Raw genomic sequence first — 144,179 nt, forward strand, 5'->3', positions numbered from 1 at the left:
CAAATGTTGAAAGAGTATTGCACTGTGGTGTAGACTTGACTCTTCCTATTCTCCAGGGAGGATTTATGCCCTATCCTAAGATGACTGCTGAGATCTCTGCTGAACATCTCTACTGAACATGGCCATCTTGTTTAAGACTGTGTAGTGTGACATGGCAGGAGATAGAAGAATCCTGTTTAGCTACTGTGAGGGTATGCAGTTAAAATACCGCTCATCGGGATCCCGGCTGTCTCAATACCAATGCCAGGATCCCATCAGGGGTACTATACCGACCCCAGGAATACCAGCAAAGTAGGTGATTCCCCCTCTTTGGGTGTCCACGAGACACATAGAGGAAGAATAGAACCTGTGGTTAGCTAAGCTTGCCACTGAGCCTGCAAGGATGCGGTTCGTCCTGCTGTATGGCCAGCATGACTCTTTGTAAATAAAACATTTGAACCTGAGGAAGAACAAAGTGAATCTCATTCCTAAATTATATCAAAGAAATTTAATATATGGCATATCATGTATAATAATTATTAACATACATTAAAACAGTTAGTATGTATGTTGTAAATACCCTATTGCGGAGTTGCATTTATTATTCCATATAGTTTCCTACACAAACGATGACTCAGTTCTTAGAATGTGAATTCCTAATGATGATCTATGAAGAACATGATATAAATGACAATATAAAAATGAATATTCATACAATCCACAATGAAGACTATATAAACTCGATACTAATTGACAGTAGAACTTGTTCTAATCCATTGCAGAAGGGTTTGGCTATTCTCCACTAATGTTATAGCAAATATAGAAGGTATGTAAAAAAAAAATAGCTAAATGTTTTATTTAAAGGCGATTTCAATGATTCATTAACAAATATGTTTTAACATAACAGCATGGTCATCAGTTTTAAAATAAATATTTTCCAGGGAGACATATTATACAGTAATTTCCTGATCCACTGTATTACATTATATCATTGTATACTGAGCACATTCCTGTCATGAAGTCTGAAGTGGGAGCCTCTCAGTGCAGACATCAGAGTCTTATTGAGGATGCTCGAAAAGATAATGAGGTGTCTGGACTGATTGCACCGGAGTGCCTGGCTATAACTAGTGGTGATCCTAATGAAGGCAGCAACATCCTCAATATTATTTTTACTATCAAGAACCCCAGCAGCTCTCCACTTCCCACCATCCTCAAGGTGTTAGAGGTAAGTCATTCTAAACTAGTTGCACACATTTTATATTTATGTAGACCTTTAATGTAATACAATCATGTTACTGCAACTTATCTCCAATATCTACGCTGATAGTGCAATTTATAATGTTTGTTATGTAGTGTGTTGTTTGATATTACTTTGTCAATGACCAACATCTTAAGGCAAGGTGTTAAAGATTAAATCTTTCATATTAGTGCTAAATACTTCTGGATTTATTACCTGATATATTTCTGTGGCATACATACTGTATGACACGTTCTGTATAATATAGATGTAAAAACTAGGATTCAAATACTGTAAGTATAACATACTGTATAGAAAGACTCTAATCATAAAAATGGTTGTTCTTATATAATTTAATGGCTAGAAACATTATTCTTTAAATATGGATCAAAAGTGTTACGAAGATAGATAGATAGATAGATAGATAGATAGATAGATAGATAGATAGATAGATAATTATAGTATATACTACTGCTGTTTAAGATGGTTGATATTCCAAATGTAACAATTAAAAATACAGAAACGCAGCACTGCCATATACTTCTAATAATATTTGTGGGGTGACTGAGAAACAGTGAACCAAATTACTGAAGTCACTTAAGACCTATTCATTTTGGGAACCCCAGTATCAATACAACACCAGCTCTTCTACTGGTTCAGCTCAATCCACTATTCTTCCAGGTTTAGGCAGATGTGCTTTTTTGTCACTGAAAGCTATTTTGGTGATTTGTTTTTATATCCTTACTTTTGCCTTGTTGTTTTTTTTTTTTACACCATGCAACTGGAGTCTCTCCCTATCCTCCCTCAACTCCCTGACTCTTTTCCCCTGATGTTTTTTCCTCCATGGGAAGATGTATCAAGTCTTGGAGAGAGAAAAAGTAGAGAGATTTAAAGTACCAACCAATTAGCTTCAAACTGTCATTCTATAGGCTGTGCTAGATAAGAAGTTTTAGCAATTAACAAATTACAGTATAATATGTGTCATAAAAAGTGCAGTGTATGTAAAACATCATACATATACAGGGACAACGATCACAGTAAGCCGTTATATGCTGCAGTAGCACAAGCTTATTAGGGGAGAGAGTCTATAAAAATAAACTTTTGGTTTGAAAAATAATTTTCTCATATAAATAACATAAGTGGTCAGGAAAAGGTTAAACAACAATAGTTAGTACATAGTATAACCAGTAGGAGACAAAACTGACTATCCCTTATACTCTATGTTGTAGCGGCAGCGTTAGGAAGATAGCATTATATAATAGTGCTATAGTGATCAGAATTTAAGCCTTTGCTTGCGAGGTTCCCGGACAACTGGAGCACCCCGCATCTTCCACATTTGCCTATGCATTGTGTATAGTCCAGGTTAAATAGTTAACTAATTTAATAATAATAATAATAATAATAATAATAATAATAATAATAATAATAATAATAATATGTAGTACATTACACAATGATCAAATCAAATAAATTAGTGTATTAACTGTTTTAATTTACATAGAACTACACCACTGTATATATTATAATGTTTGAAGAGCAACAGACTAGAAAATAATATCTGTAGCTTATTGCAATGATTAATAGTCTATGGGATTTTTAGTCAAATACAGGAAACTGTAATGTTGTTATTTTGTTTAATAAAATGTACTTGCCTGCAATAGATTGATGCATTTCACTAAAGAGATATTATGTCCATGGCTGCATATAGATGTAGCTTGGGGAGAGATAAAGTAGAGGGAGAAAAAGTACAAGCCAATCAGCTCCTGTCATTTTTCAAACACAGCCTGTTAAATGACAGAAGCTCATTGGTTGGTACTTTATCTCTCTCCACTCTATTTCTCTCGAAGCCTTAAGAAATCTCCCCCAAAAACATATAGAACCAGTAATAGCCACAAATTTTATTTTACCGTGCATATATTGCTTGAGCAATATTCATTTCTCATAGGGAGTCTATCTCCACCAGACTACCAACCCTCTTCTCACTTCCTTGCAATAGGTGATGGATATAATTCGTTTTTTTAATCTAATTTTCCAGGTACAGTACCTACAGTATGAATTTACTTTTTTTCAGAAACACGAGGCTCTCATCTATCACATAGAGACCAGACCTGTTGGGAGGTTTAAGAAGAAAGTAGAAGATCTGGAGTGTTTTGTGAAATGCGCCATTCACAACTCTTCTATCAACATTCTAATAACGTCCTTAAAGCGAGTGACATGTGAAGTGAAAGTAGCCAGAAATAAAACGTGTAAGTAATTCCTTTCTGAAGTTTAGAATAGCACCTTAATAAGAGCTGCATTTGGGATGGGGGTGATATACAGTAGTAATACAATATGTGACTTTCACTTTTATGAATTAGCACTTTGTGGGAGCAGGTAAATCAGCAATGATTATTGCTTGATAGTTGCTGTTCCTTTAAAATCTAGAAACTGCATTAAACTCTAGCTAGAATTATTATGATTTTTTAACTAAAATAATTTGAAAGGGTAATACAATATGTGACTTTCAGTATTATGCATTAGTACTTTGTGGGAGCCCACAAACATACTGCCATTGTCGACACTACCCCCCCCCCCCCTTCCTGCTGCTGCTCTCTCTGCACCCTGCTGCTGCCCAAGAATAAGATTACATGCCCCAGGACCGGTGCTAAGTACCTCCTCTTACCAGAGTATCAGCTGAACACTGCTGTCAGCTGAGATGCAGTGAAGTGCTGGCCGGTCAAAAGAGGTACCAATCTCCGGTATTGGGGCAAGCAATCTTATTTTTGGGTTGCAGCAGTGGACAGCAGACACATGCCCAAGGCTATAGATTATTGCAGACTAGGAACAACAATGCACAGAGGAGAGTTCAGAAATCAGTGAGCTTTAGTAGAAGTCTGTGCAGAGCTGAGAGTCTGGAACAAGTATGCAGTAACTTGATAACAGAAGCAAGCTGAATGGCACTCTGAAATATGTGGTTGGAAGGCTTCATATGCAGGGAACCCAGTAATACAGGAAACTGTGCAAAACTATGAACTGTAGTTTTCTATACTATGGAGGTAGGACAAGCATGATGCTTGCTGCAAACAGCGGCTTAGTAGTCAGGATGTGACTTATTGCTCTGACCCTGAACGAATGGCAAGAGAGGCCTTGCGTCAGAGTTGCAGGTCTCTGATTGGTTGCAGGTGTCAGCTGAAGCAATGAGCACTCTGGCTGAAGGAAATGCAATCAGCTGACATAGTCTAATATGTAACATCCATGCATCAGTTCACAAAAAAAGACAAGCAGGAAACCCGACCTTCAACAGGTGGCAAGGTAAATTGCATGACAAATTATTTAGAATGAGTATTGCAAGTCAGATTCTTGACAAATGGATAGAATAGAATAGAGAGCTGATAGTTGGCAATGGCAGTAAGAAGGTCATTGATGACTGTCGTAAGGGTGGTTTCCATGAAGTTGCAGCAACGGGGACCAGCTTGGTGAGTGTCAAGAAGAGAGCGGGAAATAAGGAATGAGGTGAATCAGAAATAGACTATCTTCTAAAGGACCTTGGAGGCAAAAGGGAGGTGAGAGATGGGGTGGTAGATTGAGAGAGAGTCAAGTGAGAGATGTGTAACTAAATATCTTATTTTTGTGGGGCAACCATGGTAATATCCATGGTTTAGATGACTCAAAATTCTTGGCACAACAAGGTATGGGTATTGCATCTATCAAAAGCATATTTGATGCAGTGGTCACTATGCTCTCTTTTCGACAACTTAAAGCAGATTCTGCTTACCATGTTCCCAGATTTTTATGTACCTCCAAGCACTTCTTAAGTGATGACACTAACAAACAAAAACCCAACATGACCAGTCTTCTGACAATTTGGACAGTTGAATACATTTCTTGAAGACTGATAATTGAAAACTATATATTTTTATTAAGATTTGATGATATACAGACTCCATGGCAACAAACATTAGGAACAAAGATTATATTTATTCTTTCATTATATGCCCCACTACAAATATTACAATAAATATTACAACAAATACTTAACCAAAACAATTCCTGGCGCTGTGATTCCACAGATGTGTAAGCTGCTCTTTCAGGGGCAATTGGTTATTTGTCCCTAAAATAGAAACTCAGAAAATACAAATGAAAGAGCGCTATTCACATCCAAAGTGGATTTTATTTTACAATTCAGAAATCTCTAATATTCGTGCCGGCCGGCAATACATATACATACAATAAAAATAACAATGTAACTTCATAAAATTCTAAAAACAGATAAATCACTGATTATATTCAAATAAATTTTACACACGCATGTGTAGGGATGACCGTCCCACTTTTTTTATTATATTTCCTTGTTTCTCAGATATCCAGAGTTAGCATTGTATTTGTATTTCCAATCAGCCGGATACTATGTAGATAGCTTGTGTCTAACTGTTTCATTGTTGGACACAAGCTATCTACATAGTATCCGGCTGATTGGAAATACAATGCTAACTCTGGATATCTGAGAAACAAGGAAATATAATCAAAAAAGTGGGACGGTCATCCCTACACATGCGTGTGTAAAATTTATTTGAATATAATCAGTGATTTATCTGTTTTTAGAATTTTATGAAGTTACATTGTTATTTTTATTGTATGTATATGTATTGCCGGCCGGCACGAATATTAGAGATTTCTGAATTGTAAAATAAAATCCACTTTGGATGTGAATAGCGCTCTTTCGTTTGTATTTTCTGAAATACTTAACCACTTAACTGATGATTTTTTTCCTCAAAAACCGCTCCGAAATTGTAGTTTTTTTTTTAATGAGTGAATTAGGTGAAGAACATTAATTTAACCCTATCTAAAATGATTTGCAAAAAAAAAAAATTCTTATTTACATTTAAAAAAATAATAATTCCCAAACATCGAAACATCGATCGGGAACACCATGACCATCGGAACATCAAAAACATTGCCACCATCATGGCTTTCATTTTAAAAGCCAGGACAGCCTCCAGGTATACAGTGGGGTTCTGGGGGTGGCTTGGGAGGGTTAATTTACACTCCTCAGTGGCTGCTATTGTCTGCTGACACTGGAGGGGGGGTCCTGCCATGCTGACCGATCAGCAGTGATCGGCAGCAGGGCAATCAGTGGGGAGAGTGCAGGGAGACCGGTCCCTCTGACAGCAGCAGCGGAGGGAAGTTTCCCTTCCCTGACGCTGCTAACACTGTTTAAATGACTGGTCGCATCCTGTGCGACCATGACAGATAAGACACTTGCAGGCATGGTCGCATCTGAAGCGACCATGCCAGGCAAGTGGTTAAACTATCTTACATCCAATAACTTTGCAAGACATTAATATCATCATAATAAACAGAGCATATTAGAGATGTGCTGTATGGTCTTCCAGAGATCTGAATCCACCTAAATTTGGTGGATATGAACCAAACCAAAACCCAGTGGCAAACGCAGGATTTCTAGAGGGGGGTTTCCAAATGCAGTACACAATCTCCCACTCTGTGGAATGTTGGAGCAATTGGAGTCTGGGGGAGCAGTAGAAGAACCTAGTAAAGACCATGGTCATTAATGTATACTGTATGGAATACAGTATTAATATTTAACACTATAGATGGTCTATAGTATAGGCTGTATAACACATTTAAATAATATAAATAAGTGGTCAGGAAAAAGATTAAACATACTATAATAAATAAATACACAAACATAATATAACCAGTCCTGCACTTTTTTAGCACACATTCTCCCACCTCATAGTAAGGCTCCTGTCTTTTGTTCATGGTAGCTACTCTCTTGTCCAGTGTACTGATTGAGGATTCACACAGCAAACTTGGTAGAAGAATATGCTACCACTGGGCATGTGCAGCAACTCTGCTCTGTCCCTTAAACTGCATTATGTGGTGGTAGCTCTAGTTATCGTATTATATACCATTGCTATTGTTTTCATAATTTGAGCCACTTGCCAAGAGGAGGGGGGATTCCGGGCAACCGGAACCCCCCCCCTGCGTTTGCCTATGAAACCCAGTCCGTATATTCCGACGAGATATGATCTAATAGAGGGTTGTTTTACAGAGAAGCAAAAAAAGGGACTGGTTATTATGTCTCTCTGGGTCACACTTTGTTAAATTGAATGCTTGGTGAAGGTGTAAAGCTATTGCAATGTAAATGAGAAAAATATAATAAAACTTAACTTTTAATTTATTTGCAGACGAAAAGATAATAATAAAAATATTGCTGTAAATCAGCAAGATTGGTTAAAACAAGTATTAAACAACAAGTATTCAATGACGATAAGGTGATATGTCGCTCACTTGATGTGGAGTGGGTGGCAGAAAGTTTGGCTGTACACAGGACCGTCTTAACAGCAGTGTGGGCCCCTGGGCACAGCAATGCACTGGGGCCCCTACCCATCCTCCAGGGGGGTGCTATCAGCGGCAGCTTAGATGTCCCGCGGGCGGTAGAGGGTATACTAACTTCCGCTCAGCATATAGGACCTGGAGCAGTAATTTCTGCTAATTACTCCTTTACTGCACAGATGGGGTGGGAGGGAGAACACTAAACTGTAGAAGGTAGCATTGGGCTGACTGAAGGGGCCCCGGTACATGACTTTCAGGGTGGTATGGGGTGTTTAATATGTAAGGGAGGGGTCGATAGTGGAGTGGGCTTAATATTCATCATTTTCTGGTGAGAGAGCAGCTTGCTTGACTGCAGATATCTCCAGTTCCTGGAAAAAGATTTTTTAGCTTTGAATGGGATAAAAAATTAGAGTGTCTCACCTGTCAGGAGGTACAGGGGACTTGGGATTCAGAGTTCAGGAGCCAGAGCAATCCACCAACGAATATATAAAACTGCATATTAGGTGTGTGGAGCTTGAGCAGGGACCAGCTGCTTGAAGGCTGATATCTCTGGTTCTGGGCATAGTATAGACAAGCTGCCAGTGGGGGGTCATTCCGAGTTGTTCGCTCGGTATTTTTTTCTCGCAACGGATCGATTAGTCGCTAATGCGCATGCGCAATGTCCGCAGTGCGACTGCGCCAAGTAAATTTGCTATGCAGTTAGGTTTTTTACTCACGGCATTACGAGGTTTTTTCTTCGTTCTGGTGATCGTAATGTGATTGACAGGAAGTGGGTGTTTCTGGGCGGAAACTGGCCGTTTTATGGGTGTGTGTGTGAAAAAACGCTACCGTTTCTGGGAAAAACGCGGGAGCAGGGCCGTCTTTTCGTATGGGCTCAATGGGCTCTTGCCCAAGGGCCCCATGCGTATAAGGGCCCTAGACTAATAGCTGAGGGTCCCCTCTTTCCAGGGGTACCAGATTTTTGAAAATCGGCCCTAGGAAACCAGAGATATCGACTTCAAAGCAGTGGTCCCCATCCAAGCCTGTTAGTTGCTCTTCCAAGCCAGATATCTTAGGTTCTGTCTGACATAGAGTTTTTCCGAGGGTATACTCCAAATTCTGGGACTCTCCCCTTTCAGTGGACAATGGCAACTTGGCCCTACTATGCCCAGAACCAGAGATATCCGCCTTCAAGCAGCTGGTCCCTGCTCCAGCTCCACACGCCTGGTATGCAGTTTTATATTTTCATTGGAGGACTGCTCTAGTTCCTGAACTCTGATCTACAAGTCCCCAGCACCTGCTGAAAGGTGGGTCTCTATAGATTTTTATCCTATTAAAAGCTAAGAAATCTATTACCAGGAACTTGAGATATCTGCAGTCAAGCAAGCTGCCCTCCCACCAGAAAATGATAAATATTAAGCCGCACACCATCCACTCCTCCCCTACGTATTAAACACCCCTACCACCCTGAAAGTCATGTACCAGGGCCACTTCATCCAGCACAATGCCCCATTCTACAGTTTAGTGTTCTCCCTCCCGCCCCATCTGTGCAGTAAAGGAGTAATTAGCAGAAATTACTGCTCCAGGTTTTACATGCTTAGCGGAAGATAGATCACCCCCTACCGCCCGCTGCCACTGATAGCACCCCCCACCCCTACTTTTGGAGGATGGGTAGGGGCCCCAGTGCGTTGCTGTGCCCAGGGGCCCACACTACTGTTAAGACGGCTCTGCGCGGGAGTGGCTGGAGAAACGGAGGAGTGTCTGGGCGAACGCTGGGTGTGTTTGTGATGTCAAACCAGGAACGAAACTGACTAAACTGATCGCAGATGCCGAGTAAGTCTGGAGCTACTCAGAAACTGCTAAGAAGTGTCTATTCGCAATTCTGCTAATCTTTCGTTCGCAATTTTGATAAGCTAAGATTCACTCCCAGTAGGCGGCGGCTTAGCGTGTGCAAAGCTGCTAAAAGCAGCTTGCGAGCGGACAACTCGGAATGACCCCCAGTGTCCACAGAAAGTGGAGAGTCCCAGATTTTGATATATACCCTCAGAAAAACTATAAGTCATACAGAGCCCGAGATATCTGGCTGGGAAGAGCAATTAACAGGCTTGGATGGGGACTACTGCTTTGAAGTCGGATATCTCTGGTTCCCTAGGGCCGATTCTCAAAAATCTGGTACCTCTGGAAAGAGGGGACCCTCAGCTATCAGACTAGGGCCCTTATACTCCTGGGGCCCTTGGGCAAGAGCCCATTGAGCCCATAGGAAAAGACGGCCCTGGCTGTACACTCACTGGATTATGAGCGGGTGTACAGACAAACTTTCTGCCACCCACTCCACATCAAGTGAGCGACATATCACCTTATCGTCATTGAATACTTGTTGTTTAATACTTGTTTTAACCAATCTTGCTGATTTACAGCAATATTTTTATTATTATCTTTTCGTCTGCAAATAAATTAAAAGTTAAGTTTTATTATATTTTTCTCATTTACATTGCAATAGCTTTACACCTTCACCAAGCATTCAATTTAACAAAGTGTGCCCCAGAGAGACATAATAACCAGTCCCTTTTTTTGCTTCTCTGTAAAACAACCCTCTAATAGTTTTGTCTGAACTAATGTCCGGGAGCACCGCCAACCCTGTTCTACTGTAAAAGCCTTACAGGCGGAGTCGGTAGCTTCATGTTGGTCGTTATCTTTGTCACATATGGTATAAAAAATTTATGACAACCATTACACAATCTGGTCCAGTGCAGATTCCAAAAAAAACCACTCTTTGGAGATATGATCTAAACTGAGTTCTCATTTGGATAGTCCTGCAGTTTGGAAATCCAATTTTAAATCAGAATTTTGGGTTTTGGATTGCAAAAATTACATTTTAGCCATTTTTATCGATTTTTATTGATTTCTATCAATAATTATAAATTTTTTAAATATTTTTTTTAATCAGACCATATTTTGAATCCAACCAAAAAAATCTGATGCTGGTTTTGCCCAAAAATATCAAAACACAATGATGAAATAGAACCAAAACACGAGGGTCCGCACACATCTCTAGAGCATATATATCACAAGCACAAGGAAACATTTAGCTCTAAATGAATCCAGTAAACTTTTAACATTTGGGAATGTAGTTAAAATGAAACAGTTTGGACTATACTTATATACACAGATCTATACCTCTCAAAGGACCAATTACAATGCTTTTTTGCAATGTTGATAATTGGGTTGCCTTTTCTCACCTCAAGCTGAGTTTGATATGAGACCAATACTGACTGTTATATAGTTACTGTCAATATCAAAGAGTGTTATATTCTAAGTAGGTTTTCTCCTATATTGTCCTTTCCTCACTAAGTCAAATTATTAGAAAACAATTAGTAGAATGGGTTGGAAAAACAATTAGTAGAATGGGTTGGGTATGAAATCCCGGCATTTGGGATCCTGACAGTCGAAATACAGACAATGGGATCCTGATGGTCATGACAGGTCGCAGGTAGTATTCTTATCCTACCCTTAATCCTGGTATCTGGACTATGGGGGTCATTCAGACTTTTTTTGCAGCGGTTGTTTGTGCAGCTCTCTGCACATGCAATCGCATCCCCTGCACAGCAATTACTCCCTCCCCCTGTAGGCAGCAACTACCTGATCACAGCACTGCAAAAAACTGCCTCCGTGCGATCAGGTCTGAATCACCCCCTATGTATCTACACTAAAAAGGTCTACAGTCAATAAGTCTACCACTAATGGTAGACATGCATTAGGTCGACAGGGTCAAAAGGTCGACAGTTCAACAGGTCGACGGGGTCAAAAGGTTGACAGGGTCAAAAGGTCAACATTATAATGGTCGACACACATATGGCAGACCCAAGTTTTTGTATTTTTTTATTCATTTTTTTAAACTTTTTCATATTTACCATCCAAGTGGACTACAATTGGGAATAGTTACCTGTGCCGAGTGCAGCAGTAGCAGAGTGAGGCACCTTGCCCAAAGCGCGGCGAGCAGAGCGAGCCATGCGAGGGAGAACGCAGTACACTAATGGGGCTTGCTTGTGGCAGAAAAGTGAAAAACACGCAAGACAACACAAAAAATTGTGTCTAGCTTTTTTGTGTCAATCATTTCCATGTCGACCTTTTGACCATGTTGACCTTTTGACCCTGTTGACATTTCCTACTGTCTACCTATTCTACATCGACCTTTTGACTCTGTCGACTTAATGCATGTCTACCCCTTGTGGTAGACCTATTGACTGTAGACCTTTTAAGTGTAGATCTAATAATCCACACCCCTTAATCCTAACTCGCCCCTCCCACACCCTAACCCCCTCCCACAGACTAACCCTAACCTCCCCCAACCCGCACAGCTCGTTGACAGTGGTTTCCTGCCCTGGGTTCCATGCTTATTGCCAGCGGTTTCATGCTCATTGCCAGGGGTACCATGCTCGTTGCCAATGGTTTCATGCCCTGGGTTTCATGCCTGTTGCCAGGAGTTTCATGTTTGTTGCTATCAGTTTCATGCTCATTGTCAGGGTTTTCATGCTCTGTGTTCCATACTCTCCCCCAGCCGGACCGCTGTTTGGGGTTCCACTTGCCTCTGGGGGATCACCGCTCCTGGGCGCAGTGTGCTGCTTCTCCAGCCCCGCTCCCAGCACTATACCTGGTACCGATACTGCCACCTGCTCGCTGGAGCTGGACTTGTCACTGCTGTGCCCGGCCAGGGGATGGTGGGCATCGGACAGTGGCTCAGATGGTCAGTCAAAAAGGTCAGAGCTGCTGTCTGTGTGGCTAACCCAGAGCAAGGTGCTGTACCAGTCTCTGCCCCCTCTTACGGCTGGCAGCACCTGCAACCAGGGGAGAGGAGGGGGCAAACAGTGGGTCCCTCCTGGTACCCCCTCAGCAGCTAAACTCCCCATGCTCCTTTGCATCGGCCCTGGCACAGTGCTCAAAGTGGCGTATGCTCTGTGCCATTTTTAAGGGGACAAAAGGCGCTAGGCGCCAACTTCAAAATGTAATACTGGCACTAGGCGCCAAGTGTAAAAACAAAAATGTGTTTTTCAAATGTTTGCTCTGCCATGGACGGACCATCTCCGGTGGCCGCAAGGCAGCACAACCCAGTGTTAAACCCTCGTGTGCTGCGCTGGAGGAACTGGATGGTGAGAAGCCGCTGCAGCCAGGAGAGCTGTCCCCCATCTTTAATGCTAACAAGGCGACAGGACAGCCCCCAGTGCTCCGAGGGGTAGAAGGAGCTGCACCCTGATGCAGCTGGGAGTCTGGTACCATGGCTCCCAGTGCAGCGGCGGGGGAGATGGACTCGCTACGGCCCAAGTGTGTCGCACACAGGGAGATCGAGCTGGGCGCTGAGGTCCGGGAACTTTGCTCCCAGTGCCCCAGCACCACAAGTAGGCTGTGCAGCCGCTGCAGCCAGTGCTTGTCTGCACAGCTGAAGGCTCCACGGTGGGGACCGGAAGCTCAGCTCCTTTGCGTCGTTCCTGTACAGTGCTCGAAGTGGCAGTATGCCATACCGTTGTATACCGCACCGCTTTGAGCACTGCATATAATAATGTAAAAAAATCAGCAGCCGATAAGATTTATATCACATACAGTATCTTCTTGCTATCAACAATTTTCCATGGCAACAGAAAAAAATATCTGTATACATATATATATGTCAATAAAAAAGCTGCGCATCAGACACACTTTCCTTTTTCACGTATCCAATAGATTTTTAAAGAGTCCTGTGTCCCGTTTTTTATATACGATGTATGCTGCCGCTTCCTCCGTTTAGGAATTAGAGCCACTAATTCCAATGCACATGTAACGAAAGGAGAATGGAGGGCGCAGGTGTAAGTAAATTGTAAACCTTTTACTTACACCTGCGCCCTCCATTCTCCTTTCGATACATATATATATATATATATATATATATATAGGGAAGGCTACCAGCGCCACTATGCAACACTCCGTATTAACACTAATGTCAGAAACTTGCTATGTGTCCATGCATGCAGTATCTCTATGTCACTCCCTTGTATATAGAGGGCGTCAGCTGTATCTTAAATAAAATTAGCACTGGTATGTGTGCTACAGTGGTTTGCTGCATGAGTATTATTAGTGGCTGTCTAGCGTCCTCTGCAGCCTGCTGTCTTCTTGGTGGTACTTGTAAGTGCTTAATAAAAGTTTACTTTATTTTAATTATAGTACATACAGTATATATCCATGTGCATGCATATATACACACACACACACACACACACACACACACACACACACACACACACCACATGTATATACGTACATATAAACACACACACACACACACACACACACACACACACACACACACACACACACACACACACGATATATATACATGTGTATATATACGTGTACTGTATGTGTGTATATATAAATATATATATATGTATGTATGCTTAATATGCTATATATATATATATATATATAAAGGTGTATATACGGGTGTAGTATGGTATGCCGGCGGCCGGGCTCCCAGCAACCAGCATACCGGCACTGGGAGCCCGGCCACCGGCATACCGACAGCGTGGCGAGCGCAAATGAGCCCCTTGCGGGCTTGGCGGCGCGCTACGCGCGCCACGCTATTTATTCTCCCTCCATGGGGGTCGTGGACCCCCACGAGGGAGAAAATCTGTCGGTATGACAGCTGTCGGGATTCCGGCGCCGGTATACTGTGTGCCGGGATCCCGATAGTCGGTATACTGAAGACCACCCGTATATATGGTATATATATATGTGTAGATATATGTGTGTGTGTGTGTATATATATACAGCATATACTGGGTCACCTCAGTCCCCACCCCCGTGATTGGCTCCACCCAGTTCTGGAAACCCCCCCATGCAAATCCTGCGTTTGCCACTGTGCTAGGTAAAGAATTAAATAGAAAAAACGGATAAGATATTTCTAAGCGACCACTGGTGACATATATATATAAGTAGACTGCATGCTCATTTAAAAAAGATATAAGGTTATATTACAATAATAGCACTAAAATTCAATAGAGAGATATAAAAGGAATAAAATTAAAAAAAGCTATGTGAGGAGGTAAATACCTAAAATTGCTTAGAAAACAATATAGCTGTCACATAAAAAGTGTATATGTGCTGGATAAGGAGCAATATAAAAAAAAAAGCTTAACTGAAGAAGATGAGTAGAAATAGAATAGAAATATATGTATACACACACACACACACACACACACACACACACACACACACACACACACACACACACATATACTCTGTGGCAAGTTGATATTAACAGCAATTTCTGTGAGATCTATCAATCCCACCTTTTCCTACAACAAATTAGGCTGTCATAAAGCAGTATACGGAGGCAGCTGTTAAAGCTCTCTATTAATTTAGTCCAGTTGAAATTAGAGATGAGCGGGTTCGGTTCCTCGGAATCCGAACCCCCCCGAACTTCAGCCTTTTTACACGGGTCCGAGGCAGACTCGGATCTTCCCGCCTTGCTCGGCTAACCCGAACGCGCCCGAACGTCATCATCCCGCTGTCGGATTCTCGCGAGGCTCGTATTCTATCGCGAGACTCGGATTCTATATAAGGAGCCGCGCGTCGCCGCCATTTTCACACGTGCATTGAGATTGATAGGGAGAGGACGTGGCTGGCGTCCTCTCCGTTAGAATAGATAGAGACACTTGAGTTGATTACTTAGTAATTTTGGGGAGCATTAGGAGTACTCAGAGTTAGAGATGAGCGGGTTCGGTTCCTCGGAATCCGAACCCCCCCGAACTTCAGCCTTTTTACACGGGTCCGAGGCAGACTCGGATCTTCCCGCCTTGCTCGGCTAACCCGAGCGCGCCCGAACGTCATCATCCCGCTGTCGGATTCTCGCGAGGCTCGTATTCTATCGCGAGACTCGGATTCTATATAAGGAGCCGCGCGTCGCCGCCATTTTCACACGTGCATTGAGATTGATAGGGAGAGGACGTGGCTGGCGTCCTCTCCGTTAGAATAGATAGAGACACTTGAGTTGATTACTTAGTAATTTTGGGGAGCATTAGGAGTACTCAGAGTGCAGAGTTTTGCTGATAGTTAGTTACTAGTGACTGACCACTTTATTATTTAATATAATCCGTTCTCTGCTGAAAAAAAACGATACACAGTCACATACCATATCTGTGCTCAGCCTCAGTGTGCTGCATGATAATATCATCTATGTATATCTGACTGTGCTGAGTGCTCACTGCTCACACAGCTGAATTGTGGGGGAGACTGGGGTGCAGTTATAGCAGGAGTACAGTGTACACTTTTGCTGCCAGTGTGACTGACCAGTGACCACCAGTATATTGTCTGCCTGAAAAAGTTAAACACTCCTGTGGTGTTTTTTTTTTTTATTCTATAAACGCATTCTGCTGACAGTGTCCAGCAGGTCCGTCATTCATTATATTATATAAATATTTACCTGCAGTAGTGTTATATTTTTTTTGTTCATCTCTATCATCTTTATCATCTCTATATTAGCAGACGCAGTACGGTAGTCCACAGCTGTGGCTACCTCTGTGTCGTCAGTGCTCGTCCATAATTGTATACCTACCTGTGGTGGGTTTTTTTTTCTATCTTCTTCATACTAGTAGTTTAGGAGTCTGCTGACAGTGTCCAGCAGGTCCGTCATTATATTATATATACCTGCAGTAGTGATATATATATTTTTTTTATATCATTATCATCTCTATACTAGCAGACGCAGAACGGTAGTCCACGGCTGTAGCTGCCTCTGTGTCGTCAGTGCTCGTCCATAATTGTATACCTACCTGTGGTGGGGTTTTTTTTTCTATCTTCTTCATACTAGTAGTTTAGGAGTCTGCTGACAGTGTCCAGCAGGTCCGTCATTATATTATATATACCTGCAGTAGTGATATATATATATTTTTTATATCATTATCATCTCTATATTAGCAGACGCAGTACGGTAGTCCACGGCTGTGGCTACCTCTGTGTCGTCAGTGCTCGTCCATAATTGTATACCTACCTGTGGTGGGGTTTTTTTTTCTATCTTCTTCATACTAGTAGTTTAGGAGTCTGCTGACAGTGTCCAGCAGGTCCGTCATTATATTATATATACCTGCAGTAGTGATATATATATATATTTTTTTTATATCATTATCATCTCTATACTAGCAGACGCAGTACGGTAGTCCACGGCTGTGGCTACCTCTGTGTCGTCAGTGCTCGTCCATAATTGTATACCTACCTGTGGTGGGTTTTTTTTTTCTATCTTCTTCATACTAGTAGTTTAGGAGTCTGCTGACAGTGTCCAGCAGGTCCGTCATTATATTATATATACCTGCAGTAGTGATATATATATCTTTTTTATATCATTATCATCTCTATACTAGCAGACGCAGTATGGTAGTCCACGGCTGTGGCTACCTCTGTGTCGTCAGTGCTCGTCCATAATTGTATACCTACCTGTGGTGGGGTTTTTTTTTCTATCTTCTTCATACTAGTAGTTTAGGAGTCTGCTGACAGTGTCCAGCAGGTCCGTCATTATATTATATATACCTGCAGTAGTGATATATATATCTTTTTTATATCATTATCATCTCTATACTAGCAGACGCAGTACGGTAGTCCACGGCTGTAGCTACCTCTGTGTCGTCAGTCACTCGTCATCCATAAGTATACTAGTATCCATCCATCTCCATTGTTTACCTGAGGTGCCTTTTAGTTGTGCCTATTAAAATATGGAGAACAAAAATGTTGAGGTTCCAAAAATAGGGAAAGATCAAGATCCACTTCCACCTCGTGCTGAAGCTGCTGCCACTAGTCATGGCCGAGACGATGAAATTCCATCAACGTCGTCTGCCAAGGCCGATGCCCAATGTCATAGTACAGAGCATGTAAAATCCAAAACACAAAATATCAGTAAAAAAAGGACTCCAAAACCTAAAATAAAATCGTCGTCGGAGAAGCATAAACTTGCCAATATGCCATTTACCACACGGAGTGGCAAGGAACGGCTGAGGCCCTGGCCTATGTTCATGGCTAGTGGTTCAGCTTCACATGAGGATGGAAGCACTCAGCCTCTCGCTAGAAAAATGAAAAGACTTAAGCTGGCAAAAGCACAGCAAAGAACTGTGCGTTCTTCGAAATCACAAATCCACAAGGAGAGTCCAATTGTGTCGGTTGCGATGCCTGACCTTCCCAACACTGGACGTGAAGAGCATGCGCCTTCCACCATTTGCACGCCCCCTGCAAGTGCTGGAAGGAGCACCCGCAGTCCAGTTCCTGATAGTCAGATTGAAGATGTCAGTGTTGAAGTACACCAGGATGAGGAGGATATGGGTGTTGCTGGCGCTGGGGAGGAAATTGACAAGGAGGATTCTGATGGTGAGGTGGTTTGTTTAAGTCAGGCACCCGGGGAGACACCTGTTGTCCGTGGGAGGAATATGGCCATTGACATGCCTGGTGAAAATACCAAAAAAATCAGCTCTTCGGTGTGGTAGTATTTCAACAGAAATGCGGACAACAGGTGTCAAGCTGTGTGTTGCCTTTGTCAAGCTGTAATAAGTAGGGGTAAGGACGTTAACCACCTCGGAACATCCTCCCTTATACGTCACCTGCAGCGCATTCATCATAAGTCAGTGACAAGTTCAAAAACTTTGGGCGACAGCGGAAGCAGTCCACTGACCAGTAAATCCCTTCCTCTTGTAACCAAGCTCACGCAAACCACCCCACCAACTCCCTCAGTGTCAATTTCCTCCTTCCCCAGGAATGCCAATAGTCCTGCAGGCCATGTCACTGGCAATTCTGACGAGTCCTCTCCTGCCTGGGATTCCTCCGATGCATCCTTGAGTGTAACGCCTACTGCTGCTGGCGCTGCTGTTGTTGCTGCTTGGAGTCGATGGTCATCCCAGAGGGGAAGTCGTAAGACCACTTTTACTACTTCCACCAAGCAATTGACTGTCCAACAGTCCTTTGCGAGGAAGATGAAATATCACAGCAGTCATCCTGCTGCAAAGCGGATAACTGAGGCCTTGGCATCCTGGGCGGTGAGAAACGTGGTTCCGGTATCCATCATTACTGCAGAGCCAACTATAGACTTGATTGAGGTACTGTGTCCCCGGTACCAAATACCATCTAGGTTCCATTTCTCTAGGCAGGCGATACCGAAAATGTACACAGACCTCAGAAAAAGACTCACCAGTGTCCTAAAAAATGCAGTTGTACCAAATGTCCACTTAACCACGGACATGTGGACAAGTGGAGCAGGGCAGACTCAGGACTATATGACTGTGACAGCCCACTGGGTAGATGTATTGACTCCCGCCGCAAGAACAGCAGTGGCGGCACCAGTAGCAGCATCTCGCAAACGCCAACTCTTTCCTAGGCAGGCTACGCTTTGTATCACCGCTTTCCAGAATACGCACACAGCTAAAAACCTCTTACGGCAACTGAGGAAGATCATCGCAGAATGGCTTACCCCAATTGGACTCTCCTGTGGATTTGTGGCATCGGACAACGCCAGCAATATTGTGTGTGCATTAAATATGGGCAAATTCCAGCACGTCCCATGTTTTGCACATACCTTGAATTTGGTGGTGCAGAATTATTTAAAAAACGAGAGGGGCGTGCAAGAGATGCTGTCGGTGGCCAGAAGAATTGCGGGACACTTTCGGCGTACAGGCACCACGTACAGAAGACTGGAGCAACACCAAAAACGCCTGAACCTGCCCTGCCATCATCTGAAGCAAGAAGTGGTAACGAGGTGGAATTCAACCCTCTATATGCTTCAGAGGTTGGAGGAGCAGCAAAAGGCCATTCAAGCCTATACAACTGACCACGATAAAGGAGGTGGAATGCACCTGTCTCAAGCGCAGTGGAGAATGATTTCAACGTTGTGCAAGGTTCTGCAACCTTTTGAACTTGCCACACGTGAAGTCAGTTCAGACACTGCCAGCCTGAGTCAGGTCATTCCCCTCATCAGGCTTTTGCAGAAGAAGCTGGAGACATTGAAGGAGGAGCTAACACTGAGCGATTCCGCTAGGCATGTGGGACTTGTGGATGGAGCCCTTAATTCACTTAACAAGGATTCACGGGTGGTCAATCTGTTGAAATCAGAGCACTACATTTTGGCCACCGTGCTCGATCCTAGATTTAAAACCTACGTTGTATCTCTCTTTCCGGCAGACACAAGTCTGCAGGGGTTCAAAGAACTGCTGGTGAGAAAATTGTCAAGTCAAGCGGAACGCGACCTGTCAACATCTCCTCCTTCACATTCTCCCGCAACTGGGGGTGCAAGGAAAAGGCTCAGAATTCCGAGCTGGCGGTGATGCAGGGCAGTCTGGAGCGACTGCTGATGCTGACATCTGGTCCGGACTGAAGGACCTGACAACGATTACGGACATGTCGTCTACTGTCACTGCATATGATTCTCTCACCATTGAAAGAATGGTGGAGGATTATATGAGTGACAGCATCCAAGTAGGCACGTCAGACAGTCCGTACTTATACTGGCAGGAAAAAGAGGCAATTTGGAGGCCCTTGCACAAACTGGCTTTATTCTACCTAAGTTGCCCTCCCACAAGTGTGTACTCCGAAAGAGTGTTTAGTGATTCCACTCACCTTGTCAGCAATCGGCGTACGAGGTTACTTCCAGAAAATGTGGAGAAGATGATGTTCATTAAAATTAATTATAATCAATTCCTCCATGGAGACATTCACCAGCAGCAATTGCCTCCACAAAGTACACAGGGAGCTGTGATGGTGGATTCCAGTGGGGACGAATTGATAATCTGTGAGGAGGGGGATGTACACGGTGATGAATCGGAGGATGATGATGAGGTGGACATCTTGCCTCTGTAGAGCCAGTTTGTGCAAGGAGAGATTAATTGCTTCTTTTTTGGTGGGGGTCCAAACCAACCCGTCATTTCAGTCACAGTCGTGTGGCAGACCCTGTCACTGAAATGATGGGTTGGTTAAAGTGTGCATGTCCTGTTTATACAACATAAGGGTGGGTGGGAGGGCCCAAGGACAATTCCATCTTGCACCTCTTTTTTCTTTCATTTTTCTTTGCGTCATGTGCTGTTTGGGGAGTGTTTTTTGGAAGGGCCATCCTGCGTGACACTGCAGTGCCACTCCTAGATGGGCCAGGTGTTTGTGTCGGCCACTAGGGTCGCTTATCTTAGTCACACAGCTACCTCATTGCGCCTCTTTTTTTTCTTCTTTGCGTCATGTGCTATTTGGGGAGTATTCTTTGGAAGGGCCATCCTGCGTGACACTGCAGTGCCACTCCTAGATGGGCCAGGTGTTTGTGTCGGCCACTAGGGTCACTTATCTTAGTCACACAGCTACCTCATTGCGCCTCTTTTTTTTCTTCTTTGCGTCATGTGCTGTTTGGGGAGTATTTTTTGGAAGGGCCATCCGGCCTGACACTGCAGTGCCACTCCTAGATGGGCCAGGTGTTTGTGTCGGCCACTAGGGTCGCTTAGCTTACTCACACAGCTACCTCATTGCTCCTCTTTTTTTCTTTGCGTCATGTGCTGTTTGGGGAGTGTTTTTTGGAAGGGCCATCCTGCGTGACACTGCATTGCCACTCCTAGATGGGCCAGGTGTTTGTGTCGGCCACTAGGGTCGCTGAGCTTAGTCACACAGCTACCTCATTGCGCCTCTTTTTTTCTTTGCGTCATGTGCTGTTTGGGGAGTGTTTTTTGGAAGGGCCATCCTGCGTGACACTGCAGTGCCACTCCTAGATGGGCCAGGTGTTTGTGTCGGCCACTTGGGTCGCTGAGCTTAGTCATCCAGCGACCTCGGTGCAAATTTTAGGACTAAAAATAATATTGTGAGGTGTGAGGTGTTCAAAATAGACTGAAAATGAGTGGAAATTCTGGTTATTGAGGTTAATAATACTTTGGGATCAAAATGACCCCCAAATTCTATGATTTAAGCTGTTTTTTAGGGTTTTTTGAAAAAAACACCCGAATCCAAAACACACCCGAATCCGACAAAAAAAATTCGGTGAGGTTTTGCCAAAACGCGTTCGAACCCAAAACACGGCCACGGAACCGAACCCAAAACCAAAACACAAAACCCGAAAAATTTCCGGTGCACATCTCTAGTTGAAATAGCAGTTAGTTGTAAATACTGTAGTTAGAAAATCATATAAGCAGTCCAGCGATAGTATAGCTGCAGATTGTTAGATTTACAGTAATTAGAAGCAGTTTGTAAAAGCAGTCAGAGAGGGCTTAGGTTGTATTATAACTTTGCAGAGTCCATCTCAAAATTCAGCCTCCCAGCCACTGGTGCTGTAAACATATACTGTATGGTAGCCTTATCCAGCGTCTAGCTAATTAGGGGATATGGTCCTTTGGTCGACCTCACTTAGGTCGACAGTCATTAGGTTGACAACTGTTTGTTGACTTGCATTAGGTCGACATGGGCATTAGGTCGACATGGGCATCAGGTCGACATGGCAAAGGTCGACACAAGAAAAAGTCATGAGTTCTTCACAATTGTTTCCATTTTTGGAACTTTTTCATTCTTTACGATCCACGTGGACTACAATTGGGAATAGTAAACTGCCCAAAGCATGGCATATGAAGCGAGCCATGCAAGTGGACACGGTGCACTAATTGGGGTTCCTGGTCACTTTACAAAAAAAAAACACAAAAAAACATCAAAACTCATGTCGACCCTTTTCCTTGTCGGCTTTTTCCTTGTTGATCTGATGACCATGTCGACATTTTCCAGGTGTTGACCTACTGGCTGTCGACCAATATTGGTTGACCTAATGAATGTTGACCTAAATAGGGTCGACCCAACAAACCCATTCCGCTAATTAGGACTCCTCACAACCTCTCCTTTGGTGTTTCATACCATGATATGCCGTATGACTGTCTCCTCGATAGTCTCCGAATGTCAATTCACCTGTGCCGTTTACAATCTGAGATCTGTGGCAGTCTGTCCGCCCGTATACTTTTAGATGGATGCATGCTGCGTTTCCACACCAATTGAATGAGGGAGAGCTTTTCCTCCCACGAAATTAGCTGTTGTTATTATCAAGTTTCCACCCCATATACAGTATACATATATTTTTTTTCTGTTGCCATTAAATTGTTGATAGCAACAAGATATGTGATAGAAATCTTACCGGCCGGTGATTTTTTCACATTATTATATGTGTATATTGTTTTTAAACTAAGAAAAAGGATAATTGCGCTATATTCACAGCAGTCCAGTAACTTTTTCTAAAGAGTCCAATGATTCCAGCTCCTGATCAATCTCTTTATAAATCCTCCGCCGCTTCCTCCAATAAAAGCCGTACCACGGGCTTAACGAGAGTACATGTAAAAGAACAAATGAGGAGCGCGGAGAATAAGTAAGCAGTTAAAAGTATTTAATTAACAGCAGCATCTGCATACATACATCTTAGTATCGGACAAGCGGCACGATGTTTCACACACAAGTGCTTCTGGACAGCACCAGGGGAGCGACCATCGACCACAGCTGATTCACCGATCCCTTGCTCGGGACTCCACCAGATCAGGACAGCAGACAGTGTGACACCCCCTGACGAAGTCTCTAAGACGAAACATGTTGGAGTGGTATTCGGATGCTGGAATTATCCTTTGTCTGCTGTCCTGATCTGGTCCCCTGGTGCTGTCTGGAAGCACTTGTGTGTGAAACATCGTGCCGCTTGTCCGATACTAAGATGTATGTATGCAGATGCTGCTGTTAATTAAATACTTTTAACTGCTTACTTATACTCTGCGCTCCTCATTTGTTCTTTTACATTGTTTTTAAACTGTTTTAAAGAATTAATATTTTTGCAATAAAAATGTTTTGCTTCATACAAGCGCTTTTCACATTCTTTTGTGATTTTTCCTTTTTTGTTTCATACGGGTTGAGCATAGCAGCAGGTATCTAGCTACTAATAGGCGCCAGGTCACTCTTTTGTTTATTAGCCTATGTAGATTGTACTGTGTGATTAGCTTAGGATGTACCGTGTATACGGTAGCTCAGACACTAACTCCTCAAGTCATATAACATAAGATTGGGTAATATGGAGAACAATACCAAAACACACCAATTAAATTTGTACCATTATACATTAAAATTAGAAGTTCATATAAACCACATAAATATTAGAAGTTCATATATAGCATATACAGTCCATTTAGCCAGGGCCGGAACAAGGGCCACATGGGCCTGGGGCTGAAAATATTCAATGGCCTATTGTAAGAAACAGGGGAGGGGTGATAGAGTGCTGTGTGGATGTGGCCAGAGGCATGTGGGTGTGTATACCCCCTTTTCTATTAGCTCCAATGTCTCTCTAAATATGTAAAAATATAAAAAACTGCATCATTTTGTGAGAAAAATAGAAATGCAAACTTAACAGTTATGATTTATCAACTGGATATTTGCTTTAAGCAATACCTGTATCTTGCTTCTGACCATCTTAGATGGCAGCTTGGGTGGTGGTATAATCAATGAAGTAATAGCTTGGGCACATCAGAAAGCATTAAGTTTCCGCAGCTTGCCTTTAAAGAGGCAAAACATTTCAAATACAGGTAGATTCACTTATCTCACCCATCCTCCTTAAAATAATTGTTCAAAGCAATATACTTAGTATATGAAATCATGGCCAAAGCTGCGTTCTCTGTTTCATCCACCACCTTCCATTCCCCCTACCACGCTTGACTGTTTCACTGTATTCAAATATCAATGTATGTTATAATCACTAAAAGAAAAACATAGCCAGAGATTTGTTTCAAAATAAAACTATGGGGCCCATTTATCAAGCCTTGGAGAATGGTAAATAGCACGGTGATAAAGTACCAGCTAATCAGCTCCTAACTGCCATGTTACAAAAAAATGACAGTTAGGAGTTGATTGGTTGGTACTTTATCACCGTGCTATTTATCACTCTCCAAAGCTTGATAAGTCTGGGCACAGGTCTGAAGTGAATATAACAATGAAGTTGTACCAGCATAGGGATGTTTTTATTATTTCTGATGGTGTACTGATCAAGCAGAATAAAAATGGTTATAAGTTCATTGTATTGCTTTATTCAATATAAAATTATGATTATTGTATGTCACTCAAGATTTAGAAAACCTGGTATATAATTGTACATTTTTTCATTTGGGGGGAAAGGGGGTTAATGATGATCATTGGATAACTGATTGCAAAATATAGGACAAATGTAATGTATCCCATAAAATGGTTTTATTATGTGCCCCCAAACAGTGCCTTCATTTCCAAGAAGAGTCCAGGACCTAAACAAGAGCCAGAACCTAATGGTTACATTTGAACCAAATTTTGATCGAGATCATCCTGTAAGTATTGAGATAATATATCATGACAATACTTGTTTTTAAAAATGTATTTAATGCAGAGGTCATATTTATTTTTTAAACATGGGCTGTCCCAAATATTGATGAAGTATATGTCCATTAGGAGCATTGGACTTTCAATGTTCTGTTAATATATAGCTATTTATATATGGATTCATATAGTGCAGAGCTTTGAAATTATACAGAGCGTTACAGCTGGGAACAAACACAATTAATAAAACACAATTAAAACACAAACACAATTAATAAAACAGAGTCTGGAGGAAAATATCAGATCCAGGAGGTTAAGTGCAATCTATAGCATATGGTCAACCTAGATCGCAAAGATGTCAAGTGCTTTGACAGGTTATGTGTTCCAGTCAAATAGCTATGTTTGTTATCTGGATCATAAAATTGTTTGATTATAGAATTACTGTATGTGTATGTGCGGTGGTCATGGGAGGGTATAATCAGGTAGTATAGCATAGGGTCTTTAAGAGTATGGTTAAAGAATATGATGAGCTTGATTGAAAAAAATATATTTGGTTGAACTCTTCAATGCTTTGAGGCAAGGTTAAAGGTTTGCTGTAAGAGGGATGGCATAACACAAAGAGTAGGCACAGCCAGACAAAAAAAAATATTTATTTGGTAGTGTGGATGAAAGTGGCATATCTTATGCAGAATGTGGAGGGGTAGTTGATGTCAGCGATATTTTGAAACAAGGGAAGATATTTATGTTGGTACAGTTTTGTGTATGGCCTTGTATATTAATAGAAGTATTTGAGATTTGATTCAATTAAGTACATGCAACTATGTAGGGAATGACAGACTGAAGCAGTAAAAGAAGAATCTTTACAAGCACAATTAGTTTAGCTGCTACTAGTGTATTGTAGCAATGAAAGTGAGGTTAGGGTAAGACCAGAATTTAAATGAATGAAAGTTTTTGCAGTGTCTTGTTGGAGAAACTGTACTTTGTATTCTACAAATGTTTCTTAGCTGTATGTTACAGTATTTGAATGAAGACTGGATGTGGGAACAAAAGACAGCTCTAAGTCAAGGTTGGCACCTAGGGGTCTATTCATGAAGCAGTGAAAAGAGTGGAGAAGTGAGCCTGTGGAGAAATTGTCCATGGAAACCAATCAGCATTGATGTAACATTTATAATTTGCACACTATAAAATTATACAGAGCAGCTGATTGATTGTCATGGTGCAGCTTCTCCACTGGTTCACTTCTCCACTCTTTTCACTGCTTCATGAATAGGCCACCTAGGCAGCAGGCTTGAGGGGTAGGGTTCACTGTCATATTGTCAACTAACATGGAGGTATCTGTCATGGAGCTTCTTTGTGGATAGGAATATCAGTAGCTTTGTTTCTGAAAGATTGATTTTGAGGTGGCATGCTAGATGAAATGTCAGAAAGGCATTCTGTAACATGGGCACAGATGATGAAAGATCCTGAGAGGTTACATAGATTGGGGTATCATTTGTATACCCCTGCCCTCCAGAATCCAATTCAAATGAATCACCCATGACTATAAAATGACCTTACATCACTACAAAATGACTGTCCTTGGCAACACTGCTGCATTTGCTCCCTTGTATCACAAGGATCTGTTTTAGGCTCTCAGCTCTTCTGTCTATACCACTTCTTTTGGAAAATGAAGATCTTAAGAAATTGAGTATCATGTGTAATGTTATTAGTAATGCTGATTTGTAAGGTCCTTAGTGTTCAGCGGAGCCAGACAGTCCAGTAAACAAAACATACATAAAAGAGGGGCATAAAAGATAGACAAAACAAATGTATAACATGAGAGTAAAGTCTATGGAGGATATTGCTCATAAAACAGTCTACAGTGTAATGGTAAGGAGGCACAGCTGAAACAAGAGGAGAGTGGAGACTGGGATAGTTTTTTTTGTCTGTGCCCAGTGTAAAATACTTCCTTAAGATCCTAGACATCCTAAACTTTCCATTTGTGATATTGTTCCACAGACTCATTCCTTACAGTTTCTATATGAGCATCCTAGCCACTTCCAGAAAACTGTTTTTCAGTTTTTTCCAGTCAATATTTTGCTCGCTAGACTAGGTACTTCAACAGTTTCCATATGTAATAAAACATTATTACATATGTAAATCATCCCTTGTGCCAAAAATTTTTTCAGCCAATCTGCAGGACATTTGACGGCCCCCCAGTTATACATACACTTAAAACTAATAAGACACTCTGCTCCTCACAACCAGATATGTAGGGAAGCCACAATGCGAAGACCTTTGGCTCACATATAATTACTGTGCAAATCAAGTATTATATAATTTTCCCAGACAGATCATTTACATAGAAATTAGGATGTTTTACATCCACTGCTGTCAGATCTGGAACCAAGAAAATGTCATCTAGTGGAGCACTGAGAGATTATTTCCCTGGGTGGGGATGTGCTAAGTAACTAACACCATATGGCAGGAAGCAGAGGCTGTTCCCATGTATGCACGGACTGCTCTATTCAGGCAGGAGGGAGGCGGGGGGAGTTATCCTTTCACCACTATAACATCACCAATGATGATTAGATTTCATGCCTTGAGTGGACTTTTGCCTCAGTTAATTAAAACAAATGATAGTTCCCCTTTGTGAGCAAAATTTACAATTATGTTATTTTTTATGGCACATTCAACAGAACTAAAGGGACAATTTACTCTGCAATAATACAATTACCTAACCTCTTTGAAATCCGATAATATTATCTTGTCTGATCCATGATCAACATGACTTAAGTAATCTTATAAGAAGTAAATTGCAATTAATTTTCTGTATTTCTAAGGTAGAAATCTCACATAATGTATTTGTTGTTTTCAGTTGAATCAAGATTACTGTCATCTTATACTTAAGGGTAAAGTGCTAAGCAAAGTAATCTCTCTCGTGCATCTGGAATGTCTTACCCCTTGATACTTCCTTTCTTTTCAAAATTCCAGAAGTCCATAGTGTCAGATGGAATATATATGTAATCCTGGCGGGTGGGATGCCGGCTGCCAGTATCCTGACAGCGGCATCCCGTCCGCCAGAATGCTGGCAGCCTGGTGAGCGTTACAAGTCCCCTTGCGGGCTCGCTGTGCTCACCACACTGCGGGCTTGGTGGCTCGCTACAGGATCTATTCCAACTCTATGGGCATCATGGACACCAACGAGTGGGAAAAGCCATTGGGAGCCGGTATTCCGGCTGTTGCGATTCCGGCGCCAGTATCCTGACCGCTGGGATCCTGACAGCTGGCAAATTGATTGCCTCGCTGTCAGATAGGCTAAGTTTGACATTCATGCAGAAAAAAATAGGCAACTTTTAACAACACAGTCTGCCAATATAAAAAATTGAGTAGATACATATAAAGGCTGCTCCTATTTAGCCCAAATACCGGGGGCCTAATGTACTAAGCCTTAAAAAGTGATAAAGTGTAGAGAGATAAAGTACCAGCCAATCAGCTCTTAACTGCCATGTCACAGGCCCTGTTTGAAAAATGACAGGAGTTGGTTGGCTGGTAGTTTATCACTCTCCTCTTTATCACTTTTCAAGGCTTAGTACATCTGGCCCTAAGGCTTTAGTATCCAACTAAGTGCTCTATATATTGTTTATATTGCACACTGTAACCTAGTTAGTGCACCTAAGATGGCTGCCTCACCTGGCACCCTCTTGAATAGGCTATACAATGCATGGATCTCTTGGTTCTGTAAGAAATCAAGTATCTCGCCCTAGTATTCTGTAGCTGACTCCACCCCACCCCCCTCCATTACATGTGATCTTGTCTAGGTATTTCCTGTTGCGCTTAGTGTGACCTATGTAGGGCCCCCCAGAATGGCTGCCTTGCCTGGTAATTTCATAGGTAGGAAAATTCATTCTTAGAATTTATGACCCAAAATGGCTGCCAGATTCTCTACTATATTAATGGTCTTCTGCAAATGCAATCCTATGTGTTATTTTCATGGAATCTGTATTTTCTGTAGAGCTTATGTATCATGTGCATGATTTCTGTACAGCGCCTTAAGTCCTTTTTGGAGAGAAGCAGAACCTTTTATTATTAAAATACTAGTTATCTATGCAGGTAATTTATCTTTTCTGTCATTTTTATGCAATAGGGATACGGGGACCAGGAGTACAAGAAACGAAGAGTATATTTTGCAGAGCTGGCTTATATGTATAGAGAGTAAGTTGTTAAAATCAGTTACATGTTAGAAAATGAGACTGCTACATAACTCCCCATGTTAAGTCATGACATGTACCACTTGGAAATCTGATGACATTACAGTGTTTGTGCAGCCAATTGCTCCACAGAGAGATTACATTAAACTCTCTATCTAGCATGTCAATTGCCATAATACAGATTACGAGTGTAACATTTCTGTTTAGTTTGTTAATAATAATTTTTTAACTGATTTTGAAAGTAAACATTGTAGAAGAACATATTTGACACTACACAGCACATTCTTAATTAATCTTTGCTTTCCTTATTCAGATAGTATTACTATAAATGATATGAAAGTATTATTGAACCCTTGTGGCATCTTATATTATACACATAATAATAATAATAATAATAATAATAATAATTATCATATCAAATGTAATACAAATTTTACTAACGGCGGTATCCAATTAGCCACGATAGTTCCGTGGCAGCGAATAACAAGTGTTTTTCATGATTTTGCTTTTCACCCCTATCCAATTGCCTGTCGCGAAAACCACTCGTTTTTAGGGGGTCATTCCGAGTTGATTGTAGCTGTGCTAAATTTAGCACAGCTACGATCTTCTTCCCTGACATGCGGGGGGACGCCCAGCAAAGGGCTAGCCCGCCCCGCATGTCAGTCCGGCCCCCCTCGCAGAAGTGCAAAGGCATCGTACAGCGGCGATGCCTATGCACTTCAAGAGTAGCTCCCGGCCAGCGCGGCTTTAGCGTGCTACTCAGAATGACCCCCTTAGTGCAAGAATACATAGGTCCCATGAAAAGCTGTGGACCTATGTATTTTTGTGGCACTTATTGTGGAAAAAGGGGCACTTATTGTGGATTATACTTCGCAAAGCATAAGCCCCGATAAATTCCGGCATCGGGGATAAGTGCCAGATTGTAGTGGCTAATTGGATAGCCCCCAGCAAGAAAATTACCTGCGGTAATTTACCACGGGTAATTGGATACCCTCCTAAATATGTTGTTTTAACTTTATTGCATACCGTTGGGGCTGATACTGAGCCACACACAATGCAATGTTTATGGAGTTGATCGATTTTTTTGTTACTGAGTGTATGCAAAAATCCCTAAAAACTTGCACAAAGCATGCATTACACTGTGTGTGTGTGTGTGTGTGTGTGTGTGTGTGTGTGTGTGTACCCTGAGATTGAGATGCACAATATATGAAATGTATTGAGCGTTCACAGGCGGTGACGGGAAGCTGCTAATCATGCATGTAGATGTACCACCTTATAGGTGTGTTAAAAGAGTGGCGCTGGTGTGTCACTGGACTTGTTGCAAACCCAGATGCTTAATCGCTCACATTGGTAGCATGGTGCCCTAGGCAAGAAACTGGTTTGGGGCCTCCCTAACTCAAACAATCCATAGCATAATATGTTCCCTAATACCCTATCCATAATACTCTATCCAAAATTGTTACCCCAGCCTTAATACCCTATCCCTAATACCCAAATACCTAAACTAAACCTAAGTCAAACCGCTACATGAATCCTAATACCCTATCTCCATGTATGCCAGACAATCAAATCCTCATTCTTTCACCTGAGGAACATAGCCAGAATCAAGCATTTAATTCCCTCAGATGATCTGCCAAAAGTCATACATGCATTTGTATCATCTCGATTAGACTACTGTAATGCCCTCTACCTTGGACTCCAAGCAAAAGAATTGCACCGCTTACAGCTGGTGCAAAACACAGCTGCCAGGCTGTTAACCAACCAGCCCGGTTCTAGCCACATAAAACCCATCCTCTACTCCCTTCACTGGCTGACTGTAAGATGGCGAATCATCTTCAAGATTGGCCTACTGAGTTTCAAAGCATTACATGACCAGGGCCCAAGGTACCTGAAGCAGCTTCTGACCCCATACGGCCCCACTAGATTACTGCGATCTGTAGATGAAGGACTTTTAGCAGTACCTGTAATTCATCCGGGGGTCGAGCTTTTAGTCATGCGGCTCCGACTCTATGGAACTCACTTCCCCGCACAGTGCGAGAGGCCCCAACTATAGAATCCTTCAAAAGTAGACTCAAGACTTTCCTGTTTACTCAAGCATTTCCATAATGTCCCTTTTAGTATCTTCATGCTTCTGTATTTTATGAAAATGTACTTTATTATTTTCTGTACTATATTATGCTATGTATCTGTTAAGCGCCTTGAGTCCTATTGGAGAAAGAGCGCTATATAAATAAAATTATTATTATTATTATAATTATTATTATTATTAGTCTCCTCTATTCACATTATGCCACACAGTAGTACCCTTTATTCCACACAGTACTACCTCTTATACACATTATGCCACACAGTAGTACCCTTATTTCACACAGTACTACCTCATACACCTTATGCCACACATTAGAACTCCTTATACACCTTATTCCACACAGTTGAGATCCGTATACACCTTACGCCACACAGTAGTACTCCTTATACATGTTATGCCACACAGTCGAGCTCCTTATACACATTACGCCAAACAGTAGAGCTCTTTACACACAATACGCCAAACAGTTGAGCTCCTTATACACCTTTACGCCACACAGTAGAGCGCTTTACACACAATACGCCAACCAGTTGAGCTCCTTATACACGTTACGCCAAACAGTAGAGTTCTTTACACACAATACACCAAACAGTTGAGCTCCTTATACACCTTACGCCACAAAGTAGAGCGCTTTACACACAATACGCCAAAGTCTAGCTCCTTATATATCTTACGCCACACAGTCGAGCTCTTTACACACAATGTGCCACACAGTCGAGCACCTTATACACCTTATGCCACACAGTAGATTTCTTTACACACAATACGCCACATAGTAGTGCTCCTTATAGACCTTGCACCCCACATTCAAGCTCCTTATACATGCTATGAAACACAGTAATGCTCCTTATACACTTTACACCACACAGTACAGCTCCTTATACAACTTACACCACACAGCAGTACTCCTTTTACACCTTACACAACACAGTAGTATAGTGGGACAGTGCTTGAAAAATTGAACTCTCCCACCAATATCAGGACAGTTGGAGGTATGTTTAAGGGGCTGTGGATCATAGGGTCAACAGTAACTAGGTCTACAGTCATTATGTCAACCACTATTGGTCGACAGTGAGTAGGTCAACATCTGAAATGGGTCAACACGGTCATTAGGTCGACATGAAACAGGTTGACATGGAAAAAGGTTAACATGAGTTTTTAATTATTTTTTTATCTTTTCTTTGTAAAGTGACCGGGAACCCCAATTAGCGCACCGTATCCTCTCGCATGGCTCGCTTCGCTCACCATGTTTCGGGCAAGATTACTATTCCCACTCGTAGTCCACGTGGATCATAAAGTATAAAAAAGATCAAAAAATAAAAAAAATGAAAAACTCATGTTGACATTTTCATGTGTCGACCTTATGCAATTTAGTGTCGATGTTATACACCTAGTGACCATGTTTATCTATTGACCATTTCGACCTAATGCATGTCGACCAATAGTGGTCAACCTAATGAGTGTCGATCTAAGTGCTATTGACGTAAAGACCAGATACCGTTTAAGGGCAGAGCTCTACAAGGGACTTTTCCAGAGACAAAGATTACCTAAACCCATAAACAGGGACTGTCCCTGGCAAACTAGTCTAGTAATAATATAGTAGCTGGTAGCATTAAGGAATGTCTCAGAATAAACTTATATTTCAGCAACCAGATGGAGTGTGGCTTACTAGAAATGGAATTACCCCTTATACACGTTACACCACACAGTAGTACCCCTTATATACACAGACTGTGTAATGTCAGAAATGAGCATGGTTGAAATGAGCATAATTTATCCTGGTTTTCCATGTGGGAATCATAGCAGGGTATGCAAAGAGTACAGGATGTCTGCAAAAGAAAACTTAACATAGGGCACAAGCTAGAGAAATAAACATTGCTGCATATGCATTTGCAGAAAACTAGGCTTTCTGTAACCCGGGACAAAGACTTGGCTTGGAAACAAATGGACTGCTCTTCTAGAGCTTATTATCTATAAGTCTAATCAGAGCCATAACTAGACATTTTAGTGCCCCCACAATATTCTCAATAGGTACAGTGTGCACCAAAGGCACTCGCCCAAAAAAGGGTGTTGTCGTGCAGGAAAGGAGCATTGTCATACAATAGTATCCCCAGTTCAACTTACTGTACGCCACACAGTAGTGCAACCTTATTCACATTACACCACACAGTAGGTCTAGTGTTACGCCACAATGTAGAGCCCCTTATACATATTACACCAAACAGTAGTACCACTTATACACAGTATGTTACACAGTAGTATCCCTTATACACAGTACACCAGACAGTATTACCCCTTATACACCGTAAACCGCACAGTATTACCCCTTATACTTGTTACACCACACAGTAGTACCCCTTATACCAGTGACGTGCGGTGGGGTGAGGCAGGTGAGGCAGAGCCTTTCCTGTCATACTTACGTTTAAACCAGAGTTTTCACTGAATAAAATATATGAAAAATACTGATAATTTGTTTGAAATATCTTCTTTGCATTATTCTAATAATTTTTATAGCCCAAACTCTGGAGTAAAAAGTCTATGGCAGGTGAGGCAGTGCCTCACCAGCTTATCTTTTCCGCACATCTATGATCAAAACCCACCAAATTTCCAAGAGTTTATACTGCTGCACCTGTGTATAAAGCCCAGATGTACGCTTTGGCTCATATATTGCATGTAAATCTGGCTCTGGGGTTAGCCAGTGCCTCCTGAGCCATTTAGCTCACTGCACGTCCCTGCCTTATACATGTTACACCACACAGTAGTACCACTTACACATTACGCCACACAGTAGTAACAATTTTATAAACAGAATGCCACACAGTAGTACCCCAATAATCACACATCATTTTTAGCAGATAAGCAAAGGTTAAATTTGACAATCAAGTGGAGACATTTGCAACTTTTCCCCATGAGCACCACTATTATATAGTGGGTTTTTTGCCCGCAGTTCTGCTCTTTACATCTACAGTATCTTCAGCAAACTGTGAAATGATTAGTGGAAGCAGTTAACATAATAAATACCCTCTGTTCACACCAGACCTGTCAGTTATTTACTGCTCTGTCCAGACTGAGGTATGAACATCTGTTTAAATATTAGTAATGTATTATCTGCCATATATTAGTCTACAGGTGAACAGGTAAACATTGATGTAGGACACTGTAATAATGTAATGTTATTACACTGTACTGTGTATGAGGCATATAACTATTGAATGTGTAAACATAATTATAACAGAGTTAAAGGACTTTCATGTTCACCTTAATGCATCTGCTACTATATCTGTCCCTTAATAATGCAGAGACACGATATAAAAGTTCTAGTGACAGTCCAGAGTACAATGAGGTGATTTTAATGACAAATGTTCTTAGCTGTAACTGATTGTTTAAAAAGAGGGTGTTGTAATTCAGTTCAAAATACTGAAGTTGCAAGTCAAAACGGATGTGTCACATGACCGACACCAGCCCGCCCCCCCCCCCGACTTTCAGAATGGCGACAGGGGATAGGGTAATTAATTTACCCTTCCCCTACCCCCTACCCTAACCCGCCTGTAGTGGTGGCTAGGGCTAAGATAGTGGGGACGGCGGCTAGGGCTAAGTCACTGGGGGTGGAGGCTAGGGCCAATACTCAGGGAGTGGTGATTACAGCTAACCCCCCTCTAGTGCCTAACCCTAACCCCGCCCCCCTCCCCCCCGGCTCTAACCATTCCCCTAATACTTACCTTCGGGATGTCAGCGGTCGTTGTGTTCTGGTACCGGGATTCTGAGTGGTGTAGGGATTACAGCATTGGTCACATGACTGCCGGCATCGCAAGTTCCAGGATGCTGACCGCATCGTGTCAAAGCAGACCCCCACTCACCCCTGCACAGTGACTCACCCGGCCCCTGCCTCACTATCACTGTCTTCCACTGCTCCAGGCTCCTGCTGCTGCACACCTTGTGCGCCATGTGGGAGCTTGAAGCTCAAGTTTCAGACTCTGCTAGCTGCCACACGAGCAGCCAGGCACTAATAATAACATTACAGAGGTTGTCTGGCTAATGGATATTGCGCCAGTAGCTGGCTCCGCCTGCAGAGTGACTTCCGCTCTGTGCGATGACACCGACCACACCACCCTTGTTATGGCCCTGTGTGTAATTTTAAAGTGTTACTGATTAAAGGTGGGTACACACTGGCCGATATATCGGCCGTTCTATTGAACGGCCGATATATCGCGGGTCCTTCGGCCAGTGTGTACGGGCGATATGTCTGTGAAATCCGTAGTTCACAGACTTATCGCGTCGGTCCCGCAGCACAGCCGATGGCCAATATGTCTACCAATATATTGGGGCATCACTGTGTGTGTACGGGTGACCAGTCGGCCGCCCGTACACATGCTGTGGCAGTCGGCAGTGATTGACAGCTGAAATGGGCGGCCGTGTGTACACGCCCGCCCAGTTCATGACGTCAGTCCCCGACGGATCGGGCAGTGTGTATGCACATCACACTGCCCGATCCGTCCATAGATATATCTGCAGATCAATTGATCTGCAGATATATGTATCAGTGTGTACCCACCTTAACTCTACTTTTAGCTGTGTATAACCAATATTCCATTTATAGCTCCATATACTTTATAATACAATTGCAATTCCTTATGTGAGTTCAAGTCAGATGTTTATTCCATTCAGAGAGTGAAGCGCTGAAGTTAGTGCAGTTTATCTGACACAGGTGGTTTCTAAATCTGTATAGTATGTCTAGTCAATGTGAGTATGAGTATTGCCTGTCTGGTCAGAATTGTGTCACATCATATGCATTCAGAGCGTACTGTCTGTGTGATATGTACCACTGGGACATCTGTTACGTGGATGATGTTTAGGCATAAACAATGCTACTGCACATTCCACATAGTTACAGTAATATTTATATCTTTACATAAGAGCAAAAATGAACTCATACCAGAAGAACAAATAATATATTAGAAAACAAGAATAACTATTTTAATAGCTATGAAGTAGTTCTCGCAGAATGAACCTTGATTTATTACTGTGCTAGTGTGAGGTTATAGTTGGCCATGTTTTTCAGGGCAAGTTAACTTTCCTGGATTTCCAAAGCAGTGCAGAGCAGTCAAACAGTAACCACTACCAGCTGTCCATCCTTACTAGCCTGCCTGTGTAATATCAGAATGCACCTATACTTTGCTCTGAGAGCACTCAAGCATTATGCAGATATTTTCAGTATTGTATATTTATACAGCACTGGACAGAGATATCATTATACATTTATTTTGGTCTCTTCCACATTGGAGTTTATAATCTAGATTCCCAAACAGACGCAGATATTAATACCCTTATATATCAATAAGTGATAAATTTCACCAGCCAATCTGCTCCTGTCATTTTTCAAACACAGCCTGTAATATGGCAGTTAGGAGCTGATTGGCTTGTGCAATGTATCACTCACAGTGATATTCATCACTCATTGATAAATAAGGGCATTAGCATTAGAAAAGTAATACATTTCACAGTGATAAAGTACCAGCCTCAGCTCCTAACTGCCATGTTACAGGCTAGGTTTGAACAATGACCGTTAGGAGCTGGTTGGCTACCACAGGAAGCTCACGCTAATACAAGAAGAACATACAGAATGGGAACTGTTACCATGACCTTGGTGCAGTGAGGCAGTGATGCTAACAAACATGCCACCATGCTGCCTGGGTATATTAAATGTATAATGTCTTAGAAAAGTGTATGGGCAGTACTGGTCATGATGTAGAAACTTGGTGTAGGGTGTGAGCTATGAAATAACTGGAGAATTCATATCATGTCAATCTGTTTGTTTTAGTGGAGATGCTTTGCCAAGAGTTGAATACACAGCTGAAGAAACCGCCACTTGGTAAGCCAAGGATGAAACATTGAGGAATATGTTAAAAAATAATTGTACCGGCGTCTAACCACTTTCCACAGCAGAAGTTCACTTTATCTATGAGGGTCAAGCTCCGCTTGGTAAATTTCAAAATTTAGCCTTTGCAATCAAAAATGAAGGAATTCAGAGGTAATTGCTGTGGTACCACCCACATGCATGCTGGGTAAACTGTGTATTGTACATGGGGGGTCATTCCGAGATGATCGCACGTAGCAACTTTTTGCTGCCCATGCGATCAACTAGACGCCGCCTATGGGGGAGTGTATTTCTGCATAACAGGTATGAGAACGCTTGTACAGCCCTGCTATGCAAAAAAAACGTTTCCTGTAAAAGAAGATCAGGGTAAGACTTACTTACCCTGTGCGATCGATCCAGCGATGCAGGTCCTGGAATAGACATTAGACATCCGCCCTCCAAACACCTGGACACGTCTGCGTTGGACGCACCACTCCCCAAAAACGGTGAGTTGCCGCCAAGATCCGCCTTCATCCTGTCAATCTTCTTGCGGTCGCCGCTGTGACCGCTTCCTTTGCTAGCGGTGTCGCTGCCTGTCGATGGCTGTTGCCGGGCAATGACGTGCCTGCGCAATGCAGCGCCGTGCATGTGCAGTTCCGACCCGATCGCATGACTGCGAAGAAGCGCAGCGTGCTATCGGGTCGGAATGACCCCCATTGACAGTTAGTGTTAATTGCATAACATGTTGAAGACACATAATGCAATGCATTGTGAAAGGCTATGAAAACAGAGACCAGGGGGGAGATGCATCAAACATTGGAGAGAGATAAATAGGAGAGAGAAGTACCAACCAATCAGCTTCAACTGGCATTTTACAAACACAGCTTGTATAATGACACTTAAAAGCTGATTTGTTGGTACATTATCTCTCTCCTCTATATCTCTCTTCAAGGTTTGAGACATCTCCCCCATTACCTGTAGTAAACATATTATTAATAGAGATGAGCGGGTTTGGTTCTCAGAGAACCGAACCCTACCGAACTTCACGTCTCGAGCCCGGATCCGAGTCAGGCTCGTATTTTTCCTCCTGACTCGGAAACTCGAACGCGGCAAAACGTCATCATCCCGCTGTCGGATTCTCACGAGATTTGTATTCCATATAAGGAGCTGCACGTCCCTGCCATTTTTACTCCAGTCTCAGAGAGTGTATAGAGAGGACGGGTCCCCAGTGTTCAGTGTCTGTGTGTTGGGGCTGGAAAGTGGGGTGGCAAGTGTTGTGCTGCTCAGTCCAGTCCAGTGTAGTCACTCAGTGTATTGTGCTGCATCAGTCCAGGCAGTCACAGTGTTGGTGTCCTCTGCTGCCATATATCCAGTGTAGCTGTAAAGTGGTGCTGTGTTGTGCAGACCAGTCCAGTGTAGTCAGTGTATTGTGCTGTATCAGTCCAGCCAGTCATAGTGTTGGTGTTCTCTGCTGCCATATATCCAGTGAAGCTGTAAAGTGCTACTGTGTTGTGCAGCCAAGTCCAGTGTAGTCAGTGTATTGTGCTGCATCAGTCCTGCCATTCACAGTGTTGGTGTTCTCTGTTGCCATATATCCAGTGTAGCTGTATAAAGTAGTGCTGTGTTGTGCACATGGCTGTCTTTTCGTATGGGCTCAATGGGCTCTTGCCCAAGGGCCCCAGGACTATAAGGGCCCTAGTCTGATAGCTGAGGGTCCCCTCTTTCCAGCGGTACCAGATTTTTGAAAATCGACCATGGGGCATCAGAGATATCCGATTTGAAAGCGGTGGTTGCCGTCCAAGCCTGTTAATTGCTATTCCCAGCCAGATATCTCAGGTTCTGTTTGACTTAGAGTTTTTATAAGGGTATAATCCAAAAGCTGTGACTCTCCCCTTTTGGTGGACACTGGAAGCTTGTCTCTATTATGCCCAAAACCAGAGATATCAGCCTTCAAGCAGCTGGTCTCTGCTCCAGCTCCACACGCCTAATATGCAGTTTTAGATTTTCATTGGGAAATTGCTCTGGCTCCTGGACTCTGATCCACAGGTCCCCAGTCCCTCCTGAAAGGTGGGACTCTCTAGTTTATTATACCATTCAAAGCTAAGAAATACATTTTCAGGAACTTGAGATATCTGCAGTCAAGCAAGCTGCCCTCCCACCGGAAAATTATAAATATTAAAGCCACTCTACTATCCACCCCTCCCCTACATATTAAACACCCCCTACCACCCTGAAAGTCATTTACCAGGGCTTCTTCATTCAGCCCAATGTCCCCTTCTACAGTTTAGCCCCATCTGTGCAGTAAAGGAAGAATTAGCAGAAATTACTGATCCAGGTCCTACATGCTGAGCAGAAGATAGAACAACACCTACTGCCCGCGGGACATCAAAGCTGCCATTGGAAGCACCCCCCACCCCTACTGCTGGAGGATGGGTAGGGGGGCCTGTGCATTGCTGTGCCCAGGGGCCTACACTGCTGTTAAGACGGCCCTGGTTGTGCAGACCAGTGGTAGTGTCCTGTGTCATCAGTAATTCCAGTGACGATATACACTGCTGTTATATGTCCACTACTGCAGTATAACAATTATAACAACCTGTTGGGCTGCATCAGACCAGTGGTAGTGTCCTGTGTCATCAGTAATTCCAGTGACGATATACGCTGCTGCTATATATCCACTGCTGCAGTATAACAATTATAACAACCTGTTGGGCTGCATCAGACCAGTGGTAGTGTCCTGTGTCATCAGAAATTCCAGTGATGATATACGTTGCTGCTATATGTCCACTGCTGCAGTATAACAATTATAACAACCTGTTGGGCTGCATCAGACCAGTGGTAGTGTCCTGTGTCATCAGTAATTCCAGTGACGATATACGTTGCTGCTATATGTCCACTGCTGCAGTATTACAATTATAACAACCTGTTGGGCTGCATCAGACCAGTGGTAGTGTCCTGTGTCATCAGTAATTCCAGTGATGATATACGCTGCTGCTATATATCCACTGCTGCAGTATAACAATTATAACAACCTGTTGGGCTGCATCAGACCAGTGGTAGTGTCCTGTGTCATCAGTAATTCCAGTGACGATATACGCTGCTGCTATATATCCACTGCTGCAGTATAAAAATTATAACAACCTGTTGGGCTGCATCAGACCAGTGGTAGTGTCCTGTGTCATCAGTAATTCCAGTGACGATATACGCTGCTGCTATATATCCACTGCTGCAGTATAACAATTATAACAACCTGTTGGGCTGCATCAGACCAGTGGTAGTGTCCTGTGTCATCAGTAATTCCAGTGATGATATACGCTGCTGCTATATATCTACTGCTGCAGTATAACAATTATAACAACCTGTTGGGCTGCATCAGACCAGTGGTAGTGTCCTGTGTCATCAGTTATTCCAGTGACGATATACGTTGCTGCTATATGTCCACTGCTGCAGTATAACAATTATAACAACCTTTTGGGCTGCATCAGACCAGTGGTAGTGTCCTGTGTCATCAGTAATTCCAGTGACGATATACGCTGCTGCCATATATCCACTGCTGCAGTATAACAATTATAACAACCTGTTGGGCTGCATCAGACCAGTGGTAGTGTCCTGTCCATCAGTCATACCAGTCATTCCTGTGCCGCATAATGGGGGTAATTCCGAGTTGATCGCAGCAGCAAGTTTGTTAGCAACTGGGCAAAACCATGTGCACTGCAGGGGGAGGGGGGGGGGGGGTGTAGATATAACATTTGCAGAGAGAGTTAGATTTGGGTGGGTTATATTGTTTCTGTGCAGGGTAAATACTGGCTGCTTTATTTTTACACTGCAATTTAGATTGCAGTTTGAACACACCACACCCAAATCTAACTCTCTCTGCACATGTTATATCTGCCTCCCCTGCAGTGCACATGGTTTTGCCCAACTGCTAACAAAGATCCTGCTGCGATCAACTCAGAATTACCCCCATTGTCTCATATAACTCCCAAAAAATAATGGAGAACAAAAATTTTGAGGATAAATTAGGGAAAAATCAAGAAGAACCACTTCCTCCTAGTGCTGAAGCTGCTGCCACTAGCCATTACATAGACAATGAAATGCCATCAACGTTGTCTGCCAAAATCCAAAAAGCCAATGTTTAGTAAAAAGACCCAAAAAAAGAAATTGAAATGGTCTGAGGAGAAACGTAAACTTGCCAATATGCCATTTACGACACGGAGTGGCAAGGAACAGCTGAGGCCCTGGCCTATGTTCATATGTTCATGACTAGTGGTTCAGCTTCACATGACGATGGAAGCCCTCATAACTGAGGCCTTGACACTTATGTTGGTGTTAGACGTGTGCCCGGTATCCGCCATTAGTGCAGTGGTATTTAGACAAATGATTTAGGTATTGTGTCCCTGGTACCAAATCCCATCTAGATTCCACTTCACTAGGCAGGCGATAGCGAGATTTTGCCATTTAATTCCAGTGATTTGGACGTATAATTACAGTGATTTTGCCAATTAATGTCAGTGATTTGTAATTATTAATTACAGTGATCTTGCCAATTAATTCCAGTGATTTGGACGTATAATTCCAGTTGGAATTGTTTGTGTCGCTTGGCTTAGTCATACAGCTACCTTATTACACCTCTTCGGCATCTTTGCATGAGGTGCTGTATGGGGCCTAGTTTTTGAAAAGTGCCATCCTGTGTGACACTGCCGTATGAGTCCAGGGGTACTGCTGTATTAGTCCTGGGGTACTGCCGTATAAGTCCACCAATTGCAGATTTTTTTAAAAGTGACTGGAGCGTGCTGGAGATGCTGTCAGTGGACCGAACAATTGCGGCCCACTCTCGACATTCAGCCACTGCGTGACACTACTAGATGAGCCAGGTGGTTGTGTCGCTTAGCTTAGTCATACAGCAACCTCGGTGAACCTTTTTTTTCTGTGCATCGTGTGCTGTTAGGGGCCTTTTTTTGAAATCTGCCCTCCTGTCTGCCAGTGCAGTGCCACGCCTAGAAGGGCCAATTGTGTGTGTCGCTTGGCTTAGTCATACAATTACCTTATTGCAAATCTTTTTCTTCTTTGCATGATGTGCTGTTTGGGGCCTTTTTTTTAATTTATATCTGCCCTCCTGTCTGCCACTGCAGTGCACTCTTAGATGGGCCAATTGTTTGTGTCGCTTGACTTAGTTATACAACTACCTCATTGCAAATATTTTTCTTCTTTGCATGATGTGCTGTTTGGGGCCTTTTTTATGTCTGCCCTCCTGTCTGACACTGCAGTGCCACTCCAAGATGGGCCAGGTGTTTGTGTTGTCCACTTGTGTCGCTTAGCTTAGTGACCCAGCTACCTCGGTGCAACCTTTTGGCCTAAAAATAATATTGTGAGGTGTTCAGAATAGACTGTAAATGAGTCGAAATTAATGTTATTGAGGTTAATAATATCGTAGGAGCAAAATTACCCCCAAATTCTGTGATTTTAGCTGTTTTTATGTGGTTTTTTTTTTAAATCATCCAGATCCAAAACCAAAACCAAAACACGAAAGTGGAATTAGAACCAAAACACAAAACACGAAAAGTGCCCGCCGCACATCTCTAATTAATGCACACTTCTCTGTGAGCAAGAAAGAGAGCTTGTTCTTTTTTTCAAATTTTATAAAAATGTGTCATATACACAGTGTGATTACATTTACTATAGACATGATTTATTTACAGCTGTCAGATCTGCATTCTCCATGTGTAGTGACACAGCACAAATCACCAATATGGCTGACAGTCACTGTGTACATAGTGTAACCTACAGTGCATCCCCCCTGAGGTCAATAACATTTTTGTTTTAAATGTAGCTTGTGCTAGTGGTAAAATCTTAAACAAGATTATTACACTTTTAGGAGTCAAGTCTACAAATCTCTCAGCAGCCTCTACCCAAGTTATGCTTGCAAGCAATACTTAGAAGCTTTTCAACAGCTGGAAAAATACTGTGGATTTACAGAAAATTCTATACCTCAGCTTCAGGACGTGTCCGATTTTTTAAAAGGTAGGTAGATTTTCTCCTTAACCATGCTCAACAGATATGAATCAGGTGGCCAAAGTTGCATTTTATGTTGGTGCAGGATGTGAAGGCTCTCCTATGGATAAGTCATCAGTGATATACTGTAGGAGAAAGTTGCTTCTTCCCATCCATACTCAAGCAGGGAAGAAATTTAAATTTGTCATTTCTAATACCTCTTATTAGGGGGCCACCATTAAATTGCACTTGTCTTATGTGTCAGTCAATGAGAGGAAAATACTATTTCCCTAAAAAAACTTTTTCAACAGTCACATAACTAGAACTTTGTGGCCCCCACACAGGGCCGCAACAACGTGTGTGCCAGGTGTGCCTGGCACACAGCGCTGTCACCCTGAGGGCGCAACTGCCCGCAACCCCAAAGTCTGCGGCATTGTAATGAGTCAGACTAACTCATTACAATGCCGCCTGTACTGTGTGCAGCAGCCGCAGCCAACATCTAAAGGGGAGGTGATGTTTGCAGTCAGTGTGAGTGTGCCCGTCTGTGACCCCCGCCTCCTGATCCCTCTGTGCCAAGCTCCTGCCTCCAGATCTTTAAGTTCCACTGCCCGGCTCCCGCCTCCTGTCCCCTGTTGCCCGGCTACTGCCTCCTGATTCCCCGCTGCCCGGCTCCCGCTACCTGTCCCCAGCTGCCTGGCTCCCGCCTCTTGATCATCAAGTTCCACTGCCCGGCTCCCGCCTCCTGTCCCCTGTTGCCCGGCTCCCGCCACCTGATTCCCCACTGCCCGGCTCCCGCTTTGTTGCTCCCCGGGTGCACGGATTCCGCATCCACTCTCCGGCTCCTGCCGCCTGACACGCCGGCAGAGGCAGGTCCAGCAGCGGCTCCTGAACGCAGAGGCGGTCCGGCAGCGGCAGCAGCCATGAGGAGGATCAGGCGAGAGAAGAGAGGGGACTGACAGGGGTGAGTGCCAGGGGCTGTAATGTGTAAAATGGGGATTCTGCTGTAATGCGTCAAATGGGGACTCTGTCTGTCGTACTGTATAAAAAGAGGGACACTGTCTGCCATACTGTATAAAAAGAGGGACACTGCCGTACTATGTAAAAAAGAGGGACACTGTCTGCCATACTGTGTAAAAAAGAGGGACACTGTCTGCCGTACTGTGTAAAATGGGGAAATGGGGACTCTACTGTAATGTGTAAAATGGGGACTCTGTCTGCCGTAATGTGTAAAAAGAGGGACACTGTCTGCCGTACTGTGTAAAATAGAGGAACACTGTCTGCTGTACTGTGTAAAATGGGGACTCTGCCGTACTGTGTAAAATGGGGACTCTGCTGTAATGTGTAAAATGGGGACTCTGCTGTAATGTGTAAAATGGGGACTCTGTCTGTTGTAATGTGTAAAAAGAGGGACACGGTCTGCCGTACTGTATAAAAAGAGGGACATTGTCTGCCGTTCTGTGTAAAAAAGAGGGACAGTGTCTGCCGTACTGTGTAAAATGGGGACTCTGTCTGTCGTAATGTGTAAAAAGGGGGACGCTGTCTGCCGTAATGTGTAAAAAGTGGGACTGTCTGCCGTAATGTGTAAAAACAGGACGCTGTCTGACGTAATGTGTAAAAAGGGGGGCGCTGTCTGCTGTAATGTGTAAAAAGGGGACGCTGTCTGCCATAATGTGTAAAAAAGAGGACGTTGTCTGCCGTAATATGTGCTAAAAAGGGGATGCTGTCTGCCGTAATGTGTAAAACGGTCTCTACCTGGTGTAGTGGCGCTACTGTTCGGCGTAATATGAATAATGGAGACTACTGTGCAGCGTAATATGAACTGTTATTATTTTGTGGCCACACCCCTTCACCATGAAGCCACACCCCTATAGTTTTGAAGCTCTGCCTCTGTTGTGGATGGGGGGGCGCCAATGCTGTTTCTTGCACACATCGCTAAAATGTCTAGTTACGGCACTGCCTCCACAGCAACATCTCTCTCTACAGAGCGCCTTCTGAGTGGGCATGCCTAATACCTATCACATAAATGCATTACTATCCTCAAGTCCCTTCTTAGTGTTTACATCCCTTCATATAATCATCATATTATATCACAGTCGTTACACCATATTATAATATCCAATATGTATGCTCCATAGTAATGCCTTATTACATTTTATGCCACATAGTATGTCCCATATATAGTATAGTAATGCCCCCATGGTATGCAGCCCCCATGCTATCTCTAAACCTATGCATTCCCTATGTTTTAAGTTACCTTATGGACTGGTTGCAATTTAGCTGGTGCCTCCTACTCACTGACACTGATATAATCATGTCAATCAGGGGAGAGACACACGAAGGAGCCACCAGTAGAAATGAGAAAAGCTAGGACTGTATCTCCCAGCAGTATTTGCTAGAGATGAGCGGGTTCGGTTTCTCTGAAACCGAACCCGCACGAACTTCATGTTTTTTTTCACGGGTCCGAGCAGACTCGGATCCTCCCGCCTTGCTCGGTTAACCCGAGCGCGCCCGAACGTCATCATGACGCTGTCGGATTCTCGCGAGACTCGGATTCTATATAAGGAGCCGCGCGTCGCCGCCATTTTCACACGTGCATTGAGATTGATAGGGAGAGGACGTGGCTGGCGTCCTCTCCATTAGAAATTAGATTAGAAGAGAGAGAGAGATTGTGCAGAGTCAGACAGAGTTTACCACAGTGACCAGTGCAGTTGTTGTTAGTTAACTTTTATTTATTTTAATATAATATATCCGTTCTCTGCTATATCCGTTCTCTGCCTGAAAAAAAACGATACACAGCAGCAGCCAGTCACACAGTGTGACTCAGTCTGTGTGCACTCAGCTCAGCCCAGTGTGCTGCACATCAATGTATAAAAGGCAAAGCTTATAATAATTGTGGGGGAGACTGGGGAGCACTGCAGGTTGTTATAGCAGGAGCCCCCAGGAGTACATAATATTATATTAATTTAAAATTAAACAGTGCACACTTTTGCTGCAGGAGTGCCACTGCCAGTGTGACTAGTGGTGACCAGTGCCTGACCACCAGTATACTAGTATATTGTTGTATGTATTGTATACTATCTCTTTATCAACCAGTCTATATTAGCAGCAGACACAGTACAGTGCGGTAGTTCACGGCTGTGGCTACCTCTGTGTCGGCAGTCGGAACTCGGCAGGCAGTCCGTCCATCCATAATTGTATTACAATATATACCACCTAACCGTGGTATTTTTTTTTCTTTCTTTATACCGTCGTCATAGTGTCATACTAGTTGTTACGAGTATACTACTATCTCTTTATCAACCAGTGTACAGTGCGGTAGTTCACGGCTGTGGCTACCTCTGTGTCGGCAGTCGGCAGGCAGTCCGTCCATCCATAATTGTATTATTATTATAATATATACCACCTAACCGTGGTTTTTTTTTCATTCTTTATACCGTCATAGTGTCATACTAGTTGTTACGAGTATACTACTATCTCTTTATCAACCAGTGTACAGTGCGGTAGTTCACGGCTGTGGCTACCTCTGTGTCGGCAGTCGGCAGGCAGTCCGTCCATCCATAATTGTATTATTATTATAATATATACCACCTAACCGTGGTTTTTTTTTCATTCTTTATACCGTCGTCATAGTGTCATACTAGTTGTTACGAGTATACTACTATCTCTTTATCAACCAGTGTACAGTGCGGTAGTTCACGGCTGTGGCTACCTCTGTGTCGGCAGTCGGCAGGCAGTCCGTCCATCCATAATTGTATTATTATTATAATATATACCACCTAACCGTGGTTTTTTTTTCATTCTTTATACCGTCGTCATAGTGTCATACTAGTTGTTACGAGTATACTACTATCTCTTTATCAACCAGTGTACAGTGCGGTAGTTCACGGCTGTGGCTACCTCTGTGTCGGCAGTCGGCAGGCAGTCCGTCCATCCATAATTGTATTATTATTATAATATATACCACCTAACTGTGGTATTTTTTTTTCTTTCTTTATACCGTCGTCATAGTGTCATACTAGTTGTTACGAGTATACTACTATCTCTTTATCAACCAGTGTACAGTGCGGTAGTTCACGGCTGTGGCTACCTCTGTGTCGGCAGTCGGCAGGCAGTCCGTCCATCCATAATTGTATTATTATTATAATATATACCACCTAACCGTGGTTTTTTTTTCATTCTTTATACCGTCATAGTGTCATACTAGTTGTTACGAGTATACTACTATCTCTTTATCAACCAGTGTACAGTGCGGTAGTTCACGGCTGTGGCTACCTCTGTGTCGGCAGTCGGCAGGCAGTCCGTCCATCCATAATTGTATTATTATTATAATATATACCACCTAACCGTGGTTTTTTTTTCATTCTTTATACCGTCGTCATAGTGTCATACTAGTTGTTACGAGTATACTACTATCTCTTTATCAACCAGTGTACAGTGCGGTAGTTCACGGCTGTGGCTACCTCTGTGTCGGCAGTCGGCAGGCAGTCCGTCCATCCATAATTGTATTATTATTATAATATATACCACCTAACCGTGTTTTTTTTTTCATTCTTTATACCGTCGTCATAGTGTCATACTAGTTGTTACGAGTATACTACTATCTCTTTATCAACCAGTGTACAGTGCGGTAGTTCACGGCTGTGGCTACCTCTGTGTCGGCAGTCGGCAGGCAGTCCGTCCATCCATAATTGTATTATTATTATAATATATACCACCTAACCGTGGTTTTTTTTTCATTCTTTATACCGTCGTCATAGTGTCATACTAGTTGTTACGAGTATACTACTATCTCTTTATCAACCAGTGTACAGTGCGGTAGTTCACGGCTGTGGCTACCTCTGTGTCGGCAGTCGGCAGGCAGTCCGTCCATCCATAATTGTATTATTATTATAATATATACCACCTAACCGTGGTTTTTTTTTCATTCTTTATACCGTCGTCATAGTGTCATACTAGTTGTTACGAGTATACTACTATCTCTTTATCAACCAGTGTACAGTGCGGTAGTTCACGGCTGTGGCTACCTCTGTGTCGGCAGTCGGCAGGCAGTCCGTCCATCCATAATTGTATTATTATTATAATATATACCACCTAACCGTGGTTTTTTTTTCATTCTTTATACCGTCGTCATAGTGTCATACTAGTTGTTACGAGTATACTACTATCTCTTTATCAACCAGTGTACAGTGCGGTAGTTCACGGCTGTGGCTACCTCTGTGTCGGCAGTCGGCAGGCAGTCCGTCCATCCATAATTGTATTATTATTATAATATATACCACCTAACTGTGGTATTTTTTTTTCTTTCTTTATACCGTCGTCATAGTGTCATACTAGTTGTTACGAGTATACTACTATCTCTTTATCAACCAGTGTACAGTGCGGTAGTTCACGGCTGTGGCTACCTCTGTGTCGGCAGTCGGCAGGCAGTCCGTCCATCCATAATTGTATTATTATTATAATATATACCACCTAACCGTGGTTTTTTTTTCATTCTTTATACCGTCGTCATAGTGTCATACTAGTTGTTACGAGTATACTACTATCTCTTTATCAACCAGTGTACAGTGCGGTAGTTCACGGCTGTGGCTACCTCTGTGTCGGCAGTCGGCAGGCAGTCCGTCCATCCATAATTGTATTATTATTATAATATATACCACCTAACCGTGGTTTTTTTTTCATTCTTTATACCGTCGTCATAGTGTCATACTAGTTGTTACGAGTATACTACTATCTCTTTATCAACCAGTGTACAGTGCGGTAGTTCACGGCTGTGGCTACCTCTGTGTCGGCAGTCGGCAGGCAGTCCGTCCATCCATAATTGTATTATTATTATAATATATACCACCTAACCGTGGTTTTTTTTTCATTCTTTATACCGTCGTCATAGTGTCATACTAGTTGTTACGAGTATACTACTATCTCTTTATCAACCAGTGTACAGTGCGGTAGTTCACGGCTGTGGCTACCTCTGTGTCGGCAGTCGGCAGGCAGTCCGTCCATCCATAATTGTATTATTATTATAATATATACCACCTAACCGTGGTTTTTTTTTCATTCTTTATACCGTCGTCATAGTGTCATACTAGTTGTTACGAGTATACTACTATCTCTTTATCAACCAGTGTACAGTGCGGTAGTTCACGGCTGTGGCTACCTCTGTGTCGGCAGTCGGCAGGCAGTCCGTCCATCCATAATTGTATTATTATTATAATATATACCACCTAACCGTGGTATTTTTTTTTCTTTCTTTATACCGTCGTCATAGTGTCATACTAGTTGTTACGAGTATACTACTATCTCTTTATCAACCAGTGTACAGTGCGGTAGTTCACAGCTGTGGCTACCTCTGTGTCAGCAGTCGGCAGGCAGTCCGTCCATCCATAATTGTATTATTATTATAATATATACCACCTAACCGTGGTTTTTTTTTCATTCTTTATACCGTCGTCATAGTGTCATACTAGTTGTTACGAGTATACTACTATCTCTTTATCAACCAGTGTACAGTGCGGTAGTTCACGGCTGTGGCTACCTCTGTGTCGGCAGTCGGCAGGCAGTCCGTCCATCCATAATTGTATTATTATTATAATATATACCACCTAACCGTGGTTTTTTTTTCATTCTTTATACCGTCGTCATAGTGTCATACTAGTTGTTACGAGTATACTACTATCTCTTTATCAACCAGTGTACAGTGCGGTAGTTCACGGCTGTGGCTACCTCTGTGTCGGCAGTCGGCAGGCAGTCCGTCCATCCATAATTGTATTATTATTATAATATATACCACCTAACTGTGGTATTTTTTTTTCTTTCTTTATACCGTCGTCATAGTGTCATACTAGTTGTTACGAGTATACTACTATCTCTTTATCAACCAGTGTACAGTGCGGTAGTTCACGGCTGTGGCTACCTCTGTGTCGGCAGTCGGCAGGCAGTCCGTCCATCCATAATTGTATTATTATTATAATATATACCACCTAACCGTGGTTTTTTTTTCATTCTTTATACCGTCGTCATAGTGTCATACTAGTTGTTACGAGTATACTACTATCTCTTTATCAACCAGTGTACAGTGCGGTAGTTCACGGCTGTGGCTACCTCTGTGTCGGCAGTCGGCAGGCAGTCCGTCCATCCATAATTGTATTATTATTATAATATATACCACCTAACCGTGGTTTTTTTTTCATTCTTTATACCGTCGTCATAGTGTCATACTAGTTGTTACGAGTATACTACTATCTCTTTATCAACCAGTGTACAGTGCGGTAGTTCACGGCTGTGGCTACCTCTGTGTCGGCAGTCGGCAGGCAGTCCGTCCATCCATAATTGTATTATTATTATAATATATACCACCTAACCGTGGTTTTTTTTTCATTCTTTATACCGTCGTCATAGTGTCATACTAGTTGTTACGAGTATACTACTATCTCTTTATCAACCAGTGTACAGTGCGGTAGTTCACGGCTGTGGCTACCTCTGTGTCGGCAGTCGGCAGGCAGTCCGTCCATCCATAATTGTATTATTATTATAATATATACCACCTAACCGTGGTTTTTTTTTCATTCTTTATACCGTCGTCATAGTGTCATACTAGTTGTTACGAGTATACTACTATCTCTTTATCAACCAGTGTACAGTGCGGTAGTTCACGGCTGTGGCTACCTCTGTGTCGGCAGTCGGCAGGCAGTCCGTCCATCCATAATTGTATTATTATTATAATATATACCACCTAACCGTGGTTTTTTTTTCATTCTTTATACCGTCGTCATAGTGTCATACTAGTTGTTACGAGTATACTACTATCTCTTTATCAACCAGTGTACAGTGCGGTAGTTCACGGCTGTGGCTACCTCTGTGTCGGCAGTCGGCAGGCAGTCCGTCCATCCATAATTGTATTATTATTATAATATATACCACCTAACCGTGGTTTTTTTTCATTCTTTATACCGTCGTCATAGTGTCATACTAGTTGTTACGAGTATACTACTATCTCTTTATCAACCAGTGTACAGTGCGGTAGTTCACGGCTGTGGCTACCTCTGTGTCGGCAGTCGGCAGGCAGTCCGTCCATCCATAATTGTATTATTATTATAATATATACCACCTAACCGTGGTTTTTTTTTCATTCTTTATACCGTCGTCATAGTGTCATACTAGTTGTTACGAGTATACTACTATCTCTTTATCAACCAGTGTACAGTGCGGTAGTTCACGGCTGTGGCTACCTCTGTGTCGGCAGTCGGCAGGCAGTCCGTCCATCCATAATTGTATTATTATTATAATATATACCACCTAACTGTGGTATTTTTTTTTCTTTCTTTATACCGTCGTCATAGTGTCATACTAGTTGTTACGAGTATACTACTATCTCTTTATCAACCAGTGTACAGTGCGGTAGTTCACGGCTGTGGCTACCTCTGTGTCGGCAGTCGGCAGGCAGTCCGTCCATCCATAATTGTATTATTATTATAATATATACCACCTAACCGTGGTTTTTTTTTCATTCTTTATACCGTCGTCATAGTGTCATACTAGTTGTTACGAGTATACTACTATCTCTTTATCAACCAGTGTACAGTGCGGTAGTTCACGGCTGTGGCTACCTCTGTGTCGGCAGTCGGCAGGCAGTCCGTCCATCCATAATTGTATTATTATTATAATATATACCACCTAACCGTGGTTTTTTTTTCATTCTTTATACCGTCGTCATAGTGTCATACTAGTTGTTACGAGTATACTACTATCTCTTTATCAACCAGTGTACAGTGCGGTAGTTCACGGCTGTGTCGGCAGTCGGCAGGCAGTCCGTCCATCCATAATTGTATTATTATTATAATATATACCACCTAACCGTGGTTTTTTTTTCATTCTTTATACCGTCGTCATAGTGTCATACTAGTTGTTACGAGTATACTACTATCTCTTTATCAACCAGTGTACAGTGCGGTAGTTCACGGCTGTGGCTACCTCTGTGTCGGCAGTCGGCAGGCAGTCCGTCCATCCATAATTGTATTATTATTATAATATATACCACCTAACCGTGGTATTTTTTTTTCTTTCTTTATACCGTCGTCATAGTGTCATACTAGTTGTTACGAGTATACTACTATCTCTTTATCAACCAGTGTACAGTGCGGTAGTTCACGGCTGTGGCTACCTCTGTGTCGGCAGTCGGCAGGCAGTCCGTCCATCCATAATTGTATTATTATTATAATATATACCACCTAACCGTGGTTTTTTTATACCACCTAACCGTGGCAGTCCGTCCATAATTGTATACTAGTATCCAATCCATCCATCTCCATTGTTTACCTGAGGTGCCTTTTAGTTCTGCCTATAAAATATGGAGAACAAAAAAGTTGAGGTTCCAAAATTAGGGAAAGATCAAGATCCACTTCCACCTCGTGCTGAAGCTGCTGCCACTAGTCATGGCCGAGACGATGAAATGCCAGCAACGTCGTCTGCCAAGGCCGATGCCCAATGTCATAGTACAGAGCATGTCAAATCCAAAACACCAAATATCAGAAAAAAAAGGACTCCAAAACCTAAACTAAAATTGTCGGAGGAGAAGCGTAAACTTGCCAATATGCCATTTACCACACGGAGTGGCAAGGAACGGCTGAGGCCCTGGCCTATGTTCATGGCTAGTGGTTCAGCTTCACATGAGGATGGAAGCACTCAGCCTCTCGCTAGAAAAATGAAACGACTCAAGCTGGCAAAAGCACAGCAAAGAACTGTGCGTTCTTCGAAATCCCAAATCCACAAGGAGAGTCCAATTGTGTCGGTTGCGATGCCTGACCTTCCCAACACTGGATGTGAAGAGCATGCGCCTTCCACCATTTGCACGCCCCCTGCAAGTGCTGGAAGGAGCACCCGCAGTCCAGTTCCTGATAGTGAGATTGAAGATGTCAGTGTTGAAGTCCACCAGGATGAGGAGGATATGGGTGTTGCTGGCGCTGGGGAGGAAATTGACAAGGAGGATTCTGATGGTGAGGTGGTTTGTTTAAGTCAGGCACCCGGGGAGACACCTGTTGTCCGTGGGACGAATATGGCCGTTGACATGCCAGGTGAAAATACCAAAAAAATCAGCTCTTCGGTGTGGAGGTATTTCACCAGAAATGCGGACAACAGGTGTCAAGCCGTGTGTTCCCTTTGTCAAGCTGTAATAAGTAGGGGTAAGGACGTTAACCACCTCGGAACATCCTCCCTTATACGTCACCTGCAGCGCATTCATAATAAGTCAGTGACAAGTTCAAAAACTTTGGGTGACAGCGGAAGCACTCCACTGACCAGTAAATCCCTTCCTCTTGTAACCAAGCTCACGCAAACCACCCCACCAACTCCCTCAGTGTCAATTTCCTCCTTCCCCAGGAATGCCAATAGTCCTGCAGGCCATGTCACTGGCAATTCTGACGATTCCTCTCCTGCCTGGGATTCCTCCGATGCATCCTTGCGTGTAACGCCTACTGCTGCTGGCGCTGCTGTTGTTGCTGCTGGGAGTCGATGGTCATCCCAGAGAGGAAGTCGTAAGACCACTTTTACTACTTCCACCAAGCAATTGACTGTCCAACAGTCATTTGCGAGGAAGATTAAATATCACAGCAGTCATCCTACTGCAAAGCGGATAACTGAGGCCTTGACATCCTGGGTGGTGAGAAACGTGGTTCCGGTATCCATCATTACTGCAGAGCCAACTAAAGACTTGTTGGAGGTACTGTGTCCCCGGTACCAAATACCATCTAGGTTCCATTTCTCTAGGGTTGCGATACCGAAAATGTACACAGACCTCAGAAAAAGAGTCACCAGTGTCCTAAAAAATGCAGCTGTACCCAATGTCCACTTAACCACGGACATGTGGACAAGTGGAGCAGGGCAGGGTCAGGACTATATGACTGTGACAGCCCACTGGGTAGATGTATGGACTCCCGCCGCAAGAACAGCAGCGGCGGCACCAGTAGCAGCATCTCGCAAACGCCAACTCGTTCCTAGGCAGGCTACGCTTTGTATCACCGGTTTCCAGAATACGCACACAGCTGAAAACCTCTTACGGCAACTGAGGAAGATCATCGCGGAATGGCTTACCCCAATTGGACTCTCCTGTGGATTTGTGGCATCGGACAACGCCAGCAATATTGTGCGTGCATTACATCTGGGCAAATTCCAGCACGTCCCATGTTTTGCACATACCTTGAATTTGGTGGTGCAGAATTTTTTAAAAAACGACAGGGGCGTGCAAGAGATGCTGTCGGTGGCCAGAAAAATTGCGGGACACTTTCGGCGTACAGGCAGCACGTACAGAAGACTGGAGCACCACCAAAAACGCCTGAACCTGCCCTGCCATCATCTGAAGCAGGAGGTGGTAACGAGGTGGAATTCAACCCTCTATATGCTTCAGAGGTTGGAGGAGCAGCAAAAGGCCATTCAAGCCTATACAACTGACCACGATATAGGAGGTGGAATGCACCTGTCTCAAGCGCAGTGGAGAATGATTTCAACGTTGTGCAAGGTTCTGCAACCTTTTGAACTTGCCACACGTGAAGTCAGTTCAGACACTGCCAGCCTGAGTCAGGTCATTCCCCTCATCAGGCTTTTGCAGAAGAAGCTGGAGACATTGAAGGAGGAGCTAAGACAGAGCGATTCCGCTAGGCATGTGGGACTTGTGGATGGAGCCCTTAATTCGCTTAACAAGGATTCACGGGTGGTCAATCTGTTGAAATCAGAGCACTACATTTTGGCCACCGTGCTCGATCCTAGATTTAAAACCTACCTTGGATCTCTCTTTCCGGCGCACACAAGTCTGCTGGGTTTCAAAGACCTGCTGGTGAGAAAATTGTCAAGTCAAGCGGAACGCGACCTGTCAACATCTCCTCCTTCACATTCTCCCGCAACTGGGGCTGCGAGGAAAAGGCTCAGAATTCCGAGCCCACCCGCTGGCGGTGATGCAGGGCAGTCTGGAGCGACTGCTGATGCTGACATCTGGTCCGGACTGAAGGACCTGACAACCATTACGGACATGTCGTCTACTGTCACTGCATATGATTCTATCACCATTGATAGAATGGTGGAGGATTATATGAGTGACCGCATCCAAGTAGGCACGTCACACAGTCCGTACTTATACTGGCAGGAAAAAGAGGCAATTTGGAGGCCCTTGCACAAACTGGCTTTATTCTACCTAAGTTGCCCTCCCACAAGTGTGTACTCCGAAAGAGTGTTTAGTGCCGCCGCTCACCTTGTCAGCAATCGGCGTACGAGGTTACATCCAGAAAATGTGGAGAAGATGATGTTCATTAAAATGAATTATAATCAATTCCTCCGCGGAGACATTGACCAGCAGCAATTGCCTCCACAAAGTACACAGGGAGCTGACATGGTGGATTCCAGTGGGGACGAATTGATAATCTGTGAGGAGGGGGATGTACACGGTGATATATCGGAGGATGATGATGAGGTGGACATCTTGCCTCTGTAGAGCCAGTTTGTGCAAGGAGAGATTAATTGCTTCTTTTTTGGTGGGGGTCCAAACCAACCCGTCATTTCAGTCACAGTCGTGTGGCAGACCCTGTCACTGAAATGATGGGTTGGTTAAAGTGTGCATGTCCTGTTTTGTTTATACAACATAAGGGTGGGTGGGAAGGGCCCAAGGACAATTCCATCTTGCACCTCTTTTTTCTTTTATTTTTCTTTGCGTCATGTGCTGTTTGGGGAGGGTTTTTTGGAAGGGACATCCTGCGTGACACTGCAGTGCCACTCCTAGATGGGCCCGGTGTTTGTGTCGGCCACTAGGGTCGCTTATCTTTCTCACACAGCTACCTCATTGCGCCTCTTTTTTTCTTTGCGTCATGTGCTGTTTGGGGAGGGTTTTTTGGAAGGGACATCCTGCGTGACACTGCAGTGCCACTCCTAGATGGGCCCGGTGTTTGTGTCGGCCACTAGGGTCGCTTATCTTTCTCACACAGTCAGCTACCTCATTGCGCCTCTTTTTTTCTTTGCGTCATGTGCTGTTTGGGGAGGGTTTTTTGGAAGGGACATCCTGCGTGACACTGCAGTGCCACTCCTAGATGGGCCCGGTGTTTGTGTCGGCCACTAGGGTCGCTAATCTTACTCACACAGCTACCTCATTGCGCCTCTTTTTTTCTTTGCGTCATGTGCTGTTTGGGGAGGGTTTTTTGGAAGGGACATCCTGCGTGACACTGCAGTGCCACTCCTAGATGGGCCCGGTGTTTGTGTCGGCCACTAGGGTCGCTTATCTTTCTCACACAGTCAGCTACCTCATTGCGCCTCTTTTTTTCTTTGCGTCATGTGCTGTTTGGGGAGGGTTTTTTGGAAGGGACATCCTGCGTGACACTGCAGTGCCACTCCTAGATGGGCCCGGTGTTTGTGTCGGCCACTAGGGTCGCTTATCTTTCTCACACAGTCAGCTACCTCATTGCGCCTCTTTTTTTCTTTGCGTCATGTGCTGTTTGGGGAGGGTTTTTTGGAAGGGACATCCTGCGTGACACTGCAGTGCCACTCCTAGATGGGCCCGGTGTTTGTGTCGGCCACTAGGGTCGCTAATCTTACTCACACAGCTACCTCATTGCGCCTCTTTTTTTCTTTGCGTCATGTGCTGTTTGGGGAGGGTTTTTTGGAAGGGACATCCTGCGTGACACTGCAGTGCCACTCCTAGATGGGCCCGGTGTTTGTGTCGGCCACTAGGGTCGCTTATCTTACTCACACAGCGACCTCGGTGCAAATTTTAGGACTAAAAATAATATTGTGAGGTGTGATGTGTTCAGAATAGGCTGAAAATGAGTGTAAATTATGTTTTTTGAGGTTAATAATACTTTGGGATCAAAATTACCCCCAAATTCTATGATTTAAGCTGTTTTTTAGGGTTTTTTGAAAAAAACACCCGAATCCAAAACACACCCGAATCCGACAAAAAAAATTCGGTGAGGTTTTGCCAAAACGCGGTCGAACCCAAAACACGGCCGCGGAACCGAACCCAAAACCAAAACACAAAACCCGAAAAATTTCCGGCGCTCATCTCTAGTATTTGCCACTGATGCCAATGTGAGCTGGAAGCTGGAGGGGTGGTGGGCTACCTAATCCTCTGGGCCCCATAGCAGTGGCACCTCTTGCAATAACTATAGTTAATCCCCTGCTTTTTACCATCTATAGAGTGGTAAGTTGGGTGCAGGGCCCTTTTCTCTGCTTTCTCTGTTAATAAACACTATTGTTTAATTACTGGGTTTTATTACTTTATTCCAAATTGTATCTCTTATGCTGGGCGTACATGCTACAATTATCTGGCCTATCCGCCTCGGGCATGCCGGATCATCCAAAATGTTCCTCCGCATTGATATTTTCAAAGTGTCATGTCGGCTGCATCGGACAGTGTATATCGTACCACGGCCGACCGTCAGACATTTCCCCTCCTCCCTGGTGGCGGAACGCCTATATCACATGACATACATTGTGAGATATCTCAGAGTGTATGTTCCGCATATCAGCAGGGTCAGATAAAATGCCTGTTGGTCTCAATATGCTATGCTATAGAAATAATGAATAGATAAATAGACATACAGTAGCTAACACCTACACTCTTCAAGAAAATGTAATCTGTGAAATTAAACAAATGGAAAATTAGTATTATGGGCAACATTAGACCTTCATGGAGTACTGCATGCCCAGAATGATAAAGCTTGAGACTTCAATGGCCATCGGCGGTGGATAAAAGGGCGCAGGATTAACGGATTATTGCAGAATAGTACATCCATTACGGCTGACTGAGTTTGAAATTGAAATAGGACTGATCTCATCTCTTATATAAACAAATCTAAAACATTTGTAAAATACAGTATATGCACTTTAGAAACCTTTAAATATTAGTAAAATAATAAAATATTAAGTATTATTAAATCTACCAATGTAAACATTTATTTAGTTTTTGCATCCAAAACATTGGCGTTTAAAAAAATTATAATAATATTTGCCTGAACTTGCATGGAAGATAAATCACTAAACATGCTCTTCAGTGTCTCTCTGTATAACAGCTTCTATCTCTTCTATACAGAAAAAACAGGGTTTAAACTGAGACCTGCCATCAGTTTGCTCTCTGCTCGAGATTTCCTGGCATGTCTAGCTTTCCGAGTATTTCCAAGTACCCAATACCTGAGACATCCCTCAGCTGCCATGCATTCACCAGAACCGTGAGTAACCTACCCAGCAAATGTCATTGCCTGGTGCTACGTAAATTCATTGTTACATAACTGATAATGGGAAGCGGTCACCATACCGCTAGTCGGGATCCCATGTGCCACAATGCCGATACCGGAATTCCGACTAGCGCGGAAATACTGACGCCAGAATCCCGTCGCCACAGGCTTTCCTCCCTCTATGGGTGTCCATGACACCCGTAGAGGAATAATAAATCCTGTGGCTAGCACAGCGAGCCACTGTGCCCGCAGCGTGATGAGCGCAGAGAGCCCCGCTACCGGCATACCTGTGGTATACTGACGGCCATGATCCCAACCGCCGGGTTTACATACTGATATAACATTGAAACGCAGCATTTCATAAATCTGGTTTGTCTTGCATTACATACATTGTATACAGCATAGTAAAATTGTGCTGTTTCTCAATTAAATATTATGTTTAATTAAGATATACCATCTCTTATTTCATAAGTGACTGCTGCCACGAGCTCCTGGGCCACATCCCGATGCTCGCTGATAAAGAATTTGCCCAGTTCTCACAGGTAAAATATGGTGATAAAATAAAAGTGTGCATAATATTTGGCTTATTAATATCAGCTAAACACATATCTAACTTTTCTGAAGATGCTGCAGATGGACAGGCAAAACTATTTAAATCTTTAAGGATTTCATCAATAATCACAACCAAAGTGACTACACCTTAAAATGCGCATTTAATTATAGTGCAACCAATGTTCAGTTTTTAGATATTACAGTTACATTAAAGCTAAATTTCCCCAACAAGGGAGCAAATGTAAAAGCCTGTGATCCGGTGAGATAGTTACAGTACTAGGTTTAAAGGAGCTATTGCTGTGGTTTATAGGCAAATCCCAGGAACCAGACATGACACTAGCAAGCTGCTAGCACATTATCTCCAGTACAAGCATTCACATAAAAATCCATTACATTGGAACGAATCTCTAACTGGGGTAAAATCAGGTACCTCTATCAGAGTGAACAGCTACTGTATATATGGCATGTAGATGTAAAGGAGTCCTGTAAACCTTGGATTAACCAAGATCCACTGTACAGAATCAGTCCTTTGGGGTTCATTCTGAGTCGCAACGCAGATATTCATGCAAACGGACAATGTCTCTTATTCTGCGCATGTGTCTGAATCCCACAGTGCATGTGTCCCAATAGGTCATTCCGAGTTGTTCGCTCGCAAGCTGCTTTTAGCAGCTTTGCACACGCTAAGCCGCCGCCTACTGGGAGTGAATCTTAGCTTATCAAAATTGCGAACGAAAGATTAGCAGAATTGCGAATAGACACTTCTTAGCAGTTTCTGAGTAGCTCCAGACTTACTCGGCATCTGCGATCAGTTCAGTCAGTTTCGTTCCTGGTTTGACGTCACAAACACACCCAGCGTTCGCCCAGACACTCCTCCGTTTCTCCAGCCACTCCCACGTTTTTCCCAGAAACGGTAGCGTTTTTTCGCACACACCCATAAAATGGCCAGTTTCAGCCCAGAAACACCCACTTCCTGTCAATCACATTACGATCACCAGAACGAAGAAAAAACCTCGTAATGCCGTGAGTAAAATACCAAACTGCATAGCAAATTTACTTGGCGCAGTAGCACTGCGGACATTGCGCATGCGCATTAGCGACTAATGGCTCAGTTGCGAGAAAAAAATAACGAGCGAACAACTCGGAATGACCCCCATTGATTGTAAAGAACCGCAGATCAAATCGTAGCAGGAATGTAAGGGGCAATCCTGGATTCTGACTGGTAGATAACAGGGGGCGGGGGGATTGTGGCAAAAAAGACACAGGGAGATGTATCTTATTAGAGTGTCACAGGCATGTCACGTCATTGAAAGCGGTAGCCTACAACGATTCTGGACCACTCATGTAGAAGGCCAAAGTGGAAGTTTTAATGGTGCAACCAATGGTGGCATCTAAAGATGCACCAAGTGGTATTTCAGTGTCTATGGATGCTGACAGTGAGCGTCTCATTCCGTGTGCATTTGGATGCACAGATAACCATGGGGGTCATTCCGAGTTGTTCACTCGTTGCTGATTTTCGCTATGCTGCGATTTGTTGCAAATTGCGCATGCGCAAGGCACGCAGGGCGCATGCGCTTAGTTATTTAACACAAAACTTAGCAGTTTTGCTGTGGCTTCTGCTGCGCTTTTCAGTCGCACTGCTGTTCGGTAAATGATTGACAGGAAAGGGGCGTTTCTGGGCGGCAACTCATCGTTTTCCCGGCGTTTGCAAAAAAACGCAGGCGTGTCAGGGAAAAACGCGGGAGTGTCTGGAGAAACGGGGTAGTGGCTGGCAGAACACAGGGCGTGTTTGTGACATCAAACCAGGAACTAAACGGACTGAGCTGATCGCAATCTGTGAGTAGGTCCGGAGCTACTCAGAAACTGCTAAGAATTATTTAGTAGCAGTTTTGCTAATCTTTCGTTCGCTATTCTACTAAGCTAAGCTACACTCCCAGAGGGCTGCGGCCTAGCGTGTGCAATGCTGCTAAAAGCAGCTAGCGAGCGAACAACTCGGAATGAGGGCCCATGGGAGTAATTCCAAGTTGATCGCAGCAGGAAATTTTTTAGCATTTGGGCAAAACCATGTGCACTGCAGGGGAGGCACATGTTATATCATTATTTTAGCAGCATTCCACACGCTAAGCCGCCGCCCTCTGGGAGTGTATCTTAGCTTAGCAGAATTGCGAACGAAAGATTAGCACAATTGCGAATAGAAATTTCTTAGCAGTTTCTGAGTAGCTCCCGACTTACTCAGCCATTGCGATCAGTTCAGTCAGTTTCGTTCCTGGTTTGACGTCACAAACACACCCAGCGTTCGCCCAGACACTCCCCCGTTTCTTCAGACATGTTTTTCCCAGAAACGCCAGCGTTTTTTCGCACACGCCCAGAAAACGGCCAGTTTCCGCCCAGAAACACCCACTTCCTGTCAATCACAGTACGATCACCAGAACGATGAAAATTCCTTGTTATGCCGTGAGTAAAATACCTAACTTATGTGTAAAATAACTAAGCGCATGCGCTCTGCGAACCTTGCGCATGCGCATTAAGCGACTAATCGCAATATAGCGAACAACTCGGAATGACCACCATGGTTTTGCTCAACTGCTAACAAAATTCCTGCTGCGATCAACTCAGAATTACCCCCTATATGCTGTGCTTCAAAAGCTTGTAATGAGAGGACATCCAGGGAAGGTAACAAACATTGGATTATACTAGAAAGGAATCCAGTCCTTTCTAGTATAATCCAAAGCACACCAGAAATCATTTATAGGAAGGCGCCAAATATCACTTATAGCAGCATGTGCAAATATCTGTTCTCAGGGCCTAATCCAGACGGATCGCTGCTGTGTGTTTTCGCACAGCGGGTGATAGGGTCTGAACTGCGCTTGCGTCGCAATGCGCAGGTGCGTCGGTCCAAAGCGCCGGGCAGCAACGGGATGGTGCGAACAAAGTGATCGCACGAGCGATCGCAAGGTGACTGACAGGAAGAGTATGCTTTTGGGTGGCAACTGACGTTTTACAGGAGTGTCCGGAAAAACGCAGAAGGATCCAGGCGTTTGGAAGGAGAGTTTCTGACGTTAGCTCCGGCCCCGATCATCGCAACGGCTGAGTCAGTCCTGGGATGTGCAGAGACTGCAAAATCTTTTGTTTGCGCAGCTCTCTGCACATGCAATCGCAAAGCTGCACAGCCCTTATCCCCTCCCCCTGTAGGCGCTGACTACCTTATTGCAGGCAAAAAAACGCACCCTAGCGATCAGGCCTAAATTACCCCCTCAGTTTCTCTCTGTCGTTTCTCCTATTTCACATACCTGACATCTTTCATATCTTTTGCAGTGGATATTCCTTATATTGCCCTGATTCTAAAACCACGTAGAAACAACAATTTCTGTTATATTTTGAATAAAAAGACCCCTAAGTGTTTCCTCATCTTCCCTTTACTGTGCCACCGCCCCTATACAATATTTCTTTTCTGAGAGTAGATTTTCCCGGTTGTCTAATGAAATACTAGTGCCAGGCCAGGTTGTACAAATGAAACCACCCTTATATATGATTATTACCAATAATTTCCATGAGATCAGTAATAAACTGCCCTGTTCAAGTGACCCCTCGACAAATACAGCATATTACACAAACGGATTTAAAAATAACCAATATATAGGATTTATGTTGCTATGTTACTATATGACCTTTGTCAATTATTAAATCAAAAATAGATTTATTTTTTATTTTTGCTAATTACCCAGTGACAAAGGATAATGTAATCACTAGTCTCCTCAAGGGTTATATTCCAAAATAAAAATGGTGAGGTCAATGAGGGAAAGGGGAGAAAAATTACAGGAGGACAGTTGTGAAGAGGGTTTGAGAGCCACTTGGTTGAAACATCAGGGTTTAGAGTATCTGCAGACAGAATTTAAGTCCTGATGAGTAACAAACTGTAGAGCAGGTACATTGGCTTATACTGTACACAGGTAAGAATCCCGGCGACGGAATCCTGACAGGCGGCTAAATGCCGACGGTTGGAATGCCAACCACAACCCCGTATTCCCACTCAGGTGGTGGGTCCACGCCACCACCCGAATGGTGAGCGCAGCGAGCCCATGAGGGGACTGACTCCCGGCATCCCGACAGCAGGTATATCCTATGTATTCCGCTTATACAAATCTAAAGATTTAGCATAAATACAGTGAAAGGTCAAGATCAAGCTTAAATAAGGTCATCAATAGATATGGCCCCTGTGTGTTTCTTTGCCATGATGCATATCGTTTAAATGAATACAACCCCATGGTTTATGTACACCAATGTAGGGGAGCAATCGTACAATATATATAAAACCCAAAATTCACACAGAAAGACACATGTTAAGAAGGCACTTAACCCCTTCAGTGGCGTTTTTTTCTTTCTTTCAATACACACCTCCCATGGTGTGTTTTTAAAATTAGGTAGTGCAAGGGTTAAAGTGCAGGGAGGGAGTGCAGGAGGGCGATCGCCTGCAGGGGAATACTCGCAGGCATCGCCAGTATCATAAACAATTATTCACTACTTTATAATACAGAATTTTATAAAATACACACCTCCAAGGGCATGTTTTTTTTTTATTCAGCGAGCTGAAATCCGGCAGTGCAGGGGTTAAAAATTCTGGTGGGGGAGTGCAGGAGGGCGATCGCCTGCAGGGGAACACCCGCCGGGATTGCCCGCGTCAGCGCTGATTCCCGGCCGCATAGCGGTACTTGGGAATCAGCATAACCCATTACACTGTTAAGCATGCCTCCTGGCCAACAGGAGTCCATGGGGCGGGCTTAACTCATAATAGCTTATGCTGATTCCCGGGCGCCGTCACGCTGCACGGCTGTCCCGGGGAATCAGTCAGTAGCATACCCAGAAATCGACAGCGCTGGCTACCCCAGAAGATTTCTGGGCATACCACTGAAGCGGTTAAAACTGAGTTAAAATTGATCAATGTGATTGCTAGGAAGAAAGAATAATTCATTGTACTTGGTTTTTGACTTTAATAATGCCTGCCCTGCATACAAAATGTCAGACTATTATAAACTTAAAGGGAGTTGCTACTTATCTTTGCAGGATATTGGCCTTGCATCACTAGGAGCATCTGATAAAGATATTGAAAAATTGTCTACTGTAAGTATGTAATTATTGATATGTATTCCTTTTCCTACATGTGTAATCAGGGTCCTTTTACCTCCTGGCGTTTGGCAATATCCAGTCATGTTTTAGATTTCTAAAGCACTTCAGTGCATGCTGCTGCCACATTAATAAATATTGATAATAATAATAATATCTGGATGCCAATCACGTCTATGTACAGTCCTCATGTGTCCGCATGGATGGACATTTGAAAGCTACAATATTCATTGCGCCCTTTTTGCCCTGATTACAGCCATGACAGCTTTGGTATACGGGGGGTCATTCCGACCCGTTCGCACGCTGCTGGTTGTCGAACGGGTCGGGACTGCGGCTGCGTGGCATCCGCAATGCGCACGCGCGTACTCGCCGGGCAATGACCAGAAGAAAGAAGAAAGTGATCGCTAGTGCAATTGCAAGAAGATTGACAGCGGGGAGGCATTCCGGGGTGGATACTCACCGTTTTTGCGGAGTGGTAAGTCCAACGCAGGCGTGTCCAGGCATTTGGAGGGCGGATGTCTGACGTCAATTCCGGTACCGACATCGCTGGATCGATCGCACAGGGTAAGCAACTCTTACCCTGGTCTTGTTTTACAGGAATCTTTTTTTGCATAGCGATCGCAGCCCTGCTATGCAGAAATACACTCCCCTATAGGCGTCGTCTAGTTAATCGCACAGGCAGCAAAAAGTTGCTTCCAGCGATCAACTCGAATGACCCCCTCAGGTAGCTACTGTGTTATTAATAGAGATGAGCGGGTTCGGTTTCTCTGAATCCGAACCCGCCCGAACTTCATGGTTTTTTTCACGGGTCCGAGCAGACTCGGATCCTCCCGCCTTGCTCGGTTAACCCGAGCGCGCCCGAACGTCATCATGACGCTGTCGGATTCTCGCGAGACTCGGATTCTATATAAGGAGCCGCGCGTCGCCGCCATTTTCACACGTGCATTGAGATTGATAGGGAGAGGACGTGGCTGGCGTCCTCTCCATTTAGATTAGAAGAGAGAGAGAGAGAGAGAGATTGACCTGATTTACTGGAGCTTAGGAGTACTGTAGAAGTGTAGAGAGTGCAGAGTTTACTAGTGACTGACCACAGTGACCACCAGACAGTGCAGTTTTATTTAATATATCCGTTCTCTGCCTGAAAAAAACGATACACACAGTGACTCAGTCACATACCATATCTGTGTGCACTGCTCAGCCCAGTGTGCTGCATCATCTATGTATATATATCTGACTGTGCTCAGCTCACACAGCTTATAATTGTGTGGGAGACTGGGGAGCACTGCAGTGCCAGTTATAGGTTATAGCAGGAGCCAGGAGTACATATTATATTAAAATTAAACAGTGCACACTTTTGCTGCAGGAGTGCCACTGCCAGTGTGACTGACCAGTGACCTGACCACACTGACCACCAGTATAGTTAGTAGTATACTATATTGTGATTGCCTGAAAAAGTTAAACACTCGTCGTGTGACTTCACTTGTGTGGTGTTTTTTTTTTTATTCTATAAAAAACTCATTCTGCTGACAGACAGTGTCCAGCAGGTCCGTCATTATATAATATATACCTGTCCGGCTGCAGTAGTGATATATATATATTTTTTATATCATTATTTATCATCCAGTCGCAGCAGACACAGTACGGTAGTTCACGGCTGTAGCTACCTCTGTGTCGGCACTCGGCAGTCCATCCATAATTGTATACCACCTACCCGTGGTTTTTTTTTCTTTCTTCTTTATACATACATACTACTACATCTCTTTATCAACCAGTCTATATTAGCAGCAGACACAGTACAGTACGGTAGTTCACGGCTGTAGCTACCTCTGTGTCGGCACTCGGCAGTCCGTCCATAATTGTATACCACCTACCCGAGGTTTTTTTTTCTTTCTTCTTTATACATACATACTACTACATCTCTTTATCAACCAGTCTATATTAGCAGCAGACACAGTACAGTACGGTAGTTCACGGCTGTAGCTACCTCTGTGTCGGCACTCGGCAGTCCGTCCATAATTGTATACCACCTACCCGAGGTTTTTTTTTCTTTCTTCTTTATACATACATACTACTACATCTCTTTATCAACCAGTCTATATTAGCAGCAGACACAGTACAGTACGGTAGTTCACGGCTGTAGCTACCTCTGTGTCGGCACTCGGCAGTCCGTCCATAATTGTATACCACCTACCCGTGGTTTTTTTTTCTTTCTTCTTTATACTTATACATACTACTACATCTCTTTATCAACCAGTCTATATTAGCAGCAGACACAGTACAGTACGGTAGTCCACGGCTGTAGCTACCTCTGTGTCGGCACTCGGCAGTCCGTCCATAATTGTATACCACCTACCCGTGGTTTTTTTTTCTTTCTTCTTTATACTTATACATACTACTACATCTCTTTATCAACCAGTCTATATTAGCAGCAGACACAGTACAGTACGGTAGTCCACGGCTGTAGCTACCTCTGTGTCGGCACTCGGCAGTCCGTCCATAATTGTATACCACCTACCCGTGGTTTTTTTTTCTTTCTTCTTTACACTTATACATACTACTACATCTCTTTATCAACCAGTCTATATTAGCAGCAGACACAGTACAGTACGGTAGTCCACGGCTGTAGCTACCTCTGTGTCGGCACTCGGCAGTCCGTCCATAATTGTATACCACCTACCCGTGGTTTTTTTTTCTTTCTTCTTTATACTTATACATACTACTACATCTCTTTATCAACCAGTCTATATTAGCAGCAGACACAGTACAGTACGGTAGTCCACGGCTGTAGCTACCTCTGTGTCGGCACTCGGCAGTCCGTCCATAATTGTATACCACCTACCCGTGGTTTTTTTTTCTTTCTTCTTTATACTTATACATACTACTACATCTCTTTATCAACCAGTCTATATTAGCAGCAGACACAGTACAGTACGGTAGTCCACGGCTGTAGCTACCTCTGTGTCGGCACTCGGCAGTCCGTCCATAATTGTATACCACCTACCCGTGGTTTTTTTTCTTTCTTCTTTATACTTATACATACTACTACATCTCTTTATCAACCAGTCTATATTAGCAGCAGACACAGTACAGTACGGTAGTCCACGGCTGTAGCTACCTCTGTGTCGGCACTCGGCAGTCCGTCCATAATTGTATACCACCTACCCGTGTTTTTTTTTTCTTTCTTCTTTATACTTATACATACTACTACATCTCTTTATCAACCAGTCTATATTAGCAGCAGACACAGTACAGTACGGTAGTTCACGGCTGTAGCTACCTCTGTGTCGGCACTCGGCAGTCCGTCCATAATTGTATACTAGTATCCATCCATCTCCATTGTTTACCTGAGGTGCCTTTTAGTTGTGCCTATTAAAATATGGAGAACAAAAATGTTGAGGTTCCAAAATTAGGGAAAGATCAAGATCCACTTCCACCTCGTGCTGAAGCTGCTGCCACTAGTCATGGCCGAGACGATGAAATGCCAGCAACGTCGTCTGCCAAGGCCGATGCCCAATGTCATAGTACAGAGCATGTCAAATCCAAAACACCAAATATCAGTAAAAAAAGGACTCCAAAACCTAAAATAAAATTGTCGGAGGAGAAGCGTAAACTTGCCAATATGCCATTTACCACACGGAGTGGCAAGGAACGGCTGAGGCCCTGGCCTATGTTCATGGCTAGTGGTTCAGCTTCACATGAGGATGGAGGCACTCAGCCTCTCGCTAGAAAAATGAAAAGACTCAAGCTGGCAAAAGCAGTAGCACCGCAAAGAACTGTGCGTTCTTCGAAATCCCAAATCCACAAGGAGAGTCCAATTGTGTCGGTTGCGATGCCTGACCTTCCCAACACTGGACGTGAAGAGCATGCGCCTTCCACCATTTGCACGCCCCCTGCAAGTGCTGGAAGGAGCACCCGCAGTCCAGTTCCTGATAGTCAGATTGAAGATGTCAGTGTTGAAGTACACCAGGATGAGGAGGATATGGGTGTTGCTGGCGCTGGGGAGGAAATTGACCAGGAGGATTCTGATGGTGAGGTGGTTTGTTTAAGTCAGGCACCCAGGGAGACACCTGTTGTCCGTGGGAGGAATATGGCCGTTGACATGCCTGGTGAAAATACCAAAAAAATCAGCTCTTCGGTGTGGAGGTATTTCAACAGAAATGCGGACAACAGGTGTCAAGCCGTGTGTTCCCTTTGTCAAGCTGTAATAAGTAGGGGTAAGGACGTTAACCACCTCGGAACATCCTCCCTTATACGTCACCTGCAGCGCATTCATAATAAGTCAGTGACAAGTTCAAAAACTTTGGGTGACAGCGGAAGCAGTCCACTGACCAGTAAATCCCTTCCTCTTGTAACCAAGCTCACGCAAACCACCCCACCAACTCCCTCAGTGTCAATTTCCTCCTTCCCCAGGAATGCCAATAGTCCTGCAGGCCATGTCACTGGCAATTCTGACGAGTCCTCTCCTGCCTGGGATTCCTCCGATTCATCCTTGCGTGTAATGCCTACTGCTGCTGGCGCTGCTGTTGTTGCTGCTGGGAGTCGATGGTCATCCCAGAGGGGAAGTCGTAAGACCACTTTTACTACTTCCACCAAGCAATTGACTGTCCAACAGTCCTTTGCGAGGAAGATGAAATATCACAGCAGTCATCCTACTGCAAAGCGGATAACTGAGGCCTTGGCATCCTGGGTGGTGAGAAACGTGGTTCCGGTATCCATCATTACTGCAGAGCCAACTAGAGACTTGTTGGAGGTACTGTGTCCCCGGTACCAAATACCATCTAGGTTCCATTTCTCTAGGCAGGCGATACCGAAAATTTACACAGACCTCAGAAAAAGAGTCACCAGTGTCCTAAAAAATGCAGCTGTACCCAATGTCCACTTAACCACGGACATGTGGACAAGTGGAGCAGGGCAGGGTCAGGACTATATGACTGTGACAGCCCACTGGGTAGATGTATGGACTCCCGCCGCAAGAACAGCAGCGGCGGCACCAGTAGCAGCATCTCGCAAACGCCAACTCTTTCCTAGGCAGGCTACGCTTTGTATCACCGCCTTCCAGAATACGCACACAGCTGAAAACCTCTTACGGCAACTGAGGAAGATCATTGCGGAATGGCTTACCCCAATTGGACTCTCCTGTGGATTTGTGGCATCGGACAACGCCAGCAATATTGTGTGTGCATTAAATATGGGCAAATTCCAGCACGTCCCATGTTTTGCACATACCTTGAATTTGGTGGTGCAGAATTTTTTAAAAAATGACAGGGGCGTGCAAGAGATGCTGTCGGTGGCCAGAAGAATTGCGGGACACTTTCGGCGTACAGGCACCACGTACAGAAGACTGGAGCACCACCAAAAACTACTGAACCTGCCCTGCCATCATCTGAAGCAAGAGGTGGTAACGAGGTGGAATTCAACCCTCTATATGCTTCAGAGGTTGGAGGAGCAGCAAAAGGCCATTCAAGCCTATACAATTGAGCACGATATAGGAGGTGGAATGCACCTGTCTCAAGCGCAGTGGAGAATGATTTCAACGTTGTGCAAGGTTCTGCTGCCCTTTGAACTTGCCACACGTGAAGTCAGTTCAGACACTGCCAGCCTGAGTCAGGTCATTCCCCTCATCAGGCTTTTGCAGAAGAAGCTGGAGACATTGAAGGAGGAGCTAACACGGAGCGATTCCGCTAGGCATGTGGGACTTGTGGATGGAGCCCTTAATTCGCTTAACAAGGATTCACGGGTGGTCAATCTGTTGAAATCAGAGCACTACATTTTGGCCACCATGCTCGATCCTAGATTTAAAGCCTACCTTGGATCTCTCTTTCCGGCAGACACAAGTCTGCTGGGGTTGAAAGACCTGCTGGTGAGAAAATTGTCAAGTCAAGCGGAACGCGACCTGTCAACATCTCCTCCTTCACATTCTCCCGCAACTGGGGGTGCGAGGAAAAGGCTCAGAATTCCAAGCCCACCCGCTGGCGGTGATGCAGGGCAGTCTGGAGCGACTGCTGATGCTGACATCTGGTCCGGACTGAAGGACCTGACAATGATTACGGACATGTCGTCTACTGTCACTGCATATGATTCTCTCACCATTGAAAGAATGGTGGAGGATTATATGAGTGACCGCATCCAAGTAGGCACGTCACACAGTCCATACTTATACTGGCAGAAAAAAGAGGCAATTTGGAGGCCATTGCACAAACTGGCTTTATTCTACCTAAGTTGCCCTCCCACAAGTGTGTACTCCGAAAGAGTGTTTAGTGCCGCCGCTCACCTTGTCAGCAATCGGCGTACGAGGTTACATCCAGAAAATGTGGAGAAGATGATGTTCATTAAAATGAATTATAATCAATTCCTCCGCGGAGACATTGACCAGCAGCAATTGCCTCCACAAAGTACACAGGGAGCTGAGATGGTGGATTCCAGTGGGGACGAATTGATAATCTGTGAGGAGGGGGATGTACACGGTGATATATCGGAGGATGATGATGAGGTGGACATCTTGCCTCTGTAGAGCCAGTTTGTGCAAGGAGAGATTAATTGCTTCTTTTTTGAGGGGGGTCCAAACCAACCCGTCATATCAGTCACAGTCGTGTGGCAGACCCTGTCACTGAAATGATGGTTTGGTTAAAGTGTGCATGTCCTGTTTTGTTTATACAACATAAGGGTGGGTGGGAGGGCCCAAGGACAATTCCATCTTGCACCTCTTTTTTCTTTTATTTTTCTTTGCGTCATGTGCTGTTTGGGGAGGGTTTTTTGGAAGGGACATCCTGCGTGACACTGCAGTGCCACTCCTAAATGGGCCCGGTGTTTGTGTCGGCCACTACGGTCGCTAATCTTACTCACACAGCTACCTCATTGCGCCTCTTTTTTTCTTTGCGTCATGTGCTGTTTGGGGAGGGTTTTTTGGAAGGGACATCCTGCGTGACACTGCAGTGCCACTCCTAAATGGGCCCGGTGTTTGTGTCGGCCACTAGGGTCGCTTATCTTACTCACACAGTCAGCTACCTCATTGCGCCTCTTTTTTTCTTTGCGTCATGTGCTGTTTGGGGAGTGTTTTTTGGAAGGGCCATCCTGCGTGACACTGCAGTGCCACTCCTAGATGGGCCCGGTGTTTGTGTCGGCCACTAGGGTCGCTAATCTTACTCACACAGCTACCTCATTGCGCCTCTTTTTTTCTTTGCGTCATGTGCTGTTTGGGGAGGGTTTTTTGGAAGGGACATCCTGCGTGACACTGCAGTGCCACTCCTAAATGGGCCCGGTGTTTGTGTCGGCCACTACGGTCGCTAATCTTACTCACACAGCTACCTCATTGCGCCTCTTTTTTTCTTTGCGTCATGTGCTGTTTGGGGAGGGTTTTTTGGAAGGGACATCCTGCGTGACACTGCAGTGCCACTCCTAAATGGGCCCGGTGTTTGTGTCGGCCACTAGGGTCGCTTATCTTACTCACACAGTCAGCTACCTCATTGCGCCTCTTTTTTTCTTTGCGTCATGTGCTGTTTGGGGAGTGTTTTTTGGAAGGGCCATCCTGCGTGACACTGCAGTGCCACTCCTAGATGGGCCCGGTGTTTGTGTCGGCCACTAGGGTCGCTAATCTTACTCACACAGCTACCTCATTGCGCCTCTTTTTTTCTTTGCGTCATGAGCTGTTTGGGGAGGGTTTTTTGGAAGGGACATCCTGCGTGACACTGCAGTGCCACTCCTAAATGGGCCCGGTGTTTGTGTCGGCCACTAGGGTCGCTAATCTTACTCACACAGCTACCTCATTGCGCCTCTTTTTTTCTTTGCGTCATGTGCTGTTTGGGGAGGGTTTTTTGGAAGGGACATCCTGCGTGACACTGCAGTGCCACTCCTAGATGGGCCAGGTGTTTGTGTCGGCCACTAGGGTCGCTTAGCTTAGTCATCCAGCGACCTCGGTGCAAATTTTAGGACTAAAAATAATATTGTGAGGTGTGAGGTATTCAGAATAGACTGAAAATGAGTGGAAATTATGTTTTTTGAGGTTAATAATAATATGGGATCAAAATGACCCCCAAATTCTATGATTTAAGCTGTTTTTTAGGGTTTTTTGAAAAAAACACCCGAATCCAAAACACACCCGAATCCGACAAAAAAAATTCGGTGAGGTTTTGCCAAAACGCGGTCGAACCCAAAACACGGCCGCGGAACCGAACCCAAAACCAAAACACAAAACCCGAAAAATTTCAGGCGCTCATCACTAGTTATTAATAGAGATAATCTATTACAGGTAGCATCTAGATGTACCCTTTCAAATACAGGGTGTTCAAAAAGGCAATCAACGGTATGTGGAAAGGATTTATTTCATAGTAAGGTCTGGAAGTGGCCGCTGTTCTGTCCTTTCCACAAATGGACACGGCTAATCATGTTCTTGAACATCCTTTGCAATGTTTCCGGTGACATTGCATTGACACAGTTCTATATGTTTGCTTGCAATTCTGGAACACTGTGCAGGTAGTCAGCATCCTTCAGCACTCCCACAAGAAAAAGTTGAGGGATGATAAATCCAGAGATTACGCTGGCCACAACCCCTGTGAGATCAGTCATCCTTGAAAGTACTCTTCCAAGTAAGCCATAGTGTTTCTGGCTGTATGGACTGTGGCATTGCCCTCTTGAAACCATGTGTTCTGCAATCTCTCTGTGCCGGCAATGTGCTGACAAATTCTTGCACCATCGATATGCATCGGTCACCATTTACTGCATCCACGAGATTGCCTCTCTCCCAAAACTTGTCATAAAGGGGCAGATGTATTAACCTGGAGAAGGCATAAGGAAGTGATAAACCAGTGATATGTGCAAGGTGATAAAGGCACCAGCCAATCAGCTCCAATATGTAAATTAACAGTTAGGATCTGATTGGCTGTTGCCTTTATCACCTTGCACATATCACTGGTTTATCACTTCCTTATGCCTTCTCCCGGTTAATACATCTGCCCCAAAGTAAAATGGAGGATTTGTTTGAAATAACCGTTTCATACTTTTCTGTGAAGGCCTCCTGCGTCCGGGCATAACTGCCAGAGTAGATGTACCACATGTCAATGAATATATGCTGCTTCATCGTGTACTCCATTGGCACTGGCATATCTGTAGTAGGTTCAGTGCATGCGGTGCACACAGGCCCCCAGGGTCCAGAAGGGCCCATACCGCATAACCTGCACCCATTTTTATCAATACTTACTGTCCAGAGTCCCATGTCAGCAGCAGCAGCACTGCAGAAAGCACTGGGAAAATGAGGCAGCACCCGTTTTTCCGCATGCGCATTAGGAAAATCACCAGAAAAATGGCCGTCGCCATTACATGTGAATGCGCACTAGATTTTGAGGCAGTGCTAGGTCTCCTAGTGACACTAGTGCCCAGAGACTATTGCTTTGCCGGCTAGAGAGGAGGGAACTCGGGCGGAGACTGTACACGGGGTTCCTTCTCTTTTAAAGTGCCCCTCCCATTGGTCTTCTGTTATGGATTTCAATGTTCTTCACCTCCTGAAAAAAAGAAAACAACTACATCCGTTTCCCTATACAGTTGCGGAAATGTTTTGAACACCTTGTAGCTAACTACCAATACGGACTAAAAAGTAAATACCTAGCTTTTGGTGTATTGAAACTTGAGGCCGGATTCTTAGGTGTGCTGGAATGTCCTTAAACAGAAATGTGAACAAGAGTTACAGGCAATAAATAAAATAAGTACTAGGATATTACAGGTAGGAAATACTAATGGGGCAGGCATTGCTAATCAAATAGGACATGGCTGGAAAATTGCAAAGATTATTAAGGATTGGTGGAGGAGAGACAGGGCAGTGCTTTTGGTGTTACACATGGAAAGTGCTGCTGTGCAGACTCCATGCTGCTGCTTCTCCATTAAAGCTTCATTTGCTGTAATAAGATGGCCATCTTGGAACTGTTTCAGTGTGCCATAGTGGGAGACAGTAGTCCTCCCCATAGCTCCCGTAAGACCTGTGATTACCTGCTGTTTTAGACTCTGTTCCATCATCCTGCTCCAGTACCCTGATACACTCACTCCGCTCACTTTCCAATACATCTACCAGTGTATATAACAGTGAGTACGCCTTTACTTGCTTTATCTTCAATGAAGTCACTCCACTAGTTAAGTAACTGGGATTATCATAGTTGTAAGGCATCTGCTGGTGTGTACAGAAACTCTTCTACATCCTCAAGCCTGTACACTCATATTTCCAACATTAGGAAACAGTGGGCATGCTTTTATTACAGAAGTTATTTCTGTATTTCTAATGGTTTTACTTTGTGGTGAGAGGGCATGTGTCTCTTCATATTTGCCCACATTCTGGTGGGATCAGCTCTCTCCACGGAAAAAGAAAACAAGACCTGCGCATTCTGCACCTGAAGTGGAGATTTATATCTCTGGGATTTCTGGATTGCACAGCTGCAAGGGAAAAAACAGAAGTCCGGGTTTTCCAGGTTACCCAGAGCCAGCAGGAAGTCAGAAGCAGAAGTTTAAAACTCCCATTCACCCACTACAAAGGGCGCTGATGCCTGTTGGGGGCCAGTAAGTAGGGAACAGTTTGTAGTGCCAGGGACTGTGGACATTGGCAGTGCCAGAAGAGCATGGTAAGTGTCGCTGCAAGTCACTGCACTGGACTAACTAGTGACCACAAGGAGTGCTAGGACTTCTTATGTTTGCTTGCTTATTTCAGTTATGTACCTGTGTGACCAGATCTTAGCCTGTGTATGCTGTGCATAGGTTCTGATGCTAGTAAAAGACAGTGTGTTTATCTGGAAGACCTGCCTTTCGATTCCTAATTTCCAGTACCCGGTTTACAACTTACTGCACATTACACTAACGGAACAATAACCAGCATAGTATTACTATTTACTTGGGATGTACAATAAAAAAAAAGATACATTTAGTATGCATTACCCCAGTTTAACGCAAGGTCATGGTGTGATATAACGATAATGTGGGTAGAAGGTATTCGTACCTGGAGCTTGACCGTGCTTGTTGTCAGCTAAATCCACTTCTCAACGAAGTCGAAATCAGTAACTGTTCTACGCGTCACCTGTATAACTAAGGCAGAAGGACATGGAGACCCCCGGAAGGACAAAACCCAAACACTGTATATTCAAGGACCACTACGTAGGAGAAAACGATGACAACCTTTTATTGAACAGGAAGTGACTTGTCACCGCTGTAAATCAGTTCATGTTAATACCAATTGCATAGGTTACTCATTATTACAATACTCCAGTTCGATTGTCTATAACAGCAATCACAGGTTATGAACTTGATAGACACAAAAATGGGTTAGTCAAACAATCACATAAATCATGTGCAACCTCAAACGTAAGGTACAATTACCCACTTCGGGTGTGTTAAGACAAGTAATACCCTGGCACTGAATTTGCACAATATCTAAACTGTCCACAGGGTGGTGCTGTGCACTGAATAATAATGTTCAGTTCCTGCGCTTAGGTTTCTGGCTAATATCAGTCCCTGAGTAGGAAAACCTGCACATTAATGGTGAACTCCTGGGGAAATGTCAACGAACATTCAGTAAGTATTTGTAGGAAGGCGTGCAGGATGGGTAATTTGAAATGTAACACAGCAACAATGAATTGCGGTGCTAAAGGTGTTTGTATCCATGAAAAGGTAAGTTAATTAGCAGCGTTATGTGTCTTTATGTTCAGAAAGATTTTTGCATCCACGGAAAAGATACTGTAATTCAAAGGGAATAAAGCTGCTCCAAATAAAATGTCACTCCACACATGCAGTCACATAGTGTAAGCTGGTGGGAGTATAAACAATTCCGGCTTGCAGGAGGAGGACAGGGACTCACACAACTCCATCTCTTAAAACTGGATGAAGGAGTTAGCAAATCTTAGTAATCACACCAGGGCTCTGTTTCAACACTATACTTGTTCAGTGCTATAAATTAATAGGCAGGCTCTGTTTAGGGTCTGGTGGGGTACTGTTAGGGTTTATCCCCGGGTTGGCGTTGGGTGAATACCGGACAGTCTGTTCTGGGGCTGTCCCCGAAGGAGTCGTGGACTGGCAAGGGCTGTGGTGCATTAAAGTACCTGCATCAGATGCCGGCTCCTCCCGGTCACCTCTACTTGCGGCTCCGGTCACTGCTCTCAACAACGTCCCTGCTCCCTCACACGTGCGTCTCTCGTCTCTCTCTGGCGGCGGCTGGCATGGGGAGGACTCTGCTCTTCAGGTCCCTGGGTGACGAGGCAGTGCTTCTCCCGGCGCTGCAGCCAGCCGAGTCTCTCTCTCCCTTCTTCATATGTGGTGCGGTCACTCTACTTGCCAGTTGCCACACCACGCCGTGCTTCCCTGTCCTGTAAGCTTGTTCCACCTCTGCCCTCTCCCGCTCCTCCTAGCCAATCACTGGTGCTCCAGGACTCCCACTCTCAGGAATCCGGCTGTTGCTAGGCAACCAGGTAAGGGATTTATCCCATACTGCCCCACTCGATTACTGCGATCTATAGTTGAAGGACTTTTAGCAGTACCTAGAATCTCCCGTAATTCATCTGGGGGTCGAGCTTTTAGTCATGCGGCTCCGACTCTATGGAACTCACTTCCCCGCACAGTCCGAGAGGCCCCAACTATAGAATCCTTCAAAAGTAGACTCGACTTTCCTGTTTACTCAAGCATTTCCATAATGTCCCTTTAGTATCTACATGCTTCTGTATTTTATGAAAAGCTATTCTCTACTTCATTATGTTCTGTACTATATTAGGTTATGTATCTGTTAAGTGCCTTGAGTCCTATTGGAGAAAGAGCACCATATATATAGATAAAATTATTATTATTTATTTAACTCTTACAGTATCTCCCTTCATAAAAGCCTCTTCGGCAGTATTTACTGCCATTAGGGGGGGAAATAGTGTGCAGCAGGGTACCACAGACATGGTACCACATTGGTGCAAGTGGATCTTACATGTATTCTTCAGTGGCAGAACTATGAAGCGTTGAGCCCAGGTGCAATAACATGCATTGCAGGACCCACCACCACCACCAACCCCACCACCACACATAGACAGACACACACACACACACACACACACACACACACACACACACACACACACACGCACACATTATAAATTTAGATAGATATCAGAGCTGTAACTAGAAATTTAGTTCACACAGGACAAACGCGCACCGAAGGCACGCACCCAAAAAATGGGGCATGGCTTCACAGAGAAAGGAAGTGGCCACTATCACTTACCGATGGCAGTAGCTGTGTTGTCTACTCTGGGGCACTGGCATCAGGCAGTGAAGAGGCATATGAGTCTGTGTGACTCTCTGTAATGCCAGCGGCTGCGGGCCCCTTCACTTTGGTGGGGACCAGCTGCACCAACGCTAGTTCCGCCACTGATTTCCTTACTGTACGTGCCCTGGGAGCAAGTGCATCCTCCAGCAATTCAGAGTAACATGCAACTTGTTTGCATCTCTACTTGCAGCTGAAGGTGTGTAACTGGGTGCTAATGTGTTGCTCAGACGTAGGCAGGGTTCAGCATGGGCGTGCTGACATAGCTGCGGTCTATGCATTGCAGAGTTGTGCATATGAGAAGATCCGCCTGTTTCAGATAGAGCTCTTGCATGAAAATAGGTCTAGTGTGAGTGTACTGATATTAATGACAGCTATGAAACCAAGCGTATAGTCAGGGCAGTCACATATATGCGTACAACTCTGCATACTGGAGAATATATGCACAGCTTTCCTCTTGCATGCGATGCAGGATATTTTTCAGATAACTTGCCTCCGTCAGCCCCTTTATGTGTTTACTATACACTGTGCATAGTGTGGTGAAAGAGTGAAGAGATAAAATGCACAATACGGCAAAAGAAGTAACACCTTTGCCCACCGTTTTTCATTGCCCAAAATAACCTCTGTATGCCCACAGTATTCAGCTCCATGGTACGTTATCCACCCTAATATTAAATATTCCTGACATGATGTTCCAAGTATTGGGCCATGGATTATATACCTTATAAACACCCCCCCTTTCCCCTACACACATAATGTTTACCGCAATTTCATCTATTTCCTCCACCTTATTGAGGAATATAAAATAATAGGTAGTCATATTTGTTTCTTGGGGCTTGGTGAATTTTAGGAAGAAAGTGTTTAAGGCATGGATGGTAGGATGCTAAAGCCTGATGGCAGTGTTGTTAACAATACTCTTGCAAACTGAAGTACTATGGGGGTCATTCCGAGTTGTTCGCTCGCTAGCAGTTTTTAGCAGCCGTGCAAACGCTATGCCACCACCCACTGGGAGTGTATTTTAGCTTAGCAGAAGTGTGAACGAAAGGATTGCAGAGCGGCTACAAAATATTTTTGTGCAGTTTCAGAGTGGCTTCAGACCTACTCAGCGCTTGCAATCAATTCAGACTATTCAGTTCCTGTTTTGACATCATGAACACGCCCTGCGTTCGCCCAGCCACACCTGTGTTTTTCCTGGCACGCCTGCATTTTTCCGAACACTCCCTGAAAACGGTCAGTTGACACCCAGAAATGCCCACTTCCTGTCAATCACTCTGCGGCCAGCAGTGCAACTGAAATGCTTCGCTAGACCTTGTGTAAAATGACATCGTTCGTTGCATTAGTACGACGCACATGCGCATTGCACCGCACACGCATGCGCAGAAGTACTGATTTTTTGCCTGATCGCTGCACAGCGAACGAAAGCAGCTAGCGATCAACTCGGAATGACCCCCTATATACCAGCACTTTTATGAAACATTATTGTCTTGATTACAGCTGTATTGGTTCACCATTGAATTTGGACTCTGCAAGCAGAATGGTTCTGTCAAAGCCTATGGAGCCGGCCTGCTATCATCTTATGGGGAGCTTGTGGTAAGAATTTTCATAAACACATGCTAAACTATATATATATTATAGAAATGCTTGTTTATAGATTACATATTTACTTATTAAGTTATTTTTATAGTCCACACATATTCCGCAGTGCCGTACAGAGAATACTGGTCATTAACATTAGACTCTATGGGGCTTATGGCTTATGTGGAGGATATTCATGGAACTTATTTAGAGAGAGGAGGGAAGTATGGCTTAGGGGCACTGCAGTGCATCCAACAACAAAGGACCCGTTCTGCTGTATAGCAATGTGCTCGCATTTTAGCGGATGGGTGGCGGGGATAGGACCCGGCATGCGGGGCAGCCTTGCCATGTGCTGAGTGGCCCCCACATGTTAGAGACATGAGTTGCAGTTTTGCGATTTCTCACAAAACTACGACTCATGCTGAGTTAGGCCGCTAGTGTACAGTGTAAGAAAACTACATCTCCCATGATGCAGTGCGTGGCAGATGGCTTTAGGTGGTGATGTGAGGCATCTTTAGAGAGAGATCTCAGTGGAGGTATAGGTGGTCATTTCGAGTTGTTCGCTCGCTGCCGTTCTTTGCAGAATTGCGATCAGGCTAACAACCGGCAGTTCTGCGCATGCGTATGGACCGCAGGGCGCACGCGCTAAGTTATTTCACACAAAACTATGCAATTTTACACACGGCCGAGCGACGCTTTTCAGTCGCTCTGCTGATCGGTGAGTAATTGACAGGAAGTGGGTGTTTCTGGGTGGTAACTGAGCATTTTCCGGGAGTGTGCTAAAAAATGCAGGCGTGCCAGGCAAAAACGCAGGAGTGGCTGGAGAAATAGGGGAGTGGCTGGCTGAACGCAGGGCGTGTTTGTGACGTCAAACCAGGAACTAAACTGACTGCAGTGATCGCAAGATAGGAGTAGGTCCGGAGCTACTCAGAAACGGCATGACATTTTTTAGTAGCAATTCTGATACTCTTTCGTTCGCACTTCTGCTAAGCTAAGATACACTCCCAGAGGGCGGCGATTTAGCGTGTGCTCTGCTGCTAAAAGCAGCTAGCGAGCGAACAACTCGGAATGAGGCCCATACTCTGCTGGCTGCGAGTGGGAGGGGGCAAAGGTTGTGCTGCAGTGCAGAGCAGACGCAGGACCTGGACCAGTTGTGTGTAGGAGTCTGGATAGGACCTGTCCTGCAGTGGTGGCGAGTGCCCTGCTGGCACTATATTTAGGGCATTATGTGTAACTGGCACTATAATGGGGCATTATGTGTAACTTGCACTATACTGGGATATTATGTGTATCTGGCACTAGTGGGGACATTATGTGTAACTGGTATTGTTGTGGGCATTACTGGGGGCAGTAGTGACATAACAAATATATATTCTATTACCAGATAGGTTCAAGTATTGTTACAGGTATTAGTCAGTGTGCTGGGTGGATACCAGAAAGGGGGAGGGGGAGCACCCCCCCCTCTATGTTTGCTGTGACCCCTCCCCTTTTTCTTGCACCTGTTAAGTATCTCCAGAGTGATTGAGCTGCTACCACTGTTTGTTTGCATGTGTGAGAAGGCATTGAATGGGAGCAGCATTTGGTGGGCATGCTGATTTTTGAACTGCTAATGGGAGATCTTAGGGGTGGCTCTCAGGTAAGCTAGCCCTCAATCTGGATGTATTTTTGTATGGGCCTCTATCATGAGGCTCTACTGTAGACAAATCACATGGCCCTATGTGGCCACTGATATTAGTTGGAGTAGGACTGCTGATATCAGAACAGCTGTAAAGTTGCTCAGCAGCTTCCTATGTATTTGAAAATTCATGTAAAAAATATCTGTGAAATTCTGTTACTAGATAGGTTCCAGTATTATTACAAGTATTAGTCAGTGTGCTGGGGGAATACCAGAGGGGGGGAAGCAACCCCCCCTCCCCCCTGTTTGCTGGGGGCAGTAGGTGTAAACAGCTATCACTGTGGCCATTATGTGTAAGGGGCACTAATGTGGACATTGGTGGTCATTCCGAGTTGTTCGCTCGGTAAATTTCTTCGCATCGCAGCGATTTTCTGCTTATTGCGCATGCGCAATGTTCGCACTGCGACTGCGCCAAGTAAGTTTGCTATGCAGTTAGGAATTTTACTCACGGCATTACGAGGTTTTTTCTTCGTTCTGGTGATCGTAATGTGATTGACAGGAAGTGGGTGTTTCTGGGCGGAAACTGGCCGTTTTATGGGAGTGTGTGAAAAAACGCTACCGTTTCTGGGAAAAACGCGGGAGTGGCTGGAGAAATGGAGGAGTGTCTGGGCGAACGCTGGGTGTGTTTGTGACGTCAAACCAAGAACGACAAGCACTGAACTGATCGCACTGGCAGAGTAAGTCTCGAGCTACTCAGAAACTGCACAGAGAAGTCTTTTCGCAATATTGCGAATCTTTCGTTCGCAATTTTGATAAGCTAAGATTCACTCTCAGTAGGCGGCGGTTTAGTGTGTGCAAAGCTGCTAAAAGCAGCTTGCGAGCGAACAACTCGGAATGAGGGCCATTATGTGTAAGTCACGATTACTATCCTAGGAGAGCCAGCGCATTGAGGAAAGGAAGGGAGGGGCGCTCTGCGAATGATGTTGAATAAATCCAACTGGCCCCTGGCAGAAAAAAGGTTCCCCAACCCTGTGTTAGAGGCTTGTAAAGAGTCTGAGAAAGGGAGTAACAGGGTGGAGGAGCAGTGTTGGTCAGAGGAGGAGCAGTTTGGACAGAGATGAGGTTGGAGATGTAGGGACGAGGCTGAGTGGTTTAAGGCTTTGTAGGTTAGTGTGAGGAGTGTGAACTGGATTCTTTGGGGCTGATTTATCACCATTCGCAGATTTGCTGTGATAATATCGTCCCAATCTTCACTCTGATAATTGATTACATTGCACGGATGTATCAATTATCACATGCAGGGACAGAGGTTGCAAGATCTGCTACCAATGCCAGAGGCACCGTTGCGACGACTACCCCCTTACCTCCGTGCCATGACCCCCCCCCCAACCCTGACCATACTAACCAACACCCAGGGATTGGCGATCGGAGCTCATGGAGAGCTGCCAGTCATCTGAGCTCCCTGCTGCTGTAACCTCCAGTGCTGTAAAGTGAGCTGCATCACTTACTGCACTGGGGTGGTCACAGGAGCAGGTTTGAGCCCTGATGACCTGCAGCCCGCACTGGAGCACCGATCACCGGTCCCTGAGTAGGTATGAATTTCTGCAGCGGGGTACACTGGTATTCCACAGGGAATAACATCGGGGTGTAGAATTGGATCTTGATTCAAGGCACCAACAGGCTAAAGCTTTGACTGTTCCCAGGATGCACTGAACCGCCTCCTCCAGGGTCGTAGCCAGAACTTTGTGGGCCCCATAGCAACATTTTGAAGGGCCCCTGTCCCAGTGCTTCTAGAGAGAAACTTCTCTGCAGCAGATGTTCATTTTATGTCCCATAGTAGTGCCCTAGTTCATCTTCTGAACCATAGCAGTGCCTTAGTTAATATTATGCCCCATAGTAGTGTCCTAGTTCACATTATGTCACATTGTAGGGCTGCCAGTACACATTATGCAACACAGTACCACCAATTCACATTGACAGTGTCCCCAGTTCATATTATGCCACACTTTAGTGCTTCCACTTCATATTGTGCCACATTATAGTGCCCCAGTTTATATTTTGTAACATTGTCATGCCCTCCAGTTCATTATATACCACATTACTAAGAGCAGGTCCAGGAGTATAATTAGATATATTGCAGACCCCAAGGCAAAAGTTTGTAAGGGCCCATATCTATCACCCAATGGTGAAAAATTTATTAACACATGTAACTGTGACAGGGAAAGTGGGGCCCTTTCAGCTCTGGGCCCAATAGCAGCTGCACTGTCTGCACCTATGGTAGCTACACCCTTGTATATAACACATGTAACTGTGACATGGAAGGTGGCGCATCTCAGCTCTGGGCCCCATAGCAGCTGTACCCCCTGCACCTATGGTAGCTACGCGCTGTATATAACACATGTAACTGTGACAGGGAAGGTGGCCCCTCTCAGCTCTTGGCCCCATAGCAGCTGCACTCCCTGCACCTATGGTAGCTACGCCCTTGGCCTCCTTTATAGCCCCGCCTCCAGGCACTGGAGCTCAGTTTGTAAGTTGGTGCCTGCAGTGCAGGCAGCTAACAGGGAGGGCTGCGTTAGGCAGCCCTGAAAAGAGCTTTTTTAGAAGACTTCAAGGTCCGCAGCACTTTATATGTCATTCTGACATACTGTGCTGCGGCTTCATCACCTTCCCCAGCAGCGCTGCATACTCCAGCGGCCTGGTTCCCGGGTACTTGCAGCGGAGGCGCACCGGACTTCAGGCACACACCGCTGACGCTCTCCTGGATAGCGTGGCTGCACATCAGGGAAGAGGTAAGAGGGTCCCCCAGGTGGGTCCCGCTGAATCGCGATTCGGTCGTGGTCCCAGGAGACGGACCGCACCACTGGGCTGGACACTGTACTGCACAGGGACCCCACTATATCCACCAAGGCAAGGGAGCACAGGTCGGATTTACTAAAATCCATTTATTATAGTCTCCACAGTACCCGGTGGTGAGGACCAGCATAGAGGATAAGGCGTTGACCTGTAGCCCCTCTCCCAGCTCCAGGCGCCATCTACTGCTGGTGTTCCCGCCCTGGAGCTGCATTTCACTCTCCCTCACTCCCCGACTGAGATTTTGGGGCCATCTTCACTACTAGCTGGGCTGATCTCCGGGACTGCAGGGCTATGTCTCCTCTGTAAAGCCGCCTGTCTCATCAGCGCTGGGCTTTTACAGACACTTAAGTATTCTACATGTCATTTTAGACAGCGTTAGTTAAGAACAAGTGTACTGCTATCTGAATATTTAGTACAAGTATTCTGTGATATATATCCAGTATCTACTGTGCATTGTTAGATCTATACTCATACATAGTAATATGTAAATTACTAGTCCAGTGCAGTTTTACTGTTTATATGTAATAACTTCTGCATTGTACATGTGACTGTGTGTGCCTGGAGCTGTTGTGTGGATTCCATTCTTGTGTATCACACTTCTCGCCACCACTATATTCTGTACCCTGGGAGGCTAGGTGCGTCAAGGTCTCATATATATATATATATATATATATATATATATATATATTTATATATAGTACTACACAGGAAATACTATTTTGTATTTTTCTCTGTGTGTTTCAGTCACCTCATACCGCTCAAATCCTCTGTTTGTGCTCGGTACTTACTGTCACATACTGTAACTCAGGAGGTTATTTGCTGGTATTATATTTGTCTAGCTATATTGTACTGTCACGCTCTAAGGCTACATTCCTTATGATGTCTGCTACACAGAGTGGGAAATCCGTGGATGCTTCTGCATCATGCAGTGCTTGCACCATGGATTTACCTGAGGGGAAAGTTTTAGCTACTGGTTCATGCATTAGGTGTCATACATCTCCCAGCCGGCTCGCAGGACCTGTGGCTATGCATGAACCACCCTGGGAAGCATTTTCAAATATGCTATCTACACTGGTATCGCATCTCACACCCCCTGTGGGCCCTCCTGTGCCAGTACAGCCACATATTGTCCCTGTGGTGAACCCGCCATGGGCGGATTCACTATCTACTCAGGTGCAATTTTTTTTATAAATCTTGGATTGCTCAACCTACCCCTCGCCCCTTGAAAGGGGCCATGGGGTCCTCTAAGCGGGTAATTTCTTCCTCTCAATCCACTAATATTTTGGATAATTCTTCTGATGAAGATGGGGAATATACTGAGCCATCAGACACTGATACAGTTGCTTTTGATGAGGATTCTACAACACAGGTTGATGTTCCTGACCTAGTGGAGGCTATTAAGAAGATTCTCCAAATGGAGGATGACGTTGAACCCACTTCTACGTTTAAGAAACCTGATAAAATCAAATGTCAGAAGGTTGCTAAGGTAGTCTTACCACACTCTGACCATTTAATTGACATACATCAGAAATCCTGGGCGTCTCCAGGAAAGAAGTTTTCCCTGTCCAAGAAGATGCTAGCTCGTTACCCTATCTCTGCGGAGTTGAGTAACAAATGGGAGACTCCACCGCCGGTAGACTCCTATGTCGCCCGTCTTGTGGTGTCCTCAACTCTACCTGTCACCACCGCCACCTCGCTAAAGAAACCGACAGATAAGTGTTTGAAGGGTTGCCTGAAGGCTATTTACACTCTTACCGGTGCTGTGCATAGACCCACTAAGGCAGCCTCTTGGACTGCAAAAGGAACTGAAGCTTGGGTTCAGGCAATTGAAGATGAGCTACCTCAGGATTTTTCTGTCACTGCCAGACAATATCTGTCTTATATTACCACAGCCTCCCATTATATTCAGGATGCAGCCTCTGACGCAGGAGTAATGGTGGCCAAGGCATCTACTATGTCTATCCTGGCTCGTCGAATTTATGTGGTTGAGGTCCTGGAAGGTGAACCTGGACTCCAAAAAGACCTTTTAAGGGAGACATCCTACTTGGGGAGTATCTGAATAAGATCGTAACTGACTTGGCTATGGCCAAGACAGTGTCTCCCAAATACTAATCCTTCTGCTCCGAAAGATAAAGTTACCACCTTTCATTCCTTTTGACCTCCAGGGAAAGCAAAGGGTCAAGCGTATCTGCAACAGGCTCGTGCTTCCAAAACCAGTAAGCCTAAATCTAAACAATCCTGGGCCGCCCGTCAGTCTGCTTCCAAACAAGACCAGCCTGCTGCATGATGGGGTGGGCTTCCCCCTGGAGACCCCAGGGTGGGAGGCCGACTTCCGCAGTTTGCCCAGGCCTGGTTAAAGACCACTTTGCAATCTCTTTTAAGAGACATCCCCCTCGCCAGTTTTGTTCAACGGTAATCCCCTTGGATCCGTTGAAAGCGCAAGCTCTACACCTGGTTGTACAATCCTTCCTGGAAACAAGAGTGGTAGTGCTGGTATCTCTGTCCCTGAGAGGCAGGGGATACTATTCAACCCTGTTTCTAGTTCTGAAGCCAAATGGGTCTTTCCGGCCTATCCTCAACCTCAAATCATTGAACAAGTTTGTGAGAGTGTCTAAATTCCGTATGGACACCCTGCACTCTATTGTGCTGGACATGGAACCCGAGGACTACTGTATATTGTATCCCTGGACATACAGGATGTTTACCTGCACATACCTATTTCCATTTCGCATCAGCACTATCTGCGGTTTGCTATTGGCAACCTTAATTTTCAATTCCAGGCTCTGCCATTTGGACTGGCCACGGCACCTCAGATTTTCACCAAGGTCATGGCCGTGATGACGGCTTTCCTCTGTCATCAGGGAATCAGTATCCTGCCATATCTGGACGACTTGCTGATTCTGGCGAACTCCCAAGATGTTCTCCTCAGTCAATTGGAGATGTCGGTCCAATTCCTGCAAGCCCATGGGTGTCTCATCAATTGGAAGAAGTCCTCGCTGGTCCCTGCTCGGAGCCAAAGACTGTTTCTGTCTCCAGAGAAAGTCCTGACACTTCAGGACTAGATCAGATTCTTCCTCTCTCGACAGATCTTCTGGATCTCCAACTGGGTCCTCCTGACAACGGACGCCAGTCTGCGAGGCTGGGGCGCGGTGTTGGAGCAACACTCTCTCCCAGGTCGGTAAACCAGGGAGGAATCTCTCCTCCCGATAAACATTCTGGAATTGTGGGCAGATTCAATCAGACAATGCCACCATGGTGGCATACATAAATCATCAAGGCAGCACACGAAGCCGCATGGCAATGATGGAAGTGTCAAAAATCCTCCAAAGGGTGGAACGCCATCTACCAGCCTTATCATCAGTGTTCATTCTGGGAGTCCTCAACTGGGAGCGGACTTTCCTCAGTCGTCAGGACGTGCACGCCGGAGAGTCTTCATCCAGAAGTCTTTCAACTCCTGGTGGACAAGTGGGGCCTACTAGATGTAGACCTGATGGCATCTCGACACAATCACAAGGTTCCGGTCTTTGGATCAAGGACAAGGGATCCTCAAGCAGCATTCGTGGACGCACTGGCAATTCCATGGAACTTTCGGCTGCCATACGTGTTCCCTCCAGTGTCACTCCTGCCCAGGGTAATACGGAAGTTCAAGCAAGAAGGAGGAATACTACTTCTAGTCACTCCAGCGTGGCCCAGATGGCATTGGTTCTCAGACCTGCAGGGTCTCTCGATAGAGCGTCCTCTTCTACTTCCTCAACGCCCAGACCTCCTCCTTGTGTCTACCCGGACTAAGCCAGACTGGCTTTGACGGCGTGGCTCTTGAAGCATCACTCCTGAGAACAAAAGGGTTTTCTGAGGTGGTCATTCAAACTATGTTGAAAGCCCGTAAACCAGCTTCGGCTCGGATTTATTACAGGATCTGGAATTCTCACTTCACCTGGTGTGCTGCTAAGAATTTTGATGCATATACTTTCAAAACTTCCAGACTTTTGGCTTTTCTACAACAAGGCCTACACTTGGGCTTTCATCTGGCCTTCCTCAAGGTCTATATATCTGCCTTGTCTGTGTGGTATCAGAGAAAAATTCCTGATGTTCACACTTTCATTCAGGGTGTTCTATGGATTCAGCCTCCCTATATCCCTCCTGTGGCTCTGTGGGATCTGTCTGTTGTTTTGAATGCCCTACAAGAGTATCCATTTGAACCTCGAGTCTGTGGCCCTTAAGTGCCTTACGCTTAAGGTCATGTTTCTGTTGGCTATTGCCTCTGCTAGGAGGGTGTCAGACTTATGCGTTTTGTCCTGTCGTCCACCCTTTCTGATCTTTCACCGTGACAGGGCAGTTCTTCGAACCCGCAGAGGTTATTTGCCTAAGGTGGTATCTTCTTTTCACCTTAACCAGGAGATTGTGGTTCCGGCATTCCTCTCTTCTGGTTTGTCCTCCAAAGAAAGATCTTTGGATGTGGTACGGACTATCCGTATTTATGTGGAAAGGACTATCTCTATCAGGAGGTCAGATTCCCTTTTTGTACTTTTTGGTTTTCACAAACGTACCTGGCCTGCGAATAAGCAAACCTTGGCCAGATGGATTAGAATGGTGATTGTACAAGCCTATGTGCAGGCTGGGCTCCCAGCTTCTGCTGCTATCAAAGCCCTTTCTACTCGGTCTGTTGGACCTTCTTGGGATGCCCGCCGTGGTGCGTCCACAGAACAATTGTGCAAGGCGGCTATGTGGTCCTCAGTGAACACGTTCATCAGGTTATATGCCTTTGATACTTCCACCTCCCAGGATGCTTCCTTTGGACGCTGGGTTCTTGTGCCCGCTACAGTGTGTCCCCTGCCATGAGGAACTGCTTTAGGACATCCCCGATGTTATTCCCTATGGAATACCAGTGTACCCCGCTGCAGAAAAGGAGATTTATGGAACACTTACCATTGTTAAATCTTTCTGCGAGGTACACTGGATTCCACAGGGCGCCCACCCTGACACACTTAGCTTCTTTGGGTTTGTATGGCATTAGCCGCTAGTCCCTTCTCCTGTCGTGAGTGTAAATGCATGCTGTACATCATGGGAGATGATGTCATGCTGAGGTGACTCACTTCCTGTTTGTCTCCTGTTACTTCCACTGTGTGTCTGGCTCATGCTGAGTAAAGACCTGTATCACACTCATGCTGCAAGTGTCGTCCTGATTTTGTTGTTACACATCTACATGGTGTCAGAACTGAAATGCCATGGCACAAGGTCTCAGGAGGATAGATCCGCTGATATTTGATGAAAACGTGGCTGACAACTGGCTGAGGTTTAAAAGGGAATGGCATGTATACTCCATAGCAGGCCTTTCAGACAAATAAAAAAAAAGGCCAGGCATACATGCTGCTGAACCTCGCAGGCACCGATGCTGTAGACAAATCAGATGCTTTTGTATATGATGATGGAGAAGACAGAGGGGATCCTGACATCCTAATTGCAAAGTTTAAAGCGATCTGCATGCCAGTAAAGAATGTAATTATGGACAGGCATGGTTTCAACAGCACAAAGCAAAAGGGTGATGACACTATACAGTCCTAAGGCCCTCATTCTGAGTTGATCGTTCGCTAACTGCTTTTAGTAGCAGTGCAAACGCTAAGCCGCCGCCCTCTGGGAGTGTATCTTAGCTTAGCAGAAGTGCGACCGAAAAGGTTCGCAGCATTGCTACAAAAAAAGATTGTGCAATTTCAGAGTAGCTCAAGACTTACTACTAGCTAGTGATCACTTCAGACTGTTCAGTTCCTATTTTGATGTCACAAACACTCCCTGCGTTCGGCCAGCCATGCCTACGTTTTCCCTGCCACTTCCAGCGTTTTTATCCGACACGCCTGCGTTTTTACACACACTCCCCAAAAACGTTAATTTACCACCCAGAAACACCCACTTCCTGTCAATCACTCTGCGGCCAGCAGTGCGACTGATAACAGACCTTGTGTGAAACTGCATAGTCTTTTGTGAAAGTACGTCACGTGTGCAAACTGCGCCCCATACGCATGCGCAGAAGTGCCGCTTTTTTACTTAACACTGCGCTGCGAACGAATGCAGCTAGCGATCAACTCGGAATGAGGACCTAAGTCTCCACGCTAAAGCTGCTGGCAGAGAAGTGCAATTTTGGAATCCTCACAGAGGAGCTCATCCATGACAGAATTGTATACCGCAGCGACAAGGTATGTGCACAGCTGCTGCGGGAGAAGGGCCTCATATTAGAAACTGCCATAAATATCTGTATGTTAAATGAGCAGTCTGAAAAGGGCACAAGGGATCTAAGAAAGGACGCTGAGGTGTTTGCCATGGTGGCCGTTCCGCGCCAATCCTCCACGTGTAGGAACTGCATGGCACAGCACCCTCCTGACAAACAAAGCTGCCCCGCATATGATAAACCCTGTAATGCATGTGGCAAATGGAATCATTTTGCAAGGTGCTGCCTCTCCAAAGATCAAACTTCCATAAAGCAACAGTCTGAGTCGCACTATAGCCGCTCACCCCGGGGTGGATTAACCAGGTTGAAATGGAGCCAGGGTGTGAATCGGTTCACATGACAGTTTGTGATAGTGTAGACCACCTGTATGAGAAGGGCAAAATATTTATCAAACTGAGAACAAAGCATACGAACAAGGTGGCCATAGTCAAAATAGACTCAGGGGCGAAGTGCAATGTCATATCCTACAAACAACTACGTGAAATAGATCCAACTGCACAGATAAACCCACAAGACAAGATCAACTTGATAGCTTATGGTGGCCAGATCATCACCACACTGGGTACCACAAAGCTAAAGTTTACCTGTGCTGATCTGCTATTCCACATTGTGGGTCAAAAGGTTAAACCACTGCTAGGCCTCCCTGCCAGTATGAAGCTAGGCCTTCTCAAATTGGGGCCAGAGGAACATGCAATACAGATGACCATCCCAGAGATAAAAGACTTTCAGGATTTATTTGATTGCAGTACACTTGGCAAGCTTCCTGTTGTGTACCATATTAGGCTGGATGACTCCAATGTACCTACTGTCTGTGCCCCCCGGAGGGTTCCTATCGCAATGAAAGACAAAATCATTAAAGAGATCCACAGAATGACTGAATTGGGTGTCATTGCCCCCATAGAGGAAGCAACATAGTGGGTGTCCGCCATGGTGGCCGCATCAAAAAAGGATGGGACTGTACGTCTTTGTATTGATCCAGTACACTTGAACAAAGCACTGCTGCATTCACATCACCCTCTCCGCACCATCGAGCAAGTGTTTGCTGACATGCCAGTTGCCACAGTTTTCAGTACCCTAGATGCAAAGTGCGGATTCTGGCAAATCCCTTTGGACATAGCTTTGTCCCTGCTCACCGCTTTCATGACCCCTATAGGGCGGTATGTCTTCCTTTGCATGCCATATGGAATCACTATGGGCAGTGAGGTCTTCCAGCGTTGCATGGAGCAACTGTATGCAGGCTATCCCTATGAAATCATCGTCGATGACATCCTGGTATGGAGCCGCACCAAGGAAGAACACAACCAGTGGCTGCACCAGGTACTTGAACGGGCCCGTGCTTTGACCCTCAAGCTCAACCCAGACAAATGCAAGTTTAGAGTTACAGAAGTGGCGTACGTTGGCCACGTGCTCACTAGACAAGGCAACAAACCGGACCCGAATAAAATCACTGCCATCCAGCAAATGACGTTTCCGGCTGACCAACAGGCATGGCAGCGCTTCCTGGGGATGACCAACTACCTGTGAAACCACAGCACCTTTGCGGCAGCTACTCCACCAGCACTCAGAATGATGCTGGCTGGATGAACACACGGCTGCTGTTGATCGATTGAAGACCATGCTGACAAATCCACCGGTCCTGCAATACTTCAACGTGCATGATCCGGTAGTCCTCTCTGCCGACGCTTCACAGAGTGGTCTAGGGGCCATGATCCTCCAACACCGCAGACCGGTGGCTTTTGCTTCCAGGGCTCTCATTGACACTGTAACCAGGTATGCACAAATTGAGAAAGAACTGTTGGCACTAGTGTTCGCCTGCAACCGTTTCCATGACTTCATCCATCAGCCTCTCATCACCATACTGAAGAAGCCCATCCTCTCTGCTTCTTCCCGTATTCAGGGCATGATGCTCAAGCTGCAGCGGTACAACCTGGATGTCATATATAAACGAGGCAAAAAAATGTACGTTGCTGATGCTCTGTCTCGAGCCTTCCTTTCGACTACTGACATGAACGCTGCTGAGGATGACTATGAGGTCATGGCTGTGGAGGTGCTCCCTACCAAGAGCCTGGAAGAGCTGCGTGCTGCTACACTTGCGGATGATCTTTGCCAGCGTGTTTCTGCTATAATTCTCAACGGCTGGCCATCCTCTTCCAAGGAACTGCCGCACTGCCTTCGCTCTTACTACTGTATGAGAGATCAACTCACCGTGTCTGATGGTGTCATCTGGGCACACACCTGTGACTGGGCACACACCACCACATTAACACATGGGGGGAAGCGGTATCAGCGCATATAATGTGCGCTGATACTACTTCCCCCCCATAACACACTTTCATACATCTACCCCATTATCTCTATTGACTAACCATTTTGCTGTTGACCCCTTACTGGATGACTGCCTGTTCTGGTCTCTGAATGTTTTTCTGACTATTCTCTTATAGTGTTTGTTACCTTTTGCTATATCCGTGACTCACAGATATTGCCCATAGGCCAGTGGTTCCCAAACATTTTTGAATCATGGCACCCTAGAGTATCAGGATGTTTTTTACAGCACCCCTAGGTCAAAAGTTTCTAATTGAGAAATGTAGAAAAAAATATGAAATTTAGTATATTGTGTTTATATGTCATCCTTAAGCTCAGTTATGTGATGAGAGACAGGATTCACTTCTGTTTGTTCACATATTTTATGATTGGCAGCCACAAGCATTAGTTTTGTCACTTACATTGACACTTAATAGTTTGCATTGGTCCTGGACAACCAACCTGAGGCACCCATACAAGTGTCCCACGGCACACCACGGTGCCGTGGCACACAGTTTGAGAACCACTGCCATAGCCCATTCTGGCTATTATCTCCTCAAAGGCGATAGAGAAGTGGTAAGTAGAATCTGATTGCTTGCTACAGGCGACATCTCCACATTTGAAAACCTACACTATATACCCCCTAGGGTAAGAATATCTAGACCTAGGATCATGGGGGTATTCAATGTTCCGTGAATATTTAGCGTGAATATTTCTTGTGGCAGTCAGACGAAAATTGCAGTGAAAATGGCCTTTAGCTGGTATGCTCGCTCACGTTTTTCGACCAATTTAATTCCAGACGGGTTTCGCGTGCAAATTATTATATTGAAAAGTGTAGGTGAAGATGGGGAAATCAGCCTGAGCCCCAAGAAATGCTAAACTAACATAGGATAACAGAAGAGAAGTGTATTAGAGATCACATTTAAGAGTTTTTGGGACTTAAATTGTGTGACATGGCTGTTACATGCGGGTTTTTTTATGCAAAAAAATTATAAACAGTAAAGCAAGCTTTTTTGTGCAAATTAAATACTCTCATTAAATTTAGGGTACATGAAAATGGGTATAAGTATATATTTGAGTTATTTTAGGGTACTTTAAAAAAAAGTGGAAACAGACTGGCTCCTCCCACCTGCAAGCCTAAAAACACCTCTCCCACGCATAAAGCACCCCAGTATACCTGTCCCAAACCTTGAACCCCAAATTCTATCATGTCATTATTGGGCAATTAAAAATAATTCTGAACCAAATCCAAACATTTTTACCTTAAAATAGGGACTTTTCCCAAATTTTCACCTGCTCAGAGTAGGTAAAGTGAAATTTGCGAAAAAATGATCCCCAATACATTTTCCAGGTTAATTGAATAGGTTGTAATTGCGATTATCTGGAAGAGTACATTTTTTAGCGTGAAAAGTCAGTTATCGCAGCTAATTGAAAACCCCTCCATGACTGAATTTGTGAAATGAACCCATAAAAGCAGGTGTGTCAAGTTGCCAAATTGTACTGTAGTTAGCAGTGATGTGCTGTGAGGTAAATGGCTGTGGAGGCACTGGCTGCTATCAGAGCCAGATTTACTCCAAATACCACCCTATATATAGCCCAGCCCCTCTGCAAGCAGTACAGTAAAATGGGCACTGTGGGGCACAGGGTAACACATGGCACAGGGTAACGCATAACAAGGGGCTGCACAGGGTAATGCATAGCACAGTGTGGCACAAGGTAACACATAGCACAGGGGAGCACAGACTAATACGTGACACAGGAGGAACAGTTTAACTGTGGGCACAGACTAATATATAGCACAGGAGGAACAGGGTAACATATAGCACAGGAAGTACAGGATAACACATGGCACAGGAGGACACAAAGTAACTGATGGCAAAGGGGGCACAGGCTAATAGCATAGGAGGCACTGCGTTACACGTGGTACAGGGTAATGCATGGCACAGGGGACTCAGGCTAATAGATAGCACAGGGTAATACATGTCACAGGGTAACACATGGCATATGGCGGAGAAAGGATAACACATGGCCCAAGGTAAAACAGGGCACTGGGAAGCACAGGTTAACACATGGCATAGGGGGCACAAAGTGACAGATGCCAAACAGGGCACAGGCTAATAGATAGCACAGGGGTGGCACGGGGTAACACATGTTACAGGGTAGTGCATGGCACAGGGGCCAAAAGATAAAACATGGCACAGGGGGTCACGGTAAAACAGGACACAGTGGAGCACAGGTTAAAACATGGAATGGGGGGCACAAAGAAACAGATGGAAAAGGGGGGCACAGACTAATAGATTGCACAGAGGGGCACAGGGTAACACATGATACAGGGTAATCCATGGCACAGGGGGCGCATAGCACAGGGTAACACATGGTACAGGGGGCACAGGTAACAGATGGCACAGGGGGAAACAACATAAAACAGGGCACAGGGGAGCACAGGTTAACACATAGCATAGGGGGGCACAGGGTAAAACAGAGCATGGGGTAACACATGGAATGGGGGCACAAAGTAACAGATGGAAAAGGGGGGCACAGACTAATAGATTGCACAGAGGGGCACAGGGTAACACATGATACAGGGTAATCCATGGCACGGGGGCGCATAGCACAGGGTAACACATGGTACAGGGGGGCACAGGTAACAGATGGCACAGGGGGAAACAACATAAAACAGGGCACAGGGGAGCACAGGTTAACACATAGCATAGGGGGGCACAGGGTAAAACAGAGCACGGGGTAACACATGGCATAGGGGGCACAGGGTAACACATGGCACAGGGGACATAGGTTAACACATGGCACAGGGAAGCACTGCAAAGGGACTTTGTGGAGAGAGAGGAGGAAGAGAAGGACGGGCACAGTACCTGGTGGAGACCGGCACTGCCTCCCCTGCCTGCACATCCCTGGTACAGTAGTTAGAATATATTTTATGTTATGTGATGTCTTATTTATGTTTTTATTGCATTCAGATTTTCAAACATGTTTATATTACTTCTCAAATATTCGTTAATGTTTTATATTTTCAGTATGCATTATCAAATAAGCCTGAGCTTAAGCCCTTCGACCCAGAAGTTACTGCAGTCCAACCATATGAGGACAATTCCTTTCAGCCTGTATATTTTGTTTCAGAAAGCTTGGAAGACTCCAAAGACAAACTACGGTGAGTGGTACTTATGTGCATAGAACACTTAAGGGGGGTACACACGGAGAGATCCGTACTTAAAATCTAAGCAATCTTGCTAGATTGCTTAGATTTTAAGCACGGATCTGCCGTGTGTATGCCCTCCAGCGATAGCGATGCGCGGCCCCGCGCATCGCTATCGCCGATGCTAGATTGAGCTGCATGCAGGCTCAATCTAGCGGGTCGCTCACTTCACCGTTGTGTGAAGTGAGCGGCCCCCCCGTCGGCGTTCCCCCTCGCTCAGCACATCGCGCTGTGCTGAGCGGGGTGAGAGATGTGTGCTGAGCGGTCTGTGTTAAGATCGCTCAGCACACATCTCTCCCGTGAGTACCCCCCTTTAAGGGGGGTACTCACGGAGCGATCGCTGCTTAAAATCTAAGCTATCTGACTAGATTGCTTAGATTTTAAGCACGATCGCTCCGTGTGTAGCCCCCTCAGCGATAGCGATGCGCAGCCCCGCGCATCGCTATCGCTGCTGCTAGATTGGCCTGCATGCAGGCCAATCTAGCGGGTCGCTCACTTCACCCGCTGGGTGAAGTGAGCGGCCCCCCGTCTCCCCCCGCACGCTCAGCACAGATCGCGCTGTGCTGAGCGCCGGGAGAGATGTGTGCTGAGCGGTTCGCTCAGCACACATCTCTCTGACATCGGCCAGAGATGTTCTTTTGTACACAGGGGCGCCAGAATGATTTCACGCGGGGGGGGATTTGGGCAAGTTGGGCAAATTTGAATTTCATTTTGGTGCCTCTCCTTCAAACCCCTTCCCCCCCCACCCCCATGGTGCCGGTCTCCTCTCCTTCAAACAAACTAACCCCGCCCCCCCCATCCACTTGCCTCTGTATCCCCATGTGCGGCTTCTAAAGCAGTGTGCTGCCGCAGGCAGGGTGGGGTGCACCTTCTGTACTACCCGGCTGTCTCTTCACTGGTAATGCATTACTGGGAGGAGGCGTCGGATTCCGGGTCCACAGCCACGCCTCCTCCCAGTATTACATCATCAGTTAAGAGACAGCCGGCTAGTACAGAAGGGGCACCGCACACTGCCCGCTTACGGGGATGCGGAAGGAAGCGCTCCCCCGCTCCAGCACCTCCATCATGTTTGGGGACGTCAAGCTGCCCCCTTGCAAACCTCCCCCCCCCCCCATTTCGACGCCTATGTTTGTACAGTACATTTCTGATCATTTCCTGGGGAAAAAATGACTTGACTCACCAAATATCATACTTATATTATTAAACGAATTTTGATACATATTTTATGCTACAGAAATACCTAATAAGTGTTCTTTATTAGATGTTTGGTGTGCATTTTTTCTGTAATAAATTGTAAAGGTGTGTCCTTTTCTCACCAGCTGTGCCATTATGACACTTGGGGACACAGTGTTCTATATGAAATTATTTCCCCTTGGGTTATAATAGTTAGCAGGTGTCCACTGGGATGCATGACTACTGTTTATTTGAGAACATGGTTTCAGAATTAAATTGATGGCTTTATAAGAGTGGAAATGTGAAAGGTTTCATTTTTATTTCAAATAATGAGAGGATTTATTAACATTGATTTATTTGTCCAGTGACTCATTTGGGAAAAACAACTGAATATTGCATTACTGAGAGCTAACGAGCACTGAAGTCAATGGCTAGTATCAGAGCCATATTTACACACACATATTTGAACGTGATGTTTCTTGTGGGCTAGTGATGTGCGGTGGGGTGAGGCAGAGACTTTCCTGTCATACTAACGTTTGTGCCAGTTTTGACTGAGTGCCTCCTGAGTTATTTAGCACACTGCACATCACTGTTGTGGGCATTATACAAAGGTGCAGCAGCATTATACAAAGATTGGCTGTTATGAGCAACATCATCAGTTCTAAAAAACTCCCACCTTAGTAAATTTACCCCTATATATCTAGCAGAAAATTATAGGTTTAAAATACTGCACTAACCCTTTTGTCCTCTAGGATCCTCTAGGATCTTACTTATGGTCCAAATATTGCAATCTCACACTTGTCCTAGAAAGCAAATCTCTTTTTTTAAGCGTGCAAACCCCTAGTGTATATACTTGAGTATATTAAAGCTCCTTGCAAATACAGAAACCACTTGTATGCTGAAGGCCAGTAAAATACTGTTTCTTACCATTAGCTGTAAGAGCCGAAACTAGACATTTTGGTGCTCCCCTCTCCATATTTAAAATAGGGGCAGTGCGCTCCAAAAATAAAGGGGTGTGGCTTCATGGGGAGGGGCGTGGCCACAGAATAGTACCAATTTACATTGGTATCTGGTCTTTAGATCTACAATAAAAAGGTCTAGAGTCAATAGGTCGACCACTAATGGTCGACATGCATTAGGTCGACTGGGTCAAAAGGTCAACAGGGCCAAAAGGCTATCTATCTATCTATCTATCTATCTATCTATCTATCTATCTATCTATCTATCTATCTATCTATCTATCTATCTATCTATCTATCTATCATCTTTCAGACTGTGCTCCAAATATTGTTTTCCTGCTTGCCAGCTGTGTAAAGTTTCATGATGAGTAATACAGTTCAGGGTTTGCAATTAAGTCAGTTTAGCAGACTAAATGCGAAGTGAAAAAAACACGCCAGGCCAACACCTTTTTTTGAAATAAAACATCATTCTGTGAGTCGTAAGAAAGACTATACAAGAAATGCAACCCTGATATCTACAAGAATCACAATTGAATTTGTGACTGGGAAGTACAGAATGCTCTATTTTGTTTTCCATATCACTTATTTGGAGGAGATGCTGTATGGACTGATAAAGGGAACGCATTGAAAAATAAAAAAACACACATTGGAGAAGGATGATAATAATTTATTAAACCTACCCATACTAGGTTCGGGATGTAGTTAATATCCCGGTGGTCAGGATCCTGGCGGTCAGAATACCGACTGCTGAGAATGCCAACAGCTGCGCCAGGGCTATGCCCACTCGTTGGTGTCCATGACACCCATAGAGTGGGAATAGGCTTTTAAGCGATGGCCCCATTGCCGGCATTCTGACGGCCAGGATCCCGGTGGTTTAGTCAGTGTACGGACGTCTAACGTATTCGCAATGAGCAAAAAGAAATGATAGAACACCACAATGCTCAAGTGTGTAAGAACAGAGACGCCCTTTCCTAAGTAATTGTGCCAAATGTTGATGAATAAATGAGTTGGCAATAAGGGGGCATGAAGAAGGGAAGGAATCTGAGAATCCCGGAACATTTCTGGTGCTGGTGAAATACATAAGTGAATGGATTCATTGTTAAAAGACCATTTAGAGAGATGTTCCACAATCAAATGCACATCAAAATCTATCCAGAACGATTTGCTGGCATGCATGCTAGATGTGCACAGAGAATATGTTTTTGAGGAAATTATGGAAGTGGAATTTATTAGTGTGATGGCTGATGAGACAATATACATCACAGATACTTCCAACTTGTGCTTGTTCTTCATTACTGTGACAAAAATAGAAACCCTATTGAACAATGCTGGGGTTTCTTCTTTCCAACTGGGCAAAATCAGTAATATCTGAGTGTATTCTAAGTTAGCTTGATCTCATGATGAGTGATGCAATGAACAGAGTGCAGACAAAAGTGATAAATGTTAAACAGTGGATCACTCTGCTGCCTGTCTCTGTTCCCAGCACTAGAGGCAGCTTCCCTGCTCTAGTGTTTTCCCTCCTAGTGTTAGCTCAGTGCAGGAGGAGGTGCTCAGTGCACAGTGGGGCAGATGTATTAACCTGAGAAGGTATAAGGAAGTGATAAAGCAGTGATAAGTGCAAGGTGATAAACACACGAGTTAATCAGCTTCTAACTGTTATTTTACATATTGGAGCTGATTGGCTGGTGCGTTTATCACCTTGCATTTATCATTGGTTAATCATTTCCTTATGCCTTCTCCAGGTTAATACATCTGCCCCATTGTGGAGAGTTCTTCCTGGGAGAGACAACTGCACTAACTTGCAGCTTCTGCTCTCCAGAGTGTGTGACCTTGTCTACCCCGCAGCCGCACCCTGTGTCTATACATTCGGATCCTGTGTATACTAACTAAGACGCTGTGTTACCGCTGTACTGCTTCACATGTATTCTGTGAGTTCCTGCTGCTGCAGAACATCTTCTATATACAGCAGTGATGTTACAAGGTGGGTGCGGCCCGCACCCAGGTGTCACCCGCCGAGGGGTGACACCAAAATGCCGGCTCCTGCTCAGTGTCAGGAGCCTGGTGCTGCGCTGTAACAATACATGCAGCAACTGGCTCCTGTGACTGTGTAGGAGCCAGCACAGCAGCCATACCCAGTTCACTGCACTCGGCTGATGCTGCAGCTGCTGGCACACAGTGTCCAATCAGCGAGTGCTTTATTCTGGCCTGTGCACGAGAGACCTTCCGTTGCCGCCACTTCACCCGTAGCAGGAGAGTCAGAGACCGGCTGCGCCGCGCAAACGCTCACACACCAGGCACAGAGCACCGGGAGGGGCAGACACAGGTGAGTCACACACAGTGACAGGAGCCCCACGCTGCAGGTTGAGCAGAGGCAGCAGCTTGGTATACTGCATGTATACGCCGGTGTGTGTATGCATGGGACACAAATGTGGGCATGTGTGGGGCACAGTGGCGGCATGTTGGTATCCGTGGGGCACTCCCCGGGGGCAGCCAGCATCTCCTGAATCCACCAGAGTGCCTAAAATGGGGGTCCATCCCGTGAGGCCACGCTCCTTGTGTAAGGCCACACCCCTATTTTGCGGCCTCCCGCAGTGACGCCCCTGATATACAGTACTACAAGCAGGGCCGGATCTTGCCCTTGCGGCGCCCCGGGCAAAAATGGGGGTGTGGCTTCATATGGGGGCGTGGTCAGTTACGCCCCCATTTGTGCCCCCTGTAGCGCAGCTGAAAAAAAAAATAATAATAAATAAAAGTATACTTACAATCCCCGCTCCTGATTCCAGACCTCCTCCTCCGCCGGCGCCGCTCTTCTCCTGGACTCGGATGGTTGTGTCTGTCCTCGGATCTATGGGAGAGACGTCATTACGTCTCTCCCATAGCACAGCATAGACACTAGAGGTCAATTATGACCCCTAGTGTCTCTGCCACTATGCTGTGCGGTGCGCGATGACGTCATCGCGCACCGCACAGCAAAGGTCCTCTCCATGAAGAGAAACTAGACGCTTCGTCTAGTTTCCCTTCATGGAGAGGACCTTTGCTGTGCGGTGCGCGATGACGTCATCGCGCACCACACAGCACAGTCCTCTCCATGAAGGGAAACTAGACGCTTAGCGTCTGGTTCCCTTCAAAGCGGGGGACCAGCGGCGGGCACAGCGGGGGGCACTGCAGAGGGCACAGTGGCGGATCTTGCCATGGTGCGGCGCCCTCCGGAGGGCGCCAGCGCCCTCCGGAAGGCGGCGCCCCGGGCAAAAGTACTGCTTGCCCGTGGCAAGATCCGGTACTGACTACAAGCTATTATCTCTGTTATCTGAATAAACCAATCAATCTGGTTAAGTGCCGTTGTGAAACCGCAACACTCTGCCAACAATAAAAATATACAAAAATGCACATTTTGTACACCGTTTTGCACATCAGCTAAATTTAACAATGGAGAGAGCAGCACGCCAAATCACAAAATGTAGTATATTTTTCACAAATTTGTCGTAGATCATAGATTGTCAGTATCTGATTCTTGTGTAGCCAGCAGAATACCAAGGGGGTCATTTAAACCTGATCGCGCGCTAGATTTTTTTGCTGCGCTGCAATCAGGTCAGAACTGTGCATGCGTATGCACCGCAATGTGCAGACGCGTCTTACATGTGCAAAGTGGATCATTGCCGAGCGATGGGTTTTACGAAGAATCCATTCGCACAGCAGATTGCAAGGAGATTGACAGGAAGAGGGCATTTATGGGTGGCAACTGACCATTTTCTGGGAGTTTTTGGAAAAACGCAGGCGTGTCCAAGCGTTTGCAGGGCAGGTGTCTGACGTCAATTCCGGACTGGCTGAAGTGATCGCAGCGGCTGAGTATGTTCTGGGCAACTCAGAAACTGCACAAAACTTTTTTGTGCCGCTCGGCTGCACATGCGATCGCACACTTGCAAAGCAAAAATACACTCCCCTATGGGCGGCGCTGCAAAAAATAGCTAGCGAGCGATCAGGTCTGAATTTGGCCCAAAGTCCTGATCAACAAGATGGAATTTCTGATCATGGGTGGTGAATGTAGTGTACGAAAGACAGATGCTCTTATGGAATGTTTCAAGACACTGGAATCTGAGACTTTGAGCATCGCTACAATAAATGAAGCCTCGGTAATTCGCAATCTCAGTGATCCAAAATGCTAAAAAAAAATCACTTAATTATTATGCCACATGTTGACATTCTGTATAATCAAATGCAGAAGCCATGAACAGATGTAGAGTGTGCCTGAAGACATGTTGCAAAGTTTGTAAATGTAGTGAATGGCATTAGAGCTATAATGGGTGAAAACATTGAAGAAGCTGAACAGAAAAAAATGACAGCATTTGCCAGACAACCAAACAAGAACTTCAGCAGCATACGAAAAGTGTGATGTCATCATCACCTAAGCTAACACACGTTTTCCAATTCACAAAGCATCTGCAAATATCAGTTCTTCTATGTACAGGAAATGTTGGAAAATTTAGACTTTTCCAGAGAGAGAACTAAAAGAGTGTGTGGAAGTCTTCCCTATCTTTGAAAAGGAGAAACTGCGTACAGTGGTGGCTGTTCTGTATTTTCGGGAGGAGTTCCAAGATCTTGATGGAGCAGCTCAGATACTGCAGTTTCTGCTAATGAACAATCTGCTGCCTTCATTTTCCGAAGTGGTAACGCTACTAGAAATTGCTGTGACACTCCTTCTTCTGACGGCTGAGCCAGAATACTGTTTCTCATGCTTATAGAGAATAAAGAATAATTTTACAAAATACTAAGAAAGAAGAAAGACTTTCAGATCTTGAAAAGCTGTCTATAGAAACATCTGTTGTTATGAAAACTATACCTGATTTCAATAAAGAGGATGACTGAAAATGTTCAACCTACAAATCTTGATGTAAGGAGATGATATCATACCACCCAACATCTTTAAAACGAAGCCCGGGACACCCTTGGGTGAAAAGGCTCAAAGGGGCGTGGCTTTGCAGGGGTACTGCTATCAGAAGCCACGCCCCATATCTTGTCACTGTGGTGGCATGCCCAGCGGTCTATGAGCTGCTGGCATGCTCCCAGTCCCTCTGTCTCTTGTGAATAGTCGCTGTGCGCAGCGAGTGACAGGAGCCTCCCAACTGCCCTCACCCCCCCCCCCCCACACACACACACACACACACACACACACACACTGTGGGACACTGCAACTCGCAGGTGGGACAGTCCCGAAAAATGGGACTGTCCCGCGAAAATTGGTACTGGTGGGAAGTATGTGATATGCATAAAAATAATCTATTCTGGAATTTGGCCGAATAATGCAAAATTTTTATTAAGAGAATGTTTTGTTAGTTATTATATCTTTATGCCATAGCTTAAGGTGATGCAAAGTAGATTGTATGTGGTGTACCCTGTGGAATCAGCAGTAGCTAGGCTATTGCGGACCCCTTAAGTGTAAAGGTAGGAGCTAGCACGTGGTCAGGCTATGTGGATAAATTCCCCAGAAGTCAAAGCCAGTGGTATCTTATTTACCATTGATTATAAACTAGTATATAATACACATGGAAATAAAACACCTTTGCAAAGCCAAATATCGCTGAAAAATGTTAACGAGAATTGTTATTTGCTTTGTTGCAGGCAATATGCTGTGAAGATGAAGAAGCCATTTTATCTGCGTTATGATCCATTAACTTGCAGCATTGAAGTGCTAGACTCTTTCCAGAAAGTCAGGACTGCGCTCGGTCAGATAAAAGATGAACTGCAGAGTCTGTGTTCGGCACTGGACAAAATGAGCTAGTACTAAATAATATATAAACCAGGGGTAGGACAGTACATTGCCAGGCCACATAGCAAAATTTAGGAGGAGGCATTTGATATGCCGGCTGTCGGGATCCCGGCGCTCAGCATACCGGCGCCGGGATTCCGACAGCTGGCATACCGACAACTATTATCCCTCTTGGGGTGTCCACAACACCCCTGGAGGGAGAATAAATAGCGTGGTGCACGTAGAGCGTGCCACCGTGCCCTCTGCGTCGTGAGCGCAGCTAGCCCACACGGGGCTCTTTTGCACTCACCCTACTGCCGGCATGCCGGCGGTTGGGATCCCGGCGCTGGTATGCTGGGCACTGGGATCCCGACAGCCGGCATAACGTAGTAGACCCAAATTTGGGTACAGGCTTATGCAGGTATATGCCGTCTAATCTCCTAAAAGAGCAAAATTGGATCCTCTGCTTCAGGGGGAATTGGTAGGGTTGCCAACTCTTCCCTTTAATTCTGGACATATTAATTACACAGGTTCTGTGGCTGGCTGACTTCAAGACTCCATTTCACCTAGTTTAAATCAGCCACAGAACCTGTGTAATTAATATGTGTCCAGAATTAAAGGGATGAGGTGGCAACCTTAGGAATGGGAGAGCCGAGGTATAGGGGGGATGGTTTAATAATATACGTTGTAGGAACTTAGAGGTAGCAGATGTTTACATTTTTGTGAAAATTTTAATATTCTATTAAACTAAGAACTTGCTGTGGATTAATAATGCTAATGATTTACGTATTTCAAGATATCAAATAGAATATTTGAAGATTAATTTCGCTAAATAAAATCAGTCCAGTTTTTACAATATAAACTGTATATTAAAACAAATTTAATTCATATTAACGCTTGTTACCCTGTACATTGTAGTTCACTTTGTTCTTACATTACAATTATGAGTGTGTGATCGGTGCCACCACCCAGTCCACAGGGTCTATGGGTGGCACTGTCTCTTGAACGGCCTATATATCGCAGGACCATCGGCCAGTGTGTGCGGCAGATACGTCTGTAAATTCCGTAGTTCACAGACGTATCGCGTTGGCCGCGCAGCACAGCCGACGGCCAATATATCTCATATTCTCATACAAACACTACAATCCCTAGGTCTTCAGGACACAGCCCTTTCTTGGTTCTCATCCTACCTATCTAATCGCTCTTTCAGTGTTCACTTCTCTGATTCTACCTCCTCTTCTCTACCTCTATCAGTTGGAGTACCGCAAGGCTCAGTCTTAGGTCCTCTGCTTTTATCAATCTATACCTCCTCTCTTGGTAAACTAATCAGCTCCTTTGGATTTCAGTATCATTTGTATGCTGATGATACTCAAATCTACCTATCCTCCCCAGATTTGTCACCATCTGTATTGGCTCGTGTCACTGGATGCCTGTCTGCCATTTCATCTTGGATGACATCTCGCCACCTCAAACTCAACATTTCCAAAACAGAATTAATTATTTTCCCACCAGCTAAGAGTAGTTACCAACCTGATATCTCCATAACTGTTGACAATGCAACTATCCACCCTACCCCACAAGCTCGCTGCCTAGGTGTCAGCCTTGACTCTGAACTGTCCTTTGTTCCACACATTCAATCTGTCGCTAAATCATGTTACATGCACCTTAAAAACATATCCAAAATACGCCCTTATCTTACACAAGACACTGCAAAAACTCTAATCCATGCACTCATCATCTCCCGCATTGATTATTGTAATAGTCTCCTTACTGGTCTTCCCAAACACAGGCTCTCACCACTTCAATCCATTTTAAATGCAGCTGCGAGGCTAATCTTCCTCGCTAGATGTTCTTCTTCTGCTGATCCGCTCTGTCAGTCCCTCCATTGGTTACCGGTATTCTACCGTGTCAAATATAAACTACTTTTACTTACATACAAGGCTATTACCCAAACTGCGCCATCATACATCTCCTCACTCATCTCAAAATGTCTCCCTACCAGACCTCTCCGCTCTGCACAAGATCTGCGTCTCTCATCCACATGTATTACCTGTTCCCACTCAAAATTACAGGACTTTACCCGGGCTTCACCCACTCTGTGGAATGCCCTCCCACGCACAATAAGACTCTCCTCTAGTCTCCAAACCTTTAAACGTTCCCTGAACACTCATCTCTTCAGACAAGCCTACCAAATTTCAGACCCACACACATAACCTTCAATGCTTCCCTATTAAGTTACATCCCCTCTGTACAGTCCACATAAACTCACATTTTGTCTTCCAACATTGCTGAGTGATCATATCATACAACCCATTAAGAACCTAGCAATCTGGGGAACCATTATGTAACAGGTAGCATCTATCCTTGTGTATCAATGCCTATTTCCCTATAGAGTGTAAGCTTGCGAGTTTTGTTCTATAACTGTTGTTCTAATTGTAAAGCGCAACGGAATATGCTGCGCTATATAAGAAACTGCTAATAAATAAAATAAATAATAAATATCTACTGATATATTGGTGCATCGCTGTGTGTGTACGGGGCGGTCGGCCGACCGCCCATACACATGCTGCTGCGGCCGGCGGTGATTGACAGCTGAACTGGGCGGGCGTGTGTACATGCCTGCCCAGTTCATAACGTCAGTCCCCGATGGATCGAACAGTGTGTATGCACAGCACACTGCCCGATCCGTCCATATATATATATCTGCAGATCAATTGATCTGCAGATATATCTATTAGTGTGTACCCACCTTTAGATCAATACAAACTGTCAGTCTTTACATAATTATTATTATTATTATTATTATTATTACTAAAAAGATATATTTGCCATCAATATCCATCATTATTCATCATCATCTGAGGCAACAGCATCAGACTTTATTAGGGAAATACATGAACCTCAATTCAGACTAAATCAACTTAATTGTAAATACTAGTAGAACTATTTCTGATTTGATAACAAACGCTACAAGCACAGCCATGCAGCTACATGTACACCAGGCTATTCTAACCTCCTTAGGAGCTGGTAGAGGGAAAATCCACCTAGATCAATTGTGTTTTACTCAGGTACAGGGGGAGATGAGCAGTGATAAAGGGTGGAGAAGTGAGCCAGTGGAGAAGATGCCCATGGCAACCAATCAGCTGCTCTGTATACTTTTTATAAATATACAAATTATAAATGTTACATCAATGCTGATTGGTTGCCATAGGCAATTTCATCACTGGCTCACTTCTGCACTTAGTACACTGCTTAGTACATCTCCCTCATAGTCCTTTGATGTCACTACATAAATAACAATATTAATAGAAAAAGGCTTCCTAGAATCTCCTAGCAGATTGGGTCTAATTCATGTTTGTATGCTAATGCATTAGCAAGTGAGATTTTCTAGTTGCTAATGTCAGCAAGTGAAGCAGCCGCCCAGAAATGAAAAGAGATGCCTACCGGAGCTATTGCAATTGCGTATACATTCACAGCCTATGCACAAAAATTAGGAACATCCCTGATCGAAGCTAAGGTATGGTCTATGGTTATACAGACTGGACATGGCAGTAGTGACACAGCATTGTGAAAATGAAAAACGCCCATGACACGCTTCCTTTTATCCAACCACTCCCTGTTGATGCCTCCAAATGGTCACTTCCTATCAATCACTTCTTCATGAAATCCTCATTGCGAGCAAGATCGCAGCGGCACCTTGATGCATTGCAGCACATGTGCAGTCTGCCGATGATTGCTCTGCTGTGTGATAATCAGCCATTGCGTACAAACATGACTTAGGCCCCTTCAACATACCACATATTAGACATTGTTTATAGTTATTGAAATAAACTTTGTGTCAGAACTGGGGATTTTTCTGCACCCAGACTGGAGTTTACAGTGGGAGCTGGATTGGCAACCACATGCAGAAAGTTGGGAGGCTTTATTAGATTTCTGCACATGAAGTTAGTGTGATGTTAGTGTATTAAAATGCTTAATATTTGTAGACACTCAATTAGTAATATGTGTAAGCCTGAATCTTCAGTGATGGTCCCTGGGACCAGGGGGATGCTGGGAAGTGGGTGGTCCTGTGTGCAGTGTGTCTGGAGTTGGTGATGGAATAAAATAGCACAGCAGTGAACTCACATGTCTCTGTGTCCTTATGACTGGATTTACAAACATATGAACAAAACATGGTGTCAGAAGAAGTTTAACTTGGACTGCTAGTGCTCTCAGAGTGTGAAAGAATCCTGCAGCAGTCTGTCAGGATGTGATACTCAGTGTCTGCAAAGCCTGCCGTGTGCTCCTCTCTTCAAACAGTGAGTAACCATGGATAAACTAGCTCCTCCAACCGGCATGCTGATGTCTGGTAACTTGTCTGAAAACTGGAAAAGATTTAAGCAAAGGTTTAATATATATCTTGCTGCATGTGGAGCTGATACAGAGGCTGACAAAACTAAGGCATCCATTTTCCTCCATGTGATAGGAGAGGATGTGCTGGACATTTATAATAGTTTTCAGTTTGACGAGGGGCAGAATATGGTGCTATCTTCTATAATGCAAAAGTTTGAAGATTACTTTGTGCCAAGGAAAAATGTGACATATGAAAGATATAAGTTTTTCACATGTGACCAGAAGTCTGGAGATGGATTTGATCAGTATGTTACAGAGCTGCAATCACTCAGTAAAACCTGTGAGTTTAGTGATTTAAAGGATTCACTGATTAGAAATCGTATTGTCTGTGGAATACCTGATAATGGACTCAGAGAGAGGCTGCTGAGAGAGCAAGACCTAACACTAGAAAAGGCAGTGACTATCGGGGTGATTCCGAGGTGTTCGCTCACTAGCTGCTTTTAGCAGCATTGCACACGCTAAGCCGCTGCCCTCTGGGAGTGTATCTTAGCTTAGCAGAATTGCAAACAAAAGATTAGCAGAATTGCGAATAGAAATTTCTTAGCAGTTTCTGAGTAGCTCCAGACTTACTCAGCCATTGCGACCAGCTCAGTCCTTTTTGTTCCTGGTTTGACGTCACAAACACACCCAGCGTTCGCCCAGCCACTCCCCTGTTTCTCCAGATACTCCTGCGTTTTGCAACTCGAACGCCTGCGTTTTTCCGCACACTCCCATAAAACGGCCAGTTTCCGTCCAGAAACACCCACTTCCTGTCAATCACACTACGATCAGCACAGCGATGAAAAAGCATCATTATGCCGTGAGTAAAATACCTAACTTTTGTATAAAATAACTAAGCGCATGCGCTGTGTGAACCTTGCGCATGCACAGTAAGCGACTAATCGCAGTATAGCGAAAATCGGCAACGAGCGAACAACTCGGAATGAACCCCTATGTGCAGATCTGCAGAAATAACTAGATTTCAAGCCAAAAAGTTACACAAGGAAGCTGATGTACAGCACGTACATGTGGTGCAGAAAACAGAGCCAAGCAAACCTCCATTCTCAAGAATGAAGCAGTCTAAGCCACAGTCTAACAAGGAAATGTGTAGTAGATGTGGAAATGCTCACAATCCTAAAATGTGCCCTGCTTATGGTAAAACCTGCATGAAATGTGGTAGACTTAATCACTTTGCCAAATGCTGTAAAATGAAAAGTGAAACCAAAGTGCATGCTATTAAACAAACAGAGGAATTCTTTGTGGATTGCATTGAACTTTGCAGTGCAGATAAGAAAGAATGGATTGTCCCTTTAACTGTGAATGAGATTATCATTCCCTTTAAGCTTGATACTGGCGCGCAGGTAAATTTAATATCGTTTCAAGACTATAAGACTTTTAGAGTAAAACCTAAAATTCATCCAGCCAAAGTGAAAGTTACAGGGTACACTGGGGAGGAAATTCCTGTGAAAGGTACATGCTTAGTGTCACTGAAATATAACGGACAACAGTTTAAAACATCTCTACTGATTGTGGATAAAAATATGCAAACGATTCTAGGATTAAGTTCCTGTGAGAAACTAAGCTTGCTCAAGAAAGTTTTTATGGTGACATCACAAGTAGAAGATGACTGCAAATCAATGTTTACAGAATACAGAGACTTGTTTGAAGGTCTAGGTTGTTTGCCTGGAGAGCATAAAATAAATATAGACACGCAAGTTTCTTCAGTGATACATCCCTGTAGAAAAGTGCCGTTTGCGCTGAGAGAAAAACTGGAACAAGAGTTAAATCGTATGGAAGCCTTGGGTGTGATACAGAAAGTTGATGAGCCTACTGAATGGGTAAGCTCCTTAGTAATTGTTGAAAAGAAAAACGGACAACTCAGAATATGTCTAGACTCCAGAGATTTAAATTAAGCTATTAAACGAGAACATTTCAAACTACCAACCAGAGATGAAATCATGTCGCAATTTGTGGGAGCAAAATGGTTCAGTAAATTGGACGCATCATCAGGATTCTGGCAAATGAAGCTAGATGAGGCCAGCTCAAAGCTTTGTACATTTAATACACCAGAAGGTAGATACAGATTTCTTCGACTACCATATGGAATATTGTCTGCTCCAGAAGTATATCACAAAAAGATACACATGATTTTTTAACATATTCCAGGTGTTGAAACAATGATGGATGACATTGTCGTCTGGGGATCTACAAAGGAAGAACATGATTCTAGATTGAGACAAGTAATGGAACTTGTCAAGAAAGTGAATTTAAAGCTAAACAAGGACAAATGTAAAATTGGTGTGAATACACTTACCTTTATGGGCGACGTGGTCTCGGATCAAGGTATAAAACCAGACCCAAGGAAAATATCAGGTACATGTGAATTATGTCTTACGTATAGACCGAAACAACAAGTTGAGCCACTGAGTCCTCACGCAGTGCCAGAGAGACCGTACCAGAAAGTTGGCGCAGATTTGTTTGATTGTAATGGGAAAACATACATTATTGTGACTGATTATTACTCTAACTACCCTGAGGTGAAGACACTACATACAACTACTAGTAAAGCCGTAATCAATTGCATGAAGTCAATCTTTGCAAGGCATGGTGTTCCTATGGAAGTGTTCACTGATAATGGTCCTCAGTTTTCCAGTGCTGAATTTAGACAATTTGCTGATGAGTGGGAATTTGTCCATACTACGTCAAGTCCCCACTATCCACGCTCAAATGGGTTGGTGGAAAGTTCAGTAAAAACTGTAAAGTTCAGTAAAAACTGTAAAGGAGTCTCATGAAAAAAGCTCAAGAAGGTAAAGAAAATTTCTACAAAAGTCTTTTAATCTACCGCAGTACACCTTTACAGAATGGACTTTCTCCTGCACAAATGCTGATGGGAAGGAGGATTAGAGCAAATCTCCCGATACATGATGAACTGCTTAATACACATAACTCAGCGTTGGTCAGACTGAGTAAGGAACGTCAACAGGCGAAACAGAAACTGTTCCATGACAGGTGAACAAAAAGCTTATCTGATCTAAAATCGGGTGACCAAGTCCATCTCAGAGATCACGAGAAAGGTATTTGGGTGCAGAAAGGTATATCTTATACTATACGTGCAGAGCGTGGAACGGAAGTAAGAAGAAATCGGGTGGATTTAAGATCTCAACCTAACCATAATGAAGACAACATGACTCAAGAATACCCTTCATCTGACATGTATGATGATCCTCATAATGGTGAAAAAACCACGATTCTAGAAAGGTCCAACATGGTAGATGAAACACAGACTGTGTATGAAATACCCAAAAGGCAAATACGCAGACCTGAGAGACTCATTGAAACGTGTTAGATGATGTTCTTAATATGACGTACAGGGCTTATCTTTAAAGAAAAGAGGATGTGATGTTAGTGTATTAGAATGCTTAATATTTGTAGACACTCCCTTAGTAATATGTGTAAGCCTGAATCTTCAGTGATGGTCCCTGGGACCATGGGGATGCTGGGAAGTGGGTGGTCCAGTGTGCAGTGTGTCTGGAGTTGGTGATGGAATAAAATAGCACAGCAGTGAACTCACATGTCTCTGTGTCCATATGACTGGATTTACAAACATATGAACAAAACAGTTAGCACTGTGGAAGTAGAGGTGAGAGGCTTGGGAAATCAGCTTGATAGGTTCTACTGTTGGGTACCAACCTGGAACTGGTGACGCGTATCAGTAACTGGGCTGGGACCAGTAGTGTATATAGCGTAAATGGACTGGAACCAGTAATGCATATTAGAGTAACCTAGTTAGAACAGGTGATGCATTTCCGAGTAACTAGGAACGGACCAGCAACACGTACTGGAGTAACCTGGGATGCAACCAGTGGTGCATATTGGAGTAACCAGGCTGGAACCGATAATGTGTGTTGGAGTAACAGGGCTGGGACCAGTAATGCATACTGGGGGAATCGGTAATGCATCTGGTAACCTGCTGGAAATGGTAATGTGTAACAGTTATTGGGCTGAAATCGATATTGTGTAAGATAGCCAGGCCTTAACTGGTATTGCATAAGGTAACCGGGCTGAAACCAGTATTGTAAGAAAAGTAGGAATTCTGTGACAATTCACAGGCTGTTGCTGGACAAGTAAGGCGTCTGGTATAATGACGTTGTACTGAAAACTGACCAGCATTCCAGGAAGTGTTTAAATAGGAGATGCGGGTCCCTGATTGGCTGCCAGAGTCAGCCGGACAAAAGAGCATTTTCATTGGAGTAGCCACCGTCAGCTGACCATTTCTAGTATGGAGCCGAGGAAAGGCAATGCGGCATGCATGAGAAGGCAGCGGAAACCATCAGGAACCAGAGACCACAGCAAAAGCCAGGAGAGACCGTGCAGAGGTAAGTATCTCAGGGGCAGATGTATTAACATGGAGAAGGCATAAGGAAGTGATAAATCAGTGATAAGTGCAAGGTGATAAATGCCCCAGCCAATCAGCTCCAATATGTAAATTAACAGTTAGGAACTGATTGGCTGGTGCATTTATCACCTTGCACTTATCACTGGTTTATTACTTCCTTATGCCATCTCCAAGATTAATACATCTGCCCCACTGTCTGCAACACCAGAGTGTGACACCTTGCTTTAACACGCAACTGTTTTACTTTACTCTTTATAAAACTGTGGAGGATGGGATGCCTGAAAATTATTCAGTTACAGAGAAAAACTACAGCAAAAGTTTATTATTCTTGAAACAACCTAATCCAAGTAGTAATTTAGGATGAAAACTGAAATCTATTATTTGATGCAAGCTCCATAAATTAACATTCGGTGTGATGTTTTCACTTTTTTCAGTGCACGTCTTGAGATTTTCCCACCTTACAGTAGATCTATACACACTTTTAGTTTTTGGAAGCACTTCCCAAGAATGGAGAAGGCATGCACCTTGATGCAAAGGCAGACTGGGAATTAAAAGTGCTCTGCCATTCAATAAGGCGCCCATAACTTTATTGTGACACACATAACATATACTTAAGCTTGCTTACTACTAAGAAAAAATGACACGGACACCAACTGCTAGATTTAAAAGGTCAACAGGCATTTATTGTTTGATGACCTAATTTTAACTATGTAATGGAGGATGGCAATAAAAGGGCTACCAACTCACCAGCACCAGTCAACTAGAATAATACCAAATAACCAGGGAGGGGACTTACCACCGCCTCCTAACAACATAAACCGCACTGTGCAGGACTCACCACCCTTTACTCTAGCAAAGCAATGGACGAACCACCCGTTGTCCACCCGTAGAGGGAGAACACACTCGCCGTCTTACCAAAAGGGGGTGCCCCATAATGACCACTTATGCAAGCTTTTGACCGCTGGCTGGTAGCGACTTTCCGCCACAACAAGGTTTACCTAAAACCGCAGACGTCATTCAAACAACAAAAAACAGAGATCCTAAAAATAACGATTCAGACAGTTAAAAGTGCTCTCCAAAAACACACTGACACGCGCTGTGGAAAGGTGCACACCGTCCTCCCTATAAAACTGGCAGTTACGGAGAACCAGCAGAGGATGTCCAACTACCAAACCACCCATGGCCTTCACATACACAGACACTGCAGAATTCACCTTATCTATAGCAGACAAATGAACCCCCCCCCTCCCGCCAGTGGAAACCGGGTACAATATCTGACAACACCACTCTCACCTGGGGCCAAGAAACTCGCAACGCCACCAAATCCGTTTTGACACTCAGGATGAGGTTGATGTCCTTAACTCGACCCATGTCATTCCCACCGAGGTGAATGACGATCCAGTCGGGCCGGCCCCACCTTCGTTCATGACGGAAAAGAAGCTGAAGCAAACCAACTCAATGCAAACCTCTCAAACCCAACCAGTGGACTACCCTATCACCAAACAAGTTAGCTGTTTGTCTCGCCATAGGATGCCTCTCTGTCCCAAAAATTTAAGAATTGCCAACTAGCCAAATCTGTTCCGATGTATCCAATGTGGCTGAAAAGAAGAAAAATCCCTAACATCAGCAACAATTGAAACTTAGACATTACTACAATAAAACGAGAAAAAGAACCCAAGTGAAGGAGAAAACTCAAAAAACCTACCGTGGACCGTCAGAGTGCCAATTATAATTCGGACCCCTCGGAAGAAAATTTTAAAATTCACTTCACACCCTCAGTTCCTGAATCCTAGCCATTCAAAAACTGACAAGGTAAGCTACGTTTTTGGGTTAGCGCAACAGGTGCAGCTAAACCTTAACCAACATATATAGAACTGTGCAAGCCTTATAAAGTATTTCCAATGGCCAGGCTCCTGCATAGCTGCCGCTGGAAGACCCCAGCAGCAGCCAAAGCAGTTGCCCACATCTGCAAGGAATAGGCCCCACTCTCCGCAGCACTGAAATCTAAAGGCAAAAGGTAGAGCAGCCATACCGCTGCAACTAAAACTTGAAAAAGAGGGAAACTCAGTGGCATGCCACAAGAATGGCCCAAAAAATAGCGAGGCACAAAATTAAATAGTCATTAGCCAGCGCCCTATCCGGCAGAGATTGAGCAGTGTTGCACAATACTAGATAACGTTAGGCAATAATAATTTAGAAAGAAAAGAAGAATGCCCGCAAGGGCAGAAGCCATATCAGCCTAGGACCTATCGTCTACAATAAATGACATACGCAAAGCAAAACAAAGTGCTCCACCAATTTACCCAGAAACCGACTCGATGATCTGCCATATGAAGGATGGGCACGGCAAACCAAACGTCTCTTCCTCCGGAACAAGTTCTCGAAATCTTACAAACTCAAAACGGGAAAGAGAGTCCGCTATCCTATTGTCAAAGCCAGGGACATGTCTAGCCGTGAAATGAATATTGTGCCTCAGGCACTTCAGCACCAAATGCCGCAGCAAGTGCAAGGCCTGGGGAGAGGAGGAGCGCTGGTTATTAACAGCATGGACGACCCCCAAGTTATCATAGTGAAAAACAATGCTCCGGTTGGACAAACTAGAGGACCACAATTCCACCGCCACAATTAACGGGAAGAGTTCCAGGAGAAGCAAGTTTTAGTAAAACCGCATGCTACCCACGAAAACGGGCCAAGGAGCCGCGCACCACTCGTTCCTGAAGAAGGCACCAAAACCAGAATTAACAGCAGCATCCGTAAAGAATTGACGGCAACTACTAAAACATTGTTCGCCCGGCCTTAACACCTCACGATTGAAAGAAACCAGGAAAGTAGACCAGACCCACAAATCATCCCTGATCTCGCGGGACAGGTATACGGTATGATGAGGCTTAGATACAGAAGCTGTGGACCTCTCAAGCTTATGGCAAAGAACCCGACCCATGGAGATGATCCTGCATGCAAAGTTGACAGAACCCAGCAACTATGGGACATGTTTAAGTATGACCTTATGCTTGCTCAAACACTCATCTATAAGACCCAGGAGTTTCTGAACCTTACAGGCAGGCAGTCGGCAACAACCGGCCGACGTATGTATTTCGATCCCTAAATAACTCAGACCACTGGTGGGACCCTCAGTCTTATCAGGGGCTACCAGGACCCCCAGTAGACCGAACAAACTATGTGCAATGCCCAAAACCTCACTGCAAACCAAACTATCACCTGGACCTACAAAGAGAAAATCATCCAAGTAATGAGCCACCCCCGTGTGACTGGAGGGAGACTGAATACACCAATGTAAAAAAGAGCTGAATTTCTCAAAGTAGGCACAAGAGACAGAACACTCCACGGGCAAGCACCTATCTACGTAGAACTCCCCACCCCCAAACAGAAACCCAGAAACTGCAGGAAATCGGAATGAATTGAAAGTAGGTGAAAAGCGGACTCAATGTCTAGCTTGGCCATCAGAGCCCCAGGGCCAGTGTCCCTAACTATCTGAAGGGCCTTGTCAAAAGATTGGTAATGGATTCTACAGGCTTCCTCCGGGATAGCATCGTTGACGGAACCCCCATGCGGGTGGGAAAAGTGCTGAATGAGGCGGAACTTACCTGGGGCCTTTTTGGGAACCACCCCCAAGCGTGAAACACACAAATCAGTCAAAGGAGGGGAAGGGCCGCACATGCCGCCCAAACGGACTTCCGATTCAACCTTCTGGGCGACCATGCGGAGGAAATCACATGCAGATCTCAAATTACGGCACTCAATGATGGTAACATGATCAGAAATGGGTAACCTGAAACCGAAATGAAAACCTTCCAACAAAAACCTACCCAAAACCTTATCTGGATAAGAGCACACCCACTTAACCATTTCGTAAACCTTAATGTGGGAAAATGCCTTACTTGCCACCTCCGGGTACCTCAGTTACCTCGGAGGGTCTGACAGCTGCCGTGGAAGTGCAGTCTTTGGATGGGTGCCCCCCCGCACACTTTACAGGAGTGGCGAAAATGACAACTGCTACCACAGGTGCACTTGGCGTCATTATAGGCAAAACACTTACCCTTAGCCACAGTGGTCGCACCCGGGCGGACATCCGGGGCTGGTTTCTTACCCTGAAAATCTACCGGACGCTTGCCATGCTGAGTGACCTCAAGCCGCACTTCAACGTCTTTTAAACCCATGGGTAAAGTGGGGTTACCATCTTGATTCCGACGGAATTTCTCATTGTAATCCCGCTAAGCTTAACCCTTCGAGTTGAAGCACATCTCATGCACCAGGAACAAATACTTGATCACATTATGATATTCAGATGGTCTAGTATCAGCATAGCAGCCGAGAAGACCAAGAAACCACGGATCCACTGATGAAAATGACGATAAGCATTCTCTCCAATGCCCCCAACCTTCTTAGCCTTATCAAGCGCTTTTCTCATGTCATCCATAAGGGTGAACATGTCGACATATCTGCCTTTCCTAATTTTGTCCCTCATTCTTTTATGCAAGCCCCTTGTAACCGCTGTGTTGGCACAATGGACCATTTCCGTAAACAAAGGTAGCTCAGCTGTAACGGTACCATCCCATTCCTTTGCCTTCCTATCCTTCTTGTGTATGCGGCACACTATGAGCCTAGTCAATTTACGCGGGCGCCTAGGGGATCCAGAAGACACAGCATCGAAAGAAGAACTGGAAGAAGAAACTGGCAGAAGAGGAATAAGTAACAATAAGCTCACCAGGTCCTAAAGGGCCAGTGACATCATCAGCCATGCCTGCAGCTCCAGGCAACATCTCTTCAGGGACCCTGGATCCCCCAGACATGCCAGCTCCAGAAATCCCGCTCCTCCGCGTCAATGATCGCACCATTGTGGCACTGGAAACAAGATCAGCTGCAAGCTCAGAGGAAACAACATGAGGTGAAACACCAACGCTTAGGGGGTAACAGGAGGGGGGGGGAATTACCCCGTCAAACGCAGGGGGGGGAGGGGGGCAGGCAGCAAGGGGTTGGGTGGGAGGACAAGGAAAGCTGGGTAGAAGGTGCTAGTGCGCCCATAGGAGCCCCACTCGGCAAGCCGGCAGTCAGGCCATAGGCAGGCGGCCAGGGGGGCTGGGAAATATAACCCGGAGGCAGGGAATAATGAGCAAGGGCAAAAGGCGACTAACAATACGGCATCTGCTGAAACAAACCATGGGCAAAAACCCCATGGTAAGACCCTGCAAACGATGCCGCAGGAACCGACTCGGGAGTCATTGTGTCAGACCACGAGGGCTGTACCCCTTGCGAGGAAGATACCATCAAAGGGAAATAAGGGGAAAACACGAGGGCTCTAGACACAGGCAGACTGGGCGTAATGGCGGTACTCATGATAGGGATGAGCTGGGCCCCAGACACTCAAACCCGGAGGAACTGCATGAGAAACACTACCCGGCACCATAAAAGTGGCGGAAAGAGCACTGTGAGCAAAAACCACGTGCAACAACCCGGGCTGGCCAGCAGATGGCGTACCAACCCCATGTAACAAACCCCTGGAAGCAGGCAAAACAATCTGGGAAACCGGGAATGCACTAAAACTATCCCCTAAGGACTGCTGGGCAGGGAAAGGGGAGGGCCCAAGCACGTTGGGAGCTGCCTGTAACAGTAGAAACAGCGTGGGAAACTATCAGGCTGGAAACACCCCCAGTAGCATGCGCCAGGCCACTGACACCAGCCGGTGCCGTAGCCAGACTAGAAGGGGAGGAAATGGGTCCCCCAAAATCCTGGACCCCCGCATGGGAGCCCATGTGAACAGGCCCTGCAGTGTCCCCAGTGCTCAGCGTGCCGTCCAGGCCTGCTACCGGAGCCGCATCCAGGAGACAGCGCACCCGCCGATCACAGCAGCCAGAGGAGGGGAGCAGATGCCCCCGCAGCAACCCCAAGGTAACGGCAGGCAAGGCGGTAGGGGAAGCAACCACCCGGACATGGAGACATCTATATAAAGTGGAAGGAGACTGCGCTCACAGAGGAGAAGGTGGGGATGAGTGATGCTAGACCTGGAGGCGTCCTACCTCCTGTAATTGGATTGTAAACAAAGAGTGGTCAGCGCGCTCCTTGGGGAGGAGTGGGGGGGAGGAAAATGGGATAGATACTATGAAATTATGTGTGTACTAGTATCTGTCCCATTTTCCTTCCCCTCCTCCCCACTCCTCCCCAAGGAGCGCGCTGACCACTCTTTGTTTACAATGGAGACATCTATAGCCCGCAGCTGCGAGCGGGCAAGTCGCATCAGCAAGGCGGCAGGGGTGGGGTGCAGACCTACGAGGACGGGGCATGGCAAGGAGAAAGCAAAGGCAGAGAGGGATGAAATGGAAGCAGGAGGCAGATTAGCAAGGGAGACCGAAAAGGAGCAAGAAGGGGATATAAAGAAGAAATAAAGGGAATCAATGGACAGATATAACCAATATTGTGAGAATAACAATATGTCTACTCAGCCTTCCAAAATGGCAAAGAGAAAGATGGCCCCCAAGTCCTGCCTATAATACTATACTATACACTCCTCCTACAAAGTCCCTAATAGGCAGACAAAAGCACCTGACCCAAAATGACACACTAACACTGCCCTGTCTTTATCACTTAGTCACAAAAACCAGGGTGCTTATGTGGCATCAAGCTTAGGCAGCCCTCAGCCAGCTTAAACAGAGCTTCCCAGTGGCTGCTATACAATACAGAGGGCACCTCTCTGACTGCCAAAAAATAGTTTTTTTATGACTGTCGCACAATATGCTTTCATCATTAAGCCCTCCTGAAAAATCATTAACTCTTTCAACATAATCACAACTGCATTTAGTATAATTAACCCATTTACCATTTCCAACTTCCACCCTCCTTCATTAATTGGTGAATTTGATTAGATTTTGTTCATCTTAAAATGTACATCAGATTGTTGTACTCCCATGAAAGCTGGATGAGGAAAGCGGGCTGTCCTACCTCTCTGCATGTGCACCAGTGTAAAAGGCAAATGGAAGGAATTCTGATGGGCATACAGTATATGATTTATAAGCAGGGGAGTAACTCCCAGTGGCAATAGAGATACCTTCCTACGGCCTCCAAGCCCTGAAGGAGCATCTGCATGTACAGCAGCACCTGTGTGGTTCAAAATGAGATTCAAGTGTGACTGCTTCTCTTTTAACGGAGCTCTGTGGCACACCCGCTGCTGCTGCAGAGTTAATTGGCTCTATCCCAGGAGCCCTGATAAACAGTGGCGTACTATAGAGGGTGCAGGGGATGTAGCTGCTATGGGAGCCGGCAGCTTGGGGAGCCCCCAAAGGCAATCCCACTGTACCCTCTATAATTTATAATAGCAATTAATCATTTGGTAATCTTGAGCTATCACATTTGACTGACCCTAGATGAAGGAGTGATCCGAAATGGGCTGTAGGGATGGTCAGATGCAGCTCCATGTGCCCTGTTCTTGTACCTCTGAAATGTTGAGTATTATGCTGATATGATTACTAAGATACTGAATCGTTTTTGCATTTTCATAATATGGTGGTTATCTTTTTGAGTCATAGATACCGTCTTTGTTTTATTCTAATCATTTCCCCTGTGGTGATGCCTGCATAGCTAGGTGTGAGGCAGCGAGAGCGGTGCCTCCAGCTGACCACAGCTGGAGGCACCGGTATTTATATGTGTTATTATAATTTATTGTGTTTTATTATATAAAAGTTAAATCAAAGTAAGAAGCGCTGTCTCATTTTCCACCTGCGTGAACTGCCTACTGCAATCCCTGCACTAATCAATCTGTCACTGCGATATATTGCCACCTATACTGTACATCAATGTTTGTCTGTGACGGCTGTCTGCATTATTACCTGTGCAGTTACACATATAGTGGCTCTACAAAGTGACTATCCACCTCATCGGACCTGACCTGAGTCACCAGCGGCTGTTTCTAGTGGCCCCTTGCAGTGCTGCATTGCCGTTCACTATCTACCAGCAACTACGATCACTGATGGATCCGCTGCCGGTTACTTGCAGCAGTTTCTTCTACTGCTGCGTCAGATCCACACCAGTTTCAAACAGCAGCTCCTGGCCCGGTACCTTCTTTGCTATTGACAACCTACCAACAATTTACACACCGTCATTAAATGGATTTAGCGTTGAGACTGACTGAACATTGCTGATCGTCTCCGCTTGCTGCAACTAATGCTGGTAAATATATCTAACCAACTAGTTACATCTTGAATATATTTTCTTCAAACTCAGTCTCACAAATTAATTGTGCTAGCTCGGATTTATTAATCCATGATTCAGGTTAATTTCTGAATAGTATTTATTTTAATTGTGTGTCTATTGTGTCATTTGTATTTTTTAATGTGTAATAAATTATTTTTTATCAACTTGTCCTGTTATCAAGTGACTAGTCTAGTGATGTGCACCGGACATTTTTTGGGTTTTGTGTTTTGGTTTTGGATTTGGTTCTGCGGCCGTGTTTTGGATTCGGACGCGTTTTGGCAAAACCTCACCGAAATTTTTTTGTCGGATTCGGGTGTGTTTTGGATTCGGGTGTTTTTTTCAAAAAACCCTAAAAAACAGCTTAAATCATAGAATTTGGGGGTCATTTTGATCCCATAGTATTATTAACCTCAATTACCATAATTTCCACTCATTTCCAGTCTATTCTGAACACCTCACACCTCACAATATTATTTTTAGTCCTAAAATTTGCACCAAGGTCGCTGGATGGCTAAGCTAAGCTACACAAGTGGCCGACACAAACACCTGGCCAATCTAGGAGTGGCACTGCAGTGTCAGGCAGGATGGCACTTCAAAAAAATAGTCCCCAAACAGCACATGATACAAAGAAAAAAAGAGGCGCACCAAGGTCGCTGTGTGACTAAGCTAAGCGACACAAGTGGCCGACACAAACACCTGGCCCATCTAGGAGTGGCACTGCAGTGTCAGACAGGATGGCACTTCAAAAAAAATTGTCCCCAAACAGCACATGATACAAAGAAAAAAAGAGGCGCACCAAGGTCGCTGTGTGACTAAGCTAAGCGACACAAGTGGCCGACACAAACACCTGGCCCATCTAGGAGTGGCACTGCAGTGTCAGACAGGATGGCACTTCAAAAAAATTGTCCCCCAACAGCACATGATGCAAAGAAAAAAAGAGGCGCACCAAGGTCGCTGTGTGACTAAGCTAAGCGACACAAGTGGCCGACACAAACACCTGGCCTATCTAGGAGTGGCACTGCAGTGTCAGACAGGATGGCACTTCAAAAAAATTGTCCCCAAACAGCACATGATGCAAAGAAAAATTAAAGAAAAAAGAGGTGCAAGATGGATTTGTCCTTGGGTCCTCCCACCCACCCTTATGTATAAACAGGACATGCACACTTTAACGAACCCATCATTTCAGCGACAGGGTCTGCCACATGACTGTGACTGAAATGACTGGGTGGTTTGGGCCCCCACCAAAAAAGAAGCAATCAATCTCTCCTTGCACAAACTGGCTCTACAGAGGCAAGATGTCCTCCTCATCATCATCCTCCGATTCCTCACCCCTTTCACTGTGTACATCCCCCTCCTCACAGATTATTAATTCGTCCTCACTGGAATCCACCATCTCAGATCCCTGTGTACTTTCTGGAGGCAATTGCTGGTGAATGTCTCCACGGAGGAATTGATTATAATTAATTTTGATGAACATCATCTTCTCCACATTTTCTGGAAGTAACCTCGTACGCCGATTGCTGACAAGGTGAGCGACTGCACTAAACACTCTTTCGGAGTACACACTGGAGGAAGGGCAACTAAGGTAGAATAAAGCCAGTTTGTGCAAGGGCCTCCAAATTGCCTCTTTTTCCTGCCAGTATACGTACGGACTGTCTGACGTGCCTACTTGGATGCGGTCACTCATATAATCCTCCACCATTCTTTCAATGGTGAGAGAATCATATGCAGTGACAGTAGACGACATGTCAGTAATCGTTGGCAGGTCCTTCAGTCCGGACCAGATGTCAGCACTCGCTCCAGACTGCCCTGAATCACCGCCAGCGGGTGGGCTCGGAATTCTTAGCCTTTTTCTCGCACCACCAGTTGCCGGAGAATGTGAAGGAGGAGATGTTGACGGGTCACGTTCCGCTTGACATGACATTTTTCTCACCAGCAGGTCTTTGAACCTCTGCAGACTTGTGTCTGCCGGAAAGAGAGATACAACGTAGGTTTTAAATCTAGGATCGAGCACGGTGGCCAAAATGTAGTGCTCTGATTTCAACAGATTGACCACCCGTGAATCCTGGTTAAGCGAATTAAGGGCTCCATCCACAAGTCCCACATGCCTAGCGGAATCGCTCTGTTTTAGCTCCTCCTTCAATGTCTCCAGCTTCTTCTGCAAAAGCCTGATGAGGGGAATGACCTGACTCAGGCTGGCAGTGTCTGAACTGACTTCACGTGTGGCAAGTTCAAAGGGTTGCAGAACCTTGCACAACGTTGAAATCATTCTCCACTGCGCTTGAGTCAGGTGCATTCCCCCTCCTTTGCCTATATCGTGGGCAGATGTATAGGCTTGAATGGCCTTTTGCTGCTCCTCCATCCTCTGAAGCATATAGAGGGTTGAATTCCACCTCGTTACCACCTCTTGCTTCAGATGATGGCAGGGCAGGTTCAGGATTGTTTGGTGGTGCTCCAGTCTTCTGAACGTGGTGGCTGAATGCCGAAAGTGGCCCATAATTCTTCGGGCCACCGACAGCATCTCTTGCACGACCCTGTCGTTTTTTAAATAATTCTGCACCACCAAATTCAATGTATGTGCAAAACATGGGACGTGCTGGAATTTGCCCAGATGTAATGCACGCACAATATTGCTGGCGTTGTCCGATGTCACAAATCCCCAGGAGAGTCCAATTGGGGTAAGCCATTCTGCGATGATGTTCCTCAGTTTCCGTAAGAGGTTATCAGCTGTGTGCCTCTTCTGGAAAGCAGTGATACAAAGCGTAGCCTGCCTAGGAACGAGTTGGCGTTTGCGAGATGCTGCTACTGGTGCCGCCGCTGCTGTTCTTGCTGCAGGAGGCAATACATCTACCCAGTGGGCTGTCACAGTCATATAGTTCTGAGTCTGCCCTGCTCCACTTGTCCACATGTCCGTGGTTAAGTGGACATTGGGTACAACTGCATTTTTTAGGACACTGGTGAATCTTTTTCTGAGGTCTGTGTACATTTTCGATATCGCCTGCCTAGAGAAATGGAACCTAGATGGTATTTGGTACCGGGGACACAGTACCTCAATCAAGTCTCTAGTTGCCTCTGAATTAACGGTGGATACCGGAACCACGTTTCTCACCGCCCAGGCTGCCAAGGCCTGAGTTATCTGCTTTGCAGCAGGATGACTGCTGTGATATTTCATCTTCCTCGCAAAGGACTGTTGGACAGTCAATTGCTTACTGGAAGCAGTAGAAGTGGTCTTCCGACTTCCCCTCTGGGATGACAATCGACTCCCAGCAGCAACAACAGCAGCGCCAGCAGCAGTAGGCGTTACACTCAAGGATGCATCGGAGGAATCCCAGGCAGGAGAGGACTCGTCAGACTTGCCAGTGACATGGCCTACAGGACTATTGGCTTTCCTGGGTAAGGAGGAAATTGACACTGAGGGAGTTGGTGGTGTGGTTTGCAGGAGCTTGGTTACAAGAGGAAGGGATTTAGTGGTCAGTGGACTGCTTCCGCTGTCATCCAAAGTTTTTGAACTTGTCACTGACTTATGATGAATGCGCTGCAGGTGACGTATAAGGGAGGATGTTCCGAGGTGGTTAACGTCCTTACCCCTACTTATTACAGCTTGACAAAGGCAACACACGGCTTGACACCTGTTGTCCGCATTTGTGTTGAAATAATTCCACACTGAAGAGCTGATTTTTTTTGTATTTTGACCAGGCATGTCAATGGCCATATTCATCCCACGGACAACAGGTGTCTCCCCGGGTGCCTGACTTAAACAAACCACCTCACCATCAGAATCCTCCTTGTCAATTTCCTCCCCAGCGCCAGTAACACCCATATCCTCATCCTGGTGTACTTCAACAGTGACATCTTCAATTTGACTATCAGGAACTTGACTGCGGGTGCTCCTTCCAGCACTTGCAGGGGGCGTGCAAATGGTGGAAGGCGCAAGCTCTTCCCGTCCAGTGTTGGGAAGGTCAGGCATCGCAACCAACACAATTGGACTCTCCTTGGGGATTTGTGATTTAGAAGAACGCACAGTTCTTTGCTGTGCTTTTGCCAGCTTAAGTCTTTTCATTTTTCTTGCGAGAGGATGAGTACTTCCATCCTCATGTGAATCTGAACCACTAGCCATGAACATAGGCCAGGGCCTCAGCCGTTCCTTGCCACTCTGTGTCGTAAATGGCATATTGGCAAGTTTACGCTTCTCATCAGACGCTTTCAATTTTGATTTTTGGGTCATTTTACTGAATTTTTGTTTTTTGGATTTTACATGCTCTCTACTATGACATTGGGCATCGGCCTTGGCAGACGACGTTGATGGCATTTCATCGTCTCGGCCATGACTAGTGGCAGCAGCTTCAGCACGAGGTGGAAGTGGATCTTGATCTTTCCCTATTTTAACCTCCACATTTTTGTTCTCCATTTTTTAATGTGTGGAATTATATGCCAGTATCAATAGCAATGGCCTACTACTATATATACTGCGCACAACTAAAATGCACCACAGGTATAGAATGTAGATGGATAGTATACTTAATGACGACACAGAGATAGGTACAGCAGTGGCCTTCCGTACCGTACTGCTATATATACTGGTGGTCACTGTGTCAGCAAACTGCAAAACTAAAATGCACCACAGGTATAGAATGTAGATGGATAGTATACTTAATGACGACACAGAGGTAGGTATAGCAGTGGCCTTCCGTACCGTACTGCTATATATACTGGTGGTCACTGTGTCAGCAAACTGCAAAACTAAAATGCACCACAGGTATAGAATGTAGATGGATAGTATACTTAATGACGACACAGAGGTAGGTACAGCAGTGGCCTTCCGTACCGTACTGCTATTTATACTGGTGGTCACTGTGTCAGCAAACTGTAAAATTAAATGCACCACAGGTATAGAATGAAGATGGATAGTATACTTAATGACGACACAGAGGTAGGTACAGCAGTGGCCTTCCGTACCGTACTGCTATATATACTGGTGGTCACTGTGTCAGCAAACTGCAAAACTAAAATGCACCACAGGTATAGAATGTAGATGGATAGTATACTTAATGACGACACAGAGGTAGGTACAGCAGTGGCCTTCTGTACCGTACTGCTATATATAGTATACTGGTGGTCACTGTGTCAGCAAACTGCAAAACTAAAATGCACCACAGGTATAGAATGTAGATGGATAGTATACTTAATGACGACACAGAGGTAGGTACAGCAGTGGCCTTCCGTACCGTACTGCTATATATACTGGTGGTCACTGTGTCAGCAAACTGCAAAACTAAAATGCACCACAGGTATAGAATGAAGATGGATAGTATACTTAATGACGACACAGAGGTAGGCACAGCAGTGGCCTTCCGTACCGTACTGCTATATATACTGGTGGTCACTGTGTCAGCAAACTGCAAAACTAAAATGCACCACAGGTATAGAATGTAGATGGATAGTATACTTAATGACGACACAGAGGTAGGTACAGCAGTGGCCTTCCGTACCGTACTGCTATATATACTGGTGGTCACTGTGTCAGCAAACTGCAAAACTAAAATGCACCACAGGTATAGAATGTAGATGGATAGTATACTTAATGATGACACAGAGGTAGGTACAGCAGTGGCCTTCCGTACCGTACTGCTATATATACTGGTGGTCACTGTGTCAGCAAACTGCAAAACTAAAATGCACCACAGGTATAGAATGTAGACGGATAGTATACTTAATGACGACACAGAGGTAGGTACAGCAGTGGCCTTCCACACCGTACTGCTATATATACTGGTGGTCACTGTGTCAGCAAACTGCACAACTGAAATGCACCACAGGTATAGAATCTAGATGGATAGTATACTTGACGACACAGAGGTAGGTACAGCAGTGGCCTACTGTACTGTAATGCTATATATTATATACTGGTGGTCACTGGTCAGCAAAACTCTGCACTGTACTCCTCCTATATAATATTATACTGGTGGTCCCCAGTCCCCACAATAAAGCAGCACACTGAGCACAGATATGGAGTGTTTTTCAGGCAGACAACGTATACTGGTGGTGACTGTCAGCAAAACTCTGCACTGTACTCCTGCTATATAATACAGCTGCTCCCCAGTCCCCACAATTAAGCAGTGTGAGCACAGATATATGCAGCACACTGAGCACAGATAAGGAGCGTTTTTTTCAGGCAGAGAACGGATAAAACTGGTGGTCACTGATCAGCAAAACTCTGCACTGTACTCCTCCTATATTATACAGCTGCTCCCCAGCCCTCCCCACAATTAAGCAATAAAGCACAATCAAGTTCAACAATAACGGAGAGGACGACAGCCATGTCCTCTCCCTAACATTTCCAATGCACGAGTGAAAATGGCGGCGATGCGTGGCTGCTTATATAGAATCCGAATCTCGCGAGAATCCGACAGTGGGATGATGACGTTCGGGCGCGCTCGGGTTAACCGAGCCATACGGGAGAATCCGAGTATGGCTCGGACCCGTGTAAAAAGGGTGAAGTTCGGGGGGGTTCGGTTTCCGAGAATCCGAACCCGTTCATCACTAGTGACTACCTGGTATATTTTGTATTTTCTTTAGTTTTGCTATTTTGAAGAGGCTGGCTACCTCTTCACCATGTGGCTGCTGATCTTACCCACCTATACAGCGTCAATAAACCCTATAACTTCTTTTTCTGCTTCCCATACTTACACTACTTCCAGAAGGTGGCACTTGGAGATTTGAAACTTAGTGAAAAAGTGATAACTTTTAATAGACGTTTCAAGACTCAAGACCCCTTCTTCAGGATCGGGCAATAATAAGTGCAGTGACAAAAAACTATTTACAACTCTTACCCCACTGGACCCCTCAGCTGTCTGCCCGGGCACGCCTCACCAGCTTCTGGATCATCCACTTCCGGTAGCAGCTGTCCGTCAAACCGAGGAAGTGATGTCACCTGTCCCCAGCCGGCAGCTTCATTGACGCTGTAAATATATAAAAATATAACATAAGTCTGCATATTTTGGTATAATAAACAAAATAAACTCAGTAAGGTATACCACATTATGTGTATAATATATACATATATATATATATATATATATGTGTACCAAAGAAGCCGTCAGCGCCACAGATGCAGTATCTCTAATTACAACACTAGTATCAGGACCAAAAAGTAAAATAACTAAAAAGACTGAAAAATGAATAAAAAATGAAATAAAAAAGAGAACTGCTTAGTGGGCACTCCCTATAATTTGTTAGGGCGTCAGCCTATTTACCTCAGGTAGAATAAGGCACTGGTATGAATACCTTGAGAAAAAGTGTGTGGACAGGGAATGAGGTACTGAAGGCGACCACTGGTGCCAAATAGTCTTATAAAAATTAGGCAGTTTTTTTTAAAAAAGGAACAACATTTATTTATGAAGCACTAAAACAAACCTAGGTATTAAAAAGGTGGGAATCAATATAGGAAAAATACATACATAAAAAACGCATAAAATGCTCATAAAAAAAAACTTCAATAGAGATGGAGCTTGTATTGAAAAGCTGGGCAACGGGACAACAGTGCCGCGGGTTGCCGAGCAACGAAGCAGCAGTGACGCGCCGGGTGCGTCGCTGTACGTCATCTTCCTGCTACATCCGGCGGTTGGGACGGAGGCGCGGGAGCTGCACTGCACGGGACGTGGCGGGCTTCTTTCATAAATAGGTGAGTGTTGTCTCCTGTTTCTTCTTTTTCTGTCACCTACACCTTGATAAAGGGGTTAGACTCCCCGAAACGTTGGTGGGGCGCGGGTGCGCTATGTAAACTTTTCAATACAAGCATTTTTCCAAGACCACGAGTGCCGCAGCTTTTGTTTAAACTATTCTTCAATTATTCTGAGGGCACCGGGGCATGCTAACAACGGAGGGAGTGCCAGGCTTCAGGACATTACATATTGGTTTAGGGGTCGCCCGTTGGACGTCCCCTGCACGAGTCAGGGCACCCCTGGATTTTATCGGCATCTTTTACAGTGATTGATCTATACACCTGGTGATAGAGGTACTGCTGGACTCCACTGCAGCTGGGCATTAACACCAAATTCAGTGTTAAACGGAAAGGATTTTTTCCTGCTCAGTGATACTGCAGCACTGACACGTGTGTTTGCACTTTTAAATTTTCACAGCTGCTAAATTTGGACATGGATCCTGAAATGTCTACATCAACCACTGAAAGCTCTAGGGGCTTTGTACATCTGAATATCAACAGAGGGGACCTGTATGGTTTCACTGATGAAGATGCTGACAGACTACGATTTAAGGAACGGCTGTCGGTAGCTGATCAACAGTATAGCCAAGAGGATCTATACCAACAACTATACAAGCTTAAACGCAGAGAGATAGATTATTTGCTCCACGGGATATCTCTCTCTGACTACCACAGGGAGCGTATGATTCCCAGAGGGTTCAGGATAAGAAACGCCCCTACCATCGGCAGGTTTAACCCTGACTTTTGCAAGAAATGGGTCGGGATCACCAACAAGTGTAGTCTAGATCTCATGTTATTGGTGATTGAGGAAGCAGGCAGGGAGTTGAAGGTGGTTAAGGACAAAATCACAACCTTTGAAACAACGCACCTATCCTCCCTACAGCAGGATGAATCCCATGATTGGATGCGCAAGCTGCGCACACAATGCGATGCCTATCGCAGGGACCTCCTCAAGTTTAAGAAGAACAAATTAGACATTGTTCAGGAGGACTATGAGAACAATAGAGTGCATCGTTGGCTAATGGGAGGCCCGTCGGGGGGCACATACTCTATGCAACCAAAATCTAAGCAGGGCTGGCGCCGTCGGAGGGAGAATCGGGCAGGGCAAGGAGCTTCATCGAACAGCGACAGTGAATTCGCGGTAGCCGATTCTGATGGCCCACAGGAGCACTCTGCCGTCCCTTTAGGGGCAGCAGGCGTGAGTACAAACAAAGGAAGAGGTCGGCCACCCGTCGGGGTGGGCAGAACACGAGACTCCATAGATCGGGCAGTGAAAAACAAAACTTAATTTATAACCTTTCGGCACGTACATTAACCCCCGCAGAATTAGATGTGCTTAGTAATGGACTCTCGTTTGTCCCCACTAATCGGCATAATGAGATGAATTGGAAAATCGACCTATACCAATTTGCAAGAAAATTACGACGACAGGAATTCTTTTCGACGCACCCCAGCCCGTTGCCTACTATTACTACCCCTGCAGATCTACAGCCATTTCTGAATAAGAGAAGCAGCTCGTCCTTCGATCCACAATCCTCGAATGCCTCCATCAAATCCTTCCTACGACTCGTGGATGAATCCATGGATAAGTATACGAAGGCCACCACCCAAGTGCACCGTAACCTGTCAAAGCTAGAATGGCAGGCGCTCAAGAACTTGAGCTCTTACACAGATATCATTATCCGCCCTGCCGATAAGGGGGGCGGTGTGGTCATTCTGGACCTAACATACTACCGGATGGAGATTGAGGCACAATTATCTAATGTTAACACCTATGAGGATCTTGACTCAGACCCAACGGCATTCTACAAGCTGGAGCTAGATGGAATTTTGAGTAATGCGAGACAACATGGGCATATTTCTGAGAAAATATGCAAGGCCCTCACACAGGACTTTCCAGTAGTGCCCGTCTTCTTCACTGTGCCAAAAATACATAAAGATCTTATGAAGCCGCCGGGCCGCCCTATCATCTCCGCCCGGCAATCACTGTACCAGCCAGTGTCGCAATTTTTGGATAGCATACTTCAACCCTTGGTTCACAAACAAACTAGATGTCTGAAGGACACCACTTCTTTCCTCATACTTCTAGAGTCCTTTGGCACAGTCCCGGAGGGGGCACTTCTGTGCACAGTAGACATTTGTAGTTTATATACAAGCATACCACACAGTGATGGGTTAGGGGCAATGAGATTGTTCCTAATGGAGGAGAATATGTCCATCGTGAATTTGGATCTCTTCATGTCTTTACTGGAACTAACATTGACCAGGAACTATTTCATTTTCGATGGACGGTTCTATCGGCAGAGGACCGGTTGTGCCATGGGGAGCAATGTGGCCCCGTCCTATGCAAATGTCTATATGCTGAAGGAAGAAACATCCATGTTCTTTCAGGACCAGGAAAACATTCGACATATCGCACTCTATACCAGATATATCGACGATATATTCATAGTATGGACAGGAGGGGAACTAGCGCTTAGTAAGCTCCTGGATTCCATCAATTCCAGGCCCTCCCCCATCAGGATTACGTCTCAGTGGTCATCCTCTTCCATCAACTATCTAGACGTGCTGGTGACCATCAAAGCCGGGAGGTTGGAAACCAGCTTGTACAGTAAGCCAACAGATAAGAACACTCTCCTGCGAGCGAATAGTCATCACCCTCGACCGTTGAAACAAGGCCTACCTAGGTCCCAGATGATGAGGGTAGCGTGCATTAATAGTCAACCAGAGAGGTTGGAGCAGGAACTGGATTCCATTGTTTCCAAATTCATGGATAGAGGCTACGAAAAGGCACTTCTCAAACGTATTAAGGGAGAAATACTATCGATACCTAGGGATGAGTTATTACGCCCTACAGCAAGATCTTCTGCTGACAGAATAACCTGGACAACCACGTTTGACACCTCCAGCCCTATTCTAACAAGGGCCAATCGAGCTCTATGGCCAATTATTTCCACGGACTCCAGTCTTCCTTTCAAGCACACCACCCCTATGATGTGTTATAGACGTGGACGTAACATCAGGGACTGGGTGGTCCATGCTGACATCACGGGCATGCCCAAACCCGCGGGTACCCAAGGGGGTGGGACTTTTTTGACGAGGAAGCCGGGGTGCTACAGGTGCTTGGGGTGCACCACGTGCAGCCACATGATCACGGGGTCAGGTTTTGTGTTACCTCTCACTGGAAAGAAGATCTCCATTCATCATGTCCTGACCTGTACATCTACCCACATCATCTACCTTATCATCTGTCCCTGTGGCTTATGCTACGTGGGGAAGACAATCAGGACTTCACGGGAACGTATGGCATTGCATCGATCGGCCATTAAAGCCGCTCTCCTTGGCACGCCATCTGACCAGCCAGTAGCTCGCCATTTCCAGGAAGTCAAGCATTCCTTAAAGGACCTCAAGCACATCATCATTGACCATGTCCCCAAGACCCTACGGGGTGGGGATCGAGATGGTCGACTATTGCGTAAGGAGGCAACATGGATTTTCAGACTAAGCACCATTTCTCCAGCTGGACTCAACGAGAGGATTTCGTGGGGCATCTTCTGCTGAAGGATGTGAGAAACACCCAGTTTCTAGGGTGGCGAGGACTGACCCCTAAGGGGTGCACCCATTTGACCCAGGGGTGCTGATGCATGGCCCACTGGGTCAGGCAGTCCATCAAGTGATGGGAGGAGCCTGAACAGGGGAGCGCATTGCCTTCCGCAATGTGCCCTAGGCCAAGATATCATGCTCTTATGTCGATTAATTTGATTTATTTAAGTCACTTCCTATAGTCACTTTAACCCCTTGACCTCCGCACTTTTAACATGGCTATTTTCGGGAGGTAGTCCCCTACTTGCATCACTTTTGGGTAGGTCTGGGTCTCTACTATTGGTGATTCCTCTCCCCTCTGACTAAGTTAGGCACACAGAAGTAAATATGTCGAACTGGGTCCCCCCTATATGGAGTTGGTTTCTTTTCCCCTGTCCCCCTGCTAGAGCACGGGTGCATTTATATTTAGGTCATCAGTATCTTTCCATGTACACCAGGCAGCTGCACTTTTTCTATGGTGGTGTCACTTTGGCTCTTTTACAGCTCCTGAGCCTCTGACCTGACGGCGCGATGTGTTGCTGGGCAACGGGACAACAGTGCCGCGGGTTGCCGAGCAACGAAGCAGCAGTGACGCGCCGGGTGCGTCGCTGTACGTCATCTTCCTGCTACATCCGGCGGTTGGGACGGAGGCGCGGGAGCTGCACTGCACGGGACGTGGCGGGCTTCTTTCATAAATAGGTGAGTGTTGTCTCCTGTTTCTTCTTTTTCTGTCACCTACACCTTGATAAAGGGGTTAGACTCCCCGAAACGTTGGTGGGGCGCGGGTGCGCTATGTAAACTTTTCAATACAAGCATTTTTCCAAGACCACGAGTGCCGCAGCTTTTGTTTAAACTATTCTTCAATTATTCTGAGGGCACCGGGGCATGCTAACAACGGAGGGAGTGCCAGGCTTCAGGACATTATATATATATATATATATATATAAATATTGGTAAAGTCCACACTCCAGACTTGGTAAGATCAACGATGGGGTGCTCCACAAAGGCCCATAGGCCAGTATATAGAAATATGGGTATGCAGGCACTCACCAGTAAATTCAACAGGTGTTTATTAATAACTCACAGAGACATAAAGACGGTGTGTCGACGTTTCGGTCATCACGTGACCTTCTTCAGGACATCATACAGGGACATCAGGAAGACAACTGTCCAGTGCATCACCATTCACCATATGTCACCCAGGCTTCCCTTAAATAGCAGAGACAGGCCCAAGCCACACCCAACCAGTAATTGCCACAGGAAGTGCCGCAAAGGGCACTAATTTCTGCACACAAACAACTATCTTAACAAGGACATAAAGCCTATATGGGCAATAGTACTGTAATGTGACTCAAATCCTAATATTTCTACCTAGAACATCACAAATTAATAAAAAACAGGCAAAACACGGCCGCGACCGGAAGTGCCATGCGTTCCACAGTCAGTGGAACGCATCATGACCGCATCATGATTTATTTCACAAAATTTCAAGATTACGACGACGTGAAGTGGAGTCTGTTCCTAATACCGAATTTAATCTTAACAAACCCAGTTCTTTTGACCCTCAAACTTCTAATGCTAGTATTAAATCTTTTTTGAGATTGATTGAACATGATATGTCTACCACAAATAGTGAGCCTAGCTATGACAATCTAACGGCTCCACAACGGAAGGCGTTGCGTGATCTAATGCATAATGATAGTTTGGTTATTAGAAAGAGCGGACAAGGGCGGGGCCATTGTCGTCCAGGACTGGCACGCTTATGATCGTGAAATCCGCCGTCAATTAGCCGACACTAATACCTATCATAAACTGCATGCTAGCCCTGTTGTCAGGGTTCAAAAATTGGTGGATTCTGTTATAGATTTGGGTGCACAGCACGGTTGGTTAGATGACAGCATTAGTGCTTATTTGAAAGTTGAACAACCCGTGTGCCCCATATTATACTCACTTCCCAAGATCCACAAGACACTGGTTGACCCACCTGGCCGCCCTATTATTTCGGCCATGGGTTCGACTCTTCAGCCAGTAGCAGTGTTCTTGGACAAGCTCTTACAGCCATACGTCCAGCAGATGCATAGCTACATACGTGATACTCCAGATTTTCTGGACAAGATTAAATCTTTGGGTCTCTTGCCCGCTAATGTATGGCTAGCATCTATGGACGTACAGTCATTATATACGGTTATACCGCACAATGAGGGTCTGGAAGCTATGAAGCTAGCACTGATTTCAAGTCCACATACTGGTCCTCCCACTGAGTTTCTGGTAGATTTGGCTAGGCTGATCCTGACCAACAATTATTTTCTTTATGGTAGAGATTACTTTATGCAAGTAGCGGGGACAGCCATGGGGTCTAACCTGGTGCCCGCCTACGCAAATCTTTACATGCAACAGTATGAGAATACATTCATACTACCTAAGTATGGGGATAAAATACTATACTTTGGGAGATATATTGACGATTTATTTTTTGTTTGGGGTGACACTGAGACTGAGTTCAAGGCAATGGTTGAGTATCTGAATGCACTACCTAGCCCGATACGGTTTACATACCAGATTAGTCAATCTTCACTCAATTTTTTGGATGTAACTATTTCGTTTGAAAATAACCGGTTGATATCTACTCTCTATCGAAAAGAGACAGATCGGAATACATTATTACACGCTCGCAGCCACCACCCCAATAGACTTAAGGACAGTTTGCCGATTTTGCAGTTTATACGGATATTACGCTACAATACATCTCCCATCAATACGGAGGTACAGATTCAAGATATGACAGAGAGGTTCATTGAAAGAGGCTATTCACGAAAGACTATCTGCAGATGCCTCACCAGGGCTAGAAACAAATATGCACAACAGGTTGATAACTCACGAACAAACAAGAACGCAGGTAGAATGATCTTTACTTCTACATATGATACTAAATCCATCTATTCGGAGAAGACCATTAGGCGGCATTGGCCGATCATCTCTACGGATCCTGCTTTCAAGGCTCTAAGTGCACAACCACCTATGTGTGCTTACCGACGGGGGCCAAACTTGAACCAATTACTGATGAGACCTACTGTGCAACCGAGTGGAGCCCCTGCATGTTGGCTACCCACTAGACGGAAGGGTTGCTTTAGGTGTCCAGACTGCACCACATGCAGATCCTTACAGACCGGGCCATACTTCACGCATCCACATAGTGGGAAAAGAATCAACATCCGACATCGACTCCATTGTAAAATGGACTATGTAATATATATAATCATCTGCCCGTGTGGCCTATATTAGGTCGGTATGACGTCCCGTTGCTTTCGGGACAGGATGGCAAATCATCGTTACTCCATCCGTACAGCATTGGCCACAAAAGAGACGGATAATACCAGTGGCTAAGCACTTTCTAACAATGGGCCACTCAGTTTCAAGCCTGAAGTGTATGCTGATTGACTTTATTCCTATGCCTCTACGCGGTGGTGACCATGATAAATTGCTGCGCCAGCGTGAATCACGTTGGATTTACCAATTGGATACTTTGTTCCCTCGTGGTTTAAACAAACACAATCCATATAATATCTTTCTCCGTTAGGGGAAGGTAGGGACCCGAGGAATTCCAATCTGTGGAATGTACGATATACATGCTATATTTTTTATTTTTTATTTTTTCAGTTAATTCGTTAGGATTCATTTTTTGTTATGATAGTTTATTTGTTGTATTGGGAGCTGTTTGATGGGGGTCGGACTTCGTCTGCTCCGCACAAGCAGTTCCTGGTATTTTTGTAAGTATTTGTTTTATGTGGTGTTTGTCCTCAGGCTTTCCCCCTTTTATAGGTGAGGCTGTAGCACTTGACACTCCCACAATAATCGCCTGGCTAGACTAATTATTATATATTTTTGTGATAGAGTAATTAAGCATTCATTACTTCCATGTATATACTCATAGTGGCTGGTTACCATGGTGATGTGTTTGCCTAGGGGGGCGGAGTATGGCTTACTACGTGTGCACCACCTCCCACTTGTCTCTTAAGATAATGAAAAGCTCTTTCTGACGCGTACCACGTCACTTCCGGCCCCGGCCGTCATTTCCGGTTCCGGTCATGATGCGTTCCACTGACTGTGGAACGCATGGCACTTCCGGTCGCGGCCGTGTTGTGCCTGTTTTTGATTCATTTGTGACGTTCTAGGTAGAAATATTAGGATTTGAGTCACATTACAGTACTATTGCCCATATAGGCTTTATGTCCTTGTTAAGATAGTTGTTTGTGTGCAGAAATTAGTGCCCTTTGCGGCACTTCCTGTGGCAATTACTGGTTGGGTGTGGCTTGGGCCTGTCTCTGCTATTTAAGGGAAGCCTGGGTGACATATGGTGAATGGTGATGCACTGGACAGTTGTCTTCCTGATGTCCCTGTATGATGTCCGGAAGAAGGTCACGTGATGACCGAAACGTCGACACACCGTCTTTATGTCTCTGTGAGTTATTAATAAACACCTGTTGAATTTACTGGTGAGTGCCTGCATACCCAAATTTCTATATATATATATATATATATATATATATATAGCAGACAAAGGGACTGCGGCACTCAAATCCAAATAAAGATTTTTTTACTGAAGCATGAAAAGGATTACAAAATGCCTATACAAGGCCATGTATAGGCATTTTGTAATCCTTTTCATGCTTCAGTAAAAAAATCTTTGTTTGGATTTGAGTGCCGCAGTCCCTTTGTCTGCTATTCACCCTTTTCACTGAAGGCACCTACAAGTTACAGTTCCAGCACGGAGTGGCGGTTCGCATGTCCATTGTATATATATATATATATATATATACTGTGCTGTGGCAGACATCTTATCTCCTGGCTCACGCAACATTCCCCCAGACAAACCATTTTCCCCACTTGCCATTTTGTATGAATAAAAAAAAGTAAAATCAATAAAAAAAGGTGTCACATAGCATCCCGATGGCCCCATGAAGCTATTGTCCTATCAGAAATTTTCCTAGTAAGCCTTATTGCCAATCCACCCTACCTTGATGTGTTCTGGACAAAGTATACACAATATACTTTTGCAAAACCAAAGCATTTTTTGGTGCTTATCTCATACTTTCATTCTCAACTCTCATACCTCCATCACTTCTTCTGAGTTGCACCCATTGCATCTCATGTAAAAAGTGCACTGGATAAGCACCAGAAAATGCAAATACAAAGGGTGCAGCTCAGAAGAAGTGATGGAGGTATGAGAGTTGAGAGTGAAAGTATGAGATCAGAGAGCATAATATACTGTAGTTCAGTGATTTTCAACATTTTTCCACTTATGGCACACCGAACAAGACTTTAAAATTGGCCAGGCACGTAGAACACCAGTGGCGTAAATCTTGTAGTGCAAGTGACTTCCTTACATATAAGACCGTGTACCACTTTTATTGTAGTGCTCTGGACACTGCCAAACAAATATATTTCCAATCGCTCATCTCTGCTCAAGCCTCTAACTCCAAGCAATGTTTTAATACATTTAAATCACATCTTGTTCCTCCCTCCCTCCCTCACCATCCACTATCAGTGCGCAAGATCTTGCGTGCTATTTCAAGGACAAGATTGATAAGATCAGAAATGAAATGGTATGCTCTTCCACAGCCAGTGACCTGCTCAATTCCCTTCATGAACCCTCTAACACCTTCTCTTCATTTGAGCACACAAATGAATATAAAGTATCTGCACTCTTCTCATCTGCCTACCCTACTATCTCTCCTCTTGATTCTATACCCTCACAAATTAGTAAAACTCTGTCTGCTGTGGTCATCCCAACCTTAACTAAAATCTGTAATCTCTCTCTGTCTACTGGTATCTTTCCTTCTCTGTACAAGCAGTGATTACTCCCATTCTGAAAAAACAAAATTCTCACCCAAACACTCTCTCAAACTACCGTCCCATCTCTCAGTTCCCATGCCCCTCCAAGCTACTTGAGAGACTTGCCTACACTCACCTCACACACTTTCTCAACTCACACAGCTTACTGGACCCACTTCAGTAAGGATTTTGTGCCCAACACTCCAGAGACAGCACTGACTAAAGTAGTGAATGATCTGGTCACTGATAAATCTAAAGGCCATTACTCACTACTTATTCTCCTTGATTTCTCTGCTGCCTTTGACACTGTTGACCACACTCTCCTCCTACAAACACTACAATCCCTAGGTCTTCAGGACACAGCCCTTTCTTGGTTCTCATGCTATTTATCTAATTGCTCCTTCAGTGTTCATTTCTCTGATTCCACCTCTTCTTCACTACCTCTCTCAGTTGGAGTACCGCAAGGCTCAGTGTTAGGTCCTCTGCTTTTCTATAGCTATACCACATCTCTTGGCAAACTAATCAGCTCTTTCGGATTTCAGTATCATCTGAACTGTCCTTTGTTCCCCACATTCAATCTGTCTCAAAATCATGTCACATACATCTAAGAAACATATCCAAAATATAACCATAACTTACACAAGACACAGCAAAAACTCTGATCCATGCTCTCATTATCTCCTGCATTGATTATTGTAATAGTCTCCTTACTGGTCTTTCCAAATATAGGCTCTACAATCCATTTTGAATGCAGCTGCGAGGCTAATCTTCCTCGCAAGACGTTCATCACCTGCAGATCTCCTCTGTCAGTCCCTTCATTGTTTACCGGTATTCTACTGTGTTAAATATAAAATACTTTTACTGACATAAAAGGCTATTAATTAAACTACACCAACATAGATCTTTTCATTCATCTCAAGATATCTTTCTAACCGACCTCTTCGCTCTGCACAAGATTTGTGTCTCTCATCCACACGTATTACTTGTTCCCACTCAAAATTACAGGACTTTATTCGGGCTTCACCCAGTCTGTGGAATGCCCTCCCATACACAATAAGACTCACCTCTAGTCTCCAAACCTTTAAACGTTCCCTGAAAATGCACCTTTTCAGACAAGCCTATCAAATTCCAGACCTACCCACATAACCTTCAGTGCTTCCCTATCTAATTATATCCTGTCTGTACAGTACACATAACCTCACATATTTTGTCTTTCTTTACGCTCACACCCTCCTGACTCTTGCTGGGTGATCATATCATACAACCCATTAAGAACCTAGCAATCTGGTGGACCATTATGCAATAGGTAGCATCTATCCTTGAGTATCAAGGCCTATTTCCCTATAGATTGAACTCCAAAAATCACAATTCAGGTGCTGTATGTTTTTAAATTGTATCAATTCAATTAGTTTTTATACTATGAGCTGCAAAAAAACAGTCCAGCTGTGTCTGTGTGCACACAGCTATTTTAAATAGTGATGATGAAGAACCACAGATCTCCACCTCAGAAATGAAAGCAAACCAAAGAACCAAAAAATAACTGTTTTGCGCTAAAATACTAAATGGTGCATATATGAATGAAAACTCCTGTATAATATATAACCATCTGATTTATTTATTCAATAAAAAATATATATATATAAAAAGATTGGGTAACGTTCTGCTTTTACTATATAGAATTCATGTGTACAAGTCATCAAATACTTTTCCTAATTGCTATAACAATGGAAAACACCTGATATATATTACCACATGTAGTATGAATACATATGAACACTCTAGATAGTATCCAATCTTAAGTATACATCTTTCATAAAAAAGTGCAATTTAACTTTAAAATGTTATCCATATAGACATTGTAGAAACAACTGTGTTTAAAGATGCTGTCCCAAATTGTGGTTACCACTCATATGTTGTATGCACACAGCTTATTGTTCCATGATATATATGTTTCTTAAAATGGTATAAAAAATTTTGCACGTAGAAACAACTGTGTTTAAAATTGCTGTCCCAAATTGTGGTTACCACTCATGCTGTATGCACACAGCTTATTGTTCCATGATATATATGTTTCTTAAAATGGTCTGAAAACTTTTGCACACTCGTATGCTTTTCAGTTTTAAGGTGCAGTCTCTTGTATATACAAGCAGTGGCACTATGTATGGTATCTCACGTTATGTGCAAACGATCCTGAGAGCACTTGTCCCGTAATGTGATTGCTGCTTATGTGCCATGTATGGCAGCTTACCACTGCAGCCCAACTGGCAGTTTTGCGGGATCTTGCGCTGCACTCAGCAGTGTGTGGTGCTGTCTCTCACCCATCTACGTCCGCTCAACAGAGCACGGGAACTGGAGCCGCTTGTATGCGGACGGCTGTGCAGATCTGACTCTCCCTGTCAGCTGGTTGGCAGCGTCCTCGTTGCAGAAGACCCAGCCGGCGGAAGGAAGAACCCAGGTGCGAAACTAGTTAGAGGGAAAATTTGCTGATCATTCTACAAATTCCTATAACTGATGGTGATCTGGTCCATAAGCTGGGAACCAAGGACGGCCAAACGTGACTCCTTAAATCAGAAACCACCGGCTTTTGCCGAGTGTGCAAAAGTTTTCATACCATTTTAAGAAACATATATATCATGGAACAATAAGCGTTGTGCATACAGCATGAGTGGTAACCACAATTTGGGACAGCAATTTTAAACACAGTTGTTTCTACGTGCAAAAGTTTTCATACCATTTTAAGAAACATATATATCATGGAACAATAAGCTGTGTGCATACAACATATGAGTGGTAACCACAATTTGGGACAGCATCTTTAAACACAGTTGTTTCTACAATATCTATATGGATAACATTTTAAAGTTAAATTGCACTTTTTTATGAAAGATGTATACTAAAGATTGGATACTATCTAGAGTGTTCATAAGTATTCATACTACATGTGGTAATATATATCAGGTGTTTTCCATTGTAATAGCAATTAGGTAAAGTATTTGATGACTTGTACACATGAATTCTATATAGTAAAAGCAGAACGTTACCCAATCTTTTTATATATATTTTTTTTATTGAATAAATAAATCAGATGGTTATATATTATACAGGAGTTTTCATTCATATATGCACCATTTAGTATTTTAGCGCCAAACAGTCATTTTTTGGTTCTTCTATTTCCCTATAGATTGTAAGCTTGCGAGCAGGGCCTTCCTACCTCTATGTCTGTATGTTTTTACCCAGTTTTGTTCTATTACTGTTGTTCTAATTTTAAAGCGCAATGGAATATGCTGCGCTATATAAGAAACTATTAATAAATAAATAAAAGCACACCATCAGTCCCCCACCAGAAAAAGAATACACATATTGGCCCACACAGGAAAAAAACCCACACATATTGGCCACACACTGTCCACCACAGTAATTCCATACACTGCCCCCTCAGTAATTCCACAGACTGCCCCAAATGCCCCTCACAGTAATTGTACACGCTGCCCCCCACAGTAATTACACACACTGTCCCCCACAGTAATTACACACACTGCCCCCCACTGCCCCACAGTAATTACACACACTGTCCCTCACACTAATTCCGGACACTGCCCCCTCAATAATTCCACACATTGCCCCCAACTGCCCCCACATTAATTCCACACACTGCCCCCCACAGTAATTGCACACACCAACCCCCACGCTAATTCCACACTGTCCCCCAATGCCCCCCACAGCAATTAAATACATAAAAATATACTGACTCCCTACCAGTATCAGTAATTGTTTTCTTTTTCCATTCCCTTCCTCAGCAGTGGCCAGTGGGAGATTATATGGCCGCGAGGAGCAGCAAAGAGCTGTAAGGAACACCGCTTGGTTGGCAGTGTGCTGGCACTCAGGCTGACGTGTGCTGCTGGCAGGCAGGAAAGCGACTTGGCATGCGTAACCTACAGTATGAGTCATGTCGCATTGCCCAGAGGTCACAGACCAGGCCACAGAAGCATCTCTGGTGGCACATCAGACAATTGCTGTCGGCACACAGTGCTGCGAAACTTCTATTATGAACCACTGCTATACATAGATGTAAAAGAGATGTGGCAAAGCATAGCATTGTGGAGGGTTCTGTAAGAGAAAACAGGTGAGGTTACATAGTTCTGTTGGATGAACAATAAGGGATGTTAAGCTTGGCACACTTTTAGCGATGTGTACCCAGCCCGACATAGCGCCACCCATGACAAGACCCTTGTTTTACTGACCTGGCTGCCCCCTCACGCATGGGGCAGCCACAATGTCAGTAACTATGCTCTGGGTGCTCTAAAGTGAGATGCTGGCTTCAGAGCATCACTTTACTGCACTGGGGGTCACAGAAGGAGATACTACAACAAATGTTTTTTACTCTGAGTTGCGCAAAAAGGTATATGGCCGCCCCCTTCACGCCAAAGAAAAAACACCAATCTCTTCACTAACAATTTTAAAAACAATAAAGGACTGAAGATGTTGCATTAGCACTTTATATGATTAGAAGATTTCCCTATATAAAAAGGGTTGAATTATAGAAACATTTATAGAAACATTTATGGTTTTTGAGCGCCAACATCTTCAGTCCTTTATTGTTTTTTAAATGGTCACAGAAGGAGCACAATGATCAGATGACCGGATGCCCGCACTGGATCACCAATCATCGGTCCCTGCACCGGTAGGTATTACTTTTTTTTCTAACTTTTTTCTTTCTTTCTTTGATCAGCCTGTGGTATATCAGCCAATCTGATCACATTGGCTGGTGTAGAGCTCAGCTTTCCCTGCCTGCTGGTATTCCTTAGTAACGCTATGTGAAGATAGCATATTTATCACAGGGCTCCCTCCATTTAGGTGATACTAAAATAATTTGAAAAGAGTGTAAAAACACCCTTTTTCACATTATTTTAGTAAAACTAATTTTGATGAATATGCCCTCATGTGTCTGGCAAAATATAAGTCCTTACCTTGTCCAAATAGATAACAACCAATCACACATAAATGAGATATGAATTGGAGTGTGCAAACACATTCAGTTGGTCAAGGCTTCATCATGATTCCTATAAAAAGGGACGCAAGTACAGTATATGCAATACTGTGGTTGTAAGGAAATATGGCATTTCAAGGCTATTCTATGCTCATCACTTACCTAATTTATGCAGTACTCCAGTATGGTCAATTTTACAGGTGCATTTGTCAGCAGCTTCCATCAGCAGCAAGGAATTCAGTAAGGCTTTTACACCACAAATACTGATTGGCATCGATGATGGTTTTTAAATGACTGCCAAAACTGATGCTTAGTAAATACAGTCTGTTCTATTCATGGAGCAGTGAAAAGAGTGGAGAAGTGAGCCAGTGAAGAAGTTGCCCATGGCAACCGATCAGCTGCTATGTATAATGTTATAGAATGCATTTGATGTTACCTCAAACCTGATTGGTTGCCATGGGCAACTTCTCAACTGTCTTATTTCTTCACTCTTTTCACTGCTCCATGAATAGACCCTAGTATTTTTAACCACCAAATCACTGACAATGTCTTGGATTTGAACTGGCAGCAAAACAGACGCTTAGAAAATGTACCCACAGGACCATATACTGGTTATGGTCAGCCTTTGACATTCTCATTATGGCAGGATGGGAGCTGCAGTTCAAGAACAGCTGGAGTGCAGACAGCTGCCAATCCCTATATGAGTATATCCTGGAATTCTCAGTCATTTGTATACAATACAGTGTATATATTTGCATGCTTACCAGGCTTTAGGATGTACAGTGTTATGATTTTATCACTCAATTTTTGTTTGCAGTATGAGGGTTTATTTTTATATATTTACTGATGTAGGGAGGATGGATGTGATTATACAATCTTGGCTCTTGTGCTTGGCAATCAAACCTCATAGTGACTTTATCCCACAACCAGATGTTCATGTTGTTAATACTTCAAGTTTACTTTACAGAATAAAATGAGAATTATTATGACTTAAATATGATTGTGTTCATGTCTGCAGAGTATAAACATACAGAGAGAAACGTGTGGATTGGCCACATGGCGGTGCTAGAGATACAACATTGACATTACAAGTATGCTTGATAAAGCAAACTAAGGCTGTGATGGACAAATGGGAACATGTTTTAAAATAGTTCTACTATTTTAGACTGTTTTTAGATAGCAGGTTAAAGCACTGATAACTTTTCTCAATTAAAAAAAAGCATCACAATGCTCCGGTTCATTTAACTCTAACATAATTGAAGCACTTTGTTCTAAATATTGTGGATCATGTTATTTTTTGTGTTAGTTACAGCAATTACCCTTAAAATATTTTGATGTCAAAATCATTCTGTCGCAAATCATGTGCAAATTAAATAATGCACTAATTTAAACACCTAAAGGTAATTTTCTATTTTCATTATGTCACATAGATATGCATGATTTAGAAGGTAAATTATGTTTTGGTAATATTAATAACCTACTAACTGCAATACACTACAGATACTTAGATTTTGACAATATGGATATTAAAATGTGTAAGTAGTAAATATCTAAAAACATAAACAACATTAGCATAAATCTATCAGCTACAGTACATATATAAATAAAAATCACATAAAACCTCAAATATATTGGGAGAAAAATAAGTTCAAGGTAAATATGCACAAAATAGTATTAGTTAATAAATGTTAATGTCCTCCGCTCAATACACTGGTATGGATATACGGAAAGAAAAAAGTTCCATAGATATTATAATGAAAGCATATCCATCTTTGGTGATTAATAATGGATGTAATAAATGGAGGATACTGTAATAATGACAAGTTTGTCAATAGGTCAGATGGAAGTCTGTATCAAGGGTGATGTTTAGTAAGGATGCTGTCAGATAAGTTATTGTATAATAGTTATGTTTATAAATTGCACATTTCTAATACTTAGAGTTATAGAGTTTTGACTATATAAAGTATATAAAAAATACAAAGAATATATTATAAATATCATCTTTGTATTATTCTAATCATTTTTATAGTCAAAACTCTTTTCCACACAAAACCTTTTCAACACATCTCTGATCAAAACTCGCCAAATTCCAGCAGTATATACTGCTGCACATGTGTATAATGCCCACATGTATATACTACTGCACATATATATAATGCCCACATGCATATACTGCTGCACCTGTGTATAATGCCCACATGTATATACTACTGCACATGTATATAATGCCCACATGTATATACTGCTGCACCTGTGTATAATGCCCACATGTATATACTACTGCACATGTATATAATGCCCACATGTATATACTGCTGCACCTGTGTACAATGCCCA

At 44.5% G+C, this 144,179-nt stretch overlaps 1 protein-coding gene across 1 annotated transcript; it reads left to right on the forward strand.

Annotated features, from left to right (window-relative positions):
- Positions 1–959: 959 nt before the first annotated feature.
- LOC134935460 (tyrosine 3-monooxygenase-like) lies at positions 960–102,850 on the forward strand. The gene is made up of 12 exons (XM_063930518.1): positions 960–1,204; positions 3,288–3,462; positions 24,770–24,858; positions 28,974–29,041; positions 36,945–36,995; positions 42,853–42,998; positions 58,027–58,162; positions 58,641–58,710; positions 63,779–63,835; positions 78,597–78,692; positions 94,699–94,832; positions 102,626–102,850. The coding sequence occupies exons 1-12, from the start codon at positions 995–997 to the stop codon at positions 102,783–102,785; spliced, it is 1,392 nt and encodes a 463-aa protein (XP_063786588.1). The 5' UTR covers positions 960–994; the 3' UTR covers positions 102,786–102,850.
- The last annotated feature ends 41,329 nt before the right edge of the window (positions 102,851–144,179 follow it).

Source organism: Pseudophryne corroboree, chromosome 6 (genome assembly GCF_028390025.1).
Source record: "Pseudophryne corroboree isolate aPseCor3 chromosome 6, aPseCor3.hap2, whole genome shotgun sequence".
In the NCBI taxonomy this organism is placed as follows: Eukaryota; Metazoa; Chordata; class Amphibia; order Anura; family Myobatrachidae; genus Pseudophryne; species Pseudophryne corroboree.

What these genes read in the sequence shown, in the direction of transcription:
- LOC134935460 (XM_063930518.1), top strand. Translation starts at nt 995, where the DNA reads ATGAAGTCTGAAGTGGGAGCCTCTCAGTGCAGACATCAGAGTCTTATT. An exon ending in GCTGAAGAAACCGCCACTTG is followed by an intron (nt 36,996 to 42,852) that starts GTAAGCCAAGGA and finishes TTACACTTTTAG; the next exon opens with GAGTCAAGTCTACAAATCTC. An exon ending in GACTCCAAAGACAAACTACG is followed by an intron (nt 94,833 to 102,625) that starts GTGAGTGGTACT and finishes GCTTTGTTGCAG; the next exon opens with GCAATATGCTGTGAAGATGA.